Below are 129,429 nucleotides of genomic sequence, written 5' to 3' on the forward strand. Positions count from 1 at the left end.
GTTCACATAAATGATGATAGTTCCTATGAATGACGATGGTCCATATAAATGTAAAGATAAAGGTAAAGGGACCCCTGACCATTAGGTCCAGTCGTGGCCGACTCTGGGGTTGTGGCGCTCATCTCGCTTTATTGGCCGAGGGAGCCGGCGTACAGCTTCTGGGTCATGTGGCCAGCATGACTAAGCTGCTTCTGGCGAACCAGAGCAGCGCATGGAAACGCCGTTTACCTTCCCGCCAGAGCGGTACCTATTTATTTACTTGCACTTTGAGGTGCTTTCGAACTGCTAGGTTGGCAGGAGCAGGGACCTTGCAATGGGTGCTCACCCTGTTGCTGGGGTTCGAACCGCCGACCTTCTGATCGGCAAGTCCTAGGTTCTGTGGTTTAACCCACAGTGTCACCTGCACCCCTTTTTCCATGTAAATGATGCTGAGAGACTGAGGGGAGATATGATAGCTGTCTTCAAATATCTAAAGAGCTGCCACTGGGAAGCTAGTGCAAGATTGTTCTCTCCTGCTCTGGAGGGTGGGACCTGCACCAAATGGATTCAAGCACTAAATGGATTCAATGTTTAGGGGTACTCTTATTTTCCTACTCATATTGAAATACTGCCCCTCAACAAGGCCAAACTTAGATTCACAAAATGTTTAGGGGTATACGTCCCCCCAGAAAAAAAAGTGCTGGATTCAAGTTACAAGAAAGATTCTGACCATACACCAGGAAGAACTTTCTGAAAGTGAGAGCTGTTTGACAGACTCCCTGGGGAGATGGTGGACTTGCCCTCCTTGGAGGTTTCTAAACAGAGCTTGGGTGTCCACTTGCCTTGGATGCTTTAGCTGAGAATCAAAGACTCATAGAATCATAGAGCTAGAAAGGACTTTGAGGGTCATCTAGTCCAGCCCCTTGCAATGCAGGAATCCCAATGCCTGATTCCCCATCTAGTATGAAAGCATACTGGACCTTGCTTAGCTTTCCAATGGTGCTAGCAGTTTTATTGCTACACCACTAGGATTAGATTCCTGCATTGAAGGACGATTGGACAAGATGACCCACAAAGTCCCTTCCAACTCTATGATTCATCTCACCGTGCTACAATTTAAAGGGCCACACAACCCACACTAACAATGGATTCCTACTCCCCTCACAGAGCTACAGTTCCTGGAGGGTTTAACAATCATTCCCTCTTTGCAGGGAACTCTGGGAACTGTAGTTCTGTGAGGGGAACAGGGACCTCCTCACAACTCTCTGCACCCTTAACAAACTACAGTTCCCAGGATTATTTGGGGGGGAAGTATGACTGTTAACATGGTATAAACGCATGGTATGAATGCGGCCTCAGGTTGCTTCCTTTATAAAAAAATTGCAGTAAGCCATCTATCAATTCCAATAAGTGGATAACAAACCAAATGACGGTATATTGAAATATACTCAGGGCAGAGATGTTCCGCATGTTCTCTCCTAGGAGAAGGGGAGCCGATGAAAGAGAACACCTAACAGAACGACAGAAGATCAAAAGATACCCCAGGAAAAACAGAGCGCTTGGATTTCAGCTACTGCACACTGAGCTACATAGCACCATCACCTAGGGATTATTGCTATAATGATATTCTCTGAAAGGTCATAGCTTGCCATCAAACCTCTCCAGCTCAGAAAGGCATTTGTAAACAGCACCCTTTCATCTTTTGCTGAGGCTGCTGGCTGCATCTCGGAGCTTTCCAACACTTGGTTGTTTGTGTACCTTTGGATGTTGATTTTCCCTTCCCTTTATTTCTCTTTCCTCCCTGCCCCCCCTTTCCTTTTACAATTTCATGACTATACAGCAAAGAGCAAATGAGCAAAGATGATTCCTCAGATATATATCTATATATTATGTCAAGGCTGCTGATTAGGTGCTTGTTGCATTCATGCAGTACAGATGGAACCCACAAACCATGTGGGAATTGTGCTAATCCTCACACTAATTCCCCACCGGTTCTTATATCAAGCCATGCACATAATCTAGGTAAAGCAAAGCACCATATAATCTTAATAATATAAAAGGAACCCTGCAGGATCAAGCCACAGTGGCCAACCAGATGCCCACATGCAGGACATGAGTGCAACAGTCCTTAGAAAAACTAATCAAAATTTAACAGGGAATAGAGTGGTAGCAGTGGAAAAGCAATTAATAAATATGTTGGTGCCAAAGGCTGTAAATAGACCGGACCCAACATACTGGAGCAAAAAGTCGAGCAGGTGTGCTGTGTTTGTATACGCATGGACACTAATGAAGCAAGGTAAAGGTAAAGGGACCCCTGACCATTAGGTCCAGTCGTGACCGACTCTGGGGTTGTGGCACTCATTTCGCTTTATTGGCCGAGGGAGCCGGCGTACAGCTTCCGGGTCATATGGCCAGCATGACTAAGCTGCTTCTGGCGAACCAGAGCAGCACACGGAAACACTGTTTACCTTCCCGCCGGAGTGGTACCTATTTATCTACTTGCACTTTGACATGCTTTCGAACTGCTAGGTTGGCAGGAGCAGGGACCGAGCAACGGGAGCTCACCCCGTCACGAGGATTCGAATCACCGACCTTCTGATCGGCAAGTCCTAGGCTCTGTAGTTTAACCCACAGCGCCAGCAATTACAGGAGGTGGATAACAAACTAGAGGATGACACAGTTAGAAGGGGCAGGGATGTTTTGCATACTCTCTCCTAGAAGGAGGGGGGTTGATGAAAGGGAACACCTAATAATAATAATAACAATAATATTTTTTTATACCCCGCCCTCCCCAGCAGGAGCCGGGCTCAGGGCGGCTAACACCAGTAAAATTACAATAAAAACATAGTAGGGGGGGGGGGAACCAATTTAAAATACAGATTAAAATGCAGCCTCATTTTAATAGTAGCCCATAGATCAACAGCATTACAGAAGGCCAAAGGGTTACCCAGGCAGAACAGTGTACATGCATGGTCACTATGAACATCTCTGCCCAGGAATGCTCCAGATAGCTGCATTAAAGAGAGTGCAGGATTGCTCCCCTTTGAATCCACTGCAGTCTGTTTGAGGTACCACCTCAGAAAACTCAGTCTGTCTTCAGCCAGCTCCTGCCAGCCAGCCTTCTTGATGTCATGGACTGACTGGAAGCAGAGGAGTGGGGTGAGGCCCCTGCTGGCGGACCCCCAAGTGAACCCCCAGGTCAGAGGGAGAAGAGGGAGCAGACTGGGAGGAGGAGGTGTCAGGAGCTGGAGAGGTAACAGGCTTTAGTGAGCAGCAAGAGGCTGTGGTAGAAGGCAGTCCAGACTCAGAGGCAGGAGAGGAGGGAGACCAGGAGACAGAGGAAGAAATCCAAGGAGTCTCTCCCTCCTACTGCAACCAGCTCCCGTCCCACCCTGGTCTCCCAGAGACAAGGTGACAGAGCCTTAGGCTGCTGGGGAAGGAATCGGGGAGAGGAGCCTGAGAGACCGGTGGGAAGACAGGGACCTTCAGTTCCCACAACTGCCTCATAGGGGCAACTTCTATCAGGATGTGGCCTGTCTAGGCCTGAACTATTTTGCTTCTTTGAATGCAGAGTTACCTTTGCTGCCACCTTGTGAGTTATTACTGACCTGGACCTGGCACCTGCCTCTGGCACTTGCTTCCATCCAGCCCAGAGAGTGGTTCTGGCTGTCAGCATTCTCTTCCTTAGGCTCAGTGTTGTCATTATAGAACCCGGTAGGCAGGAGAACGGGGGCAAAACTAGAATTGGCTGGCTTTGCCTGTCATTGGCTCTGGCTCCACCTACTGTTGGCCTCTCTCCCTTCCGCCCCACCAGTCTCAATAGGCACCAGCCACCAATGATCCACCACATTGACTATATGCATCTCTCAGCGTGATGTAGTGGTTATGGGGTTGGACTGGGACTTGAGTTCAAATCCGAGTCTCACATTTCAGTTGGATGACCTTGGGCCGGTCACTGCGTTACCTCATGGAGTAGTTATGGGGATAAAAATGGGGAGCCATTGATGCCACCTTGAGCTGCTTGGAGGAAAGGTGGAATGAAAATGGCATTTATAACAACAACAACAATTGATAACGATTATGAAACTGGTGGCAATTGTGGTCAGCAGTCTGGATAAAGCACACAGGACAAAGAGGAAATATTGACTGTTATAACCTCAGTAAATGTTTTCAGAGTCAAAACGTGTCGTCTCGGCATCAGAAAATCCTCTCTGGTACATCCACGGAGGCGTCCCAGGGAATTCAGGGCAGGCCTGAGATGGGGATGATGACGATAGTTGAAGCCAGGGAACAAACGCGCCACTCCTTTCAGAGCCAGCTGGAAGTGGTGTTGACGTGAAGCTGTAAGCCCTGCTAAGAGGGAATTACAGTATTCAAGACATGTGGTCGTGAGGGCATGAGCTACGCAGAGGTCTTCCGGAGATAAATAAGGCTGCCGTGCCACTTGCACAGAAACAAGGGCTGGAAATAAATCCAGCTTCGAACGACGATGGCACAGACGTGGTGCTTTGCAGGGAAAGTTGAGCAGGCGGCCTGCAAATCCGCCTTGAAACTTCTGAGCCGCCTTCCCTTAAGCGTCAAGGGAGGGCAGGCCATTTATTATCATGGCTCCTTATGTGTCCCAGGCATTCATCTGTTCATATTAAGGCCACCTCTGCGTAGCTGTAGTCCAGCAACATGGAGGAGCTGGCACAGGTTCAAGCACCCCAGATTTAAAAGCATTTATTACAAGTTAAAGATTGGGACCTCTCTGGCATTTCATACAGCCATTTTAGTTTCCAGTGCAGTCTCAGAATCTTCAACTTTTAGCAGTAAAAATGTGGACAGAGTACAACTTTTAAGCCACAGTAAGCCACACATATACACACACAATTTATGTGCTCCACCTTTGCTAAATGTGCCCTATTATCCAGATGTAAGAAACAGCTAAATTTGTTAACTAGCTATTATTCCGCTAACTCAGAATAACGCTGCTAAAAATGAAACATGAAATTAGCCTGCCATTTTTCTGTCGCTCATGAAAGGTATTAAAAACATCATTTTCTCAAGTTCTTAATTTCCATTAAAATACCTTTTCTGACAAATTAATAACATTTCAGGGATTGTTAACAGCTCCTAAACAACAGCAGGTGTGTGATGTTTTCTGCACGTGCTACTTGTACAAAACTGACTCCCTATATATCAGGATGTGTCCCATTTCCCCAACATTGGCGAGAGGAAGTGACCAGCAGTTTGGTGCAGCCGGAAAAATCTAGAAGAGCCCTGCCTTTAGTCGGACATATTTTTGAATTTTTGAATTGTTTACTTATCTCTGCGATTCCATGGTAATTTGAAAACTGTTAAAATAAATTTAAAAAATAAAAGAGCCAGGCTACACAGCAGTGTTTATCTTGTAACCACACATGGGGGATTTTGTGGGAATTTCTTTGGGTATGTGGCCAGAAGGGGGAGAATTAAACATGCCATTCACATGTCAAAGTGACACCTCTCATGGAGAGGTCAACAGTGCTGGTGTAGAGTATGGGTGGCTCCCTAGGGTGGCAAAATTCCCTGAATAAAGCTTTTTTAAAACCAAAAAAGCCAAAAATTATATAAATGTTAATTTTGACACTTTGGGCATAAATCTCAGGCTGCCATTAATATCAGAGGTAGAAAGTTGCCTTTCACTGAGTTAGATCGCTGGTCCATCTTGTCATTGAATTCCACTCAGTATTGATCCAGAGTGTTCGGGACGCAGGTGGCGCTGTGGGTAAAACCCCAGCGCCTACGACTTGCTGATCGCATGGTCGGCGGTTCGAATCCCCGCGGCGGGGTGAGCTCCCGTCGTTCGGTCCCAGCTCCTGCCCACCTAGCAGTTCGAAAGCACCCTTAAGTGCAAGTAGATAAATAGGTACCGCTTTATAGTGGGAAGGTAAACGGTGTTTCCGTGTGCTGCTCTGGTGCCGGTTCGCCAGAGCAGCTTCGTCACGCTGGCCACGTGACCCGGAAGTGTCTGCGGACAGCGCTGGCTCCCGGCCTCTAGAGTGAGATGAGCGCGAAACCCTAGAGTCGGACACGACAGGCCCGTACAGGCAGGGGTACCTTTACCTTTACCTTTATTGATCCAGAGTAGATTCCAGTGTATAGTTAGCAGAGTAAAAACTTAAACACATTGCAGAGTTCGCAAAAATAGACCAGAGGCAATTGTATTTCATCCAGCAGAGCTTTACTGTTACTGAAGGCAAAGGAGCGTAACGGTCACAAATCAAATACATTTCGGATTGGCACACTCCATAATAAATCCAGTTGCAGCAGACTTAACTTAAACTTACAAACTTATAACAAGACTAAAACTTAAAACTAAGCATACTATGTACAGAACACCACACCAGAAGGAAAAGGCATAGAAAGAGAAAGTGAAGCCCTGGCTCCTTCTGGCCTTACTTTTCTAGTCAGCATGACCTTGACAGAAGAGATAAGAGAACTAGTTCAAGCCCATTGTACTCAGCCTATCGGAAGGAATAACCCAAATATTGTGAACCTTCTGTTTGTTTCTTTCACACAGAGAAGCTTCCAGAACCCTCTTGAATTAATTAGAATAGGAAAGATCTCTACACATCAGAACAATACTTTCTGCACTAAGAACTGCAAACTGACACATCTACCTCAGCACTGTCTGTTAATTGTTAAGTTGTGGGTGAACATATCAGACGACACAGCGATTCTTCAAACAGCTCTTGTTTATTCACAGGCCAGACCAGAACTGAACTGAAGGGTTCAGCCAGCCTGCTTACATAAAGCTGCACTACAACGCAACTGTAACACTTTCTGTAACTATCCAATCACTGAACGTCACTTTCAATCCCTTATTTGCATATGTGGACCTGAGTGAAAACTATCTACAGTATCCCCCTGCTGGCCCAGGGTGAGAACTTCAGTACATAACACCAATGACTGGCAGCAGCTCTCCGGAGTTTCAGACAGGGTTCTCTCTTATCCCTCCCTGGAGATACCAGGGATTGAACCTGGAGTCTTCTGTGAGCATAGCAGATGCTCTATACTGAACTATGGCCCTTCCCCATTAGGTACCTTAGACCCTCTGTTTTATTACAGAGACATCCACTATCTCTTTCTACAAACGGCCGATTAGCTTCTAGGGCCCCTTCATGGATCACTGCCTTGCCGTGGCGAAGGGGCTTGAAGAACTCAGAGAAGCTATGAACTATGCCGAGCAGGGCACCCAAGATGAACAGGTCATAGTGGAGAGTTTTGACCAAACGTGATCCACCTGGAGGAGGAACCGGCAAGCCACTTCAGTATCCCTGCCAAGAAAACTCCATGGACAAAGACAACAGGCATATAAAAGTTATGACGCTGGAAGATGAGCCCCTCAGGTCGGAAGGCGTCCAACATGCTACTGGGGAAGAGCGGAGGACAAGTACAAGTAGATCCAGAGCTGATGAAGCGGCTGGGCTAAAGCCGAAAGGACGTTCAGTTGCGGATATGCCTGGAAGCGAAAGGAAAGTCCAATGCTGTAAAGAAAAATATTGCATAGGAACCTGGAATGTAAGAACCATGAACCTGGGTAAGTTGGATGTGGTCAAAAATGAGATGGCAAGAATAAATATTGACATCCTGGGCATCAGTGAACTAAAATGGACAGGAATGGGCGAATTCAGTTCGGATGACCATCATATCTACTACTGTGGGCAAGAAACCCGGAAAAGAAATGGAGTGGCCCTCATAGTCAACAAAAGAGTGGCGAAAGCTGTACTGGGATGCAATCTCAAAAATGATCTCGATACGAATCCAAGGCAGACCTTTTAACATAACAGTAATCCAAGTTTATGCACCAACTACTGGTGCTGAAGAAACTGAAATTGACCAATTCTATGAAGACTTACAACACCTTATAGAAGCGACACCAAAGAAGGATGTTCTTCTCATTATAGGGGATTGGAATGCTAAAGCAGGGAATCAAGAGATAAAAGGAACAACGGGCAAGTTTGGCCTTGGAGAGCAAAATGAAGCAGGGCAAAGGCTAATAGAGTTCTGTCAAGAGAACAAGCTGGTCATCACAAACACGCTTTTCCAACAACACAAGAGACGACTCTACACGTGGACATCACCAGATGGGCAGCATCGAAATCAGATTGATTATATTCTCTGCAGCCAAAGATGGAGAAGCTCAATACAGTCAGCAAAAACAAGACCTGGAGCTGACTGTGGCTCGGATCATCAGCTTCTTATAGCAAAATTCAAGCTTAAACTGAAGAAAGTAGGAAAAACCACTGGGCCGGTAAGATACAATCTAAATCAAATCCCTTATGAATACACAGTGGAAGTGAGGAACAGGTTTAAGGATTTAGATTTGCTAGACAGAGTGCCTGAAGAACTATGGATGGAGGCTCGCAACATTATACAGGAGGCAGCAACGAAAACCATCCCAATGAAAAGGAAATGCAAGAAAGCAAAGTGGCTGTCCAATGAGGCCTTACAAATAGCGGGGGAGAGAAGGCAAGCAAAATGCGAGGGAGATAGAGAAAGATACAGGAAATTGAATGCAGATTTCAAAAAAATAGCAAGGAGAGACAAGAAGGCCTTCTTAAACGAGCAATGCAAAGAAATAGAGGAAAACAACAGAATGGGAAGAACCAGAGATCTGTTCAAGAAAATTGGAGATATGAAAGGAACATTTCGTTCAAAGATTGCCATAATAAAGGGCAAAAGTGGTAAGGACCTAACAGAAGCAGAAGACATCAAGAAGAGGTGGCAAGAATACACAGAGGAATTATACCAGAAAGAAATGGATGCCTCGTACACCCCAGGTAGTGGGGTTGCTGACCTTGAGCCAGACATCCTGGAGAGTGAAGTCAAATGGGCCTTAGAAAGCACTGCAAATAACAAGGCCAGTGGAAGTGATGGTATTCCAGCTGAAGTATTTAAACTTTTAAAAGATGATGCTGTTAAGGTGCTACACTCAATATGCCAGCAAGTTTGGAAAACTCAGCAATGGCCAGAGGATTGGAGAAGATCAGTCTACATCCCAATCCCAAAGAAGGGCAGTGCTAAAGAATGCTCCAACTACCGCACAATTGCACTCATTTCACACGCTAGCAAGGTTATGCTTAAAATTCTACAAGGAAGGCTCAAGCAGTATGTGGACCGAGAACTCCCAGAAGTGCAAGCTGGATTTAGAAGAGGCAGAGGAACCAGAGACCAAATTGCAAACATGCGCTGGATTATGGAGAAAGCCAGAGAGTTCCAGAAAGACATCTACTTCTGCTTCATTGACTATGCAAAAGCCTTTGACTGTGTTGACCACAGCAAACTATGGCAAGTTCTTAAAGAAATGGGAGTGCCTGATCACCTCATCTGTCTCCTGAGAAATCTCTATGTGGGACAAGAAGCTACAGTTAGAACTGGATATGGAACAACTGATTGGTTCAAAATTGGGAAAGGAGTACGACAAGGCTGTATATTGTCTCCCTGGTTATTTAACTTATATGCAGAATTCATCATGCGAAAGGCTGGGCTGGATGAATCCCTAGCCGGAATTAAGATTGCTGGAAGAAATATCAACAACCTCAGATATGCAGATGACACAACCTTGATGGCAGAAAGTGAGGAGGAATTAAAGAACCTTTTATTGAGGGTAAAAGAGGAGAGTGCAAAATATGGTCTGAAGCTCAACATCAAAAAAACGAAGATCATGGCCACTGGTCCCATCACCTCCTGGCAAATAGAAGGAGAAGAAATGGAGGCAGTGAGAGATTTTACTTTCTTGGGTTCCATGATCACTGCAGATGGTGACAGCAGCCGCGAAATTAAGAGACGCCTGCTTCTTGGGAGGAAAGCAATGACAGGCCTAGACAGCATCTTGAGAAGTAGAGACATCACCTTGCCAACAAAGGTTCGTATAGTTAAAGCTATGGTTTTCCCAGTAGTGATGTATGGAAGTGAGAGCTGGACCATAAAGAAGGCTGATCGCCGAAGAATTGATGCTTTTGAATTATGGTGCTGGAGGAGACTCTTGAGAGTCCCATGGACTGCAAGAAGATCAAACCTATCCATTCTTAAGGAAATCAGCCCTGAGTGCTCACTGGAAGGACAGATCGTGAAGCTGAGGCTCCAATACTTTGGCCACCTCATGAGAAGAGAAGACTCCCTGGAAAAGACCCTGATGTTGGGAAAGATGGAGGGCACAAGGAGAAGGGGACGACAGAGGACGAGATGGTTGGATAGTGTCTTCGAAGCTACAAACATGAGTCTGACTAAACTGCGGGAGGCAGTGGAAGACAGAAGTGCCTGGCATGCTCTGGTCCATGGGGTCACGAAGAGTCGGACACGACTAAACGACTAAACAACAACAAAGCTTCTAGGGCCATTTTTAGATTTAGACCAGCCTCACCTTAACAATAGCTGAGGTATCATTCAGCGCAAAATCAGCCACTTCATGTAACCACGTCAGCCAGGAACGTGTCCAGGCATGTTGATGCACAGGTGTGGCCTGACAGTTAATACTGTCTTCTCTTCTCATGAGGTGGCCAAAGTATTGGAGTCTCAGCTTCACAATCTGTCCTTCCAGTGAGCACTCAGGGCTGATTTCCTTCGGAATGGATAGGTTTGATCTTCTTGCAGTGCATGGGACTCTCAAGAGTCTCCTAGTCTTGCCTAAACTGTGGCCCTCCAGATATTGCGTGGAATACTAGTCTGATGGGAGTTGCAGTGCTGGTTGAGACTATGGGAGTTGTAGCTCAAAGCATATGAAGGACACCTGGTTGGGAAGATTAGTGTAGCTTCAGCTATAAGTCCCACAGGGCCTCTGTTACGATTCGATTAGCTTGGACTACAAAACCTGTCCCTATTTCCCCTGTGTCTCTGAATCTGGACCCCAGAGATTAGAAAAGCTTCCACAAACCTGCTAAACACAGGAACATCCAGCTGTACCCTGACTGACAGCAGCTCTTAAGGGTTTCAGGCAGGAGTCATTCCATGTTATTTGCTTTACCAAATAATAGCCAAATACATCCACCAAGAGAAAGTTTGCTCTCCCCCCTCCTCCAATTAGCACTTCTCTTTTGTAAGCTTTCCCCTTGCTGCTCACTTAAAGTCACCAAGTGTGTTTAATCCTTGGTCAAATACCCTTTAAAACAGCTCAACCGTTGTCCAGTGCCGAGGCTATAAACAGCCATCCATGTCTCCTGTGGCTAATCACTGATCTCACTGTGATTTAAGGCTTAAGCGCCACTCCAATTTAACGGGCTGCACTATAGTCCCATCTGTATTAATGGTGTGTGGGAATTACTGCTGCTAGCTTGTTTAACCATTTGCTGCTACTGACAACAGAGATAAAGGAAACATGCTGCGAGTGGAAATTCCCTACAAAAAGAATGAATTTTAGTGGGTGGGGGGATATCAATGTTTAGTGGTATGTTCTCACCGAGTCATTTATATTAAGGACATGGAATGTGTTAAATACTCCAAAGCACTATATAAATGCATCGTGATTAATTTTTTTAGAAATTAAGTAGAGAGGAAAACAGTGGTGCCTGAGTGCTAAATTATAATGCAGTACAAATTTTCACCAGACCCAAATTGTCACTGAGGGTTGCTTTATTCTCCGATTTCATTTGCATTCACAGACCCTTCAACTGCTCAGCTTTAAGCAGGACACCTCGGAATTACAGAAGCCATCCCGACTTCTGAGTCAATCGCAGGATGTCCCTGTTTAGCTCCTGCAAGATCATGGCCCCCAAAGACACCTGTTTTGGGGCCCCGTGCTCTCATTTAAGTCACCCGGCTTCCGTGGCATTGCAGCTCTGAAAGGCATGTTTTTTGGGGGCCTGTGCTGTTGCAAGAGTCATCTGGCTCCTGTGAGATTGCTGCACTGAATGATGCACATTTGGGGGGGGCGTGTTCTCACATGAGTCATGTGACTCACATGGGAGCACAGCCCCAAAAAACGTGCACCCCGGTTTTCCTCTGGGTCAGGTTGGAGGGTATGCATGTGTGTATATGCAGCTTTAACATTCATGGGGGAAATCAGCCAGTGGAACCTTGGTTCAATAACACATTCATGGATAAAAAGATTCAAGGTAACTTGAATCACGAATGGCTGCAGCAAACCCAGGTGCATGCTTTAAGAGAACACCCAGTTTCACTGATCCAGCTTTCCAGGGAGGGAACTCCATAAGTGATGGGTTCCTTTGTATATGCATGTTCTTTAGTATTTGTTCTCCCATTTGTTCTTCCATATTCCATTTTTGTGCTTTACATAGAACTGCAGGTGTGTCTAGATTGTACAGTCTGCTTTTATTTATTTTAAAACATTTATAAACTAAACGGTATTTCAAATAACTCTAAATAGTGTTAAACATAAAACAAAAACTCATTGTCATTGTTCAGCCTTGGGTCCCCAGGTGATGTTGGCCAGACCTACCAAACCCATCATCTCCAACCAGCTTAGCCAATGGTTAGTGATGATGGGAGTCCATCAACGTGTTGTTTGGGGACCCAAGATGGAAGGACACTGTGAAGCAGTGCCTTGAGATCACACCAGGGTGAGAAAGTTGACCACATTCCAAATGCAGTAGACAACCAGAAATGTTAAGTGTGACAAAATCCTTTGCAGGAAAGATCTCTGGAGCCTTCCCTTATAGAAATGTGTTTCTTAGCAACTGTGTAATTCTATAGTTAGCTTCATTAATTTGAGGGAGGGGGGAATTATTCTCTCCTTTTCTCTCCTCTTCTAAAAGCTGACTGAAGTCTGCATTAGGTTGCTCAAAGAAACTGACTGACAGAGAGAAGGAAAAAGTAATTAATGAATTAATGAATGCAATTCATTATCTCAAGATGTGGTGGAGACCTCTAGCTTAAAGGTCTTTTTTAAAACAAGTAGATAGTTTTACAGAGGACAGCTCTATTAACCATGACAGCTAAAAGTAGAGCTTAGATATATCCTTGCTACTTGATGTGGGAGTCTGGAGAGCAATGACAGAAGGCCTTCTCAGTCTGTGACCTTCCCTAGGGCCATCTGCTTGTCCCACGTTGGAGAGAGTGGTAGACTAGTTTGACATGAACTCAAAGGCTACATGTCCCTTCCATGCCAGCACCTCCAGATGCACCCCCCCCCATACACACACTCAATTGCTGATTCTTTCACAAAATAAAGATGCAAATTTTTCTTGTCTGTTCTGGTTAAGCTAATACAATTTCAGTAACTTCTGAAAAAAGCACTTCATAGTTTTCTGGATGGTTTTGCTTAATAAGACTAAAGATCCCATAAGCAATCAGGTGTGTGTGTGTGTGTGTATTCAAAGCATGGGGCTAAACACACTCTCCAACAAGAGAAAGCCCCCAGCAGAGTATTAAAATCACAGAATCATGCAGTACAGGGAAGTGTGTGAATAATAGGCTGTTAGATCTTTTAAATATCTCGTTCTAGTCCACTTACAGTGCTTCCCCACTCTACCCCTCTTGCAGTGATCAGACCACACTGTTTAGTAAGTTTAAATGTTTTACTTACAAACTCCAAAGGTCAGATTCATGCATTATTCTATACAGCAGCAAGTAACACCGGCAGAAATATTGTGGAGGGGGGGATATAGTGAAATAGCTCTAAGCATGCAGTCTGAGCTTGTAGGAAGCAAGCTCAGGCATGTCTTGTCTTGGTGAATTCATATGGTGAAAGAGAGCAGACAAAGGAGGAAACTTTACTTCCTTCCTTGTAGGTGAGGGGTGTGACCCAGCTGAGTCTAGGAATACAATTCTGTGGTCTTAATCCCTTCATGCACTAACTAGCCCTAATCTTACTGGTTATATTTGATAGCAGCTTCTCAAACACAAAATGTGTTATTTCCTTGCAAATACTGTACATCCAGATAATCTGGAGCTCCCCTTGAGTTAGAGTCACAAGTTGTTCTCTAATCATGATTCTTTGTTATTCACTGCAGGGTACTGCTGTGAAATCAGTGCTTCTCAAATAGCTAATTTACCTGGCCCTTGGAGTCTCTCAGCTCCTTGAAGCTTTTTTGTGAGTTTGTCAGAGTTCATAACTTCTGACTGGATGGCAAACGAAGCAATCAGTTAGCCTTTAATTAAAAACCCAGCAAGCCCAGCAAGAAAGGGTTTTAAGCTGGTTACCATTATGAATTGTGATCTACAGGGTGGCAGGGACAGACTGTCGGGCTGAGGCATGACAACTGGAACATAATCCTCCCTGATTAATTAAAAGCAGAAGACTGCTAATCTCTAGGTTAATCTGAACAATTTGTCACAAATATTTTTTTAAAAACCAACTCACATAAGATTGCCAGACAATTTTGGTTACAAGGTCAAACTAGGGGATAACAAGCTGCTTAACTCAACCTCTTATCCCATTTTTATGTTAGTGCATCAATATTCTCATTTTGTTCATGCTGCTGTTTCCAAATACAGCCTGCCAAAGTCTTCTTATGTCCAAACATTGTTGACAACATTTTTGTATTTGCATTTTTAAAAAATACTTCATCCACAAAATCTCAGAGACTGTTACCTAAGTTCAGTATGGTATTTTTATGGTAGCATGGGATGGACTTTGCAGGTGCAGCCCGCCTCACCACAGATCCATTTTTACAATTTTCCTCTTTCTTTCTCCAGGCTTCCTTAGGCTATTACAGTGGGAGTGTGTACATATGCATATGTGTGAAATGGTAGGCTTTTAACATGGAGGTCTGATCTGTAAAAGGTAAAGGACCCCTGGACAGATAAGTCCAGTCAAAGGCGACTATGGGGTTGCGGCGCTCATCTTGCTTTTAGGCCAAGGGAGCCGGCATTTGCCTGCAGACAGCTTTCCGGGTCATGTGGCCAGTATGACTAAACTGCTTTTGGAGCAACGGGACACCATGATGGAAACCAGAGCACATGGAAATGCCATTTACCTTCCCACTGTAGCAGTACATATTTATCTACTTGCACTGGTGTGCCTTCAAACTGCTAGATTGGCAGGAGCTGGCATACAGCTACAGGAGCTCACCCCGTCACAGGGATTCGAACCACTGACCTTCTGATTGGCAAGCCAAGAGGCTCAGTGGTTTAGACCACAGCGCCACCTGCGTTCCTGATCTGTAGGCTCATCTGTAATTTCCTCTTGGCCATGTTCTACAAGGCTGTTCAGGGAAGCATTTAAATGACTTTGATTGAAACGTATTTAGCTGCGAGGTGTGATTTTATGTACAGTACTGTATATGTATTTTAATGGCTTTATTTGGCATTGGTTGTTTTATCAAGTTACTGTTGCCCACCCTGAGATTCTATTCTATTTATTTATTTAACAGGGTTTCTAAACCGCACAAACATCAAACTCTCTAAGTGTTTTCCATAAAATATAAAATACACATGGGAGAATCTAGATGGAGGGTAAGAGATTATATATAAAACACACACACACACACACACAATTTATTTATTTATCCACAATGATCTTATTTATATCACAACGATCTTAAGGTGACTTACCATAAATACAGAGAAGCAAATATATAAATTGCATGGAATAAAATGTGATCATACACTGATTCCCAACAATTAACCCCAAATTCCTTCAACAGACATTCAACGTGTACCTTTGCTATGCAATGTTACCTTCTCTCAACTGCTGTTTAGTTTGCATTGTTTTGACTTACATTATTCTTAAATTTTGTTTGATTGTACTGGAGCACCCCCCCACAGTGATCTCAGTCACTCTGAGTGTCCTGAAGGCAGAAGAATTAGATATTCAGTAATAATAACTGTTTCTTTCCCTTTCCCTTTTATTTTTTACAAGCAGGTGCAGAACATTGTATATGGACCCATACAAACGTACTGTGTATATGCAGTAAATGAGTTTCCAACTGCTTACATCATTAATGTCCAATAATCAAAGACCTTGGATAGGCTTGCTCCGCAGCAGAAAATGATACACTTTGGGGGGGGGGATTGCTTATTTATTTATTTATTGGATTTGTGTGCTGCACCTTCCTCTAAGGAGCACAGGAAGGCAAACTAATCAATCCTAATACAATTACAATCTATTTAGAAAACAGTTTAAAACAAGCTTCTAAAAAGCAATTAATAATGATATATACACAGTTGTATGGAGAAGCCTTAAAACAGAAAAAAACACCACATGGCAAGTGCTGGTCCAGTAAGGATTTGTTTTGAGTACAAATCCATATAAACAATGTGAGTGTCTTTTAGCTAGCAGGCTTAAGCCTCACATAGTCTTGAATTCGAGTCTATGATCTATTCCTGCCATCGACTCCATTATGTAGCTTCATATTATTTCATAACCCTCCAACATTTCTCCGATGAAAATAAGGACGTCCCATTCCATAATGATATGTTTGCTATTTTTACCCCCCACCCAACATATATAAAAACATAATAAAAAACATTAAACTTTTTTTAATCCCTATACAAGATTGCCTTCAGATGGCTTGGAGGATGGATAACCCCATACCCTCCCACATTTCTCCAATGAAAATAGGAACATCCTAAGGAAAAGTGGGACATTCCAGGATCAAATCAGAAACTGGAAATCTGGAGAAAAGGGACACTTGGAGGGTCTGTTATTTATCCACTTCGTTATTGCTCAGCCTGAGTTCCTCCTGTCAGGGGGAAAAAATGGACAAATACAGATGTGGGTTCTTTTGAGGGCATCTTAATTATAAAGCACACATAAACATACTGATAAGTTTTGTGTTTTTTTGGCCAGTATTACACGTGCCATTCATATGGCTAGCACTGCGTGCATCATCTTGAGCAGCGTGAGGGATCGCTTTCTTTGCATTGGGTTTCCCCAGGGCACATTTTTGCTTCACTTGGACGGCCCTCCAGAGCAGAGCGGGCCGGCAGCCTTTGCTCTCCCCGCAAGGCTTTCCTTCTCCGGGGTTGCCATCCCTGTCGCTCCCGCTCGCCCTCGCTCCGGGCCTACTCGACCAAACTCCTCCCTCCTCCTCCCGCCACAAGGGACAAGCGGCTTAGGGCGGTCGGTCGCTATAGCGACGGCCAATCAGGAGCCCGGCGAGGCGGGGCCTGGCCGGGGAAAATCGTTGGGCGCGCCCTGATTATGCGGGCAAAAGGAGCCTGAGGCGGGCGCCGTGAGGGAAGACTCTCGCCGGTTCGGGCGCCAGGGGCGGGAGAAGGCGCTTGAGAGCGCTGAGGGAAGGTTCCCTCTCGCCCCTCATCTCCTCAGCAGAGGGGCTCTTCGGGTCTTCGTCCTCCGTCGGGTTGGATTCTGGGGTGCTTCCTCTCAGCGCCGTCCGCCAGGCACCAGGTGAGGAAGGGCTGCAGCCCAGTCGCGCCTCCTGAGGGGAGAGGCGAAAGTTTGGCAAAGCGTGCGCCTCACTTTTTTGGGGGGGGGCTTCGGGCGCGTTTGCGTCTGCTTAACCCCATTTCGCCCCTGGTGGGAGGCTCACTTTGCCGTGAGTCCGGCTGGAAGTCGGCGGCGCTTGGCTCTGAGTTGCGATGGAGCCGCTCGGTTCCACAGGTAACGATTGGATGGAGCGCTAACAAACGCATCTGGATTTCTGTAGGCATATAGAGAGGCAGGGGCGTAACCGGGGGTGGGATGGAGGGGTTGCAGCTGCCCCATGCCAAATCAAGTAAATAAATAAAAATGCTTAACCTAGTAGAAAGATTTTGACAGGTTTTTTTTTTTCCTGAGCACCCGGGGTCAAAAGAAAGTACAGTGGTACCTCAGGTTACATACACTTCAGGTTACAGACTCCGCTAACCCAGAAATAGTGCTTCAGGTTAAGAACTTTGCTTCAGGATGAGAACAGAAATCGTGCTCTGGCGGCGCGGCAGCAGCAGCAGGAGGCCCCATTAGCTAAAGTGGTGCTTCAGGTTAAGAACAGTTTCAGGTTAAGTACAGACCTCTGGAACGAATTAAGTTCTTAACCCGAGGTACCACTGTAATTTGAAACAACTGTTGTTGAGACATTCCGAATCTGCTAGACCGAGGATGATTGACAGGTGGGTGTCCTGCCCCTCCAAAAAAATCCTGACTACAGCCATGTATAGAGGGTGTTTCTGGCTGCAACTGCCCCCCCCCCCCCCGCTTTGAGGCACATAAGTGGGTATTGCCTACCAGCTGGGGGAAAATGATGTCTTTTTCCTTACTTTCCCCAACAGGTTGTTTTAAACACTGCTAGAGTTCAAAACACCAACCATCTGTTCCAAGGACATATTAATGTCTAGCAGTGCGTGTGCGAATATACAGTGGTACCTCGGGTTAAGTACTTAATTCGTTCTGGAGGTCCGTTCTTAGCCTGAAACTGTTCTTAACCTGAAGCACCACTTTAGCTAATGGGGCCTCACCGGAGCACGATTTCTGTTCTCATCCTGAAGCAAAGTTCTTACCCAAGGTACTATTTCTGGGTTAGCGGAGTCTGTAACCTGAAGCGTATGTAACCCGAGGTACCACTGTACAGGCTATACACCCCATGCCTTGACTCTCTTCTCACCATTCCTGAGGGGCAAGTTTGAAAGATGGGGAATTTAGCCGGAAGTAGAGTTTACCTAAAGTTCCTTAATGGGAATTATGGCAAAATTCTGAAGTCATGATTCACAGACCAAAGCTCATTGTCATCCAACATCCACAATATTGCACCAGTGCTCTCTTAACTTTGATAAGAGCTAGTATTTGGTATTTGAAATAAACATACTGTAGTTTCTTTCTTGAATCGTCAATAAAAAAATGGATAAATATATCTTCAGCTTCTATGAAACTAAAATGTGTTTTTTGTTCATTTGGTAGAAAGTGATAAATCTGTAGATACTGTTAATTCTTGAATTCAGTAACTGCAAATCTAAAATGGGGCTTTTTGATAGGATTTAAATCATGGCTGTTCCCCTGTAAATAGTGCTTAGCTCCAATAGCGTTTTTGTAAAGCTATTTATAGGAATCTCCCAGATCAGCTCATGCTGCCATGAGAATGTTGCAAGGTAGAAATTATTTGTCATGTTGTCAAGAAAAACTGCTCTCTATTACATACTCTCAAAATATTATCTGGATTGAAAATCTGTCATTTTTAAAGGAAAATCCAATGGTAAAACAATGCATTGAAACGCTGATGGGACCGTACTGGCTTGATCTTTTTTTTTTTTTTTTAAGAAAGCTATTTAGTGCAACGGCAACCAACATGGTGTCTTCCAGATGTTGTTAGACTACAGGTCCACCATCCCTATTGACAAAGTAAGAACACAAAATACACAATAAAGCAGAAACAAACCAATAACTCCTTCTCCCACAGGCCACAGAATGTTAATCAGCCAACGTCTTGGTTATAAAGAAATGTTTTCACCCTGGCACCTAAGAATATATAATGAAGGCGCCAGGTGAACCTTCTTGGGGAGAGCATTGCACAAACAGGGAGCCACTGCAGAAAAGGCCCCTTCTCATGTTGCCACCCTCTGGACTTCTCATGGCGGAGGCATCAAATGATTATTGCAGTGTCTGGATTGGTTCATATGGGGAGAGGCGGTACTTGAGATATAGTGGTCCCGAGCGGTTTAAGGCCTCATAGGTAAAAACAAGCACTTTGAATTGAGCCCGGAAACCAATTGGCAGCCAGGGCAGTTGTGCCAGGATTGGTGTAATATCCTCAAACCATCTTGTCCTGGTGAGCAGCCTAGCTGCCGGATTCTGCACCAGCTGAAATTGCCAAGCTGTCTTCAGAGGTGGCCTTGTGTGTAATGTGTTGCAGTAATCTAACCTAGAGGTTACCAGAGCATAGAGGTTGGGTTTCAGGGCCATCATCCTCAGGCAGCATGGCCAATGGTCAGCACTGGTGGGAGCTGTAGTTTTAACAACACCTGGAGGGCCACAGGTTCCCCAGTCCTGGGCTTTCTAGATGGTACTGGAATGGCATGGGTAGTGGCTCGCATGTTTCCATAGGAGCAAATGAATCAGCCCTCTGAAGGATGCCATTTGGGAGATGTGATGGTACTGATCCCAGGCATTCATTCTCCACCCCAGGAGGTGATCAGAAGTATTAAAGCTGTCAGCATCATCTTGTGTCTGCTGCTTGCGTGCAGAGAGATACGTGGACAGCCTGTCCCAGGGTATAGTGATCTTTGGATACTTACTTAGTTAAAACTTTTTTATCCCACTGTTTAGCCAAAGAAAATCTCCCAGAGTAGTTCACAAATATCAGTAATAGGACAGCTCCCACCCTCAGATTTGTAGCCAAAGACATGACACAAAAGGAAAAGGGATTAGGAGGGAAGAAGGAGCAAAAGCAACATTGAGCACTAGTTCTTTGCTTCAGAGTTCTTGTAATCACCAGCTCGAGTAGAAATTTCTAGAAAATTATGACAATCATGTTTATGAGCTGAGCCAGTAGAGAGGCGTTGTACAGGCAACAACTGTTTTGCATGGGGGTTATGTTCCTGACCCCCGTGTGTGTAAGCCTATGCTGCCCCCTTTTCCTGCCACTTCTGGGTTGCAGCAGTGCGTGTGCACACTCATCAATTGGTCATTGCCTGCCGTCTCTTCACTCTCTCTTTCTGTGCTATAGTTTGAGGGAATGATTTCTCCATTAGCTATGTATTTAAATAATTTGCATGCATTCAACAATATATATTTCAAAATAACAATAAAAACTATGTTGCATTTTTTTAAAAAAGGTCAAAGTGTAGCTTTTTTAAAAGTTTCAGTCTGAGATAAGGAGTTTTACTGGTTTCAAAGCTTCTTTGGACAGGTGTAATTTATCTAACATATTGATTATGTCCAAGGTGCATTGAAAAATCATATCACTTTTCTGCAGTGAATTTGCCGCTGCCTTCATACATATTCTTGCATGGTATGATAGTACTGGGGGAGGCACAGGATCCCTGGGAAGTAGGCTAGAACCAGCAGGCCTTATCATCCTCTGAAAAGATAGGATGCAAATGAGTTTAACAATAGCTTAGTGGATCTTTTGCTAAGCAACTTGGAAGCTATGCTGGTTAAGTAGAGAAGCTTGAGCTCTTGTTTAAACCTTTCCCTACCTGACGTTTTCCTACTCCATTTTTTTACTGTTCCAACTGTTTTTATCCCAGTAGGTTTCCAGATGTGTGCAAGGATGAGGGTGCACCTGGACATAGCCACAGGGAGGGTTCTGGAGAGTAGCAAAGCGGATGCAGAAAGGGAATAAATACATATCTATACATAACTACAGCTTTCCCACTCAAAATCACAACCACCAAAGCTGCTTTTCTGAAGCCAAAATAAGTACATTGGATCATTTCCATGTATTGTGTTGTTTGTCCCTTAGCTGAAGGAATTCCAAGTCACTATATATTGTGGCATTGCTGTGGTCCCATCCTTTCTACCAGAGGATTATGGTGTTGGTAGACCATGTGGGTAGTTGATCCGTGGCTCCAAGGGCTATAAGCTTCAATGGAGTGCATTGCTGGAATTCTTCTCAGACCATCATATCCCATGGACTTGGGGGGATAAGCTGATTTAATTTCATTGACTGCAAAGGGATTACATCAGTTTAAACTGGAATACTTTGGCATAAGTGGGTCATGGAAAGGTCTGAAGATAATTACGAACACTTCTGAGAATGCTTTGCTTCACATTTAAGATCTAATTGATGTATAGTTAAGCTATCTAGAAAAGGGAATTTTGATTTTGACACGTTGGGCATAAATCACGGGTTGGAACACAAGAAACTGCCTTAGTCAGGCTATTGGTCCATCTAACTCAGTGTTGTCTACACTGTTTGAAAGAGAGTTATTAATGATAAAGTGATTTCTAAAATGTATAAATTGTTATTAGAATGGGAAATGAAAGAAAAGCAGGTGAAGTCAGTGATGATTCACTGGGCAAGAGATATAGGCCATAATACTGAAATGGGCGCATGGGAGAAGTTGTGGAATGTAGACCTAAAATTTACAGCATGTTATACACTGAAAGGCAACTGCATGAAAATGATGTATGATTGGTATTTAACTCCTAGTAGATTGGCAAAAATGTATAAATCAAAATCAAACAAATGCTGGAAATGTAAAGAAAAAGAAGGTACTTTCTATCTTATGTGGTGTTGTAAGAGAATAAAAGCTTTTTGAGAAATGATTTATAACAAATTGAAAAAAATGTTTAAGATAACTTTTAATAAATAAACAGAAGCTTTCCTGCTGAGGATCATAGATACTGAGATACCAAAAGACAAAAATAAAAATAAAAATGTTTATGCATGCTACAACTGCAGTTAGAATGGTTTTTGCCCAGAGTTGGAAAGAAGATGTAGTACCAACCAAGGAAGAGTGGCTAATTAAATTAATGATTATGCCAAAATGGCAAGGTCAACGGGTGTAATAAGAAACCAAGAAGAAGAAGAAAATTATTAAAGATTGGGAGAAATTTGTGGAATGTTTGAAAAACTCATGTATGCAAACAAGCAGTTAAATATATTATTAAGAGAAAATAAAGACTAACTTAATGTAGAAAATGCAGTATGAAAATTAAAACTAAAAAGAAACCACAAAAGGAGGGGAGGGAAGTCAAATATATGTGTATTAGAAATGTATGTGATTTGTGTTTTTGTGATTTGTATGTTTGTAAATATTTGAAAAACTGAAAAATAATTTATTTATTTTTTAATAAATGTGTTCCTACACTGACTGACAGTGGCTTTCCAGGGGAATGGAGATGCCAGGGATTGAACCTAGGACTTAGAGCAAGCAAAGCAGATGTTATATCACTGAGCTATGGCTCTTATATTAGAACTACTTTAACAATATACTTTATTAAAAGGGCACATAAGTGGAGACTCTTCTTAATTTATGACCAGCATGACAGACAAACTCCTTATAGTTTGCAAAAAGGTAGTGAAGGGTGCCTAACCTTGCTGCTGGGAGGAAGTGGGAAAGTGCTGGATTCGTCATTTCTCATTTATTTCACACAAAGTGCCAATCCCAGATTGCATGTTATCCCGCAGTGTACCTTTGATAGTTCACACCATGCATGGTATCCCAGGTTGGAAATGGGGAGGGTGCCCCCCCATAATTTATGGTTCTATGCCAAAAAAGATGAGGTGGTTGTTTTTTTAAAAAAGCTCTAGAACTGCAGAGTCAAAAAGAGCACTGTTATGTCGCTCTGTGGTTTCCCAGAAGCACTTTATTGCACAATGCCATGATATTGTGAGCTGAAGTGCATGTTAAGAACATCATGCAGAGTGTGCTGCTTGGTGACACTGGTCATAGCATGTTTCAAAAGGACAGCTAATGTGGTGCCTTCCAGATGTTGCTGGCCTAAAACTCCCATCACCCCGGACTATTGGCAAACATCTGGACTGCACACAGTGGCTACTCCTCCTGTGGCATCAGTCGTGATGTCATTCTAGCACCTGGTGTAGAAAATTACCTCTTCAATGTTGACTGCTTTTGGGAAGTGGTTGCATTGGTGGTAAACTCTCCAAGCTAGTTGCCAAAATGATGTGATATAGGAGGTCTTTGCATTATAGCTGTGATGATGCTATCCCATGGAAGCTGTTGTCAGCAATCTGAGCATGATGATTTGCTGTGCTGAGAATGAGCTCCTGTTTGGTTGTTCTTGACGAAAAGATACCGGTAACACGTGCTGTTTCCCAAGCGGAAGTTGGTCCAGTAGAAAAGATCACCTCCTTAATAATGTTATTAAGTGGAGTGCAGTGGAGACATGCTCTGTGTGAAGAGATCTTACCTGTTCAGCTCTTACAAGCAATTTAAAAAAATGGTTGCAACAATGTTCACCGTGTAGAGGTATGTTAAATCAGGTACTTCAAAGTCAGCTGCTGTTTGAGATCAAAAATTCAAGTTAAAACCATGCTTCTGATAAAAAGGAGCTGCATACCCTGGGGTTTGCTTAATATGTATCTCCTCATGAGTATCATCATTAAATAGTTCTGAAAAAAACTAAGTAACTCTCATTATAAAGAAGCCTGGACAAGTAGTCAAAATACAATATGATATTTTCCACTAACAGCAGAGATACAAATGACACCCCCTCCAAAAAAAAGAACAGAAGGATTTGAGAGCTAAATTTGGATCCTTGACTCACCACTTTGTAACTATGGATTCCAATTAGAATAAGTGAGGATTACAACTGGATGAGTCAATAGTGTATCTTTAGGTTTAACTCCATAATCCCTGGTACTGGAAGCATCACCCCAGATCCTTCAGATTATATCAAAACAGCATTTTGTGATGCAATTAATCTTAACATCTGTTAGTCTTCTTGACTGTCTTTGGATTTCTGCTACAGCAAAAGAATTGTGAAGTCAGTTTTGGGAAGGGCTATAGCTGAATGGGCAGTGCAGACATGCATAAGGTTCCAGGTTAAATCCTTAGCAACCTCGGGCACGGCTGGGAAGGACTCTTGTGTGAAACACACACAAATGTTGGAGACGCTTGCCTGGAACACTGAAAAGCAGATACCGGTAATTTAGAACTAGATGAACCAACTTGGGCAGCTTCCTTTGCTCCTAGCTTTTCCTTTAACCACTCTCCTGTTATCTATATCTTAGCATGTTTCAAGTGTTTAAATCATGCCATATACTTTATCTCAGTAATCTACAATAGTTCTGTGTGGTCTATCGGTAATATCTCCTTATTGTAGGTGGGGGAATGGGAACCGAGAGAATTGTGGCATCTTGTGAGTTAATTGCTGAGATGAGAAACACAATTTTGTGTTTCTGACTTGAAATTTTTGTTTCTATGTAGCACAAGCTTGTACATATAGGTATCTGTTTTTGACATTCCAGTCAGCTTGCACTTAAAGGAAACATTGGTTTATAATTATTTTGGCCGCTGCTGACACCACAGGTACACTGTATAATAAGAGCACTTTGGCTATTTTTCATCGTAAAAAATACCTTTGGAGAGTGGTGGGGAATTTTTAATAGAAAAATGATAAGGAGGAGAATGGTTTAAATCTTTACCTTCCCATAACTTCCCAGCTCCAAATCTACCTCCCAAAGATACTTTTTACAGGGGAAAGTGGGTTTGGGCTTTTGTTGCATCAGACAAATGAAGATTTTTAATGAACACAGTGAAAATACCTTCACTTGCGTAGTAGTAGAAGCTGATTAAGTGTGTGGAGAATCTGCAAGACTGCCTTCTCTCAAGATTTTGAAGAATCAGCTCAGCTGCTATTGAAAGACAGCTAACACCTGTGGGCGTGCCAAGTGGTCATCGGTATAATGCATCGTAACTCAAAGTAACACTTTGGTTCTACTGTGTGGCATATTGAAATCCACCCTTTTCATATTAAGGCGAGCCTTTAATAAAAACTGCACATGAACTTAAACAAAATTAGTAAGATGTTTTTAGTAAGAAGTCTATGAGAGGTTGGCATAAACATAACTCTTGAGTCTGGGCAGATGACTGTATTTTGCTTTAATAAGCATGCAGTGTGCTGAATTTTATCACAAACATTTAGAAACAAAAAGAAAAACACTCCCTTTTCAAAGGTATTGGGCAAAAAGATTTCTTATCACCATTTCTATTCTCAGCTTCTGTTTATTTTTACTGGTATTACCCTCTCCTGAATCCACAGCTAGGGCCATCACTTTATTGGATTACAGCAAATGTCAGTTTGCATCAGCTGAAGGCTGCTTCTGATGTTGCATTTTAAATGTATACATTACACTGGGGAAACCTGGGCTTGTCACTGAGTCATCTGGGCTCCCTGACAAGTTCACAGGAATGATTTGCATGTTTGCAAATCTTTTTGTAATGTGTAGGCTTTCTTGAAGATTTTCCTAGAAAAGTTTCTACTGTCATAAATCCTTTGAGATCTGACCTAGCATGCTTTGCTTAACCTTTATATTTGGAAAACAAAACAAAGAAGTATGTTATGTTAATTCTTATGTTTTGCAAAAATATCTCAACTGTTTCAGAGAGCCAAAAGTAGTTTATTTGATACTTGGTTTGAGTGGGGAGATCAGTAATACATGCTTTCTGTGGCCTAAATGCTAAACCTGGTGCCCTCCAGATGTTTTCAACTCCCAACTCCATTGGTCACAGGATCCAAAACGTCTAGAGAGGACCAGGCTAAAGAACGAAAGCTGCTATATTCAAACAAATCCCATGTTTCACTTAGAAATGATTATTACGCTGTGGGCATAAATATATTTGCTTCCTTGGGGACAACCACAACTTTTGACTGGTATTTTGCCAACTGAAGTTGCCTCAATTTGACTGGTATTCATTAAGTTCCAAATTAACTTTGTGAAACAAATGCATGTCTAAATTGAAACATTTCTGTGGGGGGGGGGGAATTTAACAATGGAAAGCTTGCCACCTCACATCACTGTGTGCTTTTTAAAGGCTATTTTAAACCCACTTTTCAATCATGTTATTTCATTATTCACACTTTTTTACATTCTCTAAAAAGCACCAACCTAAAACCATCAACACACCACCAAGTAGTCTTAGGGCTACTACTTCAGAAGTGAACATGCACAAACTTCTGCCCTGTAACATAAATTCTCTGGCCCCCGGCTCTCCATTGTGTGTTTCTGCTGCCTCCAGAGCGGTAAGGAAGAAAAAGCATGCAATCACATGTATTTTACCATGTGCTTATTACATGGCAGGAAGTTTACACTTGTACCTACTTCTGTTCCTAATGTACCTACTGTGAAATGCCTCCTCTGACATGTATGTTGCTGACCACTTTGGGAAACTGCTGAACACATATCTGTTGTCAGTAGTGTCGTGGACTCAGTTGCAGTGGAAGTGGATTTCTGGAATTGTAGCTGAGAGAAAAGCAGCAAGGAAGAAGACTGGGAAAAGGAGGGTGAATTTCCCCTCTGCCTTGTTCCCACCTAGCTGCAACTTTGTAGTGGGGAAGCGGAGCCTGAGTCTTCTTTATATCATGTGTAGTTTGTTAAGTGCAGTTCCTGACCCGGGTCTGCTTGAGATGGGTGTGCTTAAATCAGTGGCGTAGCGTGGGGGGTGCAGGGGGGGCCGGTCGCACCGGTCGCAACATCTGGGGGTTAGGGTTAGGGGGCGCAAATCCACGGGTTAGGGGGCGCAAATTACTTGCCTTGCCCTGGGTGCTGACAACCCACGCTACGCCACTGGCTTAAATAGCAATTAGAAAGAGCACCAAGGATTGTGCCGTGTTGGTTCCTCATCCTTCAAAACATGTCCTTTCGCACTGCCATGTATCCCACACCACCCACTTAAAGCTATTGTCCTTGCTCTGGTTGTGGACATTGAATATCTCTTATGTGTGACAGTTCTTTCAAGAACCAGCACCTTTTTTAACAAAGGAATGTCTGGAATGGCATTTACCGTAAGTGTGTTTAAAATTGTCTAAGAAAAGCCTTGGACGATGACTCAGCTATAGAAATTGCAGCACAATGAATGGGTGTTATGCAATTCTCGGTGTTTATGATGGCATCCAAATCTGCTTTTATAACATAATAAATGGGGACCCACAACAAAACATTGCAGTGAATCCCAAGCCTTTAATATTAGTGCTCTTCTTCAGGTCTCTAAGCTGTCTGGAGCGTTAGTGCAGTTTGGAACTTGAAGAATGTAGAAAAAGATACATTAGAGGGGATCATGATGAGGGTAATGGGTCTTTACAGTGTTTGAGTAATCTGCCCTTTCTCTGGAAGTCCACTGAGCAGGGAGGGGGTGGGATGAGAGAAGGAAGTGTCTGAAAGAGATGAAGAGGGATGGCTCCTCCACGTTCGCCAAAACCACAACAGAAAAGAGGGTTGCTGCCTAACTTTGAGGCCAACCCCTAACATGAAATAAGCTGCTGAGGCTCTCAAAGAGGAAATGCTCTGGGCTTTTTGACATAAGTCCACCAACCGACCAGTGCAGTCCATTGATATTATGGTTTTTGAAAGTACTGTGTGTCTGGAGACTTCTGTAGATAGGACTTCCAGACAGCTGTAAGCTTTAAGTCTCCCCTGTAGAAATTAACCCCTGTTTACTGGATTAGAAGTTGTGAGTTCTAACATATTATGTTATTAAAAGAGCATACGAGTGTGATTTTTGACACCATCTCTGTCATAGCTGTCAACTTACAGATTTGAAAATAAGGGACCAGCAGCCTTGAAAATAAGGGACCAGCAGCCAAAATAAGGGACCTGCAGCCTCACCTGTTCCAGGCACTCCAGTCTTCCTGTCCTCCTGCAGTCTGGTCAAACTCATGCTGGTAGCTTCGAGAGCACTGTCCAACCAACTTTGTAACCAGAGGTTTAGCTGAATAGAATCTGAATCACATGCACCACAAGGCCTATGCAGCCTCAACTTAAGATGGCTCCCCGGCCTGGCTTTGCACTGGAAAGTTTGCAGCAGCACGTGCAACAAAATGGCGTCCAGCATTCAAAAACCCCCTCAGCTTGCATTAACTAGCCAAACACAAGGCATGCAAGCTCCACCCCCAGTCGTTCTTAGACTTCTTATTGGGTGAGCAACACAACCAAGCAACTCAGTTGGAGCCTCCCTCCTCCCTGGCCGGCAGGGAGGGAGGGAGAGGTGCTGCTTCCTTTGAAATTTAAGGGACATCATTTAAGGGACATTTAAGGGACATCCACCAATAAGGGACAGCAGCAGGACATGGCGCTGGAATAAGGGACTGTCCCTTCAAATAAGGGACACTTGACAGCTATGATCTCTGTGGGAGCAATTGCCGGAAAAGTTAAGCAGTGGCTAAGTCTACAGTCCTATACCTAGTTATTGCATATGAGGTAGTCCTATTGAACTTTGTGTGTTTTGCTTCTTAGCAGATATGCATGGGATTTTGCTGTAAATCCCAAAGCAAAGGAAAAATGCTTAGGTCATGGCAACTAACTCAAGCCCAGGAAAGCCATGGTTGCATTTAGTGTATTGCTTTGAATGATTGAAAAAAGTTCATCATTATTACAGCACCAAGTTGAAAACTGTAAGAAGTTTTTTTAATATAAAAACTGGCTATAAAACATTTTGAATCTAATAAATTGCTTAGATGAAAATGTATTTTCCATCATAGCTTTGGAAACTGTCCTGTAAGCTCTCATTTGTTTTTGTTATTTGGTCCTTACTTACAGAAAAGCCACTGTGTGTAATCTGATGATTAGCCCCACAGTGAATTTTAAATTAAAAACACTAGCAGAGCAGCTCTCATGAAAATCTGTGGCATCCCCCATGAGAGCAAGAGAATGGAAATGGGGCCAGCTCACTAACTTCACTGTGATGAGTTTCCTGGAACTGAAAGGAGCAGAAAAAGGAAGAGGGGACTTTATATTGACACAATTCATCTCTGGTCTATTACTGCTGCCTGTAACTGTTTACAGGGCTCTTGGACTTTAATTGCTTCCTTGGAAAGCAGAGGCAAAACCTGCCTTACATATATCATCTTAACTGAGTATCCAGTCAGTGAAGTTGGCTCTTGAACTGCAGCTCCAATCTGTTGTCTTTTATACTCCAATCTGACATCATCAGCATCATTGACCTAACCTGAATTCAGACAAGGTGGAGGTACTGTGTGTTGCAGGATCTCAAACTTGGGAAGTTGGTAGAAGCCAATTTTGGACAGGGTTGTTCTCCCTTGGAAGGAGCAGGTGCATAGCTTGAGAGTACTCCTTGACTCCACTATGCCCTAGTGGCTAGGAGTGCCTATTTCCAGCTCTGGCTGGTTTGCCAGATATAGTCATTCCTACACAAGGAAAGCTTGGCCACAGGGAGCTGGTAACTTCCATGTTGGACTATTGCAGCATGCTCTGTATGGGGTTGTCACTGAAGATAAGAAGCTGCAATTAATGCAGAATGCAACAGCGAGGCTTCTGGTTGATGTGTCTGACTGAACATGCATTACGCCAGTCTCGAAAGATTTGCATTTGTTACCAGTTAACTACAGAGCCCAATTTAAGGTATTAACACTGAAATATAAAGTCCCAAATGACTTGGGTCTCAAGTAGCTGGTGCTTGCAAGTGCTCCAATGTCATGCCAGCTCCATTGGCTCTGTTAGCTTTTGGATTAAAAGCTGCTTCTAGTCTTTTAAAGTCTTAAATGGCTTAGGACCAGGTTATATTAGAGGCTGCTTGCTATGATATGAGCCTATCTAGGTACTGAGATAAATGTTGAAGGCTTTGCTCTCAGGCCTGTTTTGGGAACCTTCTCTGTCATGATGCCTTGACCCAGAAATACCACCCCAGCTGAAATTTGGTGGGCTTCCTCTTGTTGCATTTTGTGCCAGAAATTGAAGATTTTAAAATTTCATTGGGGTTTGTTCTGACATCTGGTTTTATAGCTGCTAGTTTGAATATATAACATCTTTTACTCTTGGCTTCCAGTGGCATTTAATTTCACTTTGTTTTAAAGTGTTCGCATTTTGCTATTGCTTTTAGAAATTGTTTGCCTGCATTTTTATTGATGATGATGATGATGTCTAAATTCAATCAGGAATAAAATGCTTGTTCCACATGGCAACCTTGTATTAGGATGATTATGTATTGAGATTAACCAGGAGGATTTTCACATGATTGTCGAGGCTTTCTCTGGCTCCCATAACAGAACTGAATGTATCCTGTCGGATATCAGATGGAAAATAATAGGGTTTTTTCCACCACCCCTGTAGCCCTCTGTCTCCCAGCAGATACTCCCAAAGGTCTATACATTTCTTTTATTTAGATCGCTGGCATAATTGTTACCATATTCATATCCTGTGTTTTCTCACACTGAAGGACCACTTATCACTTGCTGTTTGGGGAGTGTCTGGCTGTTGTGGGTCCTAAGATCCTCTTCTTACGCTACCTGAAAGGCAGGGGGAAGAGGGTTGGGAAAAAATGCACTTCCTGCAAAAGGGGCTTCTGTTTTGGTGACACCCCCCCTTTTTTGAGGGGACACTGTTTGGCTCCTTCAGCTTCAGTGCAACAATATTAGGCTCCTTCAATGGCCATTTGAAAGGAAAACACTGCAGCAGCCACATGTGACCTTCCCCTTCTCAGGGATGGACTTTGGTCATCTTTATCTGAGCAAAGCAAAAATTTGCCCCCCCCCCAATGGATCTTCTTAATTATGGATCTTGTCACCCTCTGTGGGGGAACCGCCCGCACCACCCTAAATCCAGCAGGGGAAGAGTTCTGATTTCACATATTTTTTTATTTAGTATTTTATGCTGTTGCTGTTTTGGGGAAGGTTTGTACTTGCCAAAATGTCACATTTCACTGCCAAAAAGTAAGGACCCCCAAGGTGGGAGTTCTATCATGGTAGAGCCCATGCTTTGCATGGCTCCTGGTTCCAAGCCCTGCTTGGAAAGACCCAGGATTGAAAGACTCTGATCTAAAATCCTTAAGAACCGTTAGCAGCCTTCCCCAGCCTGGTCAGATATTCTGGATTACAACTCACATCAGCCCCAGCCAGCATGGGATTTGTAGTCAGAAACATCTGGTAGGGAAAACATCTGGAAGGGACTAGGTTGAGGAAGTTTAGTGAGGACAATACTGAGTTGCCTTTGGTCTAACTCTGTATAAGGCAGTTATACTATGTTGCAGTTACCAGCATGGTGAAGAGCCACACCCTTCATTTTCACATCATTCCCTCTTACTAGAATAAAGTTTTTCCATGTTCTTGGTAGAAACAGAAGAAGAAGAAGAAGAGTTTGGATTTGATATCCCGCCTTTCACTCCCTTTAAGGAGTCTCAAAGCGGCTAACATTCTCCTTTCCCTTCCTCCCCCACAACAAACACTCTGTGAGGTAAGTGGGGCTGAGAGACTTCAAAGAAGTGTGACTGGCCCAAGGTCACCCAGCAGCTGCATGTGGAGGAGCGGAGACGCGAACCCGGTTCCCCAGATTAGGTGACTACCGCTCTTAACCACTACACCACACTGGCTCTCTCACAGCTGAGCAAAAAGCCCCCAAAACAAAAAATTTTGGCCGCAAATGTTTTTATGCTTCATGTCAGAGAAGCATACCTTGTCTGGTGGTGTAGCAATAAAACTAATAGCTATGTGCTAAGCAGGATGCAGTGTGGTTTCAAATGGGATGGTGGACCAATTTGATAGTGTTGACATTCCTGCATTGCAGGGGGTTGGACTAGATGACCCTTGGGGTCCCTTCCAACTTTACAGTTCTATTATTCTATGGCAAAAATGAATGTGTATCATCTTTCTTTTTGCCCTTTTACAGGGTGAGGGGCCAGAGCGAGAGCGAACATGTCGCTGTCTTCCTGGTTCGGGTGGAATGAACCCCCCAGTCGCATTTCTCAGAGGAGCCCAACAGAAATGGTGATGGAAACTCTTATGATGGAACTCAGCTGGCAGATCAAGGAAGCAGAGAAGCAGCATCGGGAACGAGAGAACGAGTACCGCAAGATAAAGACAGGTGTTGACTATGGGTGGCTAGTTAGCTACCCCAAGCACAGCTACGATATCAGTCCAGGGGAGCGTCTGCAGCTGGAAGACATGTGCTCCAAAATACATCCCTCCTACTGTGGGCCCGTCATTATTAGGTATGCTGAAGTCTTATGTCAACCTTCTCTGGCTGTGGCTGTATGCTCACCAACAGAAATGGAAAATATACTGGTTTTCCCACCTTCCACAGTTTGTAAAGTTTCTCAGAAGCATCATAATGCTGTTGCTGTGGGTTAAGAGACTGAAGATCTCAGTTAAGTGGTGCTTGAAAGGGAGTGTCTTGAGCTTTGCTGAAAATACTGGTTCTCATTTTCTCTTAAAATCCAGTTTCACATCCTTATGGCTATGCAGATGAAACTCAAAGTGTACTGGCAATACTTGGTGAAAGATAGCATAGACACTTGCTTTGTTTGAGTAACTGAACTGGAATAAATAAGGGAGAATACCAGTAATCTGTCTTTTACAAACATGGGCGAACAGTACAGAAGCAGTGCAAATGACCTAACATTGATTACCGCATTTTTTGCTCTATAGGACGCACTTTTTCCCCTTCAAAAATGAAGGGGAAATGTGTGTGCATCCTATGGAGCGAAGACGCCATAGCCCCGCGACCCTCTCCCAGCTGGAGAGGTGACGCGCGGCTATGGAAGGAGCCTCTTTAGCCGCGCGTCACCTCTCCAGCTGGGAGAGCGCGCGCGGGGCTAAAGAAGCCATAGCCCCGCGACCCTCTCCCGGCTGGAGAGGTGACGCGTGGCTATGGCAGGAGCCTCTTTAGCCGCGCGTCACCTCTCCAGCCGGGAGAGCATGCGCGGGGCTAAAGAAGCCATAGTCCCATGACCCTCTCCCGGCTGGAGAGGTAACGCGCGGCTGTGGCAGGAGTCTCTATAGCTGCGCGTCACCTCTCCAGCCGGGAGAGCGCGCGGGGGGCAAAAGAAGTCCCCCGTGACCCCCTCCCGGCTGGAGAGGTGACGCGCGGCTATGGCAGGAGCCTCTATAGCCGCGCGTCACCTCTCCAGCCGAGAGAGCGCGCACGGGGCAAAAGAAGCCCCCCGCGACCCTCTCCCAGCTGGAGAGGTGACGCGCGACTATGGCAGCAGCCTCTCCACTGCGCCTTTCCGCTGCTCCCTGACCTGCTCTTTGGGGCTGGCAGTGGGCTTCCCCCCGCCAGCCCCAAAGAGCAGGTCGAAAGGAACCTGAAGCCTGGAGAGCGAGAGGGGTCGGTGCACACCGACCCCTCTCGCTCTCCAGGCTTCCAAGGTAGCCGCCTGAATGCACCTTAAATGGCACCTTGTTTTAGAGTGGAAAAACAAGAGGGGGAAAATTCTCCCCCTCTCTGCGCAGCGCCTCCTGCCACTTCGCTGAAGGGGCGCTGGGCAGAGAGGGGGAGATTTTTTTTTTCTTGTTCTCCACCCTCTAAAACAAGGTGCGTCCTATTGTCCGGTGCGTCCTATGGTGCGAAAAATACGGTATGTTTGTGTGAATGCAGCATACAGCCTGGGTGTCTTGAGCTATTTTGAGAGCCTTCATGTGAATAACTTGAAAGAAGTGCATAATAAATCTTTTCCAAAATCTGTATTAGGAATATAGCTTTTATTAGGCTATCTTGCAAGCTCTCCAGAAATTTGTATCAGATGGTAACCAAAGCAAGGTGGAGCAAAAAATAAAATAAAATAAAAAATTGGTGGTAAAGTCATCAATTTCTGTAATGGATGTAGTAAATCTTTTAGAGGTGATTCTAGTTCTTCATCTCTCCTGCAAAAACATGCATCTACCATACTTGTTCATCTGAATACTTCATTATTTAAATGGCAAAAATTTGATTGGATTAATAGCTGTCTATTATCCATTTGATGAATCCAATAAATTCCGATTTTGGAAAAGTAATCTTATTCTTAAGGGGATTTTTGTTGTTGTAACTATAGATTAAAAGAGCAAATATTTGTGCCTTAGGATTTATACCCCAGGTTATGAATTAGTTTTTTGGCTTCTTTCCTCCCCATAGATTTCGGCAGCTTGTTTCTGAATACGAACCAGAGGTCTCTGAAGTTTCTCGGCTTTTTCGTTCCGTTCTCCAAGAAGCCATGGAGAAGAGCAAAGAGGAAGAAGAGGCAAAGAAGCTTGCAAGGCAATGGAACACAAAGCACAAAACCAGCCTCTCTCTCATGACATTCAAGTCCCGGGCCAGGATTCTGCCCTTCAGTAGTGACATCAAGACCATTTCGGAAGATGTTGAGAGGGGCACCGATCCAGCCAGAAGGGCATGGAGCATGCCTGAATTCAGGAGCACCAAGGACTACTGACTCTATTTATAACACTCAGATTTTGGGAACAGACCATCTTATTTATGTATTTACTTATTTATTCATTTTTGTGTGACTTTTTCCTATGTCCTGTTGTCCCTTCTTTTTGTGTTCTGTGGAGAGTTCACATTGATTGCTTCTTAGGCTTCTTTTAACCCATGTATCTGTGTGTTCCTGTTTTCATATGGACTGGTCTCTTAATATAAACAGCCAGCTTGGTGCACCATGGGATGTGTGACAAACGCCAAACCACTCAACCTATTTTGCTTTAAACCGAAAAAGAAGCCCAGAAAGTAGTTGTGAGAATCAGCCCTGTGTTTCTGTTTTACCATCTTTTATAAACATCTCTCTCTTTCTTTTTCTCTCCTGATGCCCACAGTACTGCAACTGATGTACATACTCTTTGGACCACACACCATATCAACACCAGCCAAACACTGAGCAGCATATCAAAGGGTCCACAAACACAATTGCCAAATAGGATAGAAGGGGATTTCTGACAAAAACTGGAGTGGAAATGGCTGGTATTCGCTTATTTGTCCCTTGTCTGGAAGAAAAATTAGTCCAGTGAATAAAGGTAAAGGTAAAGGTACTCCTGCCCGTACAGGCCAGTCTTGACAGACTCTAGGGTTGTGCGCTCATCTCACTCTAGAGGCCGGGGGCCAGCGCTGTCTGCAGACACTTCCGGGTCACGTGGCCAGCGTGACGAAGCTGCTCTGGCGAACCGGCACCAGAGCAGCACACGGAAACGCCGTTTACCTTCCCGCTATAAAGCGGTACCTATTTATCTACTTGCACTTAAGGGTGCTTTCGAACTGCTAGGTGGGCAGGAGCTGGGACCGAACGACGGGAGCTCACCCCGCCTCGGGGATTCAAACCGCCGACCATGCGATCGGCAAGTCCTAGGCGCTGAGGTTTTACCCACAGCGCCACCCGCGTCCCTAAGTCCAGTGAATATGATTGCTATTGCTACTGCTTTTGGCCCACAAACGTAATTATCCCCTGCCCCAATTTGTATTGTGCTTATTTTACATTGAAATGAAGGGGGGGGGAATTATGTAATGGGAACATAGTTTACGTCTTTATGTATGTAGGTAAGTACTTCTGCCACAATGGACAGTGAGACAAAGTAACATAGCTTTCGGTGGAATACGAATTGCAGTGGAATGGGAAGCTAAGCCTGGCTGGTTATGATGGATTACCAAGACCAGCCAATATCAAGGTGACCCCTAAGCATGTTATTACACTTTTGGAGTGCTGTCCTCCTCAGAAAGCTGTCATTACACGATCCTAACCAGGCATATGCCCCATTTTATAACTGGCCACTTCTGTGTAGACATGAAAAATGGACCCTATTCTTGGGGTGGGTAGGGATTAAGATACCCATGCAGACACTTCAGTGCTGTTGATCATGAGGCTGTACTATGGAGGGCTTGTGCAAGTGCCTCTGTTTCTTGTTGTCGGTAGCTCTTTAAAGCTAGAAAGAGCTACTGGCTGTTATGCTAGAAGGAGAAGCGCTTTGATGTGCTGTTTCCATGGTGCAGCTCTAAAGCAGCTGCTGTCACATTTCAAATCAGAATTGGAAATGTATTTGAGCTTGTGCAGGAGAACTTTTCAGCTGGGTGGTGTTTTTCTTCTCCATGAGAAGGAAATGTGCTTATATTTTCTGAATGTTAGACACTGTTATGCATGAAATATGCCCAGTCTGTCTACCTCTGGATGACAAATTGCAACCCTGGCAAGAAAGGGCTGGAATTATTTGCGAGTAGCTTAAGATAAATCCAGAGGATAACTTTTAAAGATAGGTCCTTAGCTTATAGCAACATATTTGCTTGGGCCTAACTATGTATCTGTACACAAGGCACAATCCAGACAAAGTTGAATTATTTTCAGTTTATTTAGTTTAATGCAGAAATACTTGGAAGCAGGTAAAAAATTTCTATTAGTATGGCATGAACCAGCCAGTCATTCTATCTTGTGTAAATGGTACAATAGGTTAATTGACTAAAGAAGCTGTTTATTTGGTTTGTGTTCCACTGGAAACTAAGACTATTGACTCTTGATATCTGAGCTAGCTGGTTTCTGAGTTGTGATTGCTTTCAGGCAACTCTTGTTAAGTGAATGGGGTACTTAAAGGTTCAGAGGGCTTTGTGTTTCATACGTATGCCACTGCCACCTGGACCCTTTTATTTTTGCTAAGATTTCTCCTGGAGTGATTTTGCCAGCTTTTGGGATCTATCTATCTATCTATCTATCTATCTATCTATCTATCTATCATCTACACACCCACAGACCCACGCAAGATGGAACAATGTGGATGCACCGTACTAAAGAATTCTCACTCTCTCTTACACACAAACTTTCCCGAAGACACCAGCAAACTGCATTATTTTAATATGAAGCAAACTCAGGGTTTCCAAATGCCAGATCCAGTTTGAGCTGGACCATTTAAACTCAGTAGCAGAGAAAGAGACCCAAAATATTTTGACAATTGTACAACTACTATGCCACTTTCTACACCTATGAATATTTATTTGTTTATGGAATTTGTATACTGCTTTTCCTACGTGAAAAAGAAACTATGTTTAAAAAAATACTAATGTAAGGGCTAATGGGATTAGCTCTGTTCCTCCCTGCTTGTGTTCTCCATAGCCCACAAAAGTGCTTAGCACCCTAGGACAGTTGGGGAGATAGTGCCCCAGATGAATTATCTTAGGCTATGGTGATCTATATTTGATAGAGCATTTTTAAAAACTTGTGTGTTCTCATGTGGTATCTGTCCTTTCTACTGTATATGTACATGTTTTTCTTTGTCTTAGGGCCTCGTTCATAAGGGAAATTGACAAAAAAGTATAAAAAGCCATTTTCTAACATTGCCATTTGACCAACTTTTGTATCAACAAGTGAACAATTCTTTGCTGTGTTAAATTCTGAAATACATTCTTTAATTTTAGCTGTCCCATTGTCCTGTGATTTTTATATCCAATGTTCTAGTTATTAGGAACTTCAAGATTATTGCTGCCATTGTGCAATCTGAGTGCTCCTTAAGATGGCTTTCCTCCCTAATTTAAATATAATTTCTTTTTAGTACAATGTAATGTATTTTCATTTATGTCAGAATTTCTAAATCTCTACAATGAAGGAATACCCTAGTAGCTTAAGTGCCCAAGACCTCGGCAGTTACTTTCAGTTTACAGCCTTAAAGATGCATCACCACTGACCCACTGGCTCAGGTCAGATGCAGTGCTAAGCCAAACCATGTCTTGGCATGAACAAAGAAATGTGCAGGTTCCCAGAGAGGAATGTGATTGCTCTGCTCATCTCTTGATGTGAGCTAAGAAATAGTTTGACTTAGCATTACGTCTGAACCAGGCCCATGGTCGATCTTCCCCTAGACAAACCATCGAGTGGTAAACCACAGAACTAAGCTTGGCTACAGCTTGTGAAAGCAGAAGTCTTGATTTGAGTGTAACACTAGGCCTAGGGGTCAGCAAAGTTTTTGTGGCTTGGGCTGCTTCATGGTCCCGCAGACTCCGCGGTGGGCCGGAGTGCACACACGTGCGCATGTGCAAACGCTATTTCTGGCACTCCTTCTGGTGTGGAGGAGGCGTGCACAGCTTCCCATTGGCTGCAGGAAGCTCCTGCAGCCAATGGGAAGCCGGCCAGTGTTGCAGAAGGCGGTCGCCGCTCTACTCCACGCCAGTTTAGCGCGGCGCACGGGAGCTGACCGAGCGGGCAGTGGGGGGCTCCCCAAGCAGGCGGCGGGGTTCCATGGCCCGGTTAAATGACCCTCCCATGGACCACTTCTGGCCCATGGGCCTTAGGTTGCTGACCCTTACACTAAGCTATACCATGCCTTAGTGCAGCAGGAATAATGGGGTGGGGAATGAGGGGGCAAAGCAGGCACAATCAACTTGTTTACACTAAGTCATGGTTTGTCTTAGTATTAAGTGTGGAACGGGTCAGTGGGAGTTACTTCTGAGTGAACGTGCAGAGGGTAGTGGCGTACAGAACTAAAATGTAAAACTGTTGACTTTTAAACTGAAAGATCTAACAAATGCTAAAGTTGGTGAGTGGAAGATAGGGCTGTCCTTGCACATAATGCTAAGCCAAACCATGACTTACTGTGAACACACAAATGCACTGGCTCCTGGGGAAGAGATTGTACCTGCTTTATTCCTTGCTGGTTCTTTTAGGTCAGCTGAGCAGTGAATGTAAGGTTTGGCTTAGCGCGAAACCCAGGAATGTGGTTAAGCTCTCTCCTCAACCATGACCTCTAGCCAATGTTTGCACAATCTCAGGAAGCCATAGTTGGGCACACCTTGATGTGTAAATTAAGCCAGCAAATGCAATACTATTAAAGACAGTGGGAGGAAGGTTTAGGAAACCACAAGCCCAGATTGGTAAAGAGTAGCATTAAAAGTTATACGGAAATCATTACTTTAAAAATATTAGATATCAAAACATACAGAAGCAGCAAGTGTACTGAAAAAGAACCAGCATTGCTTCTGCAAAGGGGAGTCTTGCTGACTTCAATAATTACTGTTATTTTAACACAAAAGAACATCATTGCTCTTTTGTTTCCATGTTTTGATCAGTACTTTCTTGCAAAACATAGTCTTCATACATGGGTTAAGTAAATCCACATGCAAGAAACCATCATTTTAAAAAGTATATACATCCTATTCCTGCATGAGGCTTCTACTCGTTTTCTATCTCAGTTGTTGAAAACAATCCACGCTTGCTTAGCTTAAGTAATATAACTTAATAGCATATTAATATAATTTAATAGTAGTAATATAACAGCAAATGGTGTTCCAGCACCAACGGTGCAAATTCAGAAATAATTGTGTACGGCTCTGAGAATTTAGCAAGCATGGCATATGTTGCAACCAAACACTAATCCAGCAAACTCTATACGCAGATGGAGGCATTGCATCAAAGTGGATAGGGCTTGATGATTATGAAAGCACTAGCAGTGAGTCTGCAGTGACCTCACAGCAGCAGCACTGCAGTTTATCTGGGATGAGGGGGGCAGCAAGACTGGAGCTCTGTAGGCAGATAAGCAGTAATCCCAGAACTGGAGTTTCCGCCGCCAATGTCACTTAAAGGGCAATGATGTTAAAGTTTTGGCGATAGAATGGAATATCTGTAGATTGAGATAAACATCTAGACCAACCAGCCACATTCCAGGAAAGAATATTTAGGGCATTGGCTGATTCTTGGATTTTTGGATTTTGGGCACCCTCAGCAGTAATCCCAGATTGACAGGTGCATTCCCATAGCCCAGTTCCAGTCCTGTTCAGGTCAGTGGGGTAGCTGTGCTTCCGCACACCAGTTGCTACTGCATCAAAGTAGCAGTGGAAGCGACAGCTATGAAAGGAGTTCTTGTTCCACCCCCCCCCCTGAAGGCAAAGAAATGACTTAACTGAGGTTGAACTGTCATTTTGTCATACTAAAAAATCAGTCAGCCTTGCCTTTACCGAACCTGGTCAAATAAGCTGGGAAGAGAAGGACAACAAACAGCAACAGAGGCAGAGTTAAGCAACTATACACTATGTGTATAGCAAGGTTATGCTTAAAATTCTACAAGGCAGGCTTAAGCAGTATGTGGACCGAGAACTCCCAGAAGTGCAAGCTGGATTTCGAAGGGGCAGAGGAACCAGAGACCAAATTGCAAACATGAGCAGGAATATGGAGAAAGCTAGACAGTTCCAGAAAAACATCTACTTCTGCTTCATTGACTACATGAAAGCATTTGACTGTGTCGACCACAGAAAACTATGGCAAGTTCTTAAAGAAATGGGAGTGCCTGACCACCTCATCTGTCTCCTGACAGATCTCTATGTGGGACAAGAAACTACAGTTAGAACCGGATATGGAACAACTGATTGGTTCAAAATTGGGAAAGGAGTACGGCAAAGCTGTATATTGTCTCCCTGTTTATTTAACTTATATGCAGAATTCATCATGTGAAAGGCTGGACTGCATGAATTGCCGGAAGATTGCAGGAAGAAATATCAACAACCTCAGATATGCAGATGACACAACCTTGATGGCAGAAAGTGAGGAGGAATTAAAGAACCTTTTAATGAGGGTGAAAGAGGAGAGCACAAAATATGGTCTGAAGCTCAACATCAAAAAAACGAAGATCATGGCCACTGGTCCCATCACCTCCTGGCAAATAGAAGGGGAAGACATGGAGGCAGTGAGAGATTTTACTTTCTTGGGCTCCATGATCACTGCAGATGGTGACAGTAGTCACGAAATTAAAAGACGCTTGCTTCTTGGAAAAAAAGCAATAACAAACCTAGACAGCATCTTAAAAAGCAGAGAGATCACCTTGCCAACAAAGGTCCGTATAGTTAAAGCTATGGTTTTCCCAGTAGTGATGTATGGAAGTGAGAGCTGGACCATAAAGAAGGCTGATCGCTGAAGAATCGATGCTGTTGAATTATGGTGCTGGAGGAGACTCTTGAGAGTCCCATGGACTGCAAGAAGATCAAACCTATCCATTCTTAAGGAAATCAGCCCTGAGTGCTCACTAGATGGACAGATCCTGAAGCTGAGGCTCCAATACTTTGGCCACCTCATGAGAAGAGAAGACTCCCTGGAAAAGACCCTGATGTTGGGAAAGATGGAGGGCACAAGAAGAAGGGGACGACAGAGGATGAGATGGTTGGACAGTGTTCTTGAAGCTACAAACATGAGTTTGACCAAACTGCGGGAGCCAGTGGAAGACAGGAGTGCCTGGCGTGTTCTGGTTCACGGGGTCACGAAGAATCGGACACGACTAAACACCACCACCACCATGTGTATTCATTTAAATGCTCTATAAAAATAGGATGAACACATAAATGAGCTCATTTTCAAAGCAACTTTGGCAACCAGTTTCATTTACGAAGTATTTCAACAGAATTTATCAGCACCGTACTCTGTACAGATGTTAGAAATGTTTCCTTCTTCACCAGGGCCTGTTATCTAGTCAATTCCACTCTGCCACAAATTTAGAGATGGATAGAGTGCCCTCTGCTGTTACTTCTAGGGATTTTACCAATTGGAATTTGTGGAATATTATACTCTGCAGAGGTTTTCAACCTTTTTGAGTCCATGGCTCCCTTGACCAACTACTTTCTTTCTGCAGCACCCCTGGGGGGCTCAGGATCCCCCTTATGTCGCCTCTTGCCTACAGAGCTGGCAGCCTCTCACCCTTTTTTGAATACCGTCCCTTGGTAAGTGTTCCCTCAGCCTCCTTTCCCCTCTCCTTGGGAGTCCTCAGGGCAGCTGCCACCACCACTCCTAGTCTCTGAGCTGCCCCTCCCTGCCCCCAAAGAGATATGCCTCCTCACACTGCCCCACAGGGGCTTGGGACTTGTCTGTTTATTTCCAGCAGCAAAGGCTGTTGGACTGGCTGGCTGGGCTCCCTGGCCTGCTTGCTTGCTTGCTCCAAGGCCACGTCAGCTCCTGGCAACCAGCACCCCTTGACCACCATTCAAGGCACCCCAGGTGCCACAGCACACTGGTTGGAAAACACTGTTATACTGCATTACAGCAGATCTAACTATCCCTCCCTGCTTAGTTTGGGTGGTAGGAACATCTACACTAAGAAGTACTCTAGTAATTTATGCAAAATAATGAAAACTCTTACATATGCTGCTGCTAAGAGAGTCCAGAGTCCACTTTCCCTTTCTGTTAGTGCTGATCTTATTAAAAGTGTGATATGATATATGCTTCTCTCTCCTCATCTCCCCCAGCCCATGTGGCACCTAATCATGTGGAGTGGTAAGAACGAGCTGCAAGATTTCATCATGCATTTCCTTTAGTAAATGTTCTCGAGAGAGAACAGGTAACGGTTTGGGGCAGGAACCCTGTGACCACTGGCCTGGCCGGTTTTGTTCTGCTCCGAGCTTCCATATCCTGACAAACTAAAACTCTGCTTGTGAGGCAGATAATTCACCAAGTGCTACGTGATTCAAATTCAGAAACAGATTTTATTTGGTTTTCTTTTAAAATAGAAGTCTGTACATTGTGAAGTTACCTTACATGACCACTTGTCTACTGAAGTCTATTGGGCGTACCACTGAACTCTACTGAAGTTGATGTCCCGGTGGGATTCTCATAGTGTGCACCTACATACATATTTCTCTGTAGGTTAGAACATAAACTATGGCAAGCATACAAAAAAGCAAGCAGTGGGGGATCAACACAAAATAATAAATTACACCAGGACGCAAGCTAGTTGCAGAATATTCACATAATGGTTATATTATGCCAGAATATTTTAATTAATAGCCTAGCACCTAGTTAACAAACTGCCGTTTGGCTTGTTAATAACAGGAAAAGGAAATCCTATCAATGAAACAATGTTTTCAAAAGTATACTGCATTAATTCCTCTAGAATACACACTACTTAGAAAGAGGTGATTTTTGTCGGTTACAAACAAATATCTTCAATACTAAAAATTTCTATATATACAGGTACTCTTTTTTTGAAAGAGCTTATTTGCAAATAGTCAGCTTTAACATGAAAAAAGACAAAGGACAGCCAGTGGTAAAGTTGTTTTCTGCATGCAGTTTGGGATATGCGCAGTAGGTCAAAATTCAACCATGTCATCTCCCATTAAAGCATTTTTAAGGAATCGCCCTAGTTTTCTTAGGGTCCCCAGGAGCGGCAATATGGCTGTTCGTTGGCAAGTTGTTGCCATCAGTTCTTTACTGTTGTACAGGAGGATCTTCGCAGCAGGAGAATTTCAGCTCATCGCACATAAAGTGCTTTCACCCCTTCACTCTGAGCTTGCATTTGGTGCTTTGAGGAGCAGGTTGACAGACTTACTGGTCCTTGCTTAGTAGCATATTCACTACAAAGCAGAGTTCAAGAAATCAAGAAGTTCAGCGCGGTTTCGATCTCGCTGGAAATAAAAAAACCAGTGAATTTAAAACTATTTTATAAATGCTTTCAATAGTCAGTTCAAACTATTAGAAACTCATTTTGTAGCCTTTTGTAAGGGGTGGTTCTGTTTTGCTTCCAAACTCCTAGGCTTTCAGTCACCTGAGTTTGTTATATCATTAGGGGGAATGATATAAAATAATTCAATAACAGAAAAATCGCTAGAAAAACTAGAAGGTCTTTAAACATAAAGAGGTGTTTTTTAAACAAACTCAAGGAATGCAGAACATTATGAGAAAAGCTACAGCTTTGATCCAGCTGCCATTTCAAGTAGCAACTGGTCATTACAGATGTGTATATCCATCTGTATGAAAAGATACGTCCAGACAGTTTGACAGGGTTTGGAAAAGCATTGCAATGGAGGTGTACATCTGCATTGGCAGTACAGGACCCCCTGGACAGATAAGTCCAGTCAAAGGCAACTATGGGGTTGCGGCGCTCATCTCGCTTTCAGGCCGAGGGGGAGCCAGTGTTTGTCTGCAGACAGCTTTCTGGGTCATGTGGCCAGCATGACTAAACTGCTTCTGGCGCAATGGCACACCGTGATGAGTGCTAGAGCCCACGGAAATTATTGGCAGTACATACAGATCTAGATCAAGGTGTAGACCAAAAGTGTATTATGAATTTACATAGCTCTGGTGCTACAACCAAAGGGAAAACAAACCAGTTAACACAGGTACCACCTCCCCTTAGGAAGCAATAAAAAAGTTTAAAATGTTACCTCTTTATCCTTTTTACTCTTCTTTACTTTCATCTTAATTTTCTTCCCTGTGATCATACTGTAGTTCTGATTCTTCTTTTTATCTTTCAAGTACTAAAAGAATGTATTTGATACATAAATAAATATGTACCATTTTAAATTATCTATATTGCTGTTGTTGTTGTTAATTTATTAAATTTGTATACCGTCCTTCATCCGAAGGTCACTGGGCGGTTCACAACATAAAAATACAAAACGAACATACAAACTACATAATAAAAACAAGAACAAAAAATCTCAATAACCCCTCCTCCTGCAAATATATTTAAAAGGACCTAGAATGTTAATCAGCCAAAGGCCTGGCTAAAGAGAAACGTTTTTGCCTGGTGCCTGAAGATAGGAAATGAAGGCACCAGGTGAGCCTGCTGAGGAGAGCATTCCACAAATGGGGAGCCACCACAGAAAAAGCCTGTTCTTGTGTTGCCACCCTCCAGAACTCTCGTGGAGGAGGCACATGAAATAGGGCCTCTGAAGATGATCACAGGGGTCAGGGAGAGGGGCTTCTTGAGGTATTGTGGTCCGGAGCCATTTAAGGCTTTATAGGTCAAAACCAGCACTTTGAATTGAGCCCAGAAACTAACTGGCAGCCAGTGCAGTTGGACTTGATTCAAACTGCCTTGCCCTAGTGAGCAACGTGGCTCCTGAATTCTGCACCAGCTCACTTTGTTCAGAGGAAGCCCTACATATAACTTGTTGCAATAATCTAATTTAGATGTTACCAGAGCAACAGAAGTTAGGCTATCCCTGTGTAGATAGGGGCGCAGCTGGGCCATCAGCCAGTGCTGATGGAGGACACTCCATGCCCCTGAGACCACCTGAGTCTCAAGCGACAGCAAAGGACCCAGAAGTACTTCCAAGCTACATGCCCGCTTCTTCAGAATTATGTGCGGTTTACTAAACGTCAGGAAAACAGAAACATGTGCAAATATGTAATGAATTGACCTCTTAAACCAAAACAAACAGGAAATCAAAAATCTTAAACTGATTTAAGTTTGGGGGGGGGGAGGGAAATCTGACCCAATGGAAACAGCCTAAAAACAAAATACTCAGGATTCTTCAGGGTCAGAGACTAAACCAGTAGATTCTATGAATCTGGTGAAAGTAATACTGAAAGAGTTTCACTCTCCTGAAGTTCATTCTGCTCAATCACACCTGTGGTAATGGTGCCAAACTAGGACTGAGGAGACCTGGGTCTCAATTTCTATTCAGCCAAGCTCACCTTGGGGCAATTATACAATGTCAGCCTAAACCTAACTTAAGGGTTGTGAGGATTAAACAGGGGTGGGGAGAATCTGTCTGCCGCGCTGAGCTCCTTGGAGAAAGACCAGATAAAAATGTATAATAAATATGCCACAGTGTTTGTTCTAATAGCAAGATGTAGTTCAACCTTTAGAAAGGTAATCAAAACAGAAAATCTAAGTAATTCTACTGCCCATTTAAATACTTTTAATCAAGACACTTATCAGCTAGTCTAGTTCTGTGGGGGAAAATTGAGACACTGCCTGGCATTCAGTCTTGCACCTACCTTAGAAAGCTGTACAGGACCTGACTTTTCTTTCTTTTTCTTCTTTTCTTTCTTTTTCTTCAACTTATCTTTTTTTCTCTTCTAAAGAGATAAAAACATGCACTGGCATTTCTTTATGCCTGATAGTAGCCACAGAGCACCTATACAGATTCACATTAAATTATGCACTTCCTACAGAGACCTAGCAGACCAATCTCCCTATTTATTTATTTATTGGCAATATTTATAAGTTGCTAACCAGAGTTCACCAACCTTTTGAGGCCAGTGGGCATGTTTGGAATTTTGAGAAAGTCCTGTGGGTGACAGTCAAGAAATGGTTGCTATGGGAATGCAGCATAAAACAAACTGGCTGCTGTAGGGTGATTGATGGTGCTTGTAGAGAGCTGTGCCTTTGTCTACACAACCTGATTTTAAACCACGAGGGCCAAGGAAAACAGGCTCCCAATGTCATTGTGACATCTGGAGACTGACAGGTGCTGCCCATCCAACTTGGCTCACAGGGGATCAGGGAACCATGGATCTGACCTGCTGGCCAGTTCTAGTTCCTCAACCCGGCTCTACAGGTACCTGCTAATCAGCTGTTGAGCTCATTTAGTTCAATCCTTAAATAGAAGTCCAATCTATGAATGAAAATGTCAGTAGCATGCTTCCAATGATACATTTTCTCCAGAACCCACTGTTAGCAGCCATATGACCCACCCACATTATCTGCTAACAGGCATCCAACCCATCATATGAGGATCACTGTTGTAAACTCAAGTCACATCTGCAGTGAGTCGAACCAACAATGAGACATGCATTTCCATGGATATGGAGTTCATAGGTCCATCACCAAAGCAGCTGAAAGACAAGCAATCTTCACATGACACCTCCATAAGAGGTTGTCACATGTCAGCAAGCAATGTAATCTGCTAAAAGGAAGTTAGTCAGAGTAGCATAATTTCTCGTTTGGGTTCAAATCATATTCTGTCTGAATCCACAGAAGAAAATTACAAAATATTTTGTGCTCAAAAACATGACATGTTGAACAAAGCACAAAGAAGAGCTTTTCAGTTGCACTGATTTTTCATCTCTGCTTCATCTGTTAATCTTGGCCTTACCTTTTTGTTCTGTTTTTCCTTTTTCCTTTTCTTTGATTTTGATTTGGGAGAATCTAGGAATTAAAATTAAAACAAACAAACATGTATTATGGCTTGAACGATGTTACATGAATCAGAGTTTTGTTACAAAACAGTTCCTGAGATGGTGGAACTAGTTTTCGTTTATGTTTGGATATACAAGACACCATTTTGAATCAAGATTGCAGATCAAAATGTTCCAAACTGCACTGATTTGGACACCTCTAAAGATGGCACCATCAAATTTAGCACCAATGTTTACATGATCAAGGAGAAGTGTTTTAGTTTATAGATGGAATTCAATGTTGTGCCCCCTCCTTTCCTTGCTGACTTGAGTATCAGGTCTATTAAATTCAAGCATCTCCACCATGCTAAATCAGGTTCTCACAACAACAAAGTCATTAAGACATTGAACAGTTAAGCTCCTACAAAATTCAGGTTATCAATCAATGCTTGATCTAGGTTTGGAAGTTGTCAGTATTTGCTGTCAGTATTTGAAACCATTGTATACTAAACATATTACTTCAATGCAGAGATGAAATCATACCTCTACTACTTGAGCTGCTTCTGCTGTGTGAAGCAGAGGACCTTGAGGAAGAACTTGAAGATGAGGATGTTGAAGAACTAGACGATGTAGTGGAAGAAATTGAGGTGGACCTGCTTCTGCTGCGTTTTCGCTTCCTCTTCTCTCTCTCTTAAAGAAAAAAACAACCCAGAGTACAGGAGCACTGATTAGGATTTAGGTTTTTTGGTACATTACATTAGAAAATCCTGATTTTAAATGGTAATTTTTAAAAAAAAATGCTTCAGTACATTTTTAATGCTTATTAGTTACCATTGAAAGGCAAAACACAGATTAATCAAATTGATAATTAAATAATAAACAGCGAACACATATATTTATTTACTGCATTTCATAGAATCATATAATTGCAGAGTTGCAAAGGATCCTGAGGGTCATTCAGGCCAAACCCCTGCAATGCAGGAGTCTCAACTAGATCGTACAGACAGAATCATTTAAATCCCATCTTCCTTCCATCATGGAATAGTACACAAGACAATACACAAGCAATTCCCAGGTTATCTATCCAGGCACCAACGAAACTCAGAAACGCTTAGCTTCAGCAAGGTGGCTGAATCTTGCACTACAACACTTCCAGAAGATAAGTCTAATTCACATAACAGTATGTTACATACTGAAGATAAAGCAAGTTGACTTTGCAGTGATCAGAGAGTGCTGATTAAATAGTGTGACTAGTTCTAACACAACCCACAATGCCTTCAAAAACTTTCAAGTTGAGTGAACTTAAAAACACTGTGCTGCAGTCTGGAAATGTGCCAAAGCATCTGAAAGTGGTTCAAAACACCCAAATGCAGTATAAAAAAAGGTGTGTAAACCAATAGTTAGCATTTAATTGGCTCTGATACAAGCGATATACATTCAGGGAGTGTAAAACCTGAGAATGCTCTCTATTGAAGCTACTGTCACAGACTCAACAATTACACTTACCTCTTCCTTTTGTTTTCTCTTGCGATGTTGCACACAGCGCCCCACCTTTCTCTTCATGTCTGTTATCCATATCTATGAAACATATATATTTATGTTATCCATATCTATGAAACATATATATTTATATATACACAAACAAAATTGTCAAAAATATTTTCTGTGGAAGAAACTGAAACTACCTGTTGAGATGGAGTTTTTCCACTACCAGGAAAGACTAATGACCATGGTACCACTGAATTTTAAGCATCTGATCTAATCTAAGGAGTTGAAACAGATTTGGGCATATCAGGTTTAGATTAGAGTCTGTTTCAACTGCTTAGAGTGTTAAACTGCAGTTTAAGAATTGTGCACAAGTGGTAACACCAACAGTATGATGTGTGTAAGTAAACAGCCAATGAGCAAAAATGAATTTCTTAAGGACCAGCTTTATAGCTATGCGGTAACTTCAAGCATGATTTGCATGGCTACATGTGAAAAAATATTCATGCCAGTGGCACATCATCAATGCAACTTGTTTGTACAGCCAAGCCTGGGGCTCTCTGAAAAGATTTCATGTTGCATTTAGTCACCTAAAAAACTCTTCATCCAAGAGAAGTTGAAAGTGTCTTGAAATTCTATAAAAGAGTAGCCTTGGAAATGCTACATTATTCACATTTAATCAGTCAGGGTACTTGCAGAAGTTAAATAATGTAACTCCCTAACAAACACACTTAGTTACTCCTTAACAAACACACTTTGGCCAAGCTTTTGGAGCCTGAACAGATTGTCAAACTACAGTGGTACCTCGGGTTACAGACGCTTCAGGTTACAGATGCTTCAGGTTACAGACTCCGCTAACCCAGAAATAGTACCTTGGGTTAAGAACTTTGCTTCAGGATGAGAACAGAAACCGCGCAGTGGCGGCGCAGCAGCAGTGAGAGGCCCCATTAGCTAGAGTGGTGCTTCAGGTTAAGAACAGTTTCAGGTTAAGAACAGACCTCTGGAACGAATTAAGTTCTTAACCCGAGGTACGACTGTACACCAAAATGAGCTCTCTCCCTCTCTCTCTCACCTGGGGAAGTATGGCTGTCTGTATCATTCTACCATGCAATAAGTTCCAGAAGCTTAACTGTGTTAACCTGTTACAGTAAACACAAAATGGAATTTTGGGACACTTACTTTACTCTTTCTGGAATAGGTTTTCATGGTCTAAAGCCCACTTCATCAGATCCAGATAGCTAGCATTATATGTGTTATTTATATACAACCATCCATTTGCAAAGTGCTTGAGAGAGAACAAGAGGCCACATCTCTGCCCTGAGAAACATACAATCTAAAATCTGACACAGAGGGGGTAAAAAGGAAGTGCAGAGCTGTGAAAGCAGGGGAAAAACAGAGGGAGAATGTGTTATTCCCCCACCCCTTCTTCACTGTTACACATACTTAGGCAGTTACACCAGGTTTTGTGCCAACGGCTTTATGAGAAAAGTGGGCATTGAGGAAGGACTTGAGGAAAGAGAAAAAACTGCATCACAAAAGTGATGTGTGAGGTAGTTCCAAATGGGGAAAGACAGTCTTCTGAGGGAGCAGAAGACCTTTGGACAGATGGGGGTGATAGAGCTACAGGAGCAAAGGTCAAAAGCAGGGATGTTTCAGGACATAATAATGGAGAGATAAGGAGGGGCAAAGTCATGGAGGGTTTTGATAGTAAAGATGAGGAACTGTTGGACCAGACAGGGCATCACATCATTAGAGGCAGGAATGATTTTAACAGCAGAAACCAATAGTTTTGTGGCACCTTAACCCTCCTTTGGGAATGGTCATTGTTAATAATGTAGTTGCTACTGTCCTTGCTTTCTGCATTTAATTTCCCTCTGACTTCGCAGATTCACAATTCCACCTCACTGTTGTGTGGGACACACACACACAGAAACACCCCACTCAAGCAACACTTCGTTTGTCTAGTCCAGGGGTCAGCAAACTTTTTCAGCAGGGGGCCGGTCCACTGTCCCTCAGACCTTGTGGGGGGCCGGCCTGTATTTTTTGGGGGGGAAATGAACGAATTCCTATGCCCCACAAATAACCCAGATATGCATTTTAAATAAAAGCACACATTCCACTCATGTAAAAACACCAGGCAGGCCCCACACATAACCCAGATATACATTTTAAATAAAAGGGCACATTCTACTCATGTAAAAACACACTGGTTCCCAGACCGTCCACAGGCCGGATTTAGAAGGCGATTGGGCCTTAGTTTGCCTACCCATGGTCTAGTCCACAGAAGCTTACACTATTAATACATTTGTTAAAATTTAAAGTGCCACTTGACTCTCTGTTGTTTTTGCAAATACCCCTCTGGAGTGTAGCTGGATGGAGATGATGGAACCAAGGTGAGGCAATGGAAGACCAGAGAGGAGAGCATTGCAGCAACCTAGGCCAGGGGGCTCACCGCCGAAGAATTGATGCTTTTGAATTATGGTGCTGGAGGAGACTCTTGAGAGTCCCATGGACTGCAAGAAGATCAAACTTCTCAATTCTTAAGGAAATCAGCCCTGAGTGCTCACTGGAAGGACAGATCGTGAAGCTGAGGCTCCAATACTTTGGCCACCTCATGAGAAGAGAAGACTCCCTGGAAAAGACCCTGATGTTGGGAAAGATGGAGGACACAAGGAGAAGGGGACAACAGAGGACGAGATGGTTGGATAGTGTTCTCAAAGCTACAAACATGAGTTTGACCAAACTGCAGGAGGCAGTGGAAGACAGGAGTGCCTGGTGTGCTCTGGTCCATGGGGTCATGAAGAGTCGGACACGACTAAACAACAACAACAGGCCAGGGGGCAGAGGGACAAGGGTGTTTTCCCAGGGCTCAGAGTGGAAAGCCTCCTGGTGTGTATGGGTGGGTGTTTTTTGCAATGCTCTGAAGTGAGAAGTAACCATGACCTGGCAATGGACTGAATATGGCGAGCAAGGCAGGGAGAAGTCAGTGTGCCTGTCCAACATCAGACAGGCAGAGAGGTATAGAGAAAGCGAAACAGCAAGGGGCTGTCTCTATCAAGGTTTCCATGCAACAGGTCGAAGTCATACCAGATAAGCGCAGTAGCAATCCACAAAACAATGCATTGGTTGGTTTTCAAGGTGCCGCTACAAGGCTCCTTGGTTGTGTTTGGAGGAGATAGTATGGAAAATTTATCCCCCACAGCAGCACATTCGTAATGCGTGCAAAAGATGGTTGTTTGTTTTCACGAGAGGGAAGATTCACAATCCCTCACGCTTCTAGGCGCGGCGGTGACAGTTAGTTACTCCGGATTAAAGCGCTCCTTTTTTTTTTTACGCGGGGCGACCCGCGGAAGCCAAAATACGAATATAACCCCCCACGCCCCCTAACCGGAGCCCCTCGGGCCCGTTTACACGCGTGGGGTGCGACTCCTGCCGTCGACAGTAACAGCAGCAGTTATTCACCACAACAATCCTCTCAGAGCCCCGCCGCGTACGAGGCGCCTCAGGGACCGGGCGGTGCGCAGGGCGGGCGGCTAGCGGGGAGAGGCCGATTATGCCCGGAAAGCGCGCCGGGTCTCTGAGGCAGCAGCTAACAGGCCTTCCGGCCTGCCCAGGACGGCGCTTACCGGCGGCGTCGGCGGCGAAGGCGACCAGCAACCGGCGGCCGTCGTGGCCCCAGGCGCTCCGGGAACCCGGAACCACAACGCGGAGCACCGCCGCCTGCCGGGACAGGGCCAGCGCCGATATCCGGGAAATGGCGGGAGGCGAAAGGCGCTCGGGGTCGGCGCCTCCCTCACGACTCTCGGCTGCTCGGGGCGCCGCGCTGAGGGGGAGCCGGAGGAGCGAAAATAAGTGTGGGGGTGGGGGAGGAGAGGAGAGGAGAGTGAGCCCGGCTTAAGCCTGCGCGCGTTTACTCAGGAGTAAGTCCCTGTGTTCTGTGGGGTCTACTCCCTGGTAAGAGCGCTCCAGGCGGCCCACCTGACAGGGGTGGTTTGGCGGAGGGGAACGGCAAAGCTTGCGACGATAAGCCCGCTGAGCGTTATCGAAGGGAAATGGCTCCTAATTAGCAGCAGCAACGTGGCAGCTTTTCATTTCCTTGCTGAGGGGAAAGGACGCCGTGGGGTGTTTTGTTTGTTTGTTTAAGCGGGGGCGGTGGGGGGCAGCTGCCACCCCTCAAAATCAAGTAAATAAATAAAAATACTCAACTGACCAATTGTATTGCAGGTAACTCAGTTCTGCCCGCCCCAAACCTAAAGCCTGCCCCTCCCCAATAAATCCTGGCTACGCCCGTGTTTTTTAAACCGTTGTCATCATTTATTTTTTTAACCTCAGTCGGTATCTGTATTGAGGCAGGCAGGCAGGCAGGCAGGCAGGCACACACACACTTTTACATGTTTTTATTGTGAATGAATAAAAGCATAACATTCTTTTTATATATAATAATTTTTATTAGCTTTCAATTGCAATCCAATAATAGCCTCATTATAACAATAACAATTTATAATACAGCTATTAATATCAATAGTTCAAATAAAAAAATTTTTTTTCTTTCCAGTAGCACCTTAAAGACCAACTAAGTTAGTTCTTGGTATGAGCTTTCGTGTGCATGCACACTTCGTCAGACACTTCGTGCATGCACACGAAAGCTCATACCAAGAACTAACTTAGTTGGTCTTTAAGGTGCTACTGGAAAGAAATTTTTTTTTTTGTTTTGACTATGGCAGACCAACACGGCTACCTATCTGTAAATAGTTCAAATACTAAGTTATATAATTTAGATAAGGTGCTCCCACCCCCACGTGCTAGAATTGATGGCTTGATTATTTGCTTTATTTCTGTGTTCCAAAATCTTACTAATTTCCATTACATTCCAGTCATAATAATCCTTATACAACAACTGCAATATTAATAACTTCTATCCGTGTTGACACATTAAATGATTTATAAAACTACAAGTGAGGAACTTAAGCTATATCCTTGTTCTTCCAGTGTGTGGCAGTTCTGTCCATGGTGTTTCTTCCTGTCCTTGTAAGATGTTATGTCTTTCTTTCCCCTGGTTGCTGTTGCTATCCACCATGCCTTGGGCGAGACTGCTATCCCATTGTTGTTCCAGAAATTTCTCCATTAAAAGCATAACATTCTTAATTTTCCAAAGCACATCACATTCTGAGCTTGGCTTGAGCAAACCGTTATAGACTTCCCATTTTATATCTTGGAGAGGGAGGATGTTTGCTATATTAAGAAAGATTTGTTTGAAAACTAGTACATTTTCCAGCTGCTTGTGTGTGTGTGTGTGTGTACGCTGTTTTAATGTTCTTTAAGATGCTTGTTTATCTAGTGGTTTGATATAAGCTTACACCCTGAAAAGCAACAACAAATTATTTTGTTTTGAAATAAATGTGGCACTAGTGGGCAACAGGTCCCACCAGTTTTGTAAACTAGTTTTGTTTATTCTTGTAAACAATAATGGATTGAAAAGTTGATTATTCGGGGGGGGGGGGAATCTGGTAGTAACAATAGGCATTATGCACAAAGAGGTTAAAGCCTTTAACACATTTATTGTATCATTCCAAAAGCAGGGGTTTTGAAGAGAGGTTAGAGAGCCCTCTGGCAATGTGGTACAGCGGTTGCTGGCTCCTATGCGGCATGTACGGAGAAAGGCAAATACGAGATTGCTATTCCCTTTTCCTGTGTGAATAGCAACCTTGCCAACGAGCTGCTGAGGTACATAGACTCAAGAGTTGGAAGGGACCATGAGGCCCCCCCCCTAATCCAACGCAGGAATCTTTTGCCCTATGTGAGGCTTGAACCTGCAACCCTGAGATTAAGAGTCTCGTGCTGTACCAACCGAGATAAACAGATGAAGATGATTTTGCCAGTGCCATTGTTACTGTAGCACAATGGGGAGGAGTAAGGCAAGAGTCCTATACCTGCATTTGCCTTATATGGGAGTGAAGCGAGGTCTTCCTGATTGTAACAACTCAGGAATTATGTAAATTGCATTCCTTCGACAAAGTTGCCCTTGAAAATTTTGCAGTACTTGTGAATTGCAGTCTTTTCACTTATTGAGAATAATTTTGGACAGGCTTGTTATGGAAGGACTATTTCAGAACAATAGATACACGTGTAGAAAGGTCGCTAAAATATTCTCTGTCCCACCCACCCCTCTATAGAGAGCCAGTCAGCTCAGTGCATAGCAGCTCAGGTGAGCGATCAGGGAAGACAGTTTTACTACATTTTACTACCTTCCCAATAATAACCTCCCAAATTAGATCAATTTCCAGACTACTTTTCCTTCTTGGAGCTGGAGGATTATGTATACCTAACCTCTTCCCCCAACCCCAAGTTTTGTGTGTTCTCCTGTGTCTACAAAAATTAAGGCGGCAATAAGGAGGCATTGTTTTAGAAGCTGTTTGAGAGCTCAAGAATTCAGCAATACTTCATTCAGGAGAATCATTTAAGAACCATTGGCTTTTTAATATTTATTGAAAAATGTGAACCACTCATAACAAAAGGTTAAAAACTACAGCAATAAATACATCAAACATATCTAAGAACATATCAACAAGTTGGCACAGAAATGTAAACTTTATGGGGCCCAGGTATTAAAATGGAATATTTAAAGCAAATTCCCTCCTGTATTAAAAAAGGGAAGGACTTACAAATTCTCATTAGTAAAAGAATTAGAAAACTGCTTTTCTCTAAAAAAAAAAAAAGGAAAGAAAGCAATTTTAGCTTTACAGCCTCTTTAATAAATGTGGTCAACTTTACAAAAAAATTAACACACAAGGCAGTGATATGGCTGCAAATCCCAGCCTAGAGAATTCCATCCTTCAGAACTTGGAACCCACTAGGTATATGCCACAATGCTTCCTTTGTCACCCTGCTATTCCAGCTGTGGTTGCAAGTCCCATCATAGTAAGGAAACAAGAATTGTAGACAATTCTATTAAAAGCAGTGAGCCAAGAGGCAACACCTTCTGAGAGGATGGGGAAAGAGTATTGCAAAGCGCCTGGTAATGCCTCAGGGCTGGATCTCACATCCCTGAAAAAACTCACAGCCTTACTTGCATTTCAACCTGTCATTAAAAACAGTAAAAATAATTCAGTGCTTGTAAGATGGCAATTCAGTTTAGACAAAAATGAACATGCTTTCCAAGTTGTTTTGAAAATACACCTACACACTCAACATCAAACTCCCTCACACTATATCTATTAAAGCACCACCCTTTCATGCTGAAAAACTACAACATCAATGCAATAAATCCTCACAACACCCTAGTATGGCAAATTACATCAACTAGAAAGAAGGGAGCAGAAAGAGAATTAAAACAACATTCTTGTGGCAACTTCAAAGTATATCTGATTTCAGCCACACACCTATGTATGAAAATAAGTCCAGTGCTCATAATTCTTGCTGATTTCACCCCCAAAACACCCACCATGGACTTTTGTTTTCAATATATTAATCTCTGTGTTTATCAAGACTCTCCTTTGCAGGAAAACATCACATCCATATTTACATAGAAATAATTGGATAGCTTTTGTAAAGTGCTTTTCTGAGTTATTTGCTGTAATCCATCTATGCGGAGAACCCAAATTCCATGCAATTAAAAAAATAAAAGGCAACTGTTCAATCACCCTATTCATTCTGATATCTGAAGTAAGCAGATTAATAAAGTGGGTGGCAGGAGAAGATGCATACCCCTAAACATTTTGTGAATCTTTGTACTTTTGTCCATTTACTGTATTTATTTTTTTCGATCCGAACTATAAAATAGTGATTTTCTTGAGTCAAAACGAGAGTACCCCTAAACTTTTTTTTTTAGGAAAAAAAGCACTGGTTCTTTCTATTCAGCTCCTATCACAATGGGCATTACAGGAGCTATCAAACTGTGGGTGATCAGATTGTTTGTGTTGCGCACACATGCGAACTCACCCTAGAAGTGCCACAGGACTGCTACTTGCAAAACTTTCAACTAACTGAAGTGCTTTAAAATCAGGATCTAGTGATCTTCCTAGATCCTAGATTTTCTTTCAAAAGATGCCAGTCATGCATTTTATGAAATAGGGCCTATTCTACAGTACATAATCACATGTATGTATATATATATATATATATATATAAAAGAAATACTCTCATGTAAGTCCTCTCTATACATGAGAGCAAACCCCAATGAATTCAAAAATACATAGGATCAAGCTGTCAGCGGGGTAGATGGGAAGTGTGTCAATCTGACCTTCAGCCCAAATTAACATTAGAATTCTTTCGTTTGCTGCAAACTTGTGAAATGCCCCAAACTTTCCCTAGTGAATAGCACCTCTAGCAATGCTTGTAACAGAGTGAGCAGAACTGATGGACCTGCATTTGGGTTTTGGAATATTCTGCTGTAGTATTACCTGATAATGTGTCTCCTGAGATATATAATGACTCAGTTAAGAGCTTTTCAGACATAAAAAAACTCTCTCAAATACCAAGTTTTGCTATATGCTTCAAATTCACCTCATTAGAGACTTGACCAGTTTTCTTAATGCAAGTTGAAAAAGTACCAAAGAAGTAGTCAAAACTATCAAAAAAGAATACAAAAGTAGGTCAGCAGAGTGAATAGCAGCTTTTTTCTGTTGTCTGAAAGCAATCCAGTTAAATCACCAAGCCATCACCTTTAACAGTTCTCTTCCAAGTTCTCTCATAATTCCTCGAGGTCAGTTAAATCCACCACTACTTTCAGGAAGAGTGTATCATCTCTGATGTATGTATTCTTTGCATTTTCGAGCACAGTATGTGCAACAAACCGAGGACACCCGGAGGCAACATTCATCTCTCCTTCAGGTCTCTTGAAGCTGCTGCTGTGAGGGTCGGCTTTAAAGGTTTCTGTTATGTGATGTTTCTTCCCACTTTGGTCCAGAAGCATAAGTGTGACCTTTTGCTTGAAAGGCCACGGTAACAACGAATCAAATTCCCCTCTCATCACTACAAAGTACAAGGAAACGTGAGTGCCCTTTCCTGAACCATCCCCATTCAGGTATGCTCTGGCAGACAACCTGTACCCACAGCGGCTGGTGTAAAAAGGCTGGCTGACTACAGAGGGACAGAGTCCTTCCACAGCCTCTTTTTTCTTCATCTTGTAGTCGACAATTTTCCAGATCAGTTTCCCATTGTAACTTGTCCCTTCTAGAAGTTTAAACCGTTCTTCGTTTTTGTTAAGTTGTGCCCTGTGGATACTGAGGTGGACATCATGTTGGTTGGACAAGTCTTCCAGAACAACTAAGAGAAAGAAATGTGGGGAGATAAGAGAGGGTTACATACAGACACTTACAGAGTTTGTATTAGGCATCATTTTTACATATTTAACATCTATCTAGAGCAGTGAGGGCCAAACTTGGCCCTCCAGCTGTTTTGGGACTACAACTCCCATCATCCCTAGCTAACAGGACCAGTGGTCAGGGATGATGGGAATTGTAGTCCCAAAACAGTTGGAGGGCTAAGTTTGGCCATCACTGATCCAGAGCAACTGTTCAGAGTCTGGCACTAACAGCTCCATTCCTTGTGATGCAACCTACTTTTTCTGCAGATTGGGGGCAACGCTGAAGTCAGTGGTCTGTCCGTTTTTAGTAGGATACATGGATTTGGATTCTAAACTCTTTGACATGCAAACCTCTTGTAAAAAAAAACTTAAAAGAGGAAGAGCACAACCCCTTCCATGCTTAACCTCCCCTCCCCAAAAAAGACCAGCAAAATAACCATTCAAGCATTGGCTCTCTAGAACCAAAGGAGAACACATAGGGAAAGCAGGAGATCAGTGTGCCACTAGGTAGCCATGTGGTTTGCTGAGAAAAGTACATGAATGAACTTGTAAAAGCCTCAACTCCCCTCAATGGCATTTTAGAATTTTAGATCTTAAGTAAACTAAACTAGCTTACCACCCCCATAACACCAAAACACTTTAGGAAGAGAAGAATCCCCAATATACCTAAACGCTGCTCGTATGATTCCAGGAAAGCAACCTTTTGCTTTATATTATCAATGGTCTCCAGAAGTGGTCTCAGGCTGAATTTACTCTGCTGCTGATTTGCCATCTGCACCAGCTGTCTCACTTGTGTTTCCAGGCAGGCAGATTTATCAATGTGAATTGCCAAAGTCTTTAGCGATATGGGGATGAGAGAGAAGGGAGAAGACATGCAATTTTAAAATAAAATTGAAGACGACAAACTAGTATTACAAATTGTTTATTAAAGTCTATCACTGACTGCATTTCCCTCCTCCGAGTTTTTCCAAAGGTTTCTTTTCAGTTAGGATCATAAATCGTCTGTCGTCATGATCTCAATTGTGCGAGGCGAAAAAGTCCAATGGCTTTGTCTTGCACAAATAGTTTTCTATCCCCTGGTCCTCTTTGTTTACTCCCACATTTCATGGTTGATGCTACGTCTGCAGCAATGATCTTTGCCAACGGTTTCAGGATATTTCCTTCCTTCCTCACTGCAATCTCAACTGTTGTGACAGTTTTAACCTTCTGCTTTAGTACCATGCCATGGTATAGCTTTAACAAAATGGTTGTTCCTAGTGCCCTTCTTCCACCCCAGTGCTAAAATTTAGATTGAGAGGTTCTTGGAGATTTACACTTTTTTGTTATTTTGTTGGTTTATGGAATTCTCAAGTTACATATACCAAACTGTACTTTTCTGCATTTCATTTCTTTCTGATTTCACTGTTTGCAGTCCATCTCCCCACAGGAAAATGAATATATGCTAATCAGGAAAACATTTCATTGGGTGGACCATAGACTGCAAAACATACGATATAATACATTTGATATATAATACTGCATACAATGTGCAGTAAGTCTCCAATGTTTATGCTCACTTATTGAGCTGCATAAATAATCATTTTTATCAAGAGCATGCAAACTTCCATTTTGTATCCCAGTTATGTGGGTTTCACCCAATGCATGCAGGAGACAGTCACCACACATGTGCAATCTGAAAGCACAGAGGGGTGGGAATCCATTTTTGCTTTCAGCATGTGAATGAACTATGAAAACAAAATGGAAATGATGTCCAGGTTAAGCAGAGCCAGAAAACCTCACATTTTAAGCTGAATCTAGCACAGTGCAGGCAGTATCTCCACATAGATACTGTTGTGTTTTCTTTGAAACAGAAACTCTGTTAGGAAGGAGGGTGGGATTACCTGAGTGCTTGCCAGTAAGTTGCTATTTTTACCGTACAGCTGTGTAAACTGCCTGAAATCTCTCTCACACTTCTTAATCATGTCTGCTAGCTGCTGTATTTTTCTCTCTTTGTGTTCAAGATTGTTATAAAGGTCAGAGATCTACAAAATAAAATGCGAAGTTGTAAATTTAATGTTTTATTTTTAAAAAGACACAAAAACCGATGAAAAAACTGAATTATGAAACAAGGGTTAAATCCAGCTAATGCTCAAAGTAGACCCATGTTAGTCATGTCTAACTCAGAACAGAGCTAACACTGAATACAACCCAGAGGGTTTGCTCAGCTGTTAAGAGATGGACAAGCTAATAGCCCAAGGATAATTCCCACAATCACTTTCGACTGGGTCAGTTTTTATCTTGTGATCCACACAGACCCAACAACCAAGTATGGTAGCCCACCAGAGGCTTAACAATCTCTGTTTTTGTCCACTGCCTAGGACTATGACAGATTGATTTTGCCTCAGCTGCAACAAAACATGTCTGTCCTGCATCGGTTTCTACAGCCACAGCAGGCACTGTAACTCTTCCATAGTTTGACTTCACCCACGAAGGCGCACTCCTCCATTGTCTCCCAAGGTAGACACATGCCAACAAGGACACCCAGGAAAGTTTATAGTGTGTACAATTCCCCCCACCCCCCACTGATGCATGCTATACACATCAACAGCAACAGAAAAAATGGTAGCCAACAATCAAAACCCATTGTTTCTAGGGTGTGATTTAAATATGCATCAATGAGTACCATGCTGCTAGATTCAGAAGGTTTTTCTTTCATAAGAAAAGTGACACCTAACCTCACAGTGACTTTCTGTAGAACACACACTCACGCACACACTCAATAGTTTTAGCATGGCATGAGGAACTGAAACATGCTTTCCTCTTTTCAAGCCGACTTTCTAAAGTTCATCTTATTCAAATGAAGGATCACCACACATTATAAATGTTGGAAGGTACCAAATGGCCCCTAACACATAAACACCCTTCAGAGAACAATAAGGGTGCCAAAAGCACTGCAGAAATAACCTGAAGCAGATACATGGAAGATTAGTGTTACTACTTGCCCTTTCTTCATACAAAAGCTTTCACTGTACCCAGACCTTAACGTAATAACAACAATACTGCAATCATATGGAAATGCAAAGGGAATAAAAAAGATAACTGTCAACCTACAGATTCTTAATTAGCAACATTCCCCCCCCCCCAGGGCTCCAGACTTCTGTCTGCATATATACTTTCGACCAAACGTCATCCTTCCTTCTAGTTTGCTACATGAAAAAGTACTTGAGGCAAATTACCTTCTTGCTAATTTGCATACTCCCTTCTGCAAAGTGCTACTGTGAATCTGTAATGAGGGCATGTATAAGTGGTGTGGATGTGTGGTTCCCTGCCCCCAACTAGCTACTGTGTGTGTGGAAAATTGTCTCCAATAAAGATCTCACAAGCAGTTGTAATTTCTCCAAAATTAGCAAATTGCACAAGTACATGTGTAAGACACTTGTGGAACTAAGGGAAGTTTAGCCTCTTTTCAACCTCTTTGAATTTTTAGAACTGTCGCTTGTTTCCGCTTAGAAGCTGAAGGGTTTGGGAGGAAATGCCATGCTATACCTGATCTTCCAGCTTTGAGTTCTTATCTAAGATTTGAAGCATATGTTCTCTCAAGTACATATTCTCATGTTCTGAAAGTTTTCCTCTTTTAATCTAAAATGAGAATATAAACATGTAGTGAGAACAAAGCTAACCTGACACATTCTAAACTAAACAGATTTAAAATCATTCTAAAGCAAAAAAAATCAAAACAAAACAAAACGTAACAAGGGGGAAATCTCAGCAGGGATATTCTGAAAAAATTAAACCAGAGGAACAAAAAAAGAAGGATGAAGCAGAAAGAGACATTGGTTAGCTAGTGCCCTTTTATGCTTTGGAGAATTAGCATCTACTGTAGGACCATGGATGATTGCATTACAATACCTTTGTAGAACAGCCATACTTTTTATATGGACAATCAATTTTCACCTCCGGACATATTACGACATGCTCTTCTACCTGCAAATATTAACAAGTTTTAAATCACACATTAATTATAGGTGAAGAAGGTTTGTGCGTTATGACCTTTATTTCCTGCAAAAGAAGTACAAAAAGGAACTAGATTACATTCTCTGCATCGTCACCAAATCTAGTCATGTACAATGACAATAACAAAGCGGTCCACAGATGCTACTTTGTGCTCTTACATTATGCATGGATGGCAATGTCACATAATTACTAACACAAAGAAGGGCGGCAACTCGTACTGCCACATGCAGAGGCTAGCAACAACTAGGGACTATTTTGCTCTTCTCTCAACAACACTGTTATCTTGCAATGAAACGAAAATAACATTGTACCTCTTTTGTCAGAATTATCTGTGGGCAGCCATGGGGACAAATCAAGGGATAATCGGGACAATCTGCTCTCTCGTGAGTCTGAAAACACATTGGGAAATCTGTTATTCAAGAGAAATGAAGAGGTTGGCTATACTTAACATAAAACCAAAAGGCAGAAGCAATCGTGTTGACCATCCACTAGGAATCGACAGTGCAAGTCCAACTGAAATGAGCAATAGTGCTTTTTCAAGCACTCCTGCGCACTTTCCATCATTCCAAGGGTGGGGGAGGGGGAAGAGGAGGAATGAACAATGCTCCAGTCGATTGTGGTTTTCATATATAAGATAGGCATTTCTAACCTGTTGCATATTACAGACTTATTGTCGTTACGTCCCTCCCCAATTTTTATTTATTTATTTATTGCTTCTCATCTCTCTCTCTTCTACAGTGGAATAGAAAATAAATGGCCCATGTCTAGAAATATGCATAGACAATTCAGTCTGAGCTTATTGGCCTGCACCCAACACACCACAGCGGCCTGGGACTTGCAATGCTACACCTGACACAGATATAACAGAGAAACAGAAGTGCATGTCATCATCGTAGTTTAAGCTCTTCAAGACCGTGACAGAAACAAGAGGGAGAGCAATATATAAATATATATTTATGAGATTGCTCATATATAGAGAGGGAAGAGTCACATTTAGGGTTTTCCACAGCGTTTTGGAGACATTTTTACGAACATCTTACCTTTAAATCAATTGAAGTCACAGGCTGTTTGCAGTACTGGCACAGTTCCTTCCGATAGCTGCACTGCAAACCTAGGTGTTCTTGCAAATCCTTCCGAATAACTTTTTCACAACATCCTTCATTAGTGCACTGCACGCTTTCGAACAAACACTGTTGTAGGTGATCCTGTAAAGCAGAACCATGTACTACCATATATTACCTGCATCATATACATCACCATAGTATGTACAAGAGGCACATAAAACATGCTGCATTTTGGGATCTGCAAGGAAGGTCAGATGTCTCTCTAAAAACCCCATAGTCTACAACATTGTGCCTATATTCTGTTGGTTTCTTGCACCTTTGGGCGCACAATCATGGGGCAATGCAGTGAGCCACAGCTTCTCAATAAAGCATTTGTTGTGGGACAGTCACATCTCTTTCTTCCTCCATAAGCCTCTGCCTTTTCCTTTCACATTGCCATGCACAAATCCTTCTTCTTCTTCTGTTGTTGTTGGTTTCAGAGTCCTGCTTCCTTCTACTATGCCCTTTTAAAATGTGGGTGTTTTTTGGGGGGGGTTATTGGGTTGTTGTTTTTATTTTGGTTATGTATTTTGTGGTTTAATATTTTGATTTTATTCTGTGAACTGCCTTGAGACCTCCGGGTATAGGGTGGTAGATAAATTCTAATAATAATAACAACAGGAAAAGCTGGGGTAGAGCATCTGTCTTGTGTACAGAAGGTCCTGAGTTCAATCCCTGGGATTTCCTGGTTGGGCTGGGAGGAACCCCTGTCTGAAACCCTGGAGATCTGCTGCCAGCCAGAGTGGACAGTACTGAGCTACATTGACCAATGGACTGACTCAATATAAGGCAGCTTCTGATGTATTCATCTAATTAATTTCCTCCTTCTTCTCCCCCTGTGCTGTCCCCAAATCTGCCCCAGAGGGTTACTGTTCCATTATTCTATAGACTGTATTATTCTAGATCCATTATTCAAAGTTGAGATTCCTATATTGCAGGGGGTTGGACTAGATGACCCTCAGCGTCCCTTCCACCTCTGCCTACAAAACGTTTGCCTTCAGACCACATTAGTTTCTACCTAGGCATGTTCCTAGGCTTTTACACTCTTCTGTAAAGAAGCCCGCCCCCCCTTTTAGATGCCCCAAATGCCAATATAAAACACATCTGGCACAATTAAGACAAGTTTCTTTTCTGTTCTTCCCTTTTGTGAAGAACACACAAATTTAATGCACAAATGGATAAAATGGGATGTGTGTGTGTGAACCATTTACACCACCTTGAGCATCTTGGGGGGTTGGAAGGTGGCTTATAAATGTAATAAATAAATAAGCTGTGGGTGGACAAGCTAAATTACTTGCATCCAATCTTCTTGCTCACTGCTGCCTGATTTATAAATCCATGTGCATAACATCACGTGGTAAGATCACAGAAGCTGCACTATTCACCTTGAACTTGCAGGGATTGGATGGGAGGAATACAGTTGCTTCATGCTCCCCCACCCACCCTCCTATGCCCTCAATACACATTTATTTGGCAGGGTCAAAGCCAATGGCCTGCCTTTTTTCCACAACCACAGGAGATCTATTTAATAGGGAGAGAGAGAGAAAAAAACCCCTGAGGTTCCAGTGAGTAAAACAAGTAGTTTAAGAGCAATGCAATATCAAGTCTTTTATTTGCAGTGCGTTCCCACCCACACAGGCTGACGCGTCTCATACTCATAATGGGAAAATATATATTATGTTTTAAAAAGTATATTAAAAAAGAAAAAAGGGGGGGGAGTAGCTTTAGTAATAAGTGCAATTGCTTCACGAAGGCAGAAAGACATAAAAACTTGGTTCAATTGATATTAAGAGTTGAGGAACGCAAACCTGATATCGCCCCAGAGACGTTTTCGCATTACAGGCTGGTGAATTTCTGCAAAACACTTGCAAATTGAGAACTTCCCTTTTACAGCAATTGTCTTTGAAAACCTAAATAAAAAGAGTATAAAAGCTTATTTCAAAGCACACACAGAAGGTCCATAATTCACTATAATCTTTTAAAACTTAATGAAAAGCCAGTCTTGCTACAGAGGAAATTATGTGATAAACAAGTTTCCAGTGTTGAAGTTTGGGGAGTGAGGTTAATGCTAGTTTCAAATGCTTGAAGGGTCTAGAGGAGAGAGAGTAACTAGGCATCAGATGAGCATAAATTATATCAAACAAACCCCTTGAACAGGAAGGATTACGCTGGTGAAGAAATCTCAGCTCTCCTCCTCCCAACACACAGAATATCCACCCCAAGTTCCATACACAGCTCCATCTTCTCTGTTATTCAGGTTTGTTGTCTTTGAGTTCTCTCCAACCTGCAAGTGCCCTATTGTGGAGGCGGGTCAGAGACAGCAGCCTTCCATTACTCAGACCCCACAATTGGCAGGGGAGGCCTTTTTGGGGGTGCTGCCGGAGGTCAGATGCTGCTGACCTGTGACTGGGCTATTTCAGTGTCAGTTTCCCATTTGTAGAATTGCCCTCCCTGTTCAGGTGTGCTTCTCTCCCCGACTGTTCACTTCGGAGAAGTTTTTAAAACGTTCCTATTTACCCAGGCACCTGTCAATCCTGAAAATCACTGGTTTCCAGAATGTTTTAAGCCGATTTCAAAATTTATGATTACTGATGTGTTTGCTACCATGGATAAAGGGCAGGAAATAAACTGAATGAACGAACAGATAATTTTTCCACCCCTGCAGTAGTTGCTGTTTTATTTTCTGGGCATGAGGTCAAAGTGGTGGCTTTGAGCTACAAACCCTAAATGGCTTGAGATAGTATCTATTTTACAGGAAATGCCTCACCTCATAATACAGATCAGGATCATAAAGATCAGCCCAAAGGCTATTGACTGTGTTAGCATGATGTGAAATCTTAACAGGAAGGGCTGGTAGGAAGCCATAAGCTTGCTTCACAATTGTAAAACTCATTTTCCCCTAAAAACAGGAGTAGGAGGGGAAATAGATCTGGCCATTCCTGAGAGTTCTGGATTTCCAAGTTTGTTCTTCATGTTTTGATGATTAAAATTATTTAAACATTCTTGTATAAAAATCTCATTGGGCTTGAATAGATTCTTCACGTACATTCAAATAATACTGCACACAAAACTGTTGAATCGATCGACTCCCCGCACCCTCCAAAGAATGTAAACAGAAATTATTTTCTTACTTCATGTAGTTTTATTACTTCTTTGTCCACAGGACAGGTGGGTACAGCATTCAGTTCTCTAAAGAGATCAGAGGTTATATTTGGTTTTTTAAAAATCTGCTCTGGGGAAAGGATCAAAATTATATGCCTATTATAGCTGGCCCATTAAATTCCAGTTTTATCTGAACAAAAGAATTATTTTTAAGATCCCTCATCTTGCTGCATATTAGACCGGTGCCGATTTCAGCATACCCTTTTCTCAAAAATGTCCTCCTCACACATTTTAAATGATTCTAGAGTCTGTTGGCTACACTCGCAGCACCTCTTTAAATCGGAGTCCCGCTGTCATGTTACCGTACAGAGAGCTAAAGGGAAATTGCAAGAGGAAATTAAATTAACAAAGCCGGCAACCTAACAAGTAGTTTAACTGAGCATTAAGTAATAACCGTCACATAAATTGAAAGCACATAAAAATGCTAAGAACTGTGCAGAAGAGGAAAAACTGAATAAAAATCAACATAGTATCAAAGCAGTCCTGTTAAACAGGGGAGGGGAGCCTGTGATTCTCTTGATGTTGCTGGATTCTCAACAACCCTAGCCAGCATGGGCAGTGGTCAGGAATGATGGGAATTGTAGGAGAACAACACATGGAAGGCTGTAGGCTCCCCACCCAGTGTTAAAACTAAAATTGCAACTCATTACCAAACTTAAAACCACGGAGAGACCTGGTCTGAACAAAGACATTGGATTCTTATCTCATTATACATGACAAAGCCATTTTTCACCTTCTCACCCCTTGCTTTTTCCTGTAAGACCTATTGCAGTCGTTAAGAGTCGTCAACAGGCTCATCACAGCTATCTGCCAATCACCCATTCCCACCACCCTTCTGAGTAATACCCCTCCCCACCTTCTCACTATATAGAAGGATCTGGTAACTTCTGTTTCAGTGTATCTGAAGAAGTGTGCATGCACACGAAAGCTCATACCAAGAACTAACTTAGTTGGTCTTTAAGGTGCTACTGGAAGGGAAATTTTTTTTTTTGTTAAAACTATGTTATAGATCAGATATAAACAAAGGAAACTAGTAAGTCATTAAGCAAGGGCTGCTTCTTATTTATTTCATTTAAACCTACACCACACTATTGATCCCAGGGCATGGTACGTTAATTATTTCTTTCTCATCAATAAGTCTTAAAACCCACACAACACAATCCTATGCATGTTTATTTAGTGCTCAGAGGTTCTTACTTCCATGTAAATGTGCTCAGTCGTGCAGCATTAGGCTGCCATCCCATACCCTGTTATCTTGGGAGTAAACTTAATGGAAACAAATGGGAATTACTTCCAAGTAGACAAGCATATGATCGAACGGTTAAGTGACACTTTAGAATTACAGCATCTCAATTTCACTCTAGAAAGTAACTGTGCAGGCATTTCAGAAAGGAAGAAACCAGTATGACTCTGAAGTGAAACTTAGTGAATCAAAAGGGTGCTTTTACAAGACAGAGTTAAAGTTTCGTTTTTAAATTTTTCTACATCTCTTCTCTATGGCAAAGTCACACCAAGCCTGTAGCATTTTTATATCACTGCTATAATTTTTCAAGCGTAGGAAAGACAGACTTCCCAGAAAGAAAAACCCACCAGCTTCTATGGGAAGCTGCAATAATAAGCCTTATTTAAGATCACAACGCATCTAACATATGGATGTGAACCAGACAAAAGTGTATCCAATCCCCATTGATTTTACTGAGGAGCGAAGTATGTGTTTAAAGGGCCTCCATTGAAGTTAATGGGATTTCAGAATGTTTTAATATTGCACTGCTCATGCCTCAGATGTCCACAAAAAATTTAAAAAGTTGCCCTGGGAAAATGTGTTGACTAAAGCAAGAGGAAAACTAACACACCTTAGGATTATAGTAATGTGCTGTTCACATTGCTTGTGGAGTTGCATGAATAATTAGGCTTGGCTGGGGTCCTCATGTGGCCCACAAATCTGTTTCCCCAAGCCACATCCATCAACCCACACCCAAGATAATGCTGGGATCCAATTCACTTAGGAATTCCTGAGTGTAGCCGATCCAGAGTTTGTGGCTGCAAACACTGCTTTTGCAGTAAGGGATCTTCCTTTGAAGCACAGCTTGAGTTCAAGCTTTCTGGCAGAGGAAGAATCAGGAGCACATGATTATTTCCTTTGAAGTTGGGTCACCTGACATTATGGTGCTGCCAGGTGACTGACAGGTGGGCAGCACTACTTGCCTGCCAAAATGGTCTCCCAAAATGGGATCCTGTTCCCCAGCCCTCACACAAACACAATTTACATAGTTTTCAGGGATGGAAAGGGAGGGTTTGGATCTGAATGTTAAGAGAAGGAAGGGACATTTCTTACCTCAGAGAGACTATGCAACGCTGGCAAAATCTGTGCCCACATCCCGTCTGGTGAGGATTGTGAAGGACCAGGTGGCAATAGGCACATTTGTATCGTTCTTCTACAATTTCCACAAACTGATAGTCGGCATTAGGCTCAAAGTCTAAGGAAATGGCACTGGTAGAATTCTGCCGAATGTAGAGATTTGCTAAGTTGCCTGCAAGGTCTTCAGCGGCCATGGGCATAGAGCTACAAACACAAGAATGAAGAGAGTGATGCTAGCTGAGAACTTATCATTATACTTTCCTCACATCTCAAGAGTATCAGGCTTGGAGCTACAAACAGCTCAATATGTACAGTCATGAGGGGAAAGGAAGCACACCCTCTTTGATTTCTGTGGTTCTTAATTATTGCCTATATTTGAATGGGTCTAAACTAATTTATTCTCCCAGGGTGTATGTTTTACAGTATCACTCAGACATTAGCAGGGTATATATATATATATATATGCACATTATATATATGTGCACATTTTCTTCAGTTTGTGTTCAAAGGACACAGAGTTCAAACGTTTGAGACAGGAAGCAAATGCTCTACGTTTATATTTTTATATGTTTCCTGCCTCAAACCCAAGTCGTAACATATGACATTTAACTTTCCACACCCAAGTGGTTCTTAAAACCCACCCCAGACATACTGTTCTACATCACTATCTTCTTAAAATGTCATTCAACATTGACAGGGACTGGGCACCTCAGAGATGAGATTTGAATGGGACTGCACAGCTCACGCTCTCAGCTTCTACATTAGCCGGGTTGTAGGTTGCCGGTGTTCCTTAATGAGACTTCCTCATTTAGGGGAAAGGAAGCAAGTCCAGTGGAAGAGCATCTGTTTTGCACTCAGAGGTCCTGAGATCCATCTCCAGCATCTCTAGGTAGGGGTGGAGATTTCCTCTCTGCCCGGAGAGTCACTAGTCTGCATATGTAAACACACACTGAGCAGAGAATCTATTATTCTATGAGATGGACCAACAGACTGACTCAGTGTAACACAGCTTCCTATGCTCCTACTGTGAAGAAATACAGTGGTACCTCGGGTTACATATGCTTCAGGTTACATACGCTACAGGTTACAGACTCTACTAACCCAGAAATAGTGCTTCAGGTTAAGAACTTTGCTTCAGGATGAGAACAAAAATCGTGCTCCAGTGGCACGGCAGCAGCAGGAGGCCCCATTAGCTAAAGCGATGCTTCAGGTTAAGAACAGTTTCAGGTTAAGTACGGACCTCCGGAACGAATTAAGTACCTAACCCGAGGTATAAGGCTGGAAGGGAGTAAGGGACTTTTCCCCTTCAGCAAATAGCAAGCTGACTCCCAAGTAACTCAAATCCCAGACCACTCCTCCTCCTTGCGTTTTCTGCCTGAAGGAAATGAACAGGGGTTTTCCTTTGCAAAAATCCATCTCAGGCTTAACAAACACCTTCAGAAACTAACAAAAAAAAAAAAGCCTAAACATGTTACCTAATTACTCCAGAGAAGTAGCATGGTAGCCTGTGTGTTCAGGTCAATTAAGAAACATTTTATGCTACAAATCAGGTGCAGTTGTGTTTGGGGGTTCAATGGACAGCTTGCCAAGCTTTAGGTACTTGATTGGTTGAGGCTGCTAAATAAACCTGCAGAGGAAAATATTTGGTGCAGTTCAGTTTATATGCTAAATGCCTTTGATTAGCCTTTGCACAGCCCAGGAAGCTAAAAACACCCATAATGTGATCACTATTGCAAAATAAACCACACAGCACTAGACCTACAAACAAAAGTAAAGCTTTTTTTAAAGGGCAAATTTAAATTCTCTTTTTTTTAAGGGTTGAGGAACACTGCTAATTATTCCTTTGAACGCCTCATTAAAAATCCAGAGTCTAATTACCTTTCCCCAATATGAATTAAAACAAACTGCTGTAGGGACACTGCATATTAAGAATGCTTCATGTTTAAAGCACTGCATTGTTTTAACATGATTACGGCTAAATTCAAAACGTGCATTTTTACACAAGCTAAAAAGGAACAAAGAATATAATGTACAGCATTTGCTTTGGCTTTACTGTTTTTTTCCAGCACTCCCTAATTTGCTGCTGTTTTTCTAATGGTTAATACCAATTAGTGCTTCTTTCTTCTTTTCTGCTCCCCATGTCTGTGATTTCCATATTGTAACAAACAAACAAGAAGCGTGTTATTTACAAAAACAGCAGAAGTGGTTCTTGAGTTCTTGCATATTTATAGACATTAGAGACATGGAAATCAAGAGCTCCGCAGCTCCTAAAAAGGAGCTTCACGTTGGAGCTACATTTTTAAATTAATGATGCTATTAAGTATTCCCATAAGAGTTGTGCACAGAGTTTAAGATGAGAGAACATACCAACATAAGAAAACATTTTCTTGCTCCAATTACTGCAGTTTTTGTTTTCTTTTATGTAAGGACTTCTCAGTTTTTGTTATTTCAGTTTTTGTTTCCTTTTGTTATATATACATTAAAAACCTTTTATAGAAATGCAAGGAACTTGCACTTAATTGGGAGTTGAGCATATACAGCATTCAAAAACTTACCATATAATCATATGCACATTTACTCCAAAGTCAACCCCAGTGTGCTTACGGGGTTTTTCTTCCGGGTAAGTGTGCACAGCCTGACAATCTGTGGTGCCTTCCATAACAGCTGAACACACTGAAGATATTTAGGAATGACTCATTCTTGGAAATGTCAAAACTGTTAAGAAACTTGCACAGGCAGAATGCTGAAATTTGGTGTGCCTTTATTCTAAAATAACTTGATTGCTGAGAATCTGAAAACAGGATATTTTTGTCTTTTATGTGAATTCTACTGTGTCAAAAAGGGACAGCACACAGCAAGCGAAACGTGTGGATGACTGGAAGGGTGAGAGCGTTCCTTCCTACACAACTCAAGGGCAGTACAAAGATATAGGGATGCGGGTGACGCTGTGGTCTAAAGCACTGAGCCTCTTGGGCTTGCGACGGAGTGAACTTGAAAGCACGCCAGCGCAAGTAGATAAATAGGTACCGCTGCGGTGAAAAGGTAAACGCCATTTCCGTGCGCTCTGGCTTCTGTCACTGTGTTCTGTTGTGCCAGAAGCGGTTTAGTCCTGCTGGCCACGTGACCCAGAAAGCTGTCTGTGGACAAACGCCGGCTCCCTCAGCCTGAAAGCGAGATGAGTGCTGCAACCCCATAGTCACCTTTGACTGGACTTAACCGTCCACGAGTCCTTTACCTTTATCTTCTTTTTTTTTTTACAAAGATATGAAAGAGAAATGAAAGCGGCAGCTCAACATATTCAAGCTGGCAGAATATAAACTGGGTTTACTATCCTAAGTAAAGGTTTGGACTAACTAATGAAAACCAGGGGACTACGTCTTCATTGCCAATAATTATATATTTCTGAAACCATGTGTCAGGGAATCAGGAGCAGGAGCACTGGGGAGAGAGGATTGGGAGAGCGAAGGGGAAGAATCCGAGGGCAGTGTAGGGGAGTATGACAGTGGCCCGAGAGATTCCATGAGCTTCTCCAGCGAATCAGAAGATTCCCAGAAGGGGGCGCCGATGGTCAGGGCAAGGGGGGTCCCAGGGGGGACGCACCAGAAACAAGGAGCCAGAGGGGAACCCCAAAGCAGCAGTGGAGGATCGGGACCAGTTTCCCCACCAGAGCGTAGTGGGGGGGAAGAGTCACATGTGTCAGGGGCAGTGTCTCCTCCAGAGAGGGAGTCAGGGCTGACCACGCCCCCAACGGAGGGGAGGTCAGTTGCAGCTAGCCCCCCCGAAGGGGGAAGCAGTGACAGCAGCAGTGAAACGGTCAGGAGGAAAGCTGCTGGCTGGGCGTGCGCGCCAAGTTCAAATGTGCAGGCGCACGGAACAGCAGGAGACCCGGATGGGGAACCAGCTCCTAAAGCCCGCCGGAGGGAGGGAGAAGGCTCAGGGGAATCAGCGGGAGAAGAGGCTAGAAAGGGCGGAACCCCGGCGGGCAGGCGGACCCAGAGGAGGAAGGAGCAGCGGAGAAGGTGGAGCAAGGCTAGAATCTTAAATTGGTGTCAAGGGGGAGGAGACTCAGACGGAGCATCAGCGGTCTGACACTTGAGACGTGGGGCTGCGCGCTGCGGCTCTGGAAGTGAAACTGAACTTCAATAAAGACTTTTATACTTAACAACGAAGCAGCGTTGGTCCTTTGTGAGCTGGGACCTAGGGTAGCTCTGACACCATGATTTCCCAAGGGAAGAATAACTGTTGTTTTTTTTAATTGCGTAATCTTTCATATGGCTCAGACACACAAATCAAAATTAGCACCTACTGTACCACTAATCCAGCAAACAGTGATTTGGCAAAGCTGTCATATGAGCAATCTGCCATGCATTTGAATTGCACCTCAGTGCGTGGTGTCATGCATGCAATTGCCCCTTCTACTGCAGGCCAGGTAAATCAGACAAAAGTGTTTTTGTTAATGGGAATCCACATGTTTCTCTGCTGGCTTTAGAGTTATTCTCTAAGTAGGGTAAGAGGACAAACCTGTAAGCAAGTTGCTACATTGAGGTGCCATGATACTTCTGTAAAGGAGGCATTGCATTATTGTATTAAATTGTGTGGGGTTTGGTTTTTTTTAAAAAGGCAACCAACAATTATTTTGATATGCTGGTCACTTTTGTATTATTCTCAGTTACATAACAGTAGTCGTCATTACACTGATTTTAAAACGAATAAATTAATAATCCACTTTCCCCATGCACTCAGAGTAGTAAACAGCATAGTATCATAGAATCATAGAGTTGGAAGAGACTACAAGGGCCATCGAGTCCAACCCCCTGCCAAGCAGGAAACACCATCAGAGCACTCCTGACATATGGTTGTCAAGCCTCTGCTTAAAGACCTCCAAAGAAGGAGACTCCACCACACTCCATGGCAGCAAATTCCACTGTCGAACAGCTCTTACTGTCAGGAAGTTCTTCCTAATGTTTAGGTGGAATCTTCTTTCTTGTAGTTTGGATCCATTGCTCCGTGTCCCCTTCTCTGGAGCAGCAGAAAACAACCTTTCTCCCTCCTCTATGTGACATCCTTTTATATATTTGAACATGGCTATCATATCACCCCTTAACCTCCTCTTCTCCAGGCTAAACATGCCCAGCTCCCTTAGCCGTTCCTCATAAGGCATCGTTTCCAGGCCTTTGACCATTTTGGTTGCCCTCCTCTGGACACGTTCCAGTTTGTCAGTGTCCTTCTTGAACTGTGGTGCCCAGAACTGGACACAGTACTCCAGGTGAGGTCTGACCAGAGCAGAATACAGTGGCACTATTACTTCCCTTGATCTAGATGCTATACTCCTATTGATGCAGCCCAGAATTGCATTGGCTTTTTTAGCTGCCGTGTCACACTGTTGGCTCATGTCAAGTTTGTGGTCAACCAAGACTCCTAGATCCTTTTCACATGTAGTGCTCTCAAGCCAGGTGTCACCCATCTTGTATTTGTGCCTCTCATTTTTTTTGCCCAAGTGCAATACTTTACATTTCTCCCTGTTAAAATTCATCTTGTTTGTTTTGGCCCAGTTCTCTAATCTGTCAAGGTCGTTTTGAAGTGTGATCCTGTCCTCTGGGGTGTTAGCCACCCCTCCCAGTTTGGTGTCATCTGCAAATTTGATCAGGATGCCCTTGAGTCCATCATCCAAGTCGTTGATAAAGATGTTGAATAAGACCGGGCCCAAGACAGAACCCTGTGGCACCCCACTAGTCACTCTTCTCCAGGATGAAGAGGAACCATTGATGAGCACCCTTTGGGTTCGGTCAGTCAGCCAGTTACAAATCCACTGAGTGGTAGCATAGTCAAGACCGCATTTTACCAGCTTCTTTACAAGAATATCATGGGGCACCTTGTCAAATGCCTTGCTGAAATCAAGGTAGGCTACATCCACTGTGTTCCCTTCATCTACCAGGCTTGTAATTCTGTCAAAAAACGAGATCAGGTTAGTCTGACATGACTTATTTTTCAGAAATCCATGCTGACTATTGGTGATCACAGCATTCCTTTCTAGGTGCTCACAGACTGTTTGCTTAATGATCTGCCCCAGAATCTTCCTTGGTATTGATGTCAGACTGACTGGGCGGTAATTATTTGGGTCCTCTCTTTTCCCCTTTTTGAAAATAGGGACAACATTTGCCCTCCTCCAGTCTGCCGGGACTTCGCCTGTTCTCCAGGAATTCTCAAAGATGACTGCCAGTGGTTCTGAAATCACATCTGCCAGTTCTTTTAATACTCTTGGATGCAGTTCATCTGGCCCTGGAGACTTGAATACATCTAAACTAGCCAAGTATTCTTGTACTATCTCCTTAGTTATTCTGGGCTGTGTTTCCTCTGCTGAATCATTTGCTCCAAATTCTTCAGGTCGGGCATTGTTTTCTTTATCGGAGAAGACTGAGGCAAAGAAGGCATTGAGGAGTTCAGCCCTTTCTGTGTCCCCTGTTTGCATTTCACCATCTTCTCCTCTGAGTGACCCCACTGTTTCTTTGTTCTTCCTTTTGCTACGAACATACCCATAAAAGCCTTTTTTGTTGCTTTTAACCTCTCTAGCAAGCCTGAGTTCATTCTGTGCTTTAGCTTTTCTGACTTTGTGTCTACACGTGCTGGCTATTTGTTTGAATTCCTCTTTGGTGGTTTCCCCCCTTTTCCATTTTTTGTACACATCCTTTTTTAATCTTAACTCAGTTAAAAGTTCTTTAGATAGCCACCCTGGCTTCTTTAGGCACCTTCCATGGTATTGCCTGAAGTTGTGCTTTTACTATCTCCCTCTTAACAAACTCCCAGCCATCATGAACTCCCTTTCCTTTTAGTATTACTGTCCATGGGATCTCACCCAGCACTTCCCTAAGTTTTATGAAGTCGGCTTTCTTAAAGTCGAGAAATTGAGTCCTAGTATGCTTGGCTGCTCCTTTCCGCTGTATAGTAAACTTCAGAAGAGCATGATCACTCGCGCCTAATGATCCTTCCACTTCTACCCCACTAACCAGGTCATCAACATTGGTTAGGACCAGATCTAAAATGGCTGTTCCTCTTGTTGCTTCTCCCACTTTCTGGACAATGAAGTTGTCTGCAAGGCCAGTGAGGAATCTGTTTGACCTTATGCTCTTGGCTGAGTTTGACATCCAACAAATATCCGGGTAATTGAAGTCCCCCATTACTACTATCTCCCTTCCTTTTGCATGCTTCGCCATCTGTTCCAGGAAGGCATCATCTATGTCCTCCGTTTGGCTTGGGGATCTATAGTAAACTCCCACAATGAGGTCACTGTTATTCTTCTCTCCCTTAATTTTGACCCAAATGCTCTCACTTTGGCTTTGAGGTTCTAAATCTTGGATCTCTTCACAGGTATACACTGTCCTCCTCAACGTGAGAGGAACACAACCACTCCCCCCTGCCATCCCCAGGGAGGGGAGAGAGACAGACAGAAATGTATTTACATGCCTTTATTTCTGTCTTTCCTCAGTGCAGAGAACAACATGTCTGCACCCTCTTTACAGCCACAGCAGAGAGGGAATAACTCCTCCCATGTACTTCCAGTACAGGGTCATGTGACACTCTGAGCTAACATCCGGTGCTCAGTGCACAGAATAGACTGTCCCTGGTTCCCACGGTACAGTCCCATAACATCAACATCCTGTTTGGCTTTCCAGCCATCTGGAGCACTCAGCAGCATTGCTCCTTTTTCGTAACATCCTCCCCCAAAAGAACCAATGCGTGTTGCGGCAAGCAAAACGTGATCCAGAGAAGAAAACAAACAGTTGTTATACACATAACATTCCCCTGTTGTTTCAGTTCCACCCTTGGAACTACCCGCCACTGGTTTCCCCAGTGTACCTCTCTGGTTGTCTGGCTTCCAAGGAATGAGTGCATCTGCATTCCCTTGGCTAGCAACTCTCTGTTGTGTCTTTGTCTCTGACTTAGACACAGCTCCAACCTGTCCTCGGTTGTTTACAACAGCAACACATGCAACAGCTAAGTTAGCAAACTCTTCTGAGTACCTTTTGGGTGGTTCACCCTTTGTAACCCTCTCAGACCTGCGCAAGAGGTGCGGATCCTCTCTGCTCACTGGTTCAGTCTCAGGACTCTTAGGAGAACCAGTTCCAATGGTAAACAGTGGTTCATCCTTCACCTGTGAAGGTCTATCCATTGTGTGAGATTTCCTCTCAATGACTGTGACAACTGAGCTCTCTGAGCTATCACTGTCACTCTCAGTACCACTGTAATCTGTAAAATCATCATCATCATCTGAATCGTCCTCTGTGGGAAATGTGTGTGCTATCACTCTCTCCTGTTCAGGAGCACTCTCTAGAAATTTTGTGAGAATCACCTGACCAGATTCAGACAAAATTACTCTGTAGAGACCCTTTTCATATCCCACAAAAATGCCTCTGGCATTCTTTACTCCACCTGGAGCTTCTGTCCTCACATGAGACCCAAACACCTTGAAATGGGCAACAGAAGGTTTTCTCTGGAACAGTTTCTCAAAAGGAGAACTTCCCAACTCTTTCGAAACCTTTCTCACCCACGCATAACTAAACGACATGAGTGACTCCGCCCAGTACTCATGTGGCAGATGTGAACTAAGCAATTGCGCATTCAACCCCTTTTGCAATTCTTTGTTCACCCGTACACAGACACCCCTGTTCCACGCTTCCGCTGAAACAGCAACCTTGTGTCTTATCCCTTCCTTCTGCAGGAACCTCTGGAAATCCTGTAAAAGAAAAATCTGCTTCTCATCTGTCAAAAGACAATCAATGTTAGCACCATGCATATCTTTAACTTTGTCACAAAACTCCTGAAACCTTTCCAAGGTTTCCTGTGGCCTCTTTAACACATAAACCCAGACAAAGTTAGAGAAATGATCCACACACACAAGATAAAATCTTGCATTGCCTCTAGATGGTTCTAGAGGACCAATCACATCAGCATACACCCGCTGAAACGTTCTGTCGACCCTGGCCGCCTTCTTGGCGCTTGTTTTGGTCACACCTGCAAGAGAAATCATGTTAGACTCAGAATTACATTCCATGTAATCACTTTGGTCAAAAGTCAACAAATACAGTCCATCTTTCTGTCTGGCAGAAAGATATAACTCTCCATCTTTGAAGATCTTGCAGCTCTTATCATCATAGGACAGTTTCAGTCCTTTCTTTGCAATCTGCGAAACACTCAGCAGATTGAACTTCAATTCAGGAACCAAGTAAACATTGTGTATAGTCAGGTTCAGACTCCTGAGATACACAGTTCCAATCCCGGTCGCTTCCAGCTTCTGACCGTTGGCTTGTTCCACAGCGAAGCTTTGCTTCTTAAACGTTGAAAAGAGCGCCTTGTGTGGGGACATATGAAAATTACAGCCCGTATCAATTACAAATGAATTTCCAACATCTGGCGTGGTTCCTTTCACCATCAGGGCCTTTGCAGGTTTCACCGAAGACGTGGTATGACTTTTGCCTGCTGCCTCAGGCTTTGCTGAGCGGCCCTTCGCTCCTTTCGGCTGGCGTGGCTTCTTGCAGCTCCGCTGAAGATGCCCAGCCTGTCCGCAATTGTAACATCGGACAACGTTCAAAGCTACAGCATCCTCTCCAGTAGCTACATCAGTGGGGGAATTAGAACTCCGTTCTTCCCTCCCCCTGTCCTTGGCATCCATTTTGAATCCAAGTCTCAGCTCTTCACCCTCGAGCTAGTAAAATCCAAAAGCTGCTTTTTGAGCTGTTTTTCTGCCTCTCTCAGGCAGGCAATCTCCAAGCTGTCTCAAAGTCAAAACAACTTTTGCTTTCCCGGCTCTGACTGAGCCAGCCCCAGGTGTCAGTAACCTTCCAAGCCGACTGACCTTCGTTGCTTAGCAACTGTGCATACTTCTCTTTCTTATCTCACCGCAAGTATGCCTGGTATGCAAGCCTAGGCTCTCAGAGCTGTTTTTCCAAACACAGCTCTCGTGAACCAGAGAATAAATCAATCTGCATTCACACTTTTAGCCCGATATTCAGCATACCTTTTTGGGGCTCCGTTGCTTGGAAAACACCCCCTCTTGGTGTCCAGCCGTCTGTTCAGCTTCTGGCTGCAATGCAGACGTTATCTTCTTTCCTTGGTGCAGAGGATGGCACACGATCCATCAACCTCTCACCTCTCATGCTGATTCCCATGGATCAGATAACCACCAGCTACTGCTACCATATGTTAGGATCAAGCCATATCTCAGAGGCATTTGGCCACTCTCCAGGTGCCCGGCTTGATTCCTTGTTGGCCTCCCCCGTCAGCGACTCCCGGCAAGACAAGGCGAGGTCTCTATCGGCCGATCCTCCTCAACGTGAGAAGAACACAACCACTCCCCCCTGCCATCCCCAGGGAGGGGAGAGAGACAGACAGAAATGTATTTACATGCCTTTATTTCTGTCTTTCCTCAGTGCAGAGAACAACATGTCTGCACCCTCTTTACAGCCACAGCAGAGAGGGAATAACTCCACCCATGTACTTCCAGTACAGGGTCATGTGACACTCTGAGCTAACATCCGGTGCTCAGTGCACAGAATAGACTGTCCCTGGTTCCCACGGTACAGTCCCATAACATCAACATCCTGTTTGGCTTTCCAGCCATCTGGAGCACTCAGCAGCATTGCTCCTTTTTCGTAACATACACATCCCTGACATATAACGCCACCCCTCCTCCTTTCTTGTCTGGTCTGTTTCTCTGAAATAGATGGTATCCCTCCATTATTACATTCCAATCGTGGGACTTATCCCACCAGGTTTCAGTGATGCCTATTATGTCATATTTAGTTTGCTGTACCAAGAGCTCAAGCTCATCTTGTTTATTTCCCATGCTTTGCGCATTAGTGTACAGACATTGAAGTCCATTAATCATTCCCCCGTGTCTCTTATTTAAGGATTTTTTCCTCCCACCACTAGGTCTGTGTGCTGTTTGCTCCATTCGGTCTATGACATTTGGATGATCATCTTCATCAATTGATAGACTCCTACCTTCAGGAGCACTGTCTCTCTCCCCCACATTAGTCAGTTTAAAGCCCTCCTGATGAGGTTTCTGAGATTTTTTGCAAAAACATTCCTCCCAACCGTTGTGAGGTGCAGCCCATCGCTTGCCAGAAGTCCATCTTCAAGAAACTGCATTCCGTGATCTAAGAATCCAAACCGTTCCTGTTTACACCATTTGCAAAGCCAGTTGTTCACTTCCACTATTTTTCCCTCTCTCCCTGGGCCACGTCGTTCAACTGGGAGGACAGATGAGATGACAATTTGTGCATTTAATTGCTTCAATTTCCTGCCCAGAGCCTCGTAATCTCTTTTGATCTTCTGGAGGCTATTGCTTGCAGTGTCATTGGTTCCCACATGAACCAAGAGGAACCAAGAGGAAGTGCAAAGCAGTAAGGCTACTTGCAGAATTAAAAAAAATAAAGTTCAAGAAAAGCACCATTAAAAAGTTAGAACGAAAAGATGACGATGGCATGGGAATTCAGAAAAGGTGGACTTGTGCAAAAGTTTGTATTGCTTTAGCAAGCCTCCAAGGACAGGCTTGAATTTTTGTACTAAGCATTTAAAGGTAAAGGAACCCCTGACCATTAGGTCCAGTCGTGGCCGACTCTGGGGTTGCGGTGCTCATCTCGCTTTATTGGCCAAGGGAGTCAGCGTACAGCTTCCGGGTCATGTGGCCAGCATGACTAAGCCGCTTCTGGCGAACCAGAGCAGCACACGGAAACACCGTTTACCTTCCCGCTGGAGCAGTACCTATTTATCTACTTGCACTTTGACGTGCTTTCGAACTGCTAGGTTGGCAGGAGCAGGGACCGAGCAATGGGAGCTCACCCCGTCGATTTAGGCAGGCCCAAAAGAAAATTTGTTTCTGCAAGTCAATCTGCCAAGAACCTTTTCCTTCCAGGTTCAAACGTTTCCCTTGTATTCCTTGTTTTCAAAAGGCACCTCTAGTCACTCTTCTCATATTTTAGGGCAAGGTGCTATAGTGAACAGGGGTCACTATAACTATCAGGTAAATCCATCCTTGGCCCTGCTCTTTTCTTTCCTGACAACGGAGATCTCAGGAAGTTTTGACCACTGCTGGGCTGGATTTATAGAAGAGGCTAGATAGGTCCCATGATCCTTTTTTGCACCATCTGGGGGAGGGGGCGGGCGGTGTCGGCATCGAGAGAGATCATTTTCATAATACAGCAGTAGTGCAGTCTATCAATTTCCTCCTAAATATCTCTTTTCAGCAGCCTGGCCTAGACCCTGCAATTCTCATAATATGTTGCTGGTTTGCTGATGATGCTGGCATTGAAGACAAAAGCTTTAAGTGATTCACCAAGGCACACAGCAATTTCCAAGAGGTCCACGGGGAGAAAAAGATTGAGAACTGCTGTCCCAGTCAATTTCACCCACAGCGAAGCACTTTATGGGAAACCTTTTATAAAAATGCATATCTAGGCACACTGCCAATAAATGTCTCCTCTTCTGAGAAGAGCCCCAGGGAAAGCCCCAGGGATTAAACAGGGTCTGGGTCCAATAAATCTGGACAAATGACAAACAGGTAGTAATCATTTAAGTTGTTTACCTTTCAATGTATCCTACTGCTATCAGTGCCTTGCAGACTTTAATCAAAGGAAATAGGAAGGAAACAGACAAGACTTGGTTTGTACACAGTGTGCTACATCAGTAAGGACGGAGATGGAAATGATTACTGGCACAGATGTGAAATCAAGAACATGTGGATTTCTGAACAACCGTCAGGTGCGAATTACAAAAATAGTATTCAACAATAATCTTTGTTTATAAAGAATGACAAGGGCACACAATCAGCCTGTAAGGGATAATGGAGACCCCAATATCATGGTATGAAGTCTAGAGAGAATGGTGTTTTAACTTTGTAAGAAGTCAAAAAGTAAATGTAGCATTCAGGTAGGAGGGCACTTACGCAGCTTGGTTTTAAAATGTTATTGATCAATACAGTGTAAGAGTACTACTAGGCTGGTAGGGTCTACTTAACAAGGGATAAGACCTGTGTTCAAAAACCCCTATGCTATCTCTCACTCGGAGTTTTGAATATCAGTATCCCCCCATATTTAAAACTTTAGGAAAGTTATTGAGGTGTTTAAAATCAAACAAACTTTCATTCAAGCTTTTAATCTGCACATTTGTCTCCCTTTGCAGATTGCCTGGTGTTTCCATTCTGCATCTTACAGTATTTTTCGCCCTATAGGACGCACTTTTCCCCTTCCAAAAATGAAGGGGAAATCTGTGTGCGTCCTATGGGGTGAATGCAGGCTTTCGCTGAAGCCTGGAGACCGAGGGGGGTCGGTGCGCACCGACCCCTCTCGCTCTCCAGGCTTCAGGAAGCTATCCGCTAGCCGTGGGAGACGCAGCTCTCCCACAGCTAGCGGAGACCTTGCCAGCACCCAGAAGCTTGGGGCGCGCTGAGCTCAGCACGCCCCAAGCTTCGGGCTTCGCGCAGCTCTCCCACGGCTTGCGGATAGCAGCCTGTTCTGGGGGCTGGGGTCGGGGGAAGCTCCGGCTTCCCCCGCCCCAGCCCCGGGGGGGGGGGGAATAATTTTTTTTCTTTATTTCCCCCCAAAAAAACTAGGTGCGTCCTATGGGCCGGTGCGTCCTATGGGGCGAAAAATACGGTAAATAGGTTTATCGTATTTCTCCCTTTTTAGGCAAGCTGCAAGAAGATTGCATAAAGGCACACACCAATTTGATATACAGAACTGCATGTACTCATCTAGCATCCTGACCAAGTATAAACAATTAAAGATAGCTCTTTAACAAGGAAGCCATAAAAATTTGTCAAATATTTTCCAGACTGTAGAAGCATATTGTGCATTTCTAAAAAGGGCTTTCAATTGGATGACTCCATGCTCTGGTATTATGAGGGGGCGACTTCTTCCTACTCGTTTTCTCCACACCATGTGTATAATTTCCCACATCTCTAACATATCCCCCCATCCTCCCCGAAAAAGCTCCAGGCATGGTAACCTTCCCTCATAGGAGAGTTGTCTTTCTCTTCACTTTTCCCAGCTCTGCAATATCTTTTTATAGGTATGGCACAGTATCCCAAGTCTGGACAAACCATAGACTTGTATAGCCGAATTATGATACTAGCTGTTCATTTTCAGCTCCTTTCCTAATCTCTTAACTTTTTCACAGCTGCTGCACACTGGGTTAACAGGTTCATTCTTCATACTTCGGCGTACTTAACCCTGTCTCCTCCTCCTAGACCAGGGGTACGCAACCTAAGTCCAACTGCCTTCTCAATCTGGCCCACGGATGGTCCGGGAATCAGCGTATTTCTACATGAGCAGAATGTCATTTTATTTAAAATGCATCTCTGGGATATTTGTGGGGCATAGGAATTTGTTCATTCCCCCCCCCCACCCCAGACAAAATATAGTCTGGCCCACCACATGGTCTGAGGGACAGTGGACTGGTCCATGGCTGAAAAAGGTTACTGACCCCTGTCCTAGACACACCTTCCTACTTTGCTCCTGCTCTGTTCACCTGACAAGCGAACCAGAAGGGAGACAGAGAGACCCCAGACAAAATCCTCATGCAAAGGAGAAGGCTGTGAAGACTAGCTAAGCCGGACAGGTGAATTATTATTATTATTTATTGGGTTTATATACTTGGAGGTCTTAGGGCGGTTCACAGAAATCACTTTCCTATTGGCAGAAAGCTCTAATCTCGATCATTCCGATTCACTTTACTTTACCTCAAATGAACCCATGGTTGTAATAAATGGATACCAAGATGAGTAAGCTCAAAGAACAAGAAAACCAATTCTGAGTGCACTGAAGTCCGGTTTGATTTCCACGTGAGCAATACAAGCACAGGCGTTACACACACACACACACACACACACCGGTTGCTACTGTGTATACACACGACACTGGGAAATAATTAATTCAGTTCAAACCTGGAAATGGCAGAAGAGTGCTGGAGAGTCCTGATGGAGCCCAATGAGGATGTCAGTGAAGGCAGAGAGGGACATGAAGAGACTGGAGGCGCAGCCTCTCTGCTTAACAGCTGACGTGTATGGTAGCACAGCAACAGCCGCATTTCCAAGTGTCCTCCAACCTGCCCCAGAGGTTCAGTTCTAGTTATGGGTATTTTTGGACACAATATTTTTGGTTCAGATTGTAGGGAGAGCGGCAGAGGTAGCTTTTAAAGGATGCTCAGAGAGTGCTCCTTACTTGCGCAATTTTTGCTTATGTGCCCGGGCATCCAGAACATGTCCCCCACATAATTATTTTTTTTGGGGGGGGGGACACCTGTACACACTTAGTTTGAGCTAGATCAAGCCTGTATTTATGGTGAAAAGATAAAGGAAAAGAGGAACCCTCTACAGGAGAGCTTATATCCTGGAAAACTCTGCATATATGTTAGATCTAAAGCCATTCTATAAGAAAAACCATGAGCTTGAAGATGTGTGCTCTTGAAATATAATCTGGCAATCTACAGGCGTTATATTACAAAACTGAGTTAATATATTTTAGTCATATTCAGAGTGGACTTGAGCAATTGACTTGTTGATTCATTTCAACAGGCCTGCTCCAAGTCTGACTAACACCAAATATCACACATTGTTCCCGAGTAATGGTTAAGCATCCTAAAAAGTCTGAACCTGTTCACACATTATTTTTTGCTTTATTTAACTATCACACCCTGAACTGTAAGCACCTGGAACATCCTAAATCAATCAATATCAGGTCTTTTTCCCAGCCGGAACTCGTCAGAACTCAGTTCCAGCACCTCTCAAGTGGGCGCCATTGCCATTCTAAGAGAACGAGGGAGGTGTTTATGGTGAGCTCCGGGCCTCTTTTTCTAGAAAAATAATACTGATGAATATGATTAAAGGCTATTAAAACACTGGAAAGCAGAAATCAGTCAACCATGCCCCTAGAATGTTTCATACTAAAAACGTTTGAAACAATGCATTTCCCCCCTTTCCTATTCTTGATCAGGAACAATACATCTTTAGTTATTCCCTTCAGGGGTTTGATAGGTACTCACAGTTCTTCCTACAATGAACACAGTTTCCTCCAAAAGACTTACTTGATTCTTTTTTATTCTCTCAAGATTACTCCATTTCATACAATGGTTTTAGTCACAGCACCATAATTATGAGTCTTTATGTTGGTTAAAAAAAAAAAAGCAAGCTGTAAAAGAAACTCTGAAAGAACCACCTCCCTGTAAAGGAACAGTGGAACAGTTCCTGTTTATTACCCCTTGGTCAACTACAAACCATCCATTACTGCTTCATTACTGACTTTCTTCAGAAGTTCGTTTTTAAAATGAACCCACACCCCCAGTTTAGAAGTATTGCTATTTTCAGTTTGTCAGTGGGTGGGCAGGGGGAGGAAAACATCAGAACGAGGCACATTAGCTTAAGTCCCAAATGTTACTACTAGATGCATCAAGCATTAAAATATATTAAAAGGTTATGAGTACCCCAATTGTGGCTTATCTCCTGTATACCTTTATTCTGTTGTTTCATATGAATCTCTCTCTCCCCCCCCCCAATTTTTCGTTACGGTTTTCACAATACAATAAAATAGTACCTAGAACAAACATAATCAAAAAGATGAAAAAGACAGATCAAGAAAAGAAAGAGAAAAAGAACAGAGAGAGATAAGAAACATTAAAAGTAACACCAATAATAATAGTAATAATCATAATAAAGCATATAAAAGGGTAAAGGTAAAGGACCCATGGATGGTTAAGTCCAGTCAAGGGCAACTATGGGGTTGCGACACTCATCTTGCTTTCAGGCCGAGGGAGCAGGCATGTGTCCACAGATAGCTTTCCGGCTCATGTGGCCAGCATGATGAAACCGCTTCTGGTGCAACGGAACACCTTGACGGAAACCAGAGCGCACGAAAACACCGTTTACCTTCCTGCCGCAGCGGTACCTATTTATCTACTTGCACTGGCATGCTTTCGAACAGCTAGGTTGGCAGGAGCTGGGACAGAGCAACGGTTTAGACCACAGAGCCACCAGTGTCAATAAAGCATATAGCCTTCTGTTATAGCTTTCCCCTTAATCTTCAATCCACATACAGTGATACCTCGGGTTAAGAACTTAATTTGTTCTGGAGGTCCGTTCTTAACCTGAAACTGTTCTTAACCTGAGGTACCACTTTAGCTAATGGGGCCTCCCACTGCCGCCGCACGATTTCTGTTCTTATCCTGAAGCAAAGTTCTTAACCCGAGGTACTATTTCTGGGTTAGTGGAGTCTGTAAGCTGAAGCGTCTGTAACCGGAGGTACCACTGTTCAAATAAGTAGTCTTCCCAGCTTCCCCTTCCTTAGCCTCACATCTTAAGGAAAACCCACTCTGGCCTGTCTCTCAACTCAGGTCCCTCTTCATCTATCCATCACCTCTCTTATGTAGCTTCATTTAATTTATATGAATCTCAACTCTATGTGCTCCATGTGTTGTGAAGTTCTCACCATTTTACAGTAATAAGTGGGTAGAGGTCATGACCAAAATAAGCACACAAGCATTATCTTTAAGGTTCTTACTTGATGATCAAGCTTCTCCTACTACTTGGTATGACGGTGTCAATTATCTCAGGCTCACCCACAGGCTTCATTTACAGTTATCTGCTCAGTCCATAAGTGTTAAGCAAGCAGTATTTTTTCAGCGATACTTACTTCAAAGCACGCATGTTCAGGATTTCAGCTCAAAGCTCTATTGCTTCAAGAAACAGTACCAATTACATCACAAAAATACCACCCGTGTACATTTATTGTCTCTCTGACTTCTTTAAATACAAGTGAAGGCAGAAGAAAGAGAGAGAGAGAAAATATTTTTTTCTCCACGATTTCTTGATTTTAATGTTCCTCCCACCAGATTTTGGATCTAGGTTCCTGTAAACTCATCACTTTATCTTAAGCATTTCATACAAGAGATTGGTATTACACAATTTTCTTTTTTAAAATGCTCATCTTGGAAACATTTTATTTACACATACTTCTCCAGTCTTTATTACAAGAAGAATGTATTCTATGAAAATGAGTAAACCTGTCTGAAGCAGAGGAAGGCACATGTTTCAATAAACAGTAAATTAGTAATGATGTGGTAAAAGTAATATAATGCAAAGCTGCAAATGGCAGACAATGTGTAGCAGAATTTACATATTGGACTAAATCTTATGATTACCCAAACTGTACAGCAATGCAGATATTTCACCCACCAATATCTAGGACACTGAAGTAGTTATTAAATAAAAATTTAATACAGGATGGAAGCTCGCAAAAAAGTCAACTATGTTCTCAAGCAGCTGACAATTGAATTATACTGAGCACTGTTTTCTATATGGTGAAAAGTGGTAAAAGGTAAAAAGATAAAGGTAAAGGAATCCTGGATGGTTAAGTCCACTCAAAGGCGACTATGGCGCTGTGGCACTCATCTTGCTTTCAGGCCGAGGGAGCCACCGTTTGTCCACAGACAGCTTTCTGGGTCATGTGGCCAGCATGACTAAACTGCTTCTGGCACAATGGAACACTGTGACGGAAACCAGAGTACACAGAAATGCCGTTAACCTTCCTGCCGCAGCGGTACCTATTTATCTACTTGCACTGTTGTGCTTTCAAACTGCTAGGTTGGCAGGAGCTGGGACAGAGCAATGGGAGCTCACCCCGTCGCGGAATTCGAACTGCCAGCCTTCTGACCAGCAAGCCCAAGAGGCTCAGCAGTTTAGACCACAGCACCACCTGCTCCCTCTTAAAAAAATTATAATTTGCATTTCCATCTCACCTTTCTCTCCAAGGAGCTTTGTGAGTTAGCTTAGTCTGAGAGGCAGCGTCTGGCCCAAGGTCACCCACTGAGCTTAATGGCCAAGTGGGGATTTGAACCCCCGTCCCTCACAGGTTCTAGCCCGGCACTCTAACTATTACACGACACTGGATGCCTCACTAGAGTCCGGAAGCTCTCATCTAACCTGCAACGCCTCACCCCATGAGAGCCACGATCTGCTACTAAGATTACAGACTTTCATTTACCAATGTAGGAGAAAACAACTCAAAGCAAGAGCAGGAAATAGCTTTTTATTGAAACCCTTTAAAGAGCTCCAATGCATTTTGAGCTGCAAACAGCTCCTTATTTGAGGGAGGAGGGTAATGACACACTGAATTTATTTGACTGATAGTGAGCTCCATTTATAAAGAGTCTGTTTACCAAAAGTAGATGTATATATAGCCTTTTCCTACACGAAGTAACATTGCTGCCCAGGGATTCAGAGTGTGTGAACCGCTGGTACTCAGGGACCTTATTTCCCCATCTCAGTGTGCTAACTCCAAACCCTCATATCTATATGCAGTACCACAAGCATCATGATTTGATAAAGAAAATTAAAGATTTTCCGTTACAGCATGATCTATTCTAGACTTGCTTTATTTACAGCTTATGCATTCCCAAAGTAGATGAATTCCTTCATGTACCCTTCTGTCATCAAAAGTTAATACTGATTCTTGTCTCCTGGAAGAAATGCAAATGCTAACCACAGACAGAGACAGCCAATGGCCAATAAAGTCTTTAATATTTTCTGAATGACTATAATCCAGTACAAATACCATATTTAGGTGTACACAAGAAAAGCAACCTAATGGTTTCAGAGATTTTCCCCCATCAGCAACATGAGCCTAATTTGTCAAGAAACATTCACAGCAGCTGTCATTCGCTTCTTGCTCTCTGGGGTTTTTTAATTGATGCCGCTGGTCCTATTCCCCTTGAATCTCACAAAGCCCCATTTGCAATATTCAGTAAATTACAGTGCATTTGGATTTGAAAAAGGAAAAAAATGCAGCATGTGAATTGCACAGACCTTATAACATGATCTGGAAGATTGTGCTAGTTTGACTGTTCAGCTTTATACATAATTAACAGCTTGCCTCAATGCATTTTTCATTTATGTTATTTTATACACTGAGGTGGGCACTTTTCAACAGAACCAAGGTTAGGGCTGCAGCTCTGTGCCTATTTACATGGCCTCAGCAAACCCCAGGGACTTACTACATATATAGTAGGATCACACTGTGAAATTTTAACATTGTTGAGGCCACTGAGAAACGTGTCTACAAAAGCTAAAAAGATAAAGTTATTCCAAGTCCTCCTGCCTACTAGCACAATGCCATCTTTCCCAAGATTTCCTGCATCACCGGGAGAGAACTCATCATACAAGCCTATTCACCACACAGGTGACATTTCACTTTCATAAAGCAATTACTGCCATGTGGAGAAGCAGGACAAGAGCAGATTCTCTCAGAGCCCAAGAACTCCAACCTCAGGTGTACAAAGCAACAACAAACGACACAAATAGTTATGGCTCCACAGAGATTATACAGAGAAATCAAATCTCTGCATAGGGTTCTAGAACACTATTTTAATCTGTCTATGGGCCACAACACCACATAAAGGGATATTCCTTTACTGCAATCTGATATATTCAGTTTGCTGAGGATCAGTCCCACTAAACTCCGGACTTGCTTCTGAGGAGACATGTACAGAATTCCACTGTGCAGCCCAGACTTCTCTCACAGACATGGTGGATAATGATGATGACTTTTTCTCTCCCTTTCTTTTCAGAAAAGCCTCCAAACTTCCTAAAGTGCTTTTGTTCCTTGAGCAGGGTGCCTTCACACCCACCATTTTGAGTAACTGTCAGGTTCCCTTGAACAGAAAAAGAGGGACGGTGCAAACAAACCTGTGTCGGAAACAAGTTTATTTAACTGTTTCTGGCCCAGACCAAAATCTAAGTATACTTACCCGGGAGGAGGTACCACTGAGCCTAAAGGGCTTTTACTTCTGAGTCAGATTAGACTACATGCATGCAATTTTAGCACTATCCCCCCCCCCCTTGAGGGAATAACCCAAGTTCTATAGGGCTTGCTTCTACCTAAACATACAAAATTAGCTATGCCACATAGCTGTCAACCTCCCCTTTTTTTGGTGGGAAATCCCCTTATTCCAGCACCGTTCCCAGCTGCTTCCTGCTGCTGTCCCGGATTGTTAGATATCCCGCAGACTGTTCCCGGAACAGGTGAGGCTGCTGATCCCTTATTTTCAAATCTGAAAGTTGACAGCTATGCATTGACATGAACGCTGTAAAGCATTCAAAGCAAACGGACACTAGCTCATCCGGCAGCAACAGAACACTAAATTAAAAGGCAAGCCACATAGCTGGGTAACAATACCCATTCCCGACCATTCTCTAACTACAGCACCACCCTGACTCACCTGTGGCGCCTCCTCTCAGGTCCTCGTTTGGGGGGCTTCAAAGGCCACACAAGCTCCCGCCCGCTTTCCGTCCCTCCACCGCAGCCTCTCGAGAGAAACCCAAGACTGAGGCATTTACTCACGCAGCGCTCCGGGTCCGCCCAAGCAGCTGTTCTAGTCGACTCCAAGCAAGCCAATAGCAACGGAGGAAAGGCTGAGCTCCGTCTCAGGAGCACGTGGGGAGCAAACCCGGCGGGCCGGGGAGGGGCACGGGGCTGACGTAGGCGCCCACGCGGGGCCGGCCCTACCACTGGGTGGAGCCAGGCAGCTCCCTCAGCTCGGGGCTTTTGCCGCCTACATATCCTTTATTTTGTACCGCCCAGGAAGAACCACTCCCCTCTCCTGCCAGAATGCCTTGGACAGCTTTTGTTATTCCGCCTCAGAGGGCGACTGCCTTCGGGTGCGAGTGGTAGGCGGGGTACACGTGTCCCGGCCCTTCGCACGTTCCTCGCATGCCCGGCTGTTCTTTTGTTCTCCTCCCTACACGCGCGGATGCCTTCAGTGGACAAAGGCGCGCGAGCTCCAGCCAACCCGCCCGCCCGCCCGCCTCCCTTCCCCGGCCGTGTTTACTCGGAAGTAAGTGCCATTAAGTTGCACGGCGCTTACTCCCCTGTGCGCAGAACGGCGGCCGGCTGGACTCGCCTCCTCGCCGCCCTCCGACTTACCGGGGCGGCCGGCCAAGGCAGCTGCGCGCGCGCCTCCGCGTAGTTCCCGGGGAGCAGAGCGCCTTCCTCCCGCAGCCCGGCCGGGCGGAGGGAACTTTTACCTGCTGCCGAGCCGCTTGGGAGACGGAGGTGCATGGAAAGGCCTCGCGGTTTCCCCAGACGAGAGCAGGCCTCCTCTTTCCCCGCCAGCCGCCCCCTCTCGCGCCTCCTCGCCGGGGCTTTCAGTTTCATGGCAACTGAACGAGTCACGCTGCCTTCTGGGAAGAGGAGCGGGGTAGAGTGGAAGGGGCTTTCCTAAGGTAGCCTCCTTCCCCGGCTAACCCCAAAGTGGCGACTCAGCCTGGAAACCGAATCTGTTCTCTTCTTGTTCTTCTCTCAAGCCAGCGCGCTTAGATTTCCGGGGCGATTTGGATGCGCTTTCTTCCCGAGTGTGCCTCTTGAGGAACCGGGGATGGGAATCCCGAGGGAGGAAAACACACCGCGCTCTTGCGCTCGCGTCCTGCTTGCGAGTTGCTCTTTTGCATCAGTTGGGACGCCGGGAGAGCAGAGCGCTGCACTGGCTCTGCGCCAGCAGAAAATAAAACATATACCTATGCACGTTTAAATAGGAACCGACCCACTCGGACTCTGCGATCATCGGAGGCCCTTCTTCGTGTGCCTCCTCCACCAGAGGTCCGGAGGGTGGCAGCACACGAAAAGGGCCTTTTTGGCGTTGGCTCTAGCTTGTGGACGTCTCTCCCTTGACAACGCCGGATTTAAGGGGTGCAAAACAACAAAAAAAACCCTGTTTATACATATGCATTTACATTTAAACCCATATTTGTTGAGAAGATTCATTAAAAAGTAACGAATTATTGTGAAAATAATAAATATTCAGGGTGGGGACCTTGTTCAGGGTGGCATGTTGCCAAAGTCTGCTCCTGCCCAGCAAGGGAGGCACCTTCATTATGCTATATTTAGGCACCAGGCAAAAACATCCATCTTCTCCCAGGCCTTTAGTTAATTAAACCATCTATATAGCCTTTTAAACTGGGATGGGATATTTTTTTGTTTTATTATGGCATGGATTTTTGTATTTATATTGCAAACCACTGTGATCTTCAGATGAAGGGTAGCATAGAAACTAATAACTTCCACCACAGGAAGTGATAACGAGGTCTTGTGCAAAGGGGCACATTCCCTTTGGGGGCAACTTTTCCACCGACAGCCTGCCAAGGCTGCCTGTGGCCAGAGGCAAAAGTGGTAAGATTTGGCTTGTATGTACAGAATAAACATCCTAGGCGCATAAACATCAAGGGGTTTCTATATACATAAATCTCTTCAACCAGGAGACTCTTGTCACAGTTCAAGGACACATTCCAGCTAGACAAAGTACTCCAAGGCGGTGTGGAGCAGGGCTGGTGAGGGGCAAAGCCAGAGTAGTCTTGAGGTGGGGGCCTCACTGAATCCCTGGGCCTGAGGTTCTCTAGCCTGCTGTTCAGGCTTATATTTATTTGTAAGCAAGTCCCACTGTATTTAAGGAAGTTACGTAAAAAGATTGTTCTTTTTAAGTCACGTAGTAGTTCTGGAAATAAAGGCTGCAGTCCTGTGCACATGCACCAGGGAGTAAGTGCCATTGAACTCAATGGAATTTCCTTCTCAGTGTGCATGCATAGGCTAGGGGTCATTAGGAAAGCGGCTGAAAATAAAGTTGCCAAATTTTAATGCATTACAATTACTATGGACTGACTGCAGTTGGAACACTGCAGGTGTCTTCTCACCTCAAAAAAGGATATTGTCGAGCTGGAAAAGGTTTGGGAAAGGGCAACCGAAAAGATCAAGGAGATTGAACGTAGAACATGAGACTCTTAATCTCAGGATCGTGGATTCAAGTCCCACGCTGGGCAATTCCTGAATTGCAGGGAGTTGGACTAGGTGACCCTTGTGGTCCCTTCCAACTCTACAATTCTATCTAAAGAGAAAAGGTTAAAATATTTGGGGCTTTTTAGAGACAAGGTAAGAGGGGACATGATAGAAGTATAAAATTATGGGATTGTGTGGAGAAAGTGGATAGACATACTAGTACAGTGGTACCTCTGGTTACGTACTTAATTCGTTCCAGAGGTACGTTCTTAACCTGAGGTACCGCTTTAGCTAATGGGGCCTCCTGCTGCCGCCGCCGCTGTACAATTTCTGTTCTCATCCTGAGGTTAAGTTCTGGGTTAGCGGAGTCTGTAACCCTAAGTGTTTGTAACCCGAGGTACCACTGTAATTGAGGCCAATCAAGGAAACCGAATGTTGAAAGATTCAGGACAGACAAAAGAAAGTACTTATTCACACAGCACATAGTTGAGCTATGGAATTTGCTCCACGTGGTAGTGATGGCCACCAATTTGGATGGCTTTAAAAGATCAGACCAATTCATGGGGAAGACCATCAATGGCTAGTAGGCGCAATGGATAGGTTCGTCTCCACTGTCCAGTGGCAGTGCCAACTGAATAGCAGTTGCTGGTGGTCACAAGTGAGAGCGCTTTTGCACTCAGGTACTCCTTTGTGAGAATGATGGACTAGATGGGCCTTTGGCCTGATATAGCAGGATTGATTTGTTCTTACGCTCTGCTATTACATACGTTAACTGCATCTGTGTTAAAAGTAGTGTGTCTAGTCTCCAAGCTCCCAGCCACTCTGAATTATGGGATCATGACTCTAAAGCTATATACAGTATGTACTGTCTCTCACATCACAATGTAAAAGGCTCTGGTTCTTTAAAGGTACTGTACTAAAATGGTACTATTACCTATCAAGAATATGATATTTCAGTTTGTTAATTGAAAGGGTACACATTTGCAACCGCAATATAGGGTTGCAACCCAAACCCCCTTTTCCATCCAGTCACTCAAACCCAGAAATAGTTTATATACATGTGGGCCTTTAAAACGGCCATTCATTTAAAAGTTTTTATATTTCTTTATTGTAACTGAAAAACTGTACATAAAAAGGAGCTGTAAAGTTACATTTGTCAAAACCAATGTAAGAAATATTTTCTCTGACCAACTTAAAGGGAGTGCAAACATTTTACATTTCATAAAGTGACAAAAAGTAAACCAAAATGAATAGTTTATGGTTTGTAGCAATGGTACAAAGTTAAGCTGGAGGGTTTGTTTGTTTTTTAAAGATAGTATGGCAAAAAAGAAAATCCTTTTCAAATGAAAAATCATATAGTTTTATTTCTAATCTTTAAAAAAATATAAATGAATTTAGAAGAGAATCACAGTATATGGGCCCTAAACATTTTAAACCATTACAAGGTACATAAAAATAGACACAGATTCCTTGGAAACTTTAATTCTTTGATTAAGCAGCAAGCATATCACTCTTCCAGGCAAAAACACTGCTTAACACAACCCCCTACCCAAAACAGGACGTGCAAGCTGTATGCACATAATCTGGAAAGCACACAATTTTTAAAAAGGACAACATTTTGCTATGTACATATTCAGTACTACAAATGCTAAACATTTCATTACTGTGTGGAATAGCGTATGTAAAGCAATATTACACTACATACCTATCTCACCCACAAGTGCCCAGTTACAGTTTTGATAGTCTAAAATTGCCATATTTGCGGCAGCACCCAACCTGCTTTATACTGAAGTTCTAGCAACAAGAGACAAGACAAAAAGTTAGCAAAAAAGTTAGCAAAAAAAGGACAACACAGTCACTGGGAGACCTGATCTACATACTTAAATACTGAAAATGCATTGTTATAGTAGTTTGATATTAGAGTGTTATGCCAAAATGCACAATGGACAGGTTGGAAGAATTCAGAGGGTTAACATTGACCCCAGAACCAAAGTTGCAATATTGCAAAGTCCCAAGAATTCTGGCAATAGACTGTGCCGCTTTTTTCCTTTGAAAACCTAGTATTTAAAATCAAACACTGTGACTGGGAATACAGATATAATATGAAGAAAAACCCATGGATGGGACATTTGTATTTAATATACAACAAACAAAAGAAAATTCTATTTAAATAAATTCTTCCAAAAAAAAAAAAAAAGACATGAGAAAACAAAGTTAATGGATAAATCCCTTTAGCACCTTAATCATGATTAAGGTGTTAATCTAAAAGTTTTGACACTTGAGCTGTAAAATGCAGTATGCGTAAGAGGCTGGTACAACTTTATTGTACACAGAAACCTTAAACTTTGAATGTTAAATACCACTGCTTCCGTAAGAAGTGGGGAAGTTAGCTGGGAGAGTAAAGAAGAAACACACATCTTTTCATGAAAACAGAAGACTTCAGTAGCTTAGCATTTTTTTTTTTTGCTTCAGAATAAGAGAATCAAATCTACATGGAGCCGCACTGTTTCCTGACTGATTCAGTAAAGCATGATTTGGTATTTGCTTTAATACCAAGTAACATGGGAGAAATACACTGGCAAGGAAAATAGATTAAGTTTGCCTGAGAAGCAATGACAGTTAAATACATTTTAAAATATTTTATTGTTTCACACTGCCCCTATATCTATGGAATTCAGGAGGGCACTCTTTGCTAACTTATTGCCAGAACTGAGATAATAGAATAAAATTTCAGATAAAAAGCAGTTCTACAAAGATTATTTAAAAAGAAGACAACTTTAGTAGCCACATGGCAGCAGAAGTTGTTACTGGTGTTAAGTTTTCCATGTAAGATGCTGTCCCAGCCACTGCCTACCACAGATTTTGCACTAGTAAGTCATACTTCTAGTATCAGAGCACATAGATAGGTTTAACCTAGTTTGTACCTTAGCTTTGCAAATCTTCAATACAACTTTTTTTTTCTGAAGAAAAGCAATTTATAAAGAAATTTAGAAAAATACAAGCCTAAGAAATGTATGAAGTTATGTTATCTGTCAAAATCTAAATGGCAGGATTGTTAGTAATGCTTCTGATCCTAACATAGGAACATGTAAAAATAATTTCCCCAATATATCAGGTTTATAGCCTGCTTCAGAGCTGAAGCTGAAACTCCTGCACTCTCCTTATGGTTTGTTTCTGTGTAGTTGAATATAAAGAATTTTTAAAAATAAATAGAGTAAAAACCAGCTGAAGTCTTAGTGCATTGAATGTCCCCCCCCCAACTCTCCCCCCCGCCCAGAAGTTAGCTGTGTAAAAAGTCTGATTTCATGGACGTGGTCTTGCTGTAACAAGCTACTGCACTGAAGTTTCTTTCATACAGTTGGCCAATCACATATTTCTGTTGTTAAGGTTTCCACCTTGCTCTTTTTGTTCAAGACTGATTCAATACTTTGGAAGGCTTGTTTCCCCCCGCCTTTCCCCCTTCATTATCTGAGGAAAAATAGACACTGATACAATTTTGTCATTTACCATAGTTCTGCCCTATTCCTTTAGTGCAGAGGGGACTGTGATTCTGTCTGGATTCCGATAAGCGATGGTGGCTGCGGGCCGCCAGTGGAGGATAACGCTGGTCTTGGGTTTAGACGAGGAGGCATGGAATTAGCTGGGCGGATGAGTGGTGGAGGGGGCTGGTTTAGGGTTGGCCTTGGCTGAATAAACCGAGCCTGTTGCTGAAGTGGTGGAGGCTGACGATGGAGAGCTGGAGCAGCCGGAAGGGTTGGACGAAGTAATGGAGGAGGCTGGTTCAGAGATGTTACAGGGGTTGCTGGTGTTGGAGTAGACGCCTGGGCAGGCGGAGAAGACCCTACACACTGAGGGGTCTGTGGGATCTGGGCCTATAAACAAAGTGACACAGATATGTAATAGCAGCCATCCTGTCGTATCACGCAGTTCGGGTTGTCATCGCCTCCAGAATATGGGAAGCACAGCTAGTTCATCCATATTGGCAGCTATGAAACCCTCCTTTGAAAACAACCATTTCTAAACAGTTCAATAGGGAAAAAGAGGTATGGCATTCAGTCAAAACGAAAATGAAATAAAAAATAAGCTTAATTCTGCAGTATTTACATTTTCCATTATTAGCATGGTCAAAAGAAAGGTTTGGAAGGGAGGCAGGCGGCCCAGCTCTTAAAATGTTCTAACGCAAGCCCCACTGAACTGAAGTGGGGACATAGTGAGTAGTTTGCTCTAAGTACTAGGAGGCAGTAAGATTCCACAGCAGGTGGTTCAGCATTCCACTTCAAGTTAAAACATTACATTTTAGGATATGAAGTTTAATGCTATTCCTGAACTCATGCTTATTTAAGATCCGGTACACAAAAACACACCTCATCTTCGTCATCAGTGGTCTTTCCTGATGGCACATTAGTATTTTTTGTGTCCTCCCCTAAAGCAGAGGCATCGCCATTAGAAGCCAGCGTTCCTTGTTCTGCTTCCCACTCCTGCAATACCTCCTCTAAGTTAAACCGGCGCCTGTAGTTTACAAAGAAGTTCTTCACTTGACCAACAGTCTTGTTGCCAATTACATCAGCAATAGCTTGAAAATCTTTGCCATACTTGCGGACACCTAAAAAGGCAAAGTAAATACACCTATGAAGGTTCAAGTAAGTAAGCAGAAGTCTGTACGATGTATATATACAGAGATTCCCTCTATGAATGAAAGATAAAGAAAAATTCTGAAAAAAAACTACAATGGAGCTTCTGTAAAGAACTTTTAACATAATGCAAAATACTACTATTGGTTCATTTTATTGATCCAAGTTTTAATATTGTTAAGTATCCTACTTACTACACGTAGAGAACCATGTAACTATTTCCACTTGCCCAGAAGGGCGTTACTCTTCAAACAGAAGCCTGCACGTCACAAGACTGTTTTTGAAAAGGAGAGGACTATGAAAAGCAGTTCACAATACAGCATAAGAAACTCATATTAAATTGGATCAACAGACCATGTCCTTAGCCAAAGAGGGACTGGATCTGAGGCTGGTAACATCTAGCAAATTCTGGTTGTGATCTTATAAGTACCTGGGAATGAATCCCATTGAACATAATGGGACCTACTTCTCAGTAGACATGGATGAGATTGCACTATCAGTCCCTTCAAATGGCTACTCAGCAACTGTTTATAGAACAGTGAATTTTTTGCTGTACTGGTTAAGTGGCATATAGACAAAGATGAGTGAAAGACGTCTAAGGAAATGTTTAATTCTAATTCTAGCTACAGGAATCTTGGTAACAATTGTTTTTACTGCTCTCTGAACAGTGGGAACAGAATATATAAACACTCAAAAACATCTGAGTCTCACTACCGCTGGGAAATAGCTAACTAGGAAGTTTACAAACAGCACAATTCTATGCATGTTTATGCAGAAGTAAGTCCCAATGAATTCAATGTGGCTTAAAGCCAATTGAGTGTGTATAGGGTTCCAGCTCAAAGCAAACATTTATTTAAACAACTGATGCCCCAATTATGTTTACTCAGGAGCAAGCCCCATTACCTTCAGCTAGTTCCAGGTAAACAGGCATAATATTTCAGCCTGAATTGGTGGGTCTGCAAGCAAGACTGATAAAATCGCATTTTCAAAATAATGAATATATGTATCCAGGAACACACAGAAAAGTCCCGACTAATAGATTCTCCCTTTCTTTTTCGGAAGTACACTTATTTTAAGAAATCCAACTGAGTCCTTCTCCTCCACACCCAAAATATGATTTGCTGTTCCTTGTTTTAACTACGGACTCAGTGAGCTAGCATTAAAATAATAAATAAAGCTATGAACGTACCTCCCAGAATCGATGGAAGTAACTGTTGTATTTTAGTAAATGGGGATGGGTGTGTGTACAGTGTGTGTGTGGTGGAATTTTAGCAATGGAAAAGCCAAAAGGAGGATTTAATGTGCCAGCACTGAATTAGGATTAATCCAGAAAGTGATTTTGCTCTTTTTTTGTTTTCTTGCTGAAGATGCACTAAATCAAACAGCATCAAACTGTATTAAAAGTAAGAAAACCAAAGGACTAAAAGGACATTGCCAATCCAAATGTAGTAGACCTTTGCATTTTCAGATAAGAAAGCACAAAAATGTTGAAATGTGGGGAGTAGGGTCTCTTATTTTCCTAGGAGCAAAACACTGCTTTTGTTATGCATAGATTAAGCACAGTTTTGGTGGCACAACTATCCTTACTGCTAACTAGCCTGGAATGCGTAGCATTTGCTGGACCACAGATAAGATGATAAGCTTGCTTACAACAGTTATGCACAAACACATTTTCTGCACACCAATAGACACAACACTACATTAAGCAGCTTCACAATTAAACTGATCCCTCCCCCCTGAAATCTAATACTGATTTTCCTAATAAGAGATGGTCAAATAGCCATCTGCTTGCTTCTTTGATGTGAGAAAGCTACCATTTAGAACTGAGGGTGTGAGCTATCTAGAAGACTTTGAGAGATTAAGTTTATGGGAAAGTTCAAAATGAAATCAGTTGAGAACTTTTCAGCTATAACCAGCTTTATCTAATCTGACTTTGTATGCTAAGTGGTATTGTTCACTGTTCCTCTAGAATACTTGCCAACTTCATCTTCAAATAATTCCTATTAGTGAGACAAAATTCCTTCCATCACATTTTAAACCTGCCATGTGATGGTGCTGGACCCATATCCTTTTAGCTGCGTATCCATCTTTTATGGTACATTCCATATCACAAAGGATTTCACTCTTTAAGGAAAACAGGAGTCAAGCGAACATACCTTGAACTGCAAGAAGTTGTTCTTCTGTTGTCCAACGGGCATTGATTTTTTGATTTGACTGTTAAGGGAGGAAAAAAGAGTAACAGAGCGTATTACAAATTGTTAAGAGGCTGAAAGTATTGACAATTTCAGCCCCAAACACTACCTTTCAACTCTGTAAGCTAGCATTCACACTCCCTAATTCAGTAGTTCTGATGTTTTCACAAGGGAGTTATCAAGAATTAGGAACTAAAAGCTGGCTTATACAGAGTCTGACCATTGGTCCATCAGCTTAGTATTCTTTGCACTTACTGGCAACAGGTATCTAGAGCTTCACAGGAGTTTCCCCGCAACCCTACCAGAAGATGCCAGTGACTGAGCTTAGGACCCTTTGCATGTATGGCATCAAGGCATGGCACTGCCTTTTACTCCTATCTGGGTAGCAGCTTCCCCAGCTTTCAATGAAGAGAACCAGTACAGTCGTACTTCAGAAGTCAAACACCTTGCGACTCAAACGTTTTGGCTCCTGAACGCCGCAAACCCCGAAGTGAGTGTTCCGGTTTGCGAATGTTCTTTGGAACTCGAACGTCCGACATGGTTTCCGATTGGCTGCAGGAGCTTGGAAGCCGTGCCTTGGTTTCTGAACAATTTGGAAGTTGAACGGACTTCCGGAACGGATTCCGTTCGACTTTCGAGGTATGACTGTATATGTATACATGTGAAACCTATGTATGGTGTGTTCTTGTGCTAAACAGAATAAGACCATCCAAATAACATGACATATACATTAGGTTCCCTTGCAATTTTGGATCACAAATTAATGGAATCAGAAGCCATAGTATAATCTAGAGTAATCTTCTAAAAAAGCTGCTACACTTCAGTACATGTGCTACTGATTACAAGTCACGTTTAAGGTGTTTTGTGCATGGCACTAAAACCTGCTTTTGAAACCTTCACACCATTATTTAAATTTTTTAAAATGCATTTCAGCCAATGTAAATTTTAGATAAGCTTTCCTGACCAGTTTAAGCAAATATGTACATTTTTACAGTTGAAAATAAATATGGGATGGATTCTGTTGTTTTGAAAAGCCACATGCAACTTAGCTCCCAGCACAACAAATGCATTTCTGAACATTCATCTGTGCTTTCACAATGACTCACCTCAGGAGGTTTGAATTCTTCTATCCCACCTTCAATTTTCTGCTTAAGTGCACTGTTTACTTGTTTAGCATTCTGAACCTTGTCCAATGAACAACAGAACCAGGAATGAAAATTAGCTGACACAAATTGGTGTACACCCCCCCCATACACACCCACCTGTTGCCAAGTGACCAACTCCCTGAGCAGAGGGAAAAACTTTTGAAGAGATGACATTTGCCTATTGGAGCAAAGTGTTCATCTGCTTCCACATACCAGGCACAAACATGCTCTGCACTATCGCAGAGTTTCAACTTCCCACATCACAGGGCTGAAGGTAGCATCCTAATTTGTTTATCCAAGGCTGAGAATCTGGGCTACATACCTCAACTGGTTGAGGTTTCTGAAAGCCAGCCATCCCATCCGCTAAGCCGCTTATCAGCTGATCCGCTAAGCCCGCTAAGCCGCTAATAGCGCTAATCCGCTAATGGGCTTGCTTCGCAAGACGAAAAAACCGCAAGACGAAGAGACTCGCGGAACGGATTCTTTTCGTCTTGCGAGGCACCACTGTAATAACAATCATCATCATCATTACATCTGTATATTATTGGGTAGACCAATATTTTTGCCAAAGTCTGAGCTTTAAGATATTTCAGAAGTGCTTTAGAAGACAGCTGAAAGAGTAGCTTTTAATAAGCAACGCTACGCATACAGAGGATAAACTTAATCTACAACCTAACTATTATGTAAATATTTTCATAACTGTGTTTTCATCTACCCAAGCACACAGAATGAGGAAAGAGATAAAAACCTAAAAATATGTAAGAAGCAAAGCTGATAATTGATATACCTGTCGCTTCAGTGAGATCAACTCCATGTCTAGCTGCCGAAGAAGAGTGTTGGCAGCATTGGGGCTACATGAAACAGCTACCACATCTTCTTGAGTTAGATACATGCCTTTGGGAGGACGGCATTTGGAACGCTGGGAGTGGTGACGATGTTGTAAGCTCTGATACTCTCTTCTACCCAATCCTATTTTGCTGGACTGAACAGGTTGCTCATTACTTCCCTGCAATATTTTTTTTGAAAAGTTAAAGAAAGTTAAACACCACACAATACCTTTTCCTTTAAGAATCCCTCCTCTGTTCACCTTACAGCATCTGTAACCCTTACCAAAAGCTTCTAAATCCCACGGAAGTCTCAACACCAGTGCACGTCAAATAAATCCACACACATTTGCATGAATTTTATTAGCAATAATGCTTTCTAGGCTTTATACTTAAATTTTATGTTTAAATTGCTCATGTTGCCCTGAATAGCAGCAAATATTGTAAATAAACAAATGAATAGGACCTCTAACTATCCCTCAGGTCAAACTACTTCATAGTGCTCATGGGAATCCCACAACTGTTGCACATTTAATAGTGATGTTACAATTCTCTAAAGCACACATAACGTTTTTTCCTCTCTCCCTTGCATGTGGCTTAGCTTAATTTCTGTGTTTAACTTACTTTTCCAAATGACATTTCGTTCCACCCTTCCTCCAAGCTGCTCAGGATGGCATACACACATCCCTGTTTTAACCTAACAACCTCTATGATGTAAGTTATGCTGAGATATATCGTATTTTTCCATCTATAAGACGCCCCCATGTGTTAGATGCCCCCTATTTTGGGGGCCTCCAAATTAAGAAAAACATCCCTCAGCACTACCCGTGTATAAGACGAGCCCCAATTTTAAACCTATTTTTTTTGGCTAAAAAACCTAGTCTTATACATGGAAAAATACGGTAGTGACTGGTCCAAGTTTTATGAAGGAAGTTTTATTTTGCTTTAGCTGTTTTTTGGAAGCAGGGGATGACTGTGGGCAGGAGGGACTTGCAACCAGGAAGGGAAATGGTTAAGACAGCACCTAGTTACTTTAAATGAATTCAAGGTTCCAAGGCTGAATGGAATCATGTGCCAAGGCACTGAATGAGCTTGTTGGCATTAACCTGGCAGAAATCTTTAGTTTTTTTGCAGTGAGTTTTTTAAAAAAATATTTCTGTAGTCACCCTCCCACCACTTAATGGCTTTATGTTTCACTTCGTATTTTAATTGTGGGTTTTGTTTTTACTTATTTACTGTAAGCCACTCATGTTATGTGGCAGTGTAATAAATAAAGCAAATAGAATCTGTGAAGAGTGGGTGAGGTGCCAGAAGATTTCAGAGTGACAAATATTGTCTCCATCTTAAAGGGGGTGGCAGCAGCGTAGTGTTGGATCTGGGAGCTACAGATGCTGTATGCTTGTGAAACATGGATCACTTATAAAAGCCATCTCCAACTTCTTGAAAGATTCCATCAGTGGTGTCTCGGAAATTTTTTACACATCACTTGGGAAGACAGGTGAACTAATGCCAGTGTACTAGAAGAAGCAAAGATCACCAGTGTTGAAGCGATGATTCTGGTCACAAGGAGTTTGCAATCCTTTCACACAAAAATCCACTCCAGGTTTGCTTCCTTTATTTCAGAAGGCTAATTTTGCTGGTGAAAGTAGTTTTGTCGTCACTGTTGTTAAACATCTGGGGGTTGGAAGCCCTCGCCAATCTATAGCAAATCAGCCAGAGATCCACCAGGCAATCCCACTCTACCTCTTGTCCACCTGGCCATAGAAGACTACAATGAAGAATGAAAATAATCTTGCCAGGCTAGAACACTGAGCCAAAACCAACAAGATGAAATCCAAGAGAGATGAATGTAGAGCATTTAGGTGCCACAACCGAAATGCCAGTGACTAGTACCCACTCACTGTAACTTTAAATTTACATGAATATTATTCACATAGTTTATGTGAATAATATGGTTATTGCAGTTTAACTATTCATTACCTCTTTTTTAGTTTCCTTCTTGGGATCATAATCACTATCATTTCCATCCATTGGGTGAGTTTCTTCCACATCATCATCACTGAGGACACAAACAGATTAGGGAACTTGCTTCCTTTCACCTCCTCCTATATTTGATTTTTACCCTTACAGCAAAGGTTGTTTTTGCAGCTATTCTGCATAATAAAAAGTCATTACTTGATGTCAACATGGAAGTTCATAGCAACAGGCTTAACAAACAGACTCAAATGGAATTAACTATATTTCTGTCTTTAAGCATAGCATCCACTAAACATTAATTTCCATGCTTGAAGAGTACAGTATGGGAATCAGATTTAAAAGCATGAATAGCAGGGAAAGCAGTTTTATGCAATATTCCCATTCACTGAATATATAAAACCATTTCCTCCCCTATATTTAATGCACTTAAAGTATCTGTATAACACCCTTCATAAAATCATACACTGGGTCGGCTTACAGTAAGGTAAAGGTAAAGGTAAAGGTAAAGGGACCCCTGACCATTAGGTCCAGTCGTGGCCGACTCTGGGGTTGCGGTGCTCATCTCGCTTTATTGGCCGAGGGAGCCGGCGTACACCTTCCAGGTCATGTGGCCAGCATGACTAAGCCGCTTCTGGCGAACCAGAGCAGCGCACAGAAACACCCTTTACCTTCCTGCCGGAGCGGTACCTATTTATCTACTTGCACTTTCATGTGCTTTCAAACTGCTAGGTTGGCAGGAGCAGGGACCGAGCAACGGACGCTCACCCCGTCAAGGGGATTCGAACCGCCGACCTTCTGATCAGCAAGTCCTAGGCTCTATGGTTTAACCCACAGCGCCACCCGATTCCCTTTACAGTAAGGTAGTTTTCTACAAAATATATTAATATTAAAACATACTTTGCATATTAAGTTACACAAATAGGTTGCATGCTAGGGCTGCTGCCCTTGCTTGCTTCACTCTTCAACCTCACTTACCTCAACCCTCCCATACGCTCGACATCCCCCTCCTTTTACACCTGACCAAACCCTCTCCCTCCCTCTCTCTCTCTCTGTGTGTGTGTCTCAGAGAGCACTCCAGGTTATACATGCTGCACCTGGCACATATTTATGGTTTCATGAGAACAAGTCAGGCATAGACAAACTCCAGCCCTCCAGATGTTTTGAGACTACAATTCCCATCATCCCTGACCACTGGTCCTGTTAGCTAGGGATGATGGGAGTTGTAGTCCCAAAACATCTGGAGGGCTGCGTTTGCCTAGGCTGGAATAAATGTACAAATTTGACTAGTGCTATATTCCGATAATTCCTGCTATAATTCTGGGAATGCGCTACAAAACAGTAAAGAGGGTATGTGGACTGTTAATGGAAGGTCTCTCCTGGATGCAGTAAATCTGCACTTGATTAGTTGCAACAAAGATGCAATACCATGGAACAACATGCCTTGCGTTAGTAACAAAAAAGCAAAAACAGAAATACAAAAGGATATAAGCAAGTTGTTATTTTCAGAAAGGTGTTGTGCTGCTTACCTGTCGCCTTGATTATTTCTGTTTGCCAGCTTCCTAGCTTGGCGGTCCATTAAACTTGTCCTAGAACGAGTTTTCTTCCAGGAGTAGTAATACTTGACAAGACTTGCAATAGTCTTGTCTGGAAGCTAAAACATGCCAACACAATATGTAGATGCTAGTAATAAATAATGTGAATGAAATATTGTGACACATTGTTTAAGTGGGGGGGGGGGAGGGAGATTACGTTAAGTCGAAGGTTCAAATCACAATGAGTGTGAATTAAAGCTCACTGAAAGCAAACCACTAGGCATTTGAAGAGTCTAGGCTGTTACATTTCCTCATAATCATAAATGCTGATGCTCCTGAGAAATAGGTCCTACCTACCAAGAGGGAAGGGGAGACAGAAACATCCACAACTTTATTGCACTTTAAAATCTGAGTGCATGTGATTATTTATTTATAATAAATGAATAAATATTTAACAGGCCATATTTAGGCCATCCTTTAACAGTGCAATCCTGCACATGCCTACTGATAAGTAAACTCCACTGAGAGTTTCAGGTAAGTGGATATAGGACTGTAGTTAAATGCCTACATTTCCCCGTAAGAATAAATCAAAAGTAAATTCCTTAGTTTTAACTGGATAGTACCAATATTTTGGCTAAAAGGTATCCTCTTTTAAATAATAAAGGACTTCAAAAGGATAATCTTTCTATCAAGTAACACAGTAAATGACCAGTTGATCTGCAGGTCTGGTTTTGACTATTTAAGTTTAAACTGCAGAAAAAGAAAAGCAGTGCAATTAGAGGATTTATTGGGATTACTTTTCCACGTAAAAACTGGTTCTCTGGAAGGGTATTTGCATGTTGGCTGAAACAAACCATACCTTTCTAAACACTAACACTAACTAATTTGTCTATTAATAAAACATGTTCTATGGTAGGGGTGAATATCCTGCAGCCTGCATCTAGCTCACCAAGAGACGTTTTGGGGACCCCCAAAATTTCAGCTGATCACTCCCATAGGTGATAGTAAAAGGTTTTTGTGGCTCCTCTGCATTCGTCCATTTTTTAAATCTGGCTATAATTTTTTTAAGTATTGCTTTTACTGGCCACTCCTGCAAGTCTCCTCCTGTGATGCCAAAGGTTTTTGTCCCAACCCCATTCCCAGGTAGTCCATCTATTACCTTACCATTTGTTGGATTCTGTGAAAGCTTTTCCCATGGAAACTGAAAGCTTGTTCAAACAGGACTTTATCCTCAACTGTCCACTCATCCGGAAAAGGAGTAAAATTTGGGAGATCTGCAAGTGACTTCTCAATGTTGTGCTTATGCCAGAACAACATGCCAAGTGCCTTTAAAAAGAGAGAGAGAGAGAGCCCTTGTTCTTATCATGATGCATCCTACTAGCTCTTGCAGTTTTCTGTCATGCTGATGATGCACAGATGCTCTTTTCGGTTACTCTTCCATGGTGCTCATACAGTACATCTCACGATTCACCATCATACTTAAAGGTGTGGAAGTGCTGGTTTAAATATATATAAAGCCCTGAACAGTCCAGGGCTGTTAGAACTGAAGGATCATCTGTCCTCACGCTCAAGTCATAGTCCAAGGCCTTACGTCTTGTTCTACTTCTGCCAGAAACATGACCTTTTTGCTGGAAGGGAAGCTTCACTGGGCCCGTCCCGATTCTCCTTTCATATACAACTTAGAACTGCTATTTTTCAGAGACCTTTTGGAGGGAATGGCGGCTAAGCTAGCCCTGTGCTTTCCACCAAGCTGTTAAAAGCTTTTTTACAATATTATGTCAAAGTTATGTAGTTTTATTACATTGAGGGTTGCTTTGGACAAAAATGTATATATAAAAGCTCTTTAGAAAACTGTCTTGAATTTATTATATTTATAACACTTACCTGTTCCACATTGTAGCCATGTTTTTCCTTTGCTATTGCAATATATTCATCCACTGTAACAAAAGAATGCTAGAGTTATTTATACTTGGACCAGAGGAGCAGTTTAGGATAACTGATACTAGGTGCCACAAAACACTTTATGCTCCTTTCTAGAAGAGAACTGTTCAGTCTCCATTATGCACAGATTCGTCCACTTAAAATATACAATTTGAGGTCATGTTAATAGTGACCATTATTTTTTTCAAATGGGAAATATTCCAGAGACGCTCTAGTGGGAAAAGGGCCGTTGATCAACGTTTCAATCATTTAGACTACTTAAGTAAATACATTTAAACATCTGATCCATAAACAGGAGAGGCACTGCTTCAAATTTCATCATATTCAGCTGCCAGATTAGCCTCTGAGATGAGCAGGGCCTTCTCAATTGCCTCTCCAAAGCTTTGGGACACTCTTTCACAGGCTGTGTATCCTGCTCTCTAGGATCTTTCAGTCACAAATCTGTATTTTATGTAAGAAATGTGGCATAAAAAGGAGAGGTTGATGGACACGTGGCATGGCTCTTTCTTGGTGAAAATCATCCACGCTCTTGAAGCAAGACTGCAAACTTCACATTACAGGGAGCTGAAATCTACTTCTGATACTTCTCATGGGAGTACTATAAGAATTCTCTCTTGTACTGTACGTCTAAGATTCCTGGCATCTCACTCTCTGAATTAAAACAAAAACAAAACTTTCTACTCACCAACTCCCCTTCCTCTTTCTTTGGCTCTCAACTGATACCACCCTTGAGAAAAGAAAAGTTAAGAATACTCCCTGCCAACTGAGTTGTTGTGTGGTAAGGAGAGAACTTAGGGAAGGGGGCTATATATAGTGGTACCAAAAGAATGCAAGGACTTCAAGTAGACACATGAGCCTCCGGCCAGCAGAATATTCTCTAATTACCTGATAGGGAAAGGAGGACTGACCACTGGGTAGAACTACAGAAGGATTTCAAATGCCCATACTATAGCAGCATTTGAACACATATTAATGGAGAATAGGTATTTAAACGGCTGTTAGTCATGGTGGTATATGTAAGCTTCAGAATCAGAGGTATCTGGTTGTCCGCTGCGGAAAGCAGGATGCCGGATTAAACAGACTCTTGGACTGGTTGAGCAATGCTTCTCCTATGTTCAGTAAGTACAGTGTGCTACAGCACACCTTTTATAGCAGATGCAGAATGTCTGCATGAACTGTAAAAGTATTAATACCTGTCAACCAGGAAAGAGAATTCACTTGTTAAATGCGGGAACACACTTTAACACCTTGCCAGGCTGGACCATTTAACACTAGAAGTTACCAGCCGTGTCCTGAAAGTTTTAAAAAGCGAGTATGAGAATATGCTTGAAAATTAAGCACATACATTATGGGCAGCATACAAGACTTTTTTCAATAAGTACTTTTAAAAGGGTGCTAAAAACAGCCAGCCAGCAAGATCTTTCAGTGGCAATTTGTCTAAATTGGGAAGGTATTAGATACTGGACATGGGAGCAGGAGTGAATGTGACTGATTCGAACTAGAGCATCTTGGGAGCTAAAGCCTACAAGAAACTGCTTGTATGTGTAGCATTTTTATAGCATGTGATGTGATTCTTATACAAAGCAATTGACAGAACACTATTTAATGCATTCCACAGAACTTACACTTGGCATCTGAAATACTATGATATGGAGACCACACAAGCATCCCTCCATTGTCTTTATCTGTGTATTTTGTAGCTCCTAGAAGAGAGATTAAGTTGTTCAATTTTTTAAAGAGAACACTTAATTCACAGACGGTAAAAAGCAGTCATATACAAGTGGATGACATATAGTCTGTTGTTCTTCACTTACACAAAATCCCTCTGTTCTCTGAGTTTTGTAGAAATAGAACAGTTATGGTTAATACACAATCAACATTTAAAGTAGCACAGGCCCTAAGCACTTTTTTGAGAGCTGATGTGAGAAATATTGGGAAACAGTAGACTTTCTTCCCAAAGACAAACAACCTTGGTACAGCTAAAATAATCCTATGTGCCAAGGCCAAAAGAACAGTAGAGAGGTGTCCTTGGGGATAAACATTTCAACGATGTCTGGGCACACAGAGTTAAGTGCACATTGAACATTAAGCATGCACATGCTGGAGCTGGCAAAGCATCTACAGTTCATTCTTGGTGCATTAAAAACATGTAGTTTACAGCACTGGTTAAGCCCAGTGATCCCTGCAAATGTAATTATCAATGAAACAAAATGTAACAGAAAGAACTACTTGAATATGGGTTACAATTGCACACTTCACCCTCCTTTCTGTGTGGAGCTATAGACACTACAGTGGTACCTCAGTTTACAAACTTAATCCATTCCGAAGTCCGTTCTTAAACCAAAACTGTTCTTAAACTGAGCAGCGCTTTCCCAAATGAGGCCTCCCGCCGCCGGTGCCCTTCCACCGTTCAGATTCTGTTCTTAGGCCGAGGTAACGGGACACTATTTCCGGTTTTGCGGAGTTCATAAACCAAATCGTTTGTAAACAGGACTGTTCTTAAACTGAGGTACCACTGTACTGAGCGCCGTTTTGTTAGGTGGTCTTCAACTTAAGTTTTACTCCAAGCAGATCGACTGAAAACAACAAACATGACTAAGTTACTATTAATATTAATGAGCCTATTCTGAGTAAAACTTAGTTGTGTGCCACTCAGGATCCCGCTTCACACCACTGAGTTCTGTGTAAAGTGTTTCTTGAGCAAGCAACGAGGTGAGAATCGCAAGCAGAAAAAGTGAAGCTGGAAGCCAAAGGCAACTAGTCCGGTACTGTTAAAACTGCCTCTGTAAACACTGAAGTCGTGTATCAAGAGAGGACCATCCACACTATCCCTAGGGAAGTACATTTTATTAGATTTTATCATCATTAAAAGACATACTACTGTGTGGGAGAGGTTCAAATTTCCACTAGCCCAAAACCTGTGTCATCATCCGCTGGAAATAAATTTATCCAAGCAGAAATAAGAGAGCCCAGGAAGACACACAGCAATGGGAGGAGCCAGAGTACTGCAACACACCAAACAACTGACAACAAATAGGACACATTACTTGCAAGATGTATGCTTTGCTCCTAGTTAATAGTCATAAGAGGAAGATGGACAAAGAGAAAGCTGAGAGACGCAGCACCTCAACTCTTCATTATGTACCTCCTAAAAGACAGCTACAGTGGAAACCTATGAGACTTTCCATGATAGGCAGGAGATAGTAGCTTAGAGGGGTTTTTGACACTCAAGCAGTATATAAATCAGATATAGATACAGATATAAAACCAACACTAGCATTGGGTTTTCCAGGAAATTTTCAACTGAAAAATATACTGGATTCTGAAAAATATTCAGTTTGCATTTTGGTCTCCATCCAGATCCCATCTGGTTTGATTTTACTCGTGTTTAGTAAACAAACAAATCTTTGAGATGTACTCAAAGATGAAGCATTTCTTCCTTCCCAGAATGCATATATCCCAAGCTTGGACCATAGAAATTAGTTTAGACACCCCCAGCACCTGCTCCTCAATGGAATGAAGGCATATCTCCCAATATTTTTCAGACATATAATAAAAATGCAAGTCCCGCCCCCCCCCGAAAATTGCAAAAAGTCATAATGAGGAAAGAAATTGTTATTTTGAATGTACAGTGATGGTTTAACAAATGTAATTATCAACCTAAAAAGATCAACGCTCTAAAAAAGAAGATAAATGACATTTTTGTTTCTTGGGAGTGTTTCTCCATTAATGCTACCTCAATTTAATGCTTATAGTGTACCTGACTTGTGTCATGACAATACCAGACTTAAATTATTACATTTATTATCAAAATTGGGAAGCAGAGCCTCACAGAAAGATATAATGGGTTGCTCCAAGGCCTGCTACCAATTTTCCCCTATGGAAAGCTTTTCTGAGAAATTTATTAACAAGCACGAGAGCTTAATGCCCTAAACATTTAATCAAATACCTACTTACTCTTTTTGTGATATTAAGGGGATAATTTCTTATATTTGGTAAAATTTTGCTTTGTACACAGCTTATTGCTCTGAAGCTCTGAAGCTTCCTGAGGAAAGGACTGACTAGGACAGCATTGGTTGTTGCTGCTGCAAGATGCTCCATGTTGAAATTCCTACCCCACTCGTGTTTCTGCTCCAGGGCAGAAATCATGACATTATTATTATTGCTGTTTGTTTATGCTGGCTTGGTCCCGGGTGGCCAAGGCTTACCACGTGCCTCAGCCACACAGCTGCCAAACAACCTGCAGCCTTCCTCCCAATCTTGCAGCTGGAGGAGGGACAGGGATCACCACACAACTGCCAGGACGATATCCACTCACCACAGCTGAACTGGGTATGTTTAGCCTGGAAAAAAGAAGACTTGAGAGGAGATACAATAGCCACCTTCAAATATCTAAAGAGCTGTATTACGGAAGATGGAGGAAGTTGTTTGTTTACGTAACTACTGCACAGTCGGCTTGACAATGATACCAGGAAAGGTCCTATAACAGATAATTAAACCAACGGTCTGGAAAAGGATGCTGGGATTCCTATCACCCAGGATGGGTTTCTCAAAAACAAGTCACGGACCGCATTTCTTTTTTTAATGGAGCAACAAGCTTGGTGGATCAGGGGAATGCTGTGGATGTAGTTTATCTTAATTTCAATAAGACTTTTGACAAAGCCTCCCATTATATTCTTGAAGATAGGTTGGTAAAATGTGGGCTAGATGAGGTAAGTGTTAGGTGAATTTAAAGTTGGTTGACTGACCGAATCCAAAGAGTGCTCACTAATGGCTCTTCACCATCCTGGAAAAAAGTGATAAGTGGGATACTGCAGGTTCCGCCCTGGACCCTTTGTTGTTCAATGTCTTTATAAATGACTTAAATGAAGGAATTGAGTAAATGCTCATCAATTTTGTAGAAAACACAAAACTAGGAAGGGTAGCTAATGCTACTAATGTAGAACAGTGGTTCCCAATTAACGAAGTACTGCAGACTCCCTGTTTTTCAAAAGCCATGCAATGGACACCCTACTTTTGAAAATGTTGATATCTCTATGGTAGTTTTTGTTATGTGAATGGTGTCCCGGACCCCCAGGGTGGGTTACACGGACCCCTGGGTTACACATTTCCACTAACTGGGAACCATTGCCATAGAAGAGAAATCAGGATTCAAGAGATTGGAGAGATACAAGAGATCGGAGAACTAATAAATGCATTTCAATAGGGACAAATATAAGGTTCTACAATTAGGCAGAAAGAACCAGTTGCACAAATATAAGATGGGGGACACCTGGCTTGTCAGTAGTACATGTGAAAAAGGATCCAGAGGTCTAAGCAGACCACAAGTTTAATATGAGCCAACACTGTGAAGCAGCAGCAAAAAAGGCTAATGCTATTCTAGTCTGCATCAACAGACCTATAGTGTCCAGATCAAGTGCAGTAATACTACCACTCTATTTTTGCCTTGATCAGACCACACCTGGAGTACTGTGTCCAGTTCTGGGCAACATAATATAAGGAGGAAATTGACAAGCTGGAATGTGTGCAGAGGGTAACCAAGATGATCAAGGGTCTGGAAACCAAGCCTTATGAGGAATGGTTGAGGCAGTTGGGTATGTTTACCCTGGAAAAGAGGAGACTGAGAGGGGATATGAATGCCATCTTCAAATATTTCAAAGGCTGTCACACGAAAGATGGAGCAAGTTTACAGTGGTACCTAGGGTTACAAACACCTCGGTTACAGGCTCCGCTAACCCGGAAGTAGTACTAGGGTTAAGAACTTTGCCCCAGGATGAGAACAGAAATCGTGCGCCAGCGGCACAACGGCAGCGGGAGGCCCCATTAGCTAAAGTGGTACCTCAGATTAAGAACGGATCTCCGAGACGAATTAAGTTTGTAACTAGAGGTACCACTGTACTTTCTCTGGTCCAGAGGCCAGGACCCAAACCAATGGCGCCAAGTTACAAGGACTAAACATCAGTAAGAAATTTCAGATGGTAAGAGCTACGGTAATTGACAGTGGAACAGACTCCCTTGAAAAATGATGGACTCTCCTTCATAGGTTTTTAAGCAGAGGTTTGATGACCACCTGTCATTTATGATTTAGTTCAGATTCCTGCATTGCAGGAAGCTGGACTAGATGATCCTTGAGATACCTTCCAACTCTCCATTCTATGATTCAAGATAGCTCTCAAGTGAGAAAATGCTGCTTTCTCCAACCTTTGTGAGCCTGCAACTTTAAAGTTTTCATTGTACCTATACACAGTTTACAGAAATGGACATACTATTTCATTGATTAGTTCCCTCCCCTCTTCATGCCGTTTGCCTTCACATACTTTGGCAATCCTGTTATCTTGTCCATCTGACACAAATGCCAGGAGTCCTATAGTTCACTGGAAGACAATCTTCCATGTTCCACTGCACCAAACAAAAAGATAACAGAAGTTAAAGGTTACTAAAAGTCTACCATCCACTTGGTCATCCAGGGAAAGGGCCAAATGAGATGTATCTTCAGCCTGATCTAGCAAGACATTCTCAGTGCAGTATTAGCGTCAAATACTAACAAATAGTAATCCATCCCAAGAAATTATCTACCTACCCTTCATTACATGACTCAAGAAAAACCATGCTGGAGCAGGCAGCACAAAACAATATCCTAGCAATAGGTTTTTGAAAGACTGTGAAAAACTTTGGAGGCAATATGGTATACCACTATTTAGGCTGCCTAAAAAGAAGTGCACAGGATGAAGGATGGAGAACAACATTCACTCTACTCTTTTGGCATGGAAAACCTTATCACATTTCTGGAAGAACAGCTGGCGAAAGACAAGGGTATTCAGACAGAGAAGGAAGAAATAGCTAATAGATAGGCTGTCATAATCTGCTGCCGTTATCTTTTTACACAGCCAGTTCTCTCAAGTTATCAATCATTTTCCTCTGAAAAAGTTCCACAGCAGAAAGGATCAAAATTAGGTAATTATGAGCTGTGTACTTGTCACCCTGCAGCCATCATCCATCTATCTGGTGGTGCACATGACCACATATTATACCCAGGGCTTTTTTCCAGCTGGAACTCATAGGAACTCAGTTCTGACACCTCTCCGGTGGGTGCCATTGCCATTATAAGAGACAAGGGAGGCATTCCTGGTGAGTTCCAGCAACTCTTTTTCTAGAAAAATAGCACTGATTATACCTCCCTTATATTTGTATCACTGAATGAGCCGAGAGGAACATATGTGAATAGGTCTGATGTCCCCAGATTATCCAAAAGGATACAGAAGATCAAGAGACTGGGGCCTCCATCATTATGAAAAAGCAACAGCATATGATAAACTGCAACTGGTTGTACATGAGTCATAGCAAGTGCTCAGTGTATCAAGAGAGGACCATCCACACTATCCCTGGGGAAGTACATTTTATTAGATTTTATCATCATTAAAAAACATACTACTGTGTGGGAGAGGTTCAAATTTCCACTAGCCCAAAACCTGTGTCATCATCTGCTGGAAATAAATTTATCCAAGCAGAAATAAGAGAGCCCAGGAAGACACACAGCAATGGGAGGAGCCAGAGTACTGCAACACACCAAACAACTGACAACAAATAGGACACATTACTTGCAAGATGTATGCTTTGCTCCTAGTTAACAGTCATAAGAGGAAGATGGACAAAGAGAAAGCTGAGAGACGCAGCACCTCAACTCTTCATTATGTACCTCCTAACAGACAGCTACAGTGGAAACCTACGAGACTTTCCATGATAGGTAGGAGATAGTAGCTTAGAGGGGTTTTTGACACTCAAGCAGTATATAAATCAGATATAGATACAGATATAAAACCAACACTAGCATTGGGTTTTCTAGGAAATTTTCAACTGAAAAATATACTGGATTCTGAAAAATATTCAGTTTGCATTTTGGTCTCCATCCAGATCCCATCTGGTTTGATTTTACTCATGTTTAGTAAACAAACAAATCTTTGAGATGTACTCAAAGATGAAGCATTTCTTCCTTCCCAGAATGCATATATCCCAAGCTTGGACCATAGAAATTAGTTTAAACACCCCCAGCACCTGCTCCTCAATGGAATGAAGGCATATCTCCCAATATTTTTCAGACATATAATAAAAATGCAAGTCCCGCCCCCCCGAAAATTGCAAAAAGTAATAATGAGGAAAGAAATTGTTATTTTGAATGTACAGTGATGGTTTAACAAATGTAATTATCAACCTAAAAAGATCAACGCTCTAAAAAAGAAGATAAATGACATTTTTGTTTCTTGGGAGTGTTTCTCCATTAATGCTACCTCAATTTAATGCTTATAGTGTACCTGACTTGTGTCATGACAATACCAGACTTAAATTATTACATTTATTATCAAAATTGGGAAGCAGAGCCTCACAGAAAGATATAATGGGTTGCTCCAAGGCCTGCTACCAATTTTCCCCTATGGAAAGCTTTTCTGAGAAATTTATTAACAAGCACGAGAGCTTAATGCCCTAAACATTTAATCAAATACCTACTTACTCTTTTTGTGATATTAAGGGGATAATTTCTTATATTTGGTAAAATTTTGCTTTGTACACAGCTTATTGCTCTGAAGCTCTGAAGCTTCCTGAGGAAAGGACTGACTAGGACAGCATTGGTTGTTGCTGCTGCAAGATGCTCCATGTTGAAATTCCTACCCCACTCGTGTTTCTGCTCCAGGGCAGAAATCATGACATTATTATTATTGCTGTTTGTTTATGCTGGCTTGGTCCCGGGTGGCCAAGGCTTACCACGTGCCTCAGCCACACAGCTGCCAAACAACCTGCAGCCTTCCTCCCAATCTTGCAGCTGGAGGAGGGACAGGGATCACCACACAACTGCCAGGACGATATCCACTCACCACAGCTGAACTGGGTATGTTTAGCCTGGAAAAAAGAAGACTTGAGAGGAGATACAATAGCCACCTTCAAATATCTAAAGAGCTGTATTACGGAAGATGGAGGAAGTTGTTTGTTTACGTAACTACTGCACAGTCGGCTTGACAATGATACCAGGAAAGGTCCTATAACAGATAATTAAACCAACGGTCTGGAAAAGGATGCTGGGATTCCTATCACCCAGGATGGGTTTCTCAAAAACAAGTCACGGACCGCATTTCTTTTTTTAATGGAGCAACAAGCTTGGTGGATCAGGGGAATGCTGTGGATGTAGTTTATCTTAATTTCAATAAGACTTTTGACAAAGCCTCCCATTATATTCTTGAAGATAGGTTGGTAAAATGTGGGCTAGATGAGGTAAGTGTTAGGTGAATTTAAAGTTGGTTGACTGACCGAATCCAAAGAGTGCTCACTAATGGCTCTTCACCATCCTGGAAAAAAGTGATAAGTGGGATACTGCAGGTTCCGCCCTGGACCCTTTGTTGTTCAATGTCTTTATAAATGACTTAAATGAAGGAATTGAGTAAATGCTCATCAATTTTGTAGAAAACACAAAACTAGGAAGGGTAGCTAATGCTACTAATGTAGAACAGTGGTTCCCAATTAACGAAGTACTGCAGACTCCCTGTTTTTCAAAAGCCATGCAATGGACACCCTACTTTTGAAAATGTTGATATCTCTATGGTAGTTTTTGTTATGTGAATGGTGTCCCGGACCCCCAGGGTGGGTTACACGGACCCCTGGGTTACACATTTCCACTAACTGGGAACCATTGCCATAGAAGAGAAATCAGGATTCAAGAGATTGGAGAGATACAAGAGATCGGAGAACTAATAAATGCATTTCAATAGGGACAAATATAAGGTTCTACAATTAGGCAGAAAGAACCAGTTGCACAAATATAAGATGGGGGACACCTGGCTTGTCAGTAGTACATGTGAAAAAGGATCCAGAGGTCTAAGCAGACCACAAGTTTAATATGAGCCAACACTGTGAAGCAGCAGCAAAAAAGGCTAATGCTATTCTAGTCTGCATCAACAGACCTATAGTGTCCAGATCAAGTGCAGTAATACTACCACTCTATTTTTGCCTTGATCAGACCACACCTGGAGTACTGTGTCCAGTTCTGGGCAACATAATATAAGGAGGAAATTGACAAGCTGGAATGTGTGCAGAGGGTAACCAAGATGATCAAGGGTCTGGAAACCAAGCCTTATGAGGAATGGTTGAGGCAGTTGGGTATGTTTACCCTGGAAAAGAGGAGACTGAGAGGGGATATGAATGCCATCTTCAAATATTTCAAAGGCTGTCACACGAAAGATGGAGCAAGTTTACAGTGGTACCTAGGGTTACAAACACCTCGGTTACAGGCTCCGCTAACCCGGAAGTAGTACTAGGGTTAAGAACTTTGCCCCAGGATGAGAACAGAAATCGTGCGCCAGCGGCACAACGGCAGCGGGAGGCCCCATTAGCTAAAGTGGTACCTCAGATTAAGAACGGATCTCCGAGACGAATTAAGTTTGTAACTAGAGGTACCACTGTACTTTCTCTGGTCCAGAGGCCAGGACCCAAACCAATGGCGCCAAGTTACAAGGACTAAACATCAGTAAGAAATTTCAGATGGTAAGAGCTACGGTAATTGACAGTGGAACAGACTCCCTTGAAAAATGATGGACTCTCCTTCATAGGTTTTTAAGCAGAGGTTTGATGACCACCTGTCATTTATGATTTAGTTCAGATTCCTGCATTGCAGGAAGCTGGACTAGATGATCCTTGAGATACCTTCCAACTCTCCATTCTATGATTCAAGATAGCTCTCAAGTGAGAAAATGCTGCTTTCTCCAACCTTTGTGAGCCTGCAACTTTAAAGTTTTCATTGTACCTATACACAGTTTACAGAAATGGACATACTATTTCATTGATTAGTTCCCTCCCCTCTTCATGCCGTTTGCCTTCACATACTTTGGCAATCCTGTTATCTTGTCCATCTGACACAAATGCCAGGAGTCCTATAGTTCACTGAAAGACAATCTTCCAGGTTCCACTGCACCAAACAAAAAGATAACAGAAGTTAAAGGTTACTAAAAGTCTACCATCCACTTGGTCATCCAGGGAAAGGGCCAAATGAGATGTATCTTCAGCCTGATCTAGCAAGACATTCTCAGTGCAGTATTAGCGTCAAATACTAACAAATAGTAATCCATCCCAAGAAATTATCTACCTACCCTTCATTACATGACTCAAGAAAAACCATGCTGGAGCAGGCAGCACAAAACAATATCCTAGCAATAGGTTTTTGAAAGACTGTGAAAAACTTTGGAGGCAATATGGTATACCACTATTTAGGCTGCCTAAAAAGAAGTGCACAGGATGAAGGATGGAGAACAACATTCACTCTACTCTTTTGGCATGGAAAACCTTATCACATTTCTGGAAGAACAGCTGGCGAAAGACAAGGGTATTCAGACAGAGAAGGAAGAAATAGCTAATAGATAGGCTGTCATAATCTGCTGCCGTTATCTTTTTACACAGCCAGTTCTCTCAAGTTATCAATCATTTTCCTCTGAAAAAGTTCCACAGCAGAAAGGATCAAAATTAGGTAATTATGAGCTGTGTACTTGTCACCCTGCAGCCATCATCCATCTATCTGGTGGTGCACATGACCACATATTATACCCAGGGCTTTTTTCCAGCTGGAACTCATAGGAACTCAGTTCTGACACCTCTCCGGTGGGTGCCATTGCCATTATAAGAGACAAGGGAGGCATTCCTGGTGAGTTCCAGCAACTCTTTTTCTAGAAAAATAGCACTGATTATACCTCCCTTATATTTGTATCACTGAATGAGCCGAGAGGAACATATGTGAATAGGTCTGATGTCCCCAGATTATCCAAAAGGATACAGAAGATCAAGAGACTGGGGCCTCCATCATTATGAAAAAGCAACAGCATATGATAAACTGCAACTGGTTGTACATGAGTCATAGCAAGTGCTCAGTGTCCACACTTATCCACGAGACACTTACGTCTCAACAGGAAATTTGTGACCAGTCAAGAGTTAAACCCATCACAAGCAGGGGCAATATTTTACCTGCAGCAGGTCAAGAGCTGTTTCACATTAGCTACTCAGGGTATTTACTATTTACCTTAAATAGATGAAAAGAAAACACAGATTCCTTATTGAGAAAGGGAACAAAAGAAATACAGTGAACTTAAAAGTCATTTTGGGCTAATGACTTCTTAAAGGATCTTAAAAATGATCAATCAAGCTTAAGGTCAACAATTTATTAGCCTATATGACATGTATACATTAGAAGAAGGTCAAGATCCAATGTAGCATGAGTGGGTGTTCACATGTGCAACAAGACTCTCCTTAGTCTCCTCCTTCCTGCAAACCCCGCATCTGCACCAGAGACATGGGGAATCCTCAGCAGGCATAGGCAAACTCCAGCCCTCCAGATGTTTGGGACTACAATTCCCAACATCCCTGACCACTGGTCCTGTTAGCTAGGGATGATGGGGATTGTAGTCCCAAACATCTGGAGGGCCGGAGTTTGCCTGTGCCTGCCTCAGAGTGACAAGAGGGCCACAGGAAACTGGGGGAAGGGGGACAGAAACCCAAAGTCCTGTTGCACAAGTACATTTTGGTTCCACAAGTGAGTGGACGTAACTGGATGCTGCCCAAAACCTAGAATTCTCAGGAGTCATTTATTTTTCAGACCAGTATTGATGCTGTAAAACCACACATTTATGATTCAAATGAGCATTTCTAAAAGCCGAAAAGAAATAGTTTGCTTCCCCCTTAAAAGCCATATAGTTAGCATGTTGTAAAACATCAAAGGCCAGAAAACTGGAATGGCTACTGATGTAAGCTCAAACCTCAAGAGAAGGGAATCACTCTAGTAGCAGGAATCAACAGACATATGGGTACAGGTCTAAAGAACAAGAGAGTTGACAGTGCTTCCTTGTGGCCAAAGCAAGGAATGAGTGTGTGTGTTACAATAATATAAATCCTCTTCTTTGTCCATGCAAATTAAAACCGACTTAAATTAATGTCAACGAGTACAAGTTTGCCTGTACATTAACACATGATTCACCAAAGCATTGGGTACAATCTACATTAGGATTCTACAATCCTATAAACTTCAGTATCAGCCCCTTTTAATTACAATGAAAAATCCACACTATATAAATTACTACGATAAGCAATATTGCTCCCAAACTACTATAGATTCAATATGGGCTGTTTAAAAAGCAAAACATTTTTTTTTACACCCCCTCATTTCCTTCCTATAAGGTAATAGCCACCCTCCTCTCCATATATGAGGCCTGTTCACTTCAGCTTGCACAGAGCAAATGCTGGCCCCGTGAAGCTTCAGTGACCACAAACAAGCAGCACAAAGCTTGGGACAGCAAAGAAAATCCCATACCTTTAACCTTCACAAATGCAAGTCACACATACACACAATATTCAACTGAATGCACACCTATTCAGTCTCCCTCCAACAACCATGCAATAAAACTCCATTTTCGAAAGAGCAAATGATACCAGGTTACAAACATTTTTTTTAAAAAAAAAGAGTATTTACCAGGATCAAAGTCAGGAATGCGAGCTTGATAGTCTGCTCCGACCCTCATTCCTACATCTGCAATGGAAGAGAAAATAAATGCATCACTTAGAGGGGCGGTGGGGGAAAGACGCTGTTCTCTTCAGTCAGGAAGTGTGATCTTTAAACAATATAGATTGTGAGCTAGAAGCATCACAAGCAAGCCAATCCAAGACCACCACTGCAGCCAAACCTTGTTATTTTGATAGCCTCAAACCCTTCACCCTTTGAACAAGTGTGGAGAGAGAGAAAGAAATGGGGGGTGGGGTGCAGATCACCCACCATCACCACCACTACTACTACCTCACACCGGAAAAAGAAAACCCTACTTCCTTTTAACACTCTAGGTAGGCAATAATTTGCAAAAGGTGAATATTTTTTAGAAACAAAACAAAACACCCATACGGTTTGACACAAACATCCCCTCCACTTTTTTTTTTATTGTGCAAATACTGCAAGGTGTTGGCCGACTGTATGCATCAGCGTGCATCTCTAACCCACTCAAGGTACTAATAGTGAAGATTATAAGGCGGTGCACATAAAATAGACCTGCATGCTGGCAATCCCTTCATAATTCGTCCTCGCTTGAAAGGTTTACACTACTAAATCTGCACCATAGTGTACACACAAAACACGCCCGCACGCACCTAAAGAGCAATGCAACGCCGCGCCCGAGGTGCGGCTGCATTACACGCGTGTCCATTGTGAAAATGCACACCCACTCTCAACGGGATACGGACGGATGGATGGATGGAGAAGCGGACAGGCTGGCGCGCGCGCACACACACACACACGAACACACATATTGCGCACGCCCACGGGGAGGCAGGGAGAGCGCGCCCTCGCGCGCACACACATATACCCACAGCAGACACACACACACATACTTGCACTTTTTACCCTCACTCACTCGAGCCCTCCACGCGCGCGCTTCAACCCGCCACTCGCTTTGCACGAACGCGAGGGCGCGTTCACACGTACACACACACCCTGCGCGCGCACACACACACACAAACATATATTTATATATACAGGCTCCGTGGTGCAGCCGCCATGCAGCCAAGCCAGTGCGCAGTGGCGAAGCGACCAGGCCCAACTCGAGTCTAGTCTCGGAGGGAAGGGGCTGGTGGGTTGTTGGTGGAGGGAGGCTGAAGCTCGCACCGTGCTCGTCTCCGCTGTCGCCGCCGCCGCCACCGCCTCCTCCTCCTCCGCTCTCCGCCTCAGAAAAGTGCCCGTTGGAACCGGGGCTGCCGCCGCCGCCTCCGCCGCCGTTCTTGGTGCCGTTGGGGGCCCCCCTACTCTTGCCGCCCCCCAGGAGCTCGGCTCCTTTCTCCATCATGCCCGGCATGACGGCTGCCGAGGCGAGGGGGCGGCGGGCGGTGGCAGCGGCTGCCGAAGGGGGGGAAAGTTAATATGGAGCCGCCATGTTGGTGCCCCTTTCCCCCGCCCCCCCGCGGCTCAGGCCGCCGCGGCGCCGGCGCCTCCTCCCTTCCCTTCTCTCTCTCCCTCTCGCCGTCCCCCCTCCCCACCCCGCTTCTGCTCGCCTCCTCCGCCCACGGGTCGGGGATCCCTCCGCGGCGGCCCAGCCGGATCTAGCCTCGCGCGCTGGAAGCTTGGGAGAGAGGACGAAGGCAGGACGGAGGTGCCTGTCGTCTGCCGCGCGCCGCGCCTCGGAAGGCCGGGGCCTCGCCTCTGAGGGGAGAGGACGGGCCGAAGCGCGGGGCTTACGGGGGGCGGCTATAAGGGTAGGGGGTGGGACGCCTAGTCGGCGTCGGGGCTTTGAGGCCTGCTTCCCCTCAACCGGGAGAAGGGACGCGAGCCGCCGAGCTCAAGCTTCCAGACTCGGATAAGATCCTCCCCGCGTGTCGGTCGCGGTTCCTACACGTGAAGCCTTAGCGTGACTTTTTCTGCATGTGAGAAGCGTGCTGCACGTGTGCTCAAAGGGCTTTGTGCGGCAAGGAACCGCTTTCCAATATACAGGAGTCGTGCGGCCTGTGGGACCGCCCTTGGGCATCCGTCAGTCATCGCGGGACGGCTTGTACGTGTGAAATGGGACACTGCAGAGCAAACTCCAGAAAGGGGAGTATTCAGGTCGCTTGACACGCAAGCAGCTCCACGTTTGGCTTTGCTTTAAACAACCAGCAAAGGATTGGTTGTTGAACCTTCTTCAGGGTCCCAATATATGGCACGCTTTCAGGTTTTCAGGCTCCCCTCAAGGCAAGCGTGCGCCTCCCTATGCAGGGAAACTGGCCTATGATGCATTCAAGGCATACTGTTTTGAATTTCTAGCTAAGGCGTTGGACTTTTTCATATACTGGCGTAGCATATTCTGCATCAGGGATTGGGAACATTTTTGAGTTGGAGGGCCGTATTCCGTTTGGTGTGGGGTGAGAGGCAGAAGTGGGCAGAGCGATTAATGTATTTCTGCGCACACTTTTGTATACCTCTTCTCTATCCAAGCAGGCAGAAGGTGTCAGAATTCAAAGACACATCTCAGGCAGGCGGAAACACTCAAAGAAGGTGCAAAACAGAGCTGGTGAGGTCTGTGTGGCCTGAGGGTGTCACAAATGTCTCCCAAGACTGAGGTTTCCCATTCCAGTTCTACAAGCAATGAAATATCAGAGCCATTCACCCAACCACCCCATGTGTATAATTTGTTGTGTGATTGATGCATATTCATGTATTGCATCTGTTGCCTTTACAACCCATGTGAATATACTCTTACATGTCATTAGAAAGGGCTAAATGTAGGTGAGGTATACATATATACCTGGCTCACTGCCATACACTGCTTCATCTAAATATCACAGTGACTGTAGGTTAGTGTGTCAGATTAAGCCTGGGGAGACCCAGGTTCAAATCCACATTTAGCCTATTTTGTGGCTTTGAGCAAGTCACTGTCTCACACGATAGCTGAGGATAAAATTGTGGGTGTGCAGGAAGATAACTGCACACACCATCTTGAGCTTGGAGGAAACACAGTTGAATGTCAAGTTAATTTTCTCTCTCTGTCTCATTTTCCCATTCTTAAATTCAGTTCTCCGGATTTTCACATCAGTTTGCAATGTTTTCTTTCATTCTTAAAAAAACGAGTTCTCATGAAAATTTAGCAGCATTTTCATGCAAGTTCTTTCTAAAACAAATCTTGGCATGCACTTTTACCTTATACACATATTTGGCAAAACAATTTCCCCTTATGCAATGTATTTTTGTACGCTATTTTCACTAATACATACATTTTTATCCACACATGGAATTTGCACCTGTTACTTGACTGGAAAGCTATTTTTGTACAGCTTACTGCATTGCAAAATTTATTAAAAGAGGAAATTTTGAAGGATGGCTCTGGTTTGGCTCATGTCTTGTTTTGGAAAGTGTGAATTGTTTTGTTTCACCTTTAAATGCAAGCTAAATCGAATTTCTCCCTCATACCTAGAAGCACATAAGCAGGGCCAGGCCACCCATGAGGTGGGATGAAGCAGCTGCCTCAGGCAGCAGCAGTCCTTGAGGTGGTGCCCTGCTCTGGCAACTTGTTTGGCTTATTCCTCCCTGCCCACCACAGAAATATAAGGGGTGTCTGGAGCTTGCTTATCTCCAGGAAAGGCAAAGGGTTGCAACTGAGGAGGTGGGACTGAGCGGGTGACGCCATGAGCCACATGAGAATATAGGGCAATACTTCTATTAGGACCACTCATTAGTTAAATAAGGTGGGTGTGGGGATGTAAGAAAAAACTGAATAGTGTAGTTAATTCCCAAGTCTGCAACTTCTCACAATATAGAAGACGTTTTGCAGGTACAACTGAGTTAGACTATCAAGGTGCAAGACATATTGTAAGGTGCATCCAATGCTATCGGGACAAAAAAACCCCCCAGCCAAATCAATGCTTCCCCATGTTTGAGAATATAAAATTCAGAAGTTATTGGAGTCTGTCCAAAGTCCTAATCAGAACACACATGACTTGACCCTAGGGAGACGGAGAACAAAAATAAAGAGCAATGTCTTCATATACTGTACTAGGGAATATTTATATACTAGGGAATATTTAGGTGATGCGTAATTTAAAAAATCAATTGGAACCAAATTTTGTAGTATTATGTACAGACCATCTGCAGATCCCTAAAAGACAGGGTATAGGCTCATGAGGCAAATTTGCATAAATGTGCATATGTTAAAGATGGAGAAAATAATAATTTCATAAAACACCATAATCTTGACGATTCCATTTTCTTTTGAGTTTATGGCCTAGCTAAACTGAAAAGACCTGTGCTATGTAATTAATGTTCCAAAACACTGAAAATAATAAATGGTTAGAATCTATGGTGTCCGCTGTATGCACGAAAAGAGAATCAGCTAGGCATGACAATTGTGATTAATCTTGAATTGTTTTGTAGACAGATGAAAGGAGATATTTGGAGACATTCAATGAATAGGAAAATTAGTCAAAGTCTTAATAGAGAAAGACACTGAAAAATGGTTACATGTAATCACATGATATTATAATGAGGGCTGATCTGATGATCCAAATGATTTTAATTGGTTTTAGGATTATGACAGCTATTAAGATTGCTGTGATCCCTTGACCGGTGGATAGAAATCACGTGTGTAATCTGGAAGTGTATAAAAACATTGCTTTGAATGTGGTTCTTTACAGCCTTATTTTTTCGGAGGATAGCTGCACAAATTGCCTCCAGTCTTTGCACCCCTTAGTTGTGTGGGTGGTTTGTGGCACAAATCAGAGCTGTGGGCCTCTTTGGTGCATGTATACCGGCTGGTGCTACAATGTTAATTAGGGGAAGTGTTGAGATGCAACTCAGCTTGCTAAGGGGGTTGCATGAGGAAAGCAGAGAAGGAAACTTTCAAGATTCCTAAACCGTCTCACTGTCCTTTGACCTCTGTGCTGACCTTTTCTCTAATGTTACATGGTTATTCTCAAGTTGTGGCTCTTGCTTCCTGGCTTCCTTCTTTTCAGACCCTCTTGTAGAGAGGAAATCTTTGGAAGTACTGTACCTGTACCGTACTTTTCTGTGTATAGGACTAGGGTTTTTTTTGTTTTTTTTACTTTAAAATAAGGTTAAAAATCTGGGGGCGTCTTATACACAGATAGTGCATACGCCCATTTTCTAAATTTGGGCTCCCCAAAAGTAGGGGGCGTCTTATACACGGGGGCGTCTTACACACAGAAAAATACGGTACCTCTGCTAAGTGCAAACAGCTAGTATGGCTCCCTTTCATCTCTATCTCAGCTAGCTAGAACTAGGAGCTCTTTTCTACCCAAGTATGTACAGTATTTCCTACAATAAACTTAGTGTCTTGTTTTTCCGTACCAAGTTTCCCTGTGTGATTGCAACCAAGGTAAGCCTGCTCTCCTTCAAGGTTTCAGTACAGTCAGCTTCCAAGTGCAGCTAACTCTGCAAAATAATTCAAGATTAATGCTGCTCGTCCAGTCCCCAATGTTCGTGTACCAGGGGCAGAGTCAGCATCATTAGCAGGGCAGAAAGTGACACTACATGCACACCAAACCGGTGTGTATCTCTGCTTAGAGTGGCTTCCATCTAACAGTCATATATGCTGCCCCAGTGGCCCCAGCAGCCTGGCAGGGGAGGTGGTGGCATCCTAGCATTTATCCCACCATATTGGGAACTGGCTCTGGGCCTGATTACCTAACGGTGGGATACCTGACGGCCTTCCAAACTGAAGTCACATTTGCAGGTGGGGGAAAATCGTCTTCGTTTTCTGTATCCCAATATCTTAAACTGTAAGATATTGCGTACTTCCTTCAAACTCCCCAAAGGCTCCTCTATGAAGCAGAAAGCTTCTGTTAACGAGACCGTCAGTGAGATTATTCCCTTGCCAGGGATCTGTTACTACAGAGGAAAGCCAAGTCCAAACAATTAGGCAGTTTTTCCTTGATAGATGTTTTTGAGTTTAAAGCCTACTAGGAAAAGCAGAAGCAAAGTAATAGAAGCGTCCGAAGAAGGTTTATTTTAATTATTCTGCATTCCACTCGCACATTTATATATTTATAAATTGCATTTAAATTGTAAAATATCATGGCGGCATTCAGACTAAAACTGCAGTATTACAAGAAAAATGTCCATTGTTACATAATGTTACATTCATGGCTGCACAGTTACGGTATTAAATATGATACTCCTTAGTAATATTTAATGGAAACATTTAAGCATAATTGTTCAAGGTAGAAAAGGTACAGCCAAGTGCTTACAAAAATCAATAGGTGATCTATAGAAGTTCATTTAATATTACTCACCATAGGAGTGATTAAGAGGAGGAACTGAGAAAATGCTATAAGATCAAACTCTCAGAAGATTAAGAAACTTAAAGAAAGGGGATAGTTTGAATTAAGATACAAACACACACACACAAAGTGTGGAGCAGTGGCGTAGCGTGGGTTGTCAGCACCCGGGGCAAGGCAAGTAATTTCCGCCCCCTAACCCGTGGATTTTAGCACTTGAGCAGAGAGCTGCAAGTGCGAGCGCGCCTGTCAGGGACTCAGGAGCACTGGGGAGAGAGGAAATGGAGAGCGAAGGGGAAGAATCCGAGGGCAGCGTAGGGGAGTATGACAGTGGCCCGAGAGATTCCATGAGCTTCTCCAGCGAATCAGAAGATTCCCAGAAGGGGGCGCCTATGGTCAGGGCAAGGGGGGTCCCAGGGGGGACGCACCAGAAACAAGGAGACAGAGGGGAACCCCAAAGCAGCAGTGGGGGATTGGGACCAGTTTCCCCACCAGAGCGTAGTGGGGGGGAAGAGTCACATGTGTCAGGGCCAGCGTCTCCTCCAGCGGGGAGAGAGAGTGAGTCAGGGCTGACCACGCCTCCAACGGAGGGGAGGTCAGTTGCAGCTAGCCCCCCCAGAGGGGGAAGCAGTGACAGCAGCAGCAGTGAAACGGTCAGGAGGAAAGTTACCGGCTGGGCGCGCGCGCCAAGTTCAAATGTACAGGCGCGGGGAACAGCAGGAAACCCGGATGGGGAACCAGCTCCTAAAGCCCGCCGGAGGGAGGGGGAAGGCTCAGGGGACTCAGCGTCAGAAGAGGCTAGAAAGGGCGAGACCCCAACGGCCAGGCGGAACCAGAGGCGGAAGGAACTGAGAAAGAGGTGGAGTAAGGCTAGAATCTTAAATTGGTGTCAGGGGGGAGGAGACTCAGACGGAGCATCGGCGGTCTAACAGTTGAGACGTAGAGCTGCGCGCTGCGGCTCTGGAAGTGAAACTGAACTTCAATAAAGACTTTGTACCTAACAACGAAGCAGCGTTGGTCCTTTGTGAGCTGGGACCTTGGGCGGCTCTGACAGCGCCCCACCAGATGTTGCGCACGGTGCGGCCAGCCCCCCCTGCACCCCCCACGCTACGCCACTGGTGTGGAGAAAAATATAGTAGCTCAAAATTGTGATAATTGTGGTGAATGTTATAGCTTTAGGTCAAAAGTCTCCAAACCCAGTGCCCTCCACACGCTTTGGATTACAATTTCGATTAGCTCCAGACCAATATGTGTGTCACTGTGGCCAGATCTGACATCTCCAGAAAAGAACACAGTTGGCCAGCTTTCCACAGTTGGCCCAAAACATTGCTTTTTGCTACCAAAACATGGGTATCCAGGTTTAGGATTGAATTAGGATTAAACTCTGAACTTGGGTTTTTAAGGGGAATGCAACCACATCCAAGACACATTGATCTCTTCTGCCTTGTCTGGGCTTCAGGTTGTTTGTTCTCAAAGAGTTCAGTCCTATAACAATATTATTTCCGATGCACAATAATGGCCTAAAAGGAAAACAATGAGTTCTTTTTTGAGAATAACTTTTATTTGATTTTACAAGTGTAAAGTTATAACAATACCAAATAAACATCAACATTTCGAGATTCCTCTGAATCTCTAGACTTCTCTCCATTCCCTCCTTGGGTCTTATTGTCAACGTTTTCAACTGTATATTATTTCATAGTCCATATTTTAAATCTGTCCATATTGTCCATAATACTTGTTACATTACAAGTCCTGCTAATGTATTCATCTGCTTACAGTGGTCTCCTAAATAAATTGTAAATTTCCCCCATTCTGTCTTGGAAGTTTTTGTCTTCCTGGTTCCTGAGCTTTCCAGTCAGCTTTGCCATTTCGGCAAAGTCCATCCGCTTAGTTTGCCATTCCTATCTGGTAGGTACACTTTCTTCTTCCATCTCTGGGCTAGAAGCATCTGTGCAGCTGTTGTTGCATACATAAAAGGTCTTTTCTCTCCTTTGGAATTTCAGTACCTATAATTCCTAATAAACAAGCTTCTGGTTTTTCAACAAAAGTTATTTTAAATATTTTTTTCAGTTCATTATATATCATCTCCTAGAAAGCTTTTATTACCTCACACGACGACCACATATGATAAAAGGCACCTTCTTTCTCTTTACATTTCCAGCAGGTATTTGTACATTTTTGCTAACTTACTAGGAGTCAAATACATCATTTTCATATAATTTTCTTTCAGCGTACAATGTGCCGTAAATTTCAAATCTGCTTTCTATAACTTCTCCCAATCTGCACTCTGAATCTGCAATCCGTTGCCCAGTGTATCATTACAGATTTAACCTGTTCATCTTTTGTATGCCTTTCCAAGAGCAATCTACACATTTTCGAGTAATTTAACATTATTTCCCAACAAACCTTTTTGGAATCTTGATATCTCATAACTAAAACATTTCTTCTTATCTGTCTTAAAAATATCATTTAACTGGTATATCATTTAATTAGTAAATTTAATTTAATTAAAAATATTATTTAAAAGGAAAACAATGACTGAGTCCCCCCTGCCCCGCCCCCATTCTACAAAATCTGTGTCAGGCTGCCTGAAGATGATTCCTGCTCACCAAAGGTGAATAGTCAACTGGCAACTAGAACAGTACAACTGTGTCACTTTGGAGCAAAGGTCTTGGCTAAAGTGAGTTGGACAAAGGACACGCGCAATCCATTTAAAGCACTCTTATACCACTTTGATACTATTTCCCCAAATAAATCCTGGGAACTGTAGTTTGTTAAGGGTGCTGAGGGTTGTTGGGAGACCACACACAGAGCTACAATTCCCAGCCCAGTTAGCAAATGACAGTTCCCCAGCATTTTTTGTGGGAAGCTACGACTGTTAACTTGAGAGTTCCATGGACTGCAAGAAGATCAAACCTCTCCATTCTGAAGGAAATCAGCCCTGAGCGCTCACTGGAAGGACAGATCCTGAAGCTGAGGCTCCAACACTTTGGCCACCTCATGAGAAGAGAAGACTCCCTGGAAAAGACCCTGATGTTGGGAAAGATGGAAGGCACAAGGAGAAGGGGATGACAGAGGACGAGATGGTTGGATGGTGTTCTTGAAGCTACCAGCATGAGTTTGATCAAACTGTGGGAGGCAGTGGAAGACAGAAGTGCCTGGCGTGCTCTGGTCCAGGGGGTCACGAAGAGTCAGACACGACTAAACAACAACAACTGTTAAAGTGGTCTAAGGGTGCTTTAAACTGGAGA

At 43.0% G+C, this 129,429-nt stretch overlaps 4 protein-coding genes and 1 long non-coding RNA gene across 13 annotated transcripts; 2 read left to right on the top strand and 3 right to left on the bottom strand.

The window, feature by feature from the left end:
- Window positions 1–17,020: 17,020 nt before the first annotated feature.
- Window positions 17,021–37,558, top strand: RD3 (RD3 regulator of GUCY2D). Of its 2 annotated transcripts, XR_014545863.1 has the most exons (4): window positions 17,021–17,254; window positions 32,082–32,403; window positions 34,308–35,143; window positions 35,552–37,558. XR_014545863.1 is itself a non-coding variant. In XM_083605622.1 (3 exons), the coding sequence occupies exons 2-3, from the start codon at window positions 32,108–32,110 to the stop codon at window positions 34,603–34,605; spliced, it is 594 nt and encodes a 197-aa protein (XP_083461748.1). In that variant the 5' UTR covers window positions 30,424–30,508; window positions 32,082–32,107; the 3' UTR covers window positions 34,606–34,639. The 2 variants fall into 2 exon arrangements, 1 of the variants encoding a protein (XP_083461748.1); XM_083605622.1 differs by lacking the exons at window positions 17,021–17,254; window positions 35,552–37,558 and adding an exon at window positions 30,424–30,508 and having other exon boundaries at window positions 34,308–34,639.
- A 5,018-nt stretch (window positions 37,559–42,576) lies between these two features.
- On the bottom strand, window positions 42,577–52,591 carry LOC310758739 (uncharacterized protein). 3 transcript variants are annotated; one of them, XM_083605655.1, is made up of 7 exons: window positions 52,071–52,591; window positions 48,466–48,537; window positions 47,503–47,649; window positions 46,938–46,990; window positions 45,838–45,918; window positions 44,274–44,366; window positions 42,577–43,514 (listed from the first exon to the last, which is right to left on the bottom strand). In XM_083605655.1, exons 2-7 carry the CDS (start codon window positions 48,533–48,535, stop codon window positions 43,464–43,466), a joined length of 495 nt encoding a protein of 164 aa, XP_083461781.1. In that variant the 5' UTR covers window positions 48,536–48,537; window positions 52,071–52,591; the 3' UTR covers window positions 42,577–43,463. The 3 variants fall into 3 exon arrangements, with proteins under 3 accessions (XP_083461781.1, XP_083461782.1, XP_083461783.1); XM_083605656.1 differs by lacking the exon at window positions 52,071–52,591 and adding an exon at window positions 51,532–52,063; XM_083605657.1 differs by lacking the exon at window positions 52,071–52,591 and adding an exon at window positions 51,907–52,039.
- Window positions 52,592–52,622: 31 nt separating this feature from the next.
- On the top strand, window positions 52,623–52,851 carry LOC310758947. Its single transcript, XR_014546123.1, has 2 exons — window positions 52,623–52,735; window positions 52,777–52,851. It is a non-coding gene; the product is annotated as an uncharacterized lncRNA (long non-coding RNA).
- Window positions 52,852–54,911: 2,060 nt separating this feature from the next.
- TRAF5 (TNF receptor associated factor 5) lies at window positions 54,912–91,520 on the bottom strand. 4 transcript variants are annotated; one of them, XM_083605207.1, is made up of 11 exons: window positions 90,331–91,520; window positions 68,342–68,569; window positions 65,976–66,033; window positions 64,653–64,754; window positions 62,782–62,946; window positions 62,053–62,130; window positions 61,637–61,711; window positions 61,274–61,366; window positions 59,629–59,769; window positions 58,415–58,583; window positions 54,912–57,708 (listed from the first exon to the last, which is right to left on the bottom strand). In XM_083605207.1, the coding sequence occupies exons 2-11, from the start codon at window positions 68,563–68,565 to the stop codon at window positions 57,131–57,133; spliced, it is 1,683 nt and encodes a 560-aa protein (XP_083461333.1). In that variant the 5' UTR covers window positions 68,566–68,569; window positions 90,331–91,520; the 3' UTR covers window positions 54,912–57,130. The 4 variants fall into 4 exon arrangements, with proteins under 4 accessions (XP_083461333.1, XP_083461332.1, XP_083461331.1 ...); XM_083605206.1 differs by lacking the exon at window positions 90,331–91,520 and adding an exon at window positions 89,745–89,873; XM_083605205.1 differs by lacking the exon at window positions 90,331–91,520 and adding an exon at window positions 89,627–89,726.
- A 1,736-nt stretch (window positions 91,521–93,256) lies between these two features.
- RCOR3 (REST corepressor 3) lies at window positions 93,257–121,450 on the bottom strand. Of its 3 annotated transcripts, XM_083605200.1 has the most exons (13): window positions 121,086–121,430; window positions 119,907–119,963; window positions 108,040–108,117; window positions 107,100–107,141; window positions 106,358–106,410; window positions 105,638–105,799; window positions 104,468–104,592; window positions 102,945–103,023; window positions 100,928–101,146; window positions 100,102–100,179; window positions 98,960–99,017; window positions 96,537–96,775; window positions 93,257–96,044 (listed from the first exon to the last, which is right to left on the bottom strand). In XM_083605200.1, exons 1-13 carry the CDS (start codon window positions 121,270–121,272, stop codon window positions 95,700–95,702), a joined length of 1,722 nt encoding a protein of 573 aa, XP_083461326.1. In that variant the 5' UTR covers window positions 121,273–121,430; the 3' UTR covers window positions 93,257–95,699. The 3 variants fall into 3 exon arrangements, with proteins under 3 accessions (XP_083461326.1, XP_083461327.1, XP_083461325.1); XM_083605201.1 differs by lacking the exon at window positions 107,100–107,141 and having other exon boundaries at window positions 121,086–121,450; XM_083605199.1 differs by lacking the exon at window positions 107,100–107,141 and having other exon boundaries at window positions 120,957–121,421.
- Window positions 121,451–129,429: the final 7,979 nt, after the last annotated feature.

Source organism: Podarcis filfolensis (genome assembly GCF_964270895.1).
Source record: "Podarcis filfolensis genome assembly, chromosome: 3".
NCBI lineage: Eukaryota > Metazoa > Chordata > Lepidosauria > Squamata > Lacertidae > Podarcis > Podarcis filfolensis.

Bases quoted from the DNA above. Each gene is read 5' to 3' on its own strand.
- RD3 (XM_083605622.1), top strand. From the start codon at position 32,108: ATGTCGCTGTCTTCCTGGTTCGGGTGGAATGAACCCCCCAGTCGCATT. The intron at 32,404-34,307 runs GTATGCTGAAGT...TCCTCCCCATAG, and splicing joins TGTGGGCCCGTCATTATTAG to ATTTCGGCAGCTTGTTTCTG.
- LOC310758739 (XM_083605655.1), bottom strand. From the start codon at position 48,535: ATGGATAACAGACATGAAGAGAAAGGTGGGGCGCTGTGTGCAACATCG. The intron at 47,650-48,465 runs GTAAGTGTAATT...TTTTTCTTTAAG, and splicing joins AGAGAAAACAAAAGGAAGAG to AGAGAGAGAAGAGGAAGCGA. The intron at 43,515-44,273 runs GTAACATTTTAA...TTTTATTTCCAG, and splicing joins AGAGTAAAAAGGATAAAGAG to CGAGATCGAAACCGCGCTGA.
- TRAF5 (XM_083605204.1), bottom strand. From the start codon at position 71,024: ATGGAAGGCACCACAGATTGTCAGGCTGTGCACACTTACCCGGAAGAA. The intron at 62,947-64,652 runs GTTTGCGTTCCT...TCTGCTTTACAG, and splicing joins CGTCTCTGGGGCGATATCAG to GATCACCTACAACAGTGTTT. The intron at 59,770-61,273 runs GTATAGCATGGC...TTTATTTTGTAG, and splicing joins ACTCAAAGCTGGAAGATCAG to ATCTCTGACCTTTATAACAA.
- RCOR3 (XM_083605199.1), bottom strand. From the start codon at position 121,272: ATGCCGGGCATGATGGAGAAAGGAGCCGAGCTCCTGGGGGGCGGCAAG. The intron at 100,180-100,927 runs GTATATCAATTA...TCATTGGACAAG, and splicing joins TGATCTCACTGAAGCGACAG to GTTCAGAATGCTAAACAAGT. The intron at 96,776-98,959 runs GTATGTTCGCTT...TTGCCTTTTTAG, and splicing joins ACAACTTCTTGCAGTTCAAG to GTGTCCGCAAGTATGGCAAA.